The sequence below is a fragment of the Sminthopsis crassicaudata genome, chromosome 3 (assembly GCF_048593235.1).
Source record: "Sminthopsis crassicaudata isolate SCR6 chromosome 3, ASM4859323v1, whole genome shotgun sequence".
NCBI classification, from domain to species: domain Eukaryota; kingdom Metazoa; phylum Chordata; class Mammalia; order Dasyuromorphia; family Dasyuridae; genus Sminthopsis; species Sminthopsis crassicaudata.
In genome coordinates this window covers 523,763,582-523,907,760 of record NC_133619.1, presented here as the reverse complement: position 1 = coordinate 523,907,760, position 144,179 = coordinate 523,763,582, and positions in this window count along the sequence as shown.

The window sequence follows — 144,179 nt, the reverse complement described above, 5'->3', positions numbered from 1 at the left end:
TCTCCTATTTATAGAAGATATATCATGTGAACTAGTTTGGTTTCTCCCTTCAATTCCTCCAAACTCCTTTATGTTCTCATCCATCCTTCTCCCCCTTCCTTCATTCTCTGATTAGAAGATGTTCTTTCTCTTTGTCAAAGCTAACCTTCCTATCTGTAGCCTTAATCCCTCATCACCCATTCCTTAATCTCACACAGTCTTAATATTTCTCTTTTTACTGACTACTTTTCCTCAGACTGAAAATATGCTTCCAAAACACTATCCCTTAGCTCAAACTTGAGATTATAACAATGAAAATAGCACTGATCTTGGAGTCAGAAGACCAAGGTACAGATTCTGTCTTTACTCTTACTAACTTTATAAACAAACAAATCACAAACTCTCTGTACAATGTGCTGCTGGAGGGAGTTCCCATAATACAAATCAACATGCTTTCATCTTGGTGTAATTAGTACTACTTTTTCAAACTGTCATTTGGTTTTCTCCCTTCCTTTCAGGGCCAAACTTCCAGAAAATGTAGTCTCTGCATATTTCTACTACTGCTATTACCACTTCTTTACTATCCAGTCCTTCACCCATTGAAATAAGACTTTCATCCCTATCAATTTACTGAAACTGCCCTTTCCAAGTACTATAATGACAAAATTGCCAAATCCAGTGGTAACCCCTTTAAGCCTTAATCTCCTTGATCTCTCTAGAGCAGGGCTTCTTAAGCTTTTTTCTACTTATGGCCCCTTTTCATCCAGGAAATTTTTATGTGATTACAGGTATATAGGTACATAAATAGGTGTGCAAATTAAACTTTTACTGATAATAATCATAATTTACAACTCTCATATTCAGTTATGAGAGCCCATATGGTGCTGAAGCTTTTAGCTATAGTGTTAGACACTATTAACGACCTTTTTCCTGCCTGGTTCTCTCTCTTCCATTGGTTTCTGTGAGACTACATTGCCTCCTTCAGTATCTTGCTGGCTTTTTATCCTTTTCCTCTTCCTTAAACATGGGCATAATCAGAGGTTCTATTCATGGAAATATCTTAATAAATGTTCATTTGATTGAACTGACTTTGGATATAAAACTGAAGGAGTTCATGCTTTACCCTATAGGCGCCAGAGGAATCCAATGAAAGTGTGTGTGTAAGGTGGTGGGCAATAAGATTACTTTGGTAGAGAAATGGCCAGATGAGACTGGAATAAGAGAGGTTATTTAGGAGATTCTAACAATAGTGTGGGTGGGAGGGGAGGAGAACTTACATTGGGGTGGTTGGAGTGTAAGTGGGTGGATAAAAGAAAAGATGGATTCAAGAGATATCGTGGAATACAAATTAATAGGATGTGGAGTGATTGGATGATGGGAAAGGGAAGAAAAGAGAGAGATCAAAGATAGGACACTAAGGTTTCAAGCTTTAGTAACCAGGAAAATATGGTAATTCAAAAGGAAGTTTGGAGGAAGGAAAGGGATGGGCTGGAGGGAAGATGGGCTCAGTTGTTTAGATGAGAAAAGTAGAACTTTAGTTTGGGGCACTCCCGAAGGGGTTGAGTCCATTTCTCTCATACACTGCGGGATGCACAGCATTTATCTGATTCCTAATCACTGCTACTGTTCCTGGTTAAAGAAAGAAGGATCTCCCATTACTTCTCCATTTGCCATTGGGATCATAAAGGCCTCCAAAGCCACTAGATGGCAGTAGTCATTTAGTCATGCCCCAGTCTGAGCACAGATCTAACTAACAAGAAGCCCAATGGGAAAGCCAGTTTGCTGTTTTCTTTTCTTTTTTTTTTTTTTTTTTTTTTTTTTTTTTTTTTTTGTTGTTATTGTTTTTTAATCTGGTCCAATGCATCTAACATAAGAATGCCCTTTCTCCCTGCCATTCCCCATAGGAGATCTTCCTCTATCTTTATTTTGTATTACTAAATTAATATAATAACAACAGCAAAACAACAACAAAAGCCCCAAACATTCTGGATTAGGCTATTTACTGCAAACAAAAGGCAGAGTGTGGAGCCAGAAGACAGGAATGGGAGACAGATTTATACCAGAGACTGAGGCTCTAGGCAACAGGAATTTTTTTCAAATTTATCTCTAAATGTAATAATAAAAAAAAAAAAATATTACATCTTCAACCTCATCAAGCTGAAGGACTGACTAAAATGTCCTCCTTTTCCCAGTACCTCTGATCCCTTGAGAATTTGACCCTGAACTTGAACTGAACCAGGAACCTCAAACCATACTGAATGGCTTTCTTCAGCTGATCCTTGAACCAAACCCAAATGTCAACTTTGCAAAATGCCATGCTGAACCAAAGTGTTTTAGATTTATTTGTTTGGGACTGATTTCTTCCCATCCCTTACCCCATCAGAAAAGACATCTAATAAACTAATTTGAACTGAAGCTGAAACCATCTATTTTCTAGACTCTGGGACATAGGGAGTTTTATATTTTGGACTCAGGACATCAGAATCTTGACTGAGAGCATCAAAGCATCCCTTAAACCATCTCTGAACCAAACCAGCATTTCATTCAGTTTGAATCAGCCTAGTTCAGATGAACTTTACAAAATCTTATTGTTTGGCCCAGTTACCCCTGTGCTTTTTTTCCCCCTGACACCCTATAATGAGGGCAGAGAGGCTCTATCAGTGCCCCTTGGCAGCTGCACACATGGGAATGCCCTCAGTTTCTGGAGCAAATGCCTTATTAGGTCATTTTCACTTGTGCAGTTTTGCTATGAACTGATACTGTATGCTTCTGGTTGGGCTTGAGATTTATGTAGGACACTTGGCTAAAATGTAAACAGTGGTTTAGAGAAAAGAGATCTGCTTCGTGTCAACAGTAATACGAGTCTGGGGGCCTCCAGCTAGTTGGATTGGATGTTTATCCAGTGTATGAAAATCACTATATCATCTGGCCCTGTCTCTGACCAGAGGGGCCCTGGCTACAAAGCACCAGGCTTGCTGCCAGGTCTGTCAACAGTCTGTTCCAGGACCTGCAGGGGAGGGTCTCAGACATCTCCCCTCTTGCTGCCCTTCCATTTCTCCTTCCTGTCAGACAGAGGAATTTGGGGAGGGTGCTATAGATTAAATTGATCCTTTGTTCCTGTATCAGTAGATCCTTTCTATTAAAGGTCACTAGGGAATCTTAGGGTCCAAATGACAAGCCACAGATTCACAAGATATCAGAATTGGAAGAAATTTCAGAGTCTTGCCTGAAATCTTCATTTTACAAATGAAGAAAAGAAAGGACTTTTTAAAGATCACTTACATAGCGAGTAGCACCTCTAGCTCCATATGTTTCATTCTGTGGTCAGTCAGGACCAGCATTGAAGGTGGTAAAAGTTGAAAGCTATTTGATGCAGTAGATAGTCTGGGAGATTTGAGTTCAAATCCTACTTCAGATATTTATAATAATAGGAAGATTACATAGCTTCTATCACTTTCAGTTTTTCTCATCTATATAGAACCTGGAGTTCCTCATTGGTGGAGAAGGCCTGCTTGACACACTGTCCCTGTGTAAGGGGAGAAGTTGGTAAGGGCTTAACAAATGAAATATATTAGTTTTTTAGTCTTCCAGTTTCTAGAGAGGACATATACATTTCCTGCCTCTCTTTAGGGAGGAATCCATCCAGACAAAGTAACTCTAGGAGAAGCCAACATGCAGAGGATCAAACATTTCTAGTATTTCTCCATTCCACCCAAGAGAAAATTCTCCAAAGTTCTAAGATGACAAACTGGGAAGGAAAAAAGGAATTCAAGATTCTGACTTCTCTACAAGTCAGCTTCTTGTCAGTCTTTTCCTTTCCATCCATCTCTCTCTCCTCTTTCTCCCCCTGCCTTTCCCTCCCAGCAAGTTGGGTTAAGTGATTTGTCCATAGTCATACTAGACAGTCTAGTCATTAGAAAGCTAGTAAGTATCAACTGTCTGACGATGGATTTGAACTCAAGTTCTCCTGACTTCAGAGCCAATGCTCTATACACTGCACCATCTAGCTGTCCCCTTGTCCACTCTTGAAGATGGAAGGCAGAAGAACTAAGCTCTCTCTTCTCCAAACCTCTCATGAACTAACCCTTTCATATAAGCATGAAGTATTGAGTGCTCTTTCCCCAGTAATGAAGAGACTCTCATGTAAACGAGTTGGAACTCCAGGGTTATATGTAAAAGGGGAATAATAATAACAACTATTTCACCAGGTTGATGTGAAGACCAAATGAGATAATTTTAATGAAATGCTTTGCAAACTTTAAAATGCATATAAATGCTAATTATTGTTATCACTGAGGCAGCTAGGTGGCACAGTGGCACAGAGAGTCAGGAATGCTTATATCCAGAAGTTCAAATTCAGCTTCAGAAGCTTATTAGCTTGGTGACCTTGGGCAAGTCACTTAACTGTGTTTGCCTCAGTTTCCTCAATTATATGAGCTTTGGAAAAGGAAATGGCAAAACATTCTTGTATCTTTGTGAAGCTCTGAATGGGGTTTTCATGAAGAGTCAGACACAACTGAAAATGTCTAAACAACAGAATCATCATCATCATCATCATCATCATCATCATCATTGACTGCCCCATAGTGAGGGGCTGTTGTTGTTTGTTCTTTGTTCTCAAAGATGACCACGATATCAAGGAGGTGATGCCATGACATGCAAGGCCCTTAAGAAAAAAAAAATTAGCCAGTAAATTCCAAGATATCTTGTGAGGTTTCAGTGATCAAAATATACATTTATTTGGGTAGAGCACCAACAAGTAAGAGTAGAGGGAAGAAAAGAGAAAGGGAGGAGGAAGAAGAGAAAAAGAAGATAAAGTATAGAGAAAGAAAGAAGGAAAGAAAGAAGAGAAAGAAAAAGATAAGCTTTGTTTTTCAACTGGCAAGTTCAGTCCCTGGAGAGGCAGCTCTACTATACTATTCATAGAGGTTGTTATTTTTCTTTGTTCTGAAAGAGAACCATGACATCAGGGAGGTGATGCCATGACTTGCAAGTGAACTGGATTTAAATGAGGGAGGGCTGTGCAAAGTCACCACTTTCTCTTTGGAGTCATCTGGGTTCAGTGACAAGATATAGATCAGGACAATGAGAGATGATCCAAAGAGCACTGTAGCAAAGGATCTTGACTCCAGATGAAACTAAGCAACTCTTTGCTTCAGGACACAGACTCCTACAGAGAGAGATGTTTTCTCTCTCTCTCCTCCTTTCCCATTTTCTCCCAGTTATGGACACTTTCTCTCTTGAAATTATTTTGTCTTTGTCTAAGGATATGCTTTGTAATCTTTCCTTCCACCTAATACAATGTAAGATCCTTGAAGGCAGGAATCTTTCTTTTTGTTTGTTTTATTTGTTTTTTTATCCCTGATCCCCCCAAATAGTGCACCTGGCCTATTACAGGTACCCAATAAATACTTAGAGAATTAAATTATTGCATTTGTTGAACTTACCCTAAGGAAAAATTATAAAGAAAATACCATTTTTCTCCTGGCAACTAATCTCCTTCTCTGGGACCTGTTCCTGGCACATTATGTACTGCTTTCTTTGCTTATTCCTTATTTTCTATACCCCTTTCTTTCACTCTTTAGAGAAATCCAGTGCCCTTTCTACAAGTAAAAATTTGTGTTTAGTAAAAAACCTGACATCTGTCATTAAAATGAGGTAAATTTCAGTCACTGTGTTCTCTCCCTCCCTCCCCTTTCCTCCTGTGTTTTTTCTCCCCCAAACTTTCTTTTTGATCCCCGGAGTCATTTGCATTTTAGGGTTTCTCTCTAAATAGGGAACATAAGGTTTTATCCTCACTTAGAGACATTAGGGAACAGTTGGGGTGGGGGTGTGAGCAAGACATGTTTTGAGGAAAGAAGTTTCCTGTGTTCCTAAAATCACATGACTTAGGTGGTTCCCCACCCTGTAGATTTGTGAAGATGCTTAATGCAGTCAATAGTATGTGCATGAAGATGTGTGTGGGAGGGTATACCATGATTGAAGGCTCAGTGGAGAGAGGTTTGAAGGGAAGCAGGCAGCATTGGGTGTATCTCTGAAACAGAAAGTCTGATTAAGTATGGTCATACTTGTAATTTTCCTCATGGTAGTTGATAACTGCAAGGGGCATTTATCTATACTTTAAACAACAGTTTCTAGAAAACACTAAGTCTCAGAGTATTTTCACTGTAATATACCCATTCTTTTAGATATCCTGAAGACAAGAGGAAAGTAACTGTCATCTGAAGAGTTTAGGTTCTATTACTGTAAATGTCAGATGGGACATGATCCTGCCTTCTCTAGCACATACCTAGTTTTCTGCAGAAAGTCAATGACTTAGAGAAAAGCACTCCTCCCTCATCTCCAAACCAACATTCTAGTTGATTCTATTCCTCAACATAAATCAGATAGGACACAATACTTATAGTATGATTCTTATTCTTTGCCCTCCTCAGTTACATTTAAATGCAAATGTATAGAGATATATTTACATATTACTTACATAAATATTTAATGTTTATCATTGTATTATAAACATTATTATATTTTATTATTAAATTCAAATAATTGTATTTAAATATATTATAATTATTAAGAGCAGCTAGGTAGCACAGAGACTAGAATAGTAGCCCTGAAGTTAGGAAGACTCATCTTTGTGAGTTCAACTAGATGCATAAACTTGGGCAAGTCACTTAGCTGTTTGCCTCAGTTTCCTAGACTGTAAAATGAGCTGGAGAAGGAAATGGCAAACTATTCTACTATATTTGCCCCCAAAACCCTAAAAGAGATCTGAAAGAATTGGACAGAATAGAAATGATTGAAAAACAACAGATATTAAGCACTGCCTTTTTCCTCCTTCTTCACCCTATCCTCAGAGGGAACAGTAGAGCAAGGAATGAAAGGAGAGAAGAAAACCTTATAAAAAAATAAGCATAGTTACACACAAAAAATGTCCATATTGGTCATGTCCAAAATGTGTAGCATTGGGCAAATTAGCCTATCACCTCTCTGTTTGGAAGCCAGTAGAATTCTTCATCATTAGTTTTCTAAAATGGTGATTAATTATTGCATATGAGCACTATTCTGTTGTACTCCTACAGAAGACAAAAGGAGGGAAAGAGGGAGGGAGTAAGGATCATTGATCAGAGTACATAAGTCTTTCAAAATTGTTCATTTTTGCAGTGTTGATGCTATGGCATAATCTACTCTCCTGTTTCTGATCGCTTTTTTCTGGATCACTCCATATAAATCTGCCAGGTTTCTCTGAAACAATCAAAGAATTATTTGAATTGAAAATATTGAAATGGAAAACAAGTTATCTTTCTTCCTTACTCCCTCCCCCTTTCTCTCCTTTTCTGTAGGAGTACAACAGAGTAGTATTCATATGCCATAATTTGTCCAGTTATTTCCAAAGATATACCCCCTTAAGTTTCAAGTTCCATTCCTCTACAAAAAGACTTGGTATAAATATTTTTGTACATATTGTACAAAATTTTCTTCTTTCTTTAATTCTCTTTAGGAATGGGCTATTGCTGTGTTAAGGGGTATGTACAATTTAGCAACTCTGGGGATATAGCTCCTAATGGTTTTCCAAAACTGCTGAACCAGGAGTGGAGCCAAGATGGAAGAGAGGAGAAGTCTTTATTTGAGCTGTCTCAGATGTCCCTCAAATTAACAGCAAATCAAGCCTCTGAACTGATTTTGGAGTGACAGAATCCACAAATATTTGGAGTATAACAAATTTCCAGCAGAAGATAATTTGGAAGAACTTGGGCATGGAGGGAGGTGGCCGAGCACAGACAGTACAGAGACCCAGGACAATGTGGGCTCCATGTTCTGGGGAATCTACAGAGAATAAATCAAGAGTAATGTTGGCTACTATGTCCTGGTTGCAAGCCAGTACATCAGCATGTTAGCTATAAAACATCCAACACAAATACAAAAGGCAAAAAGTGAGCCCCTAAACCCCAAAATATATGGGACCTGGCCACTCCCATTCATCACCAGAAGTTATTCAGCACTGACACAGTGAAGTCACTGTCACCTGTAGAGGAAGCTTGGACAATCTCCCTTTTCTCTCTAAAAGCAGATCTCAATCTTTTAAAAAAATGAGCAAAAAACCAAAAAAGAACTCTCTCAATAGATAGTTTTTTTTGAGAAAGAGAAGAACAGATTTCAAACCCTGAGGATGCTAAAAGAATATCATTTTCAGATGAAGCCCAAAAAAACTGCTATGAATTGGTCGCCATCTCCCATGACTCTCTTGGAAGATTTCAGAAAGGATCTTAAGAGAGGGTTTGGAAAAGGAAACACAGAAATTATCTGAAGAAAACTCTTTACAAAATAGATTTAGTGAAATGGAAAAAGCATATAACCCCTTATAAAACAGATTTGACAAAATGGAAAAAGAAAACAACTTTTTGAAAAATGGAATTTTTGAAATGGGAAAAAAGTCCATTGAACAAAACAACTCATTTAAAAATTCTTTTTTTTTTTAATTTAAAAATTCAATTAGCCAAATATAAAAGGAGCTGTAGAAGAAAATAATTTGCTAAAATTAGAATTGACAAATTCAAATGAATGACTTAATGAGACATCAAAGATCAGTCAAATAAAATTAAAAAAAATGGAAAAAAATAAAATGTAAACGACTTTATTGGAAAAACAATTGACCTAGAGAAAAAAAATCTAAGGATTACTGAACTTTCTGAAAACATGATGAAAAAAAAGAGTCTAGACATCTTTCAGGAAATCATCAAGGAAAACTACCCTGATGTCCTAGAACCAGAATGCAAAATAGCCATTGAAAGAATTCACCAATCACCTACCTACTAAAAGAGACTTCAAAATGAAAACTCCAAGAAATCTTGTAGTTAAATTTCAGAATAATCAGATCAAGGAAAAATATTGTAAGCAGTCAGAAAGAAACAATTCAAATATCAAGGAGCCACAGTCAGGATCACCCAGGACCTAGCAGCTTCCACCTTAAAGGATAGAAGGGGCTGGAATCTGATATTCCAAAAGGCAAAGGAATTTGGATTGCAGCCAAGAATCAACAATCCATATAAATTGAGCATTATCTTTCTTTCTTTCTTATTTTTAATTAAAACCTTTAATTTACAAAGCATATGCATAGGTAATTTTTCAACATCAACCTTTGCAAAACTTTGTGTTCCAAATTTTTCCTTCCTTGTTAAATATGTTAAAATATATGTTAAATCCAATATATGTATACATATTTATACAGTTGTCTTGCTGCACAAGAAAAATCTTATCAAGAAGGAAAAAAATTGAGAAAGAAAACAAAATGCATGCAAACAACAACAGAAAAAGTGAAAATGCTATGTTGTGGTCCACACTCAGTTCCCCCAGTCCTCTCTCTGGGTGTAGATGGTTCTCTTTATCACAAGATTATTGGAACTGATCTGAATCATCTCACTTTTGGAAAGAGCCATGTCCTCAGAATTGATCATCTTATAATCGTGTTGCTTTGTACAATGATCTCCTGGTTCTGGTTATTTCACTTAGCATCAGTTCATGTAAGTCTTCCCCAGGCCTCTCTAACATCATCCTCCTGATCATTTCTTACAGAACAATAATATTCCATAACATTCATAAGCCATAAATTATTCAGCCATTCTCCAACTGATGGGCATTCACTCAGTTTCCAGTTTCTTGCCACTACAAAAAGGGCTGCTACAAACATTTTTGCACATGTGGGTCCCTTTCCCTCCTTTAAGATCACTTTAGGATATAAGTCCAGTAGAAACACTGCTGGATCAAAAGTAGAACATTATCTTTCAGGGAAGAAGATGAACATTCAGGGAAGAAATGAACAGGTGAATTTCATTTATTTCTGATGAAATGACCAGAGCTGAACAAAAAATTTGATTTCCAAATACAGAACTCAAGAGAAGCATAAAAAGACAAAATAGAAAGAACTCTTGAGAACTATATCTCTGTTATGGGTATACTTAGTGTGGGTATAATTTGATTTTATTGTGATAATATGAAAAAAGAAACAAAATTGCTGAACCAGTGGATAGCTAACAACAGTCTTTAATATATCTGTTTACCAAGACCTTTCAGATATTTGTCTTTTTCCTTTTGAATTGTGCTAATTTGATGTGTGTGAAGTAGAACCTCAAAGTTGCTTTGATATTTATTTCTCTAATTAATATTGAATTGCAGCAATTTTTTTCATATGACTATAGATAATTTGAATTTTTTCCCTTCCACTTATCAACTGGAGGATAGCTCTTAAATTTGAATCAGTTCTTTTTATATTTTGGATATGAGATCTTTATCACAGAGATTTTTATTAAAGACTTTTTTTCTTCTTGGTTAACTGTTTTTCTTTTCATCTCCTTTTCAACTGCAATTGAGAGTGTGCACAATATCTTAAATTTTATGTAATGCAAATTATCCATTATATTTTTGTTATCTTCTCTTTACATTGTTCAGTCACCAATTCTCTCTCTACATAAATCTGATGGGTAATTTCTTATTTTTCTATATTCTCTTTATGGTATGACCTTTTTTGTATAAGTATTTGAATTTACCTTACCATATTGCACAATATTGATATTAGCTTAATTTCTTCCAGTCAGTTTTCCCAGTAGTTTTTGTCAAATTTTGATTCTTTACCCTAATAGATGATGTTTGAAGATGTATTAAACAATAGGCTAATGGATTTGTTTGCTTTGGTTGCATATTTAATGTGTTCCACTTATCAATTCTCTATTTTTTTAAACCATTACCAAATTATTTTGATTACAACTCCTTTGCGATTTAATTTAACAATTAGTATCACAAGGCTGCCTTAATGCCTTCTTCTGTTCAGCTGTGGCACATCTCTCTTTCTTATTTTTGGCAACCTTCTTCATATATATGGTAACTGCCTTCCTTTTATGATCCTTCTTTTCAAGGAAAACAATATATATTTTAACTGAATTTTGATCATAGGATTTTTTGGGGGGAGGTGCAGGTAAGAGGCTCAGTAGTTGCGTAGAGGAAATTGGGAACAAAGTCTTGGCCAGACATTGTTTTTGCTTTCATCTCATCTTACTCAATCAAAACATAAGGTGAATCTATATTACTTATAACCTGTGGAAATAATATTGACCCAGAAGAACTAATAGCAATACATATTTCAAATGAACAAAACAGAAAATAAATGTAATGGGAATTGGATTGCAAACTTAGTGTGGGGTTAATGTGATATGATGGTTAAAAAAGGTAACATTATCCTTAACTTCATTAAGAGAAGAAATAAGTTTAGAGGTAATAGTTGATTCCACTCTGGTCAGACACACATCTGGAGTCGATGTTTGGTACTTAGCAATTCATTTAAGGAAGAAAAATGCAAGCTAGAGTTTATTCAGAAAAGGGTGGTAAGGATTTTGAAGGAATGGAAATAATATGCCATGGAAGGATCAAAGGAACTGGAGATTTTTGTTATGTCTGGAGAAGAGAAATTTAAGGATGTAAGATATGGAAGACAGATTAGATATATTCTGTTTGATCAGAGGACTGAATTCAGAATGGCAGATAGAAGTCACTAAGTAGTAGAAGTTCAGCTCTATGTAAGAAAATTAGATATATGTAAGGATGTATATTTTTCTTAGATATATCCAAAAGTTTAATGGGATACTTTGAAAGGGAGTGAATCCCCACCTACTGTCCACCTCTAGGAGTGTCTGAGGAGATGATAACTATTTGTTGCCAACATTATAAAAGGTATTTTTGTTAACTCACTATTTTTGAAATTCATTACTGAGGTAATCAAGGAATTTAAATAGTAAAGTATATTTAGAGCGCCAGGACTGGAGTCAAGAAGACTCATCTTTCTAAGTTCAAATCTGGCCTTAGACACTTACTAACTGTGTGACTCTGATCAACTCACTTAATCCTGTTTGCCTCAGTTTCCTGGAAAAGGAAAAAAAAAGCAAACCATTCTAATATCTTTGCCAAAACAAACAACCCTTTCCTCAAAAAAAACTCAAAACAAACTTGACCCAAATGGGGTCAAGGAGACTTGGACAGGACTGAAATAACAAGAGCTTCAGCAATAATGGCAACAATAACAGCAATAGCAACAACAATCACCCCAATAGCAACAATTACTGCAACCACCACCACCACTACAACAAAGAACTGAGACAATCTTATCAGAACTAGCACTCCCCTGACTACAATCCCATCAGTTCTGGGGTTGATGGTCTAGCTCTCAGTTACACTCTGCCTCTCTGAAGGATGGGGCCATGAACTCCAAATCTTCATTTTAAGGAGAGAGCTCAACTCAGATATCTCCTCATTTCTCACCTAGCTACACTACTTTGACACTTCTATGACTGACTTCTGCACCATGCCCTAGCTTCAAATACCTTCCTCTTCTCTGCTCCCTTTTCAGCTTGTATGTGTGTGTGTGTGTGTGTGTGTGTGTGTGTGTGTGTGTGTGTATGTGTGAGTAGTATGTGTGTTTTGTTTTCCCTTACTAGATTGTATACTCCTTGATATCAGCGACTGACTTTTGCCTCTCTTTTGTATTCCCAGTGTTTAGCATAGTATCTTGCACAAAGTGGGGGTTTAATAAATGTTTATTGATTATAATTATTTTAATATGGGTTTTGACTACATGTTTTCAAGTATCTCTTCCAATTCTGAAAATTGGTCATTTCAAATGCCAAAGAAATAAGAAATCAAGGTGAAATGGAGTAATCAAGAATAGCCAATCTCATCAATTCTTCCATCTGAAGCAAACGAAGCTAAAGACAGACTAGGACCAATGCACTGAAATTTGGATAAGAGAGTGATTACTTAGAAGATCTTGACCATCTGCTATGCACTTATTTTTGCTTTCCTTTCTTCCTAGCTAAGACTATTATTTCTATAATATTTTTATTTCTATATTTCTATATCCTCTAATTCTTCCCTAGGGTTTCAGAGGGAGATACAAACATACATTTTCTATCTTGGAAAAAAAAAACTTTTAACTTAATAGGAGAGGGGGGGAGATACAAGAAGTCATAAGTATGTTTGAGGAATAGTTGCCATAGAGCAACCAAGTGAATGTGGAAGGCATTGGGAAAGCAAAAGGTAATGTTAAAGAGATAGATTTGTCTCATTTACTATTATAGAGGGTTACCACTCATATTCCCTATAAGCTAGAAAGAGAGAATCCAGAAAGTTGATTATAAGTAAAGGAGTCCTAAGTTTTAATATTATTTTCTTCATTCTAGGATTGGAAGCCAGATTGCTGAAAGTTAATATGTTTATATGTGCTGGCCACATATAAAATATAATAACTATATGGGGCAATTCTAATTTTGTCCATGGGAAAAGGAAAAGGAACCCAAAAAAGGAGACAGAAGGGAATAGTAATGTAAAGAAATGGAAAATGTTCTGTATTTGGACTTGGAGTGCTTGTTCTGTCACTGCAGATGATCTTAAGCAGTTTTATCATCTATGAGATGGTTGGATCTCAAATGCCTTTCCATCTCTAAATTTTTGCTTTTATGATCCAAATGGGGAGAGGTGGAAGCTAACAGAGGATGGTGAATTATTATACAAGGCCAAAGAGAGGAAAAGTTTTTCTGGAGGAACTGATACATCATGAATGGCAAAGAATATGAAGAACTAAAAGAGGCCTCAGGAAAGCCCTTTGATATTAGTCACTTGATGTCACAAAAAAAAATTAGTTTTGAGAATAGGGTTTGGAATATATCAAAAGTGATTGAGTGGTAAATAAATGGAAGCAGTGAATGTCTTAATAAGAGAAGTTTGAAAGTAAAAGGAAGAAACCAAGTGATAACTACAGGGAGAAGTCAACTGAAGCTTTCTTTCACTATATAGGGAGATACTTTATACATGCTTATGTTTTATTCCAAGACTGTAGAAAAAAATGAGGAGATAAATTTACATAGTTTTAAATGGAAAGGAAGTAAAGCAAGGAAGTACTCAATGGATGATCTTAACCTTCTAAGTGAAGTCAGAGGCTAAATATCTTTAGGTTGCTCCACATGAATTCTATTCCTGTTGTCCACAGAGGGAACATCTCAGGAGCTCCAGCACCAGCAACTTTAGGCTAGACTCTGGTTCATTGACTGAATCTAAGGATCGTGAATACATCCCATCCAAACCCCCAGCATTCTCCTAGGAGATGCTGTCACCCTGAGCCCACCCACCTCTGTTTCTGAATCATATTCTGTTTGCACGCCACCTCTGAGTGTTGGCTCATTTAAGGGCGAGACAATTGTTTCCTGCTCTCCAGCTATGACAAATTGCTGCTTGTTGGCATCACTGATGAAATAAGTAAGGCCTCCGCCACCCCAACTTCTATTACTTTTTAATATGAGTTACTTTAATAGAAAGACTTAAATGCTTCCTTCTATTGCATTGCCTCAGCACTTCTGGGGTCATAAATTCTTCTCCCTCTCGTCTGCTATTACTGGCATATCAATCCTTTCTAGTTCTGTGAACACTAAAATTGAAAGAAAACAAGGTTGTGGCTTTATGCATTTTTAATTTAACAAAATCTCAGCCTTGAAGTTGGGGAAAACAATGTTCGTTGCAGGGCAGGGCAGCCCCCAGTAAAACCTTCGTTGAAGCTGGGGTAGTGATAGCTTTGCAGGCAATTGGGTCTTTCTCCTTTATTCTTCCATGGTACTCCTGCTAATTTTGTCAGAGTTTTTTTTGAATTCTAAACAGGTGGTAATTTTTCTGAGTTTTCCAGTTTTCTTGTTAAAATATTTCTTGGGAGTACATATGAAAAAGGAGATGGAGCTCAGCCTACTGGGATAAAGCATGAACACACCAGGGCTTGTTCCTCTTCTTGAAAATCTCTAGACAACAGGAAGCAGGATGTAGTGGAAAGAACCTTAGACTTAAAATCAGAATATCTGGATTCAAGTCCTGGCCATATTACTTAATAATTGTGGTTAATTATGTGGTTCACATAATCTTAGGTTTCTCATTTACAAGATGGATATGAGGATATTTTGGGGACAGCAAAGTAAACCTGGAGTTTGAAAGATCAGAGTTCAAATTTAACCTCCAACACTTACCAGCTGTGTGATGCTGGGCAAGTTACTTAATCCTGTTTACCTCAATTTCTCCACCTGTAAAGTGTTCTCAAGAAGGAAATGGCAGACCACTCCAATATCTTTGCCAAGAAAACCATGGGCAGCATTCATGGGGTTACAAAGAGTTAGCACCAACTGAACAACAACTATTTACACTAGTTACTAGAGTTACTAAAGGTAAATACTCTAAGTACTGAGTCAAATACAGAACTATTATTATCTAATCATCTTCTCCATCATCCCATTAGAGGATCTCTCAACTCTGATGGCCAGAAAGTTTTTCTTTACCTCTAACTTGAATGTAACCCTCTTGGACAAAGCCTATACCTCAGAGATGGAGGTGTGTGGGAGAAACTAAATTGGCATAAGGCCCAGGAAAGAATGAAATAAAATGTCCCTTTAGGCATTGTCCAGAGGCATGATTAACAGTACCTCTCATCAGCATAAAATATATTCAATTATGAGGGATTAAGAGGCTTGGGAAAGCAAAATGCTAAAGCAGAAGAGATATGAGCATATTAGTGAAAAGCTGGGCATCATGAAGGGAGAGATTGAGCTTGCCTCCAGGGTAAGATCAGTCCATCTGGTAAAAGGGTAGATACCAAAGAAGGAAAAGGTTGAAGATCACAGAGAGAGAATAGTGAAAGTTTTTCCTTGAAGGAATTATTTTCTAAATTTGTTAGGCTTTCCTCTGGAATCAAGAGACTACAAAATCAAGAGGGCACAGCTAGTCTCAATTGAGTTCTTAGTTTCCTTCTAGTTTAACTGCAGCTATAGTAAAAGTTAAGAGTTGGAGGTGTGCAAGTGAGGTCATACACTAGAGATAGGCTTCCAGGGATCTATAGTACTGGTATAAATCATTGTCAGACCAGCCCATTTTTTGCAAGAGTGATAATACACTGAGGGAGAATGGGAAAATGAATGGTCAATCAGACTTTCAAGAAGTTGAGAATGATTGAATTGCAGTGGTCTATACTTTCTCTTGTCTCTTTCAATGTTGTTTGTTTCATATAATTTTGTTTTTTTGCCTCTAGGTAAATTAGAAGAATGTGTAAGTGTGTGTGTATGTGTATGTGTGTATGCATTTGCCCTGGTGCTCCATGTAGTTAACAGGTAAGCTTGTACTCCTCCAAAGCCAGGCTGAAAAATACACACACACATACACACACACACACACACACACACACACACACACACACACACACAAGATTTAAGCTGAGATCTATCCAGCAGATAAGAGTTTAGAGCTGTACTTGTGAGCCTTCATAACTGACTTTAAGGGCCAATCACTGGAGAAGAGTTCCAGGAGGTAGACAGAAGCAGCAAGACATAATGGACAGAACTCTGTTTTACTTCTGAAAGATGCAGGGTTCCAACTCTGATTCTATTACTTACTATATATACAAACTTTATCAATTTTCTCACATGTAAAATGCAACCCCTTGGTTGAACTAAATGGCCTTAAAGATCCCTCCAGTTCTTAACTCTGTGATTCTGTGATTTTTGTGATACTAGTCATGGCTATTATTGTCAGGATATAAGGGATCTAAATGTCCACCATTGTCTGGAGATTAATAATGATTTTTATGGAACTAATAGAACTATCAGTGGTTTTCTATACCATGACATGGAAGAAGAATATCTTAAAAATATATTTCACTAGATTTATTCAGTTTGGATTGGTTTACAAAAGTATTTTTTGAGCAGTCTTTAAAACAAGCCACCCAATGATTCTGCAGTTAATGGAATTAGAAGATATGACCATCAGGAAGCCACGAAGCATATTTATTTATGTGTTTCTAACATTTTTTTGAACTCAATACTCTCCCTCTATCCAGTTGCTCTCATATTCAGTTGCTCTCACGTCCATTGAAAAGGCAAGTATGGAGGCCATAAATCTAGATGTAGAACCCCCTCCTCCATTTGGGATCCTTAATCCCTAAGATCTTTCCAACTAAGGAAGATCTAGGATATCTACTGATATCTGAACCAAGCCCTCTTGAAAATATAGTTTCTAGAGTCCATAAGAAAGCTCCTCAAACTCCAGGATATAACTTTTTCAAGAAACACATTTTCTATGACCTCTCCATATGAATTCCAGCTTCTCATTTTACAGATGAGGTACCTGAAGTTCTACCTCCTGCTTCTGCCAGGAAATTTGTAACTTGTGTATGCTTACCTGGCAATAGCCATTTTAACCTTCATGAGCCTCAGTTTCCTCTTGTGTAAAATAAAATGGTGGTATTAGATGATCTCAAAAGTTCCTCCTTGTTCTAAAACTATCTCCACAATAGTGGGATCCACATTAATTTTAGTTTAGTGCTTCAGTCCTGCTCTCCTCTTCTTGATCCATGAACTGTAGCACACCAAGGCTTTCTGTTCTCCACAATCTATCAGTCTGTCTAAGTTTATGTTTATTATTTCCATGACACTATCTATCTATGGCATCCCTCTGCTGTTCCTTTCTCCCTTTGCCTTCAATTTTTCCTAACATTAAGGTCTTTTCCAATGAGTGCTGTCTTCTCATTTAAGTGGCCAAAGTATATCAGCTTCAGTATTTACCTTTACAGTGAGTAGCCTAAATTAATTTATTTAAGTATTAAACAATTTGATCTTGCTATCAAAGGGACTCTCAAAACTCTTCTATACCTCCACAATTCAAGCATTAATTCTATTATTTATCAGCTTTCCTTATAATCCAACTCTCACAGCCACACATTATAGTCAAACCATAGCTTTGACTATACAGATCTCTGTCAGCATGGTCACATTACTGCTTTTTAGTATGCTGTTCAGATTTGTCATAGCTTTCCTTCCAAGAAGCATCTTTTAATTTCATGGCTACAGTCACTGTCTGCAGTGATCTTTGAGCCTAAGAGTATAAAAAATCTGACACTGCTTCTATTTTTTTCTTCCTCTATTTTCAAGGAATGATGGGACCATTTGCTAAGATTTTAGATTTTTTATGTTAAGTTTCAAGACAGGTTTTACACTAACCTTGTTGAGCCTCATCAAGAGGCTTCTTAATTCTTCTTTTTTTCTGCCATTAGAGTGGTATCTTCTGTATATCTGAGATTGTTTATATTTCTCCCAGCATCTGTGATTATGGCTTTTGATTCAGTCAGCCTGATATTTTGCATGGCAGACTCTGCATATAAATAAAACAAATAAGGTGACAATATTCAGCCTCTTAATATTTCTTTTCCAATCTTGAATTATTTGTTCCATGTTATTAAAGCAATTGTTCCATGTTCCATTCTAAGTACTTCTTGACCTGAAATCTTGTCTTCTTAGGAGACAAATAAGATGATCTAGTATTCCCGTCTCTTTGAGGACTTGTCACATTTTGTTGTGATCCACAAACTTAAAGACTTTAGAGTACCCAATGAAGCAGAAATAGATGTTTTTCAGGACTTCTTTGATTTCTTAACAATAGCAACAACAAAAATAACAAGAATAATCTTGTGAATGTTGACAATTTGGTCTCCAGTTCCTCTGCCTCTTTGAAAACTAGCCTTCACTTCTGATAATTCTTCAATCACATTGCTAAAGCTTACTTGCAGAATCTTAAGCACAACCTTGCTGGCATGTGAATGAGTGAAATTGTTTAGGAATTTGAGCATTTTTTTTTGACAATGCTCATTTTTAGAATTGGTCTATAAACTGATCTTTCCCAATCCAATGGCCATTGTTGAGTTTCCTGTGTTTATTGCATAGAGAGTGCAGTACTTTAACAATATCATCTTTTAGGATTTTAAATAGCTCAGTTAGAATTCCATCATCTCCTCACCAGCCTCTTTACTAGCAATGCTCCCTAAAGTCCAGTTGACTTAATTCTCGAGGATGACTGATGCTAAATCAGGAACCATGTCACAGTAGTTATCAGTAATTGGTGATTATAACATTTTTCTTGTATAATTCTCCTGTATACCTTGTTACCCCTTCTTATTTTCTTCTGCTTCTGTTAGGGTCCTACTATTTTTGTCTTTTAACACATGAAACATTTTCTTGATATCTCTAATTTTCCTGAAGAGATTTCTTGTCTTTCCCATTCTATTGTTTTCTTCTACTTCTTTGCATTGCTCATTTAAGAAAACATTTTTTGATCTCTTTCCTAAATATTCTCTGGAATTCTGCATTCAGATGGGTATATCTTTCTCTCACTCCTTTGTCTTTTATTTTCCTTCATTCCTCAGTTATTTCTATTTCTTATCAGAAAGTCATTTTGATCTCTTATGCTTCTTTTACTTTGGAATATTTTTTGCTTCAGCTCTGTACAATGTTGCAAACCTCTCTTGATAATTCTTCAGGCACTCTATCAGCTCTAATCCTTTAAAAATATTTTTCATAGGGGCCACTAAATGGTGTAGTGGATAGAGCACTAATCCTGGAGTCAGAAAGACCTGAGTTCAAATGTGGACTTAGAGATTTAATCCTTATTAGCTGTAGGACCCTGGACAAGTCATTTAACCCCAGATGCCTCACAAAAGAAAAAAAAAAAGATAAAAATTCCAACTTTCAAGGAAAACAAGTATTTAAAAAAGGATGTGCCTGTTTTCAACAATGATTCACACCAGTTACAATGATCTTGTGATGAAGAGAGCTATCCACAATCTGAGAGAGGAGTGTGGGAACAGAGTGTGGTTCACAACATAGCATTTTCACTCCTTTTCTTGTTGTTTGCTTGCATTTTATTTTTAAATTTTTTTTCCTTTTTGATCTGATTTTTCTTGTGTGGCACGATAATTGTATAAATATGTATGCATATATTGGATTTAACATCTATTTCTACCATGTTTAACATATATTAGACCACTAGGGGAGGGGGTGGGAAAAGGGGGGATTGGAACACAAGGCTCTGCAAAGGTTAATGTTGAAGAATTATCCATACATATGTTTTGAAAAGTAAAACATGTTAATAAGGAAAAAATAAACATACTCATCACATCCATTTCATCACGGTCTATTTTAGGTCAAACAAACATTCTGGTGGTTTTCTCTACTTTCTTCAATTTAAGTCTGAATTTTGTAATAAGAAACTCATAATCTGCATCACAGCTTTAGGTCTAAACTAATTATATAGAGCCTCTCCACCTTTAGTTGTAAAGTACATAATCAATCTATTTTAATATTGACTATATGGTGATGTCTATGTATAGAAACCTGTGCCTTTTGGTATGTTGAAAAACAGTGTTTGCTATGACCAGCGAGTCTCTATTAGAGAGTCTATTAATCTCTGCCCTGCTTTATTTTCTATTCTAAGTCCAAACTTAGCTGTTATTTCAATCATTTGATTTCCTACTTTAGCATTACAATCCTTTATTATAATTATAATTATCTTTTTTGTATTATTTCTAGGTGTTTTAAGTCTTCATAGAACTGATCAATTTTGGCCTCTTCAAACAAGTTATTGCAACATGGACTCATATTACTGTGATGTTGAATGGTTTGCTTTTGGTTATTTGGTCACTTTTTTGGATTATACCTCAGTACTACTTTTCTCACTCTTTGATTAACTATGAAGGCTATTCCATTTCTTCTAAGGGATCCTTACTTAAAGGAATATATGTAACTAACTTCAATTATATTCATCATTCCTGTTCACTCAAGTTCATTGAGGCTCAAGATGCAGACATTTAATCTTTTATTCTTCTGTTTGACCACATCCAGCTTACCTTGACTCATAGATCTTACATTCCAGGTTCCAATACAATATTGATCTTCACAGCATCAGACTTTCCTTTGGTCATGACATATATCCACAGCTGAGCTTTTTTTCAACTTTGGTCCAGCCACTTCATTAGTATTGGAGTTATGTAGCTGTCCTCTCCTCTCCCCCACTAGCATTTTGGCTACCTTCTAACCTGAAGGGTTCACCCACTGGTATCAAATCTTTTATTTTAATACTATTCATGGAGCTTTCTTGACAAAGATATTGAAGAGGTCTGTCATTTCCTTCTCCAATGGATCACTTTTTGCCAAATTCTCTACTATGACCTATCCATCTTGCTTAACATTGCATGGAAAGTCCCTCTACCAATGTAAGGCACTGCTTCATCTACAGATGAAAATGAATACCATACATATCTTTACTACTTGGCTGATATCAATCTTTGCCAATCCTTGGGGAATCAACAAACAACTATTTGTGAAATTAGTTTCTGGGCCTAAGGAGAGGTACATAAAGACTAGCTGTTTTGTTTCCAAGCACTGAGATGAGGAAATATGGAATAATGGTAATAACACTGCATTTGAAAGGACTGAGTTTGAATCCCAGCTCTAATCCTTACTGCCTATGTGACTTTGAGCAAATTCTTTCATGTCTCTAGACTTCAGTTTCCTCATCTGTAGAACGAAGATGTTGGAATAGAGAACCTTTTTGCTCCTTTTACGTTCTAAATCTATGATTCTATAATTTGTCAGTGAAATAGCTGATTTCATTTTATCTTTTGGCTTTATGTTCTAGACATGTTGTGAAAGTAAGAAGCCAGTCCTCAAAGCATCAACAATGAAAACCTAATAGCTTACATTTATATAAAACTTTACATTTTGTGAAGAATGTGTGTGTGCATATGTGTATGTGTGTATTGTTTAAATTTTATAATAATTTTCTGAGGTAGGTACCATTATTATTATTATTATTATTATTATTATCCCCATTTTAGATTAGGAAATTATAGGAATTGAGAAAATTGAGACAGAGATTAAGAGATTTATCTCAATCTCCCCTTTTATTTTCAGAATTTTAAATTTGTTATTTAAGGAGATTTACTTCAGTTCAAACATCTAGTAAAAACTGAAGTCAATATTCAAACTCAGTTATTCCTCCCTCTAGAACCAGTATCTCACCATTAAGTCACCTAGCAGCCTCATATGAGAGCCTAGATAACACAACCCTTAGAGTTTCCAAATGCACCCAGAGCTTTCTCTTTTTTCATGTAATATGGAACTAGTCACAAGAATTCTTCAACAAAGAAATTTTTTAAAAAGATGATAAAACCCTTGGGAAAGTACAGGATCAAAACTGCAGATTTATGCCGCCTTTCCTTCTTTTTCCCATTCTTCTGTCAGTAGCCCTGGTGTCAAAACCCAGCATGACTAAATTTCAGGTCTAAAATGGAATCACTATGTGACCTATATTGACCCCAGGTCTATAAAAGAGTGGTTGGCATATTCCAGGATTGGGACCTTCATAAGGCTAGGGTAGTAATCACCAGGGTCTAACTCATGGATTCTAAAACTTTTTCCACTTGTGACTCTTTTTTGCCTAATAAATTTTATGTGACCCTGGGTATATAGGCATTAATTGATAATAAATTATAATTTCTTGATATCCATATTCAGTTATGATACCCCATATGGCATTGCAAACCAATTTAAGAAACTAGGATTGAACTCACCCAGACAATATTCTTAGCCCACAAATTAATGTGACCCTAGTGAAACTCAAGGTAAACCCAAAGCAGGAAAGAACATGTAGAAAGAGCAAGGGATGAGATCCTTCTGTGTCTAGCAGATAAAGAAATTACCCATTCCTTTAAAAAAATCTATTGTCCTTGATGTCTAGGGTCACCAAACAGTTAAGTAGCAATAATAATGCATGAACTAGAAATTTGTCATGTATGTCTTTCACATAGTAGATCTTCAATAAATATTTGTCAAATGAATGATTAAATCAATGAGCACATATACATGAATGCTGCTGTTTCTACTTAGGAATTGGCCTTTTAGCTCATTGTTTTATGCCCATTGCAAGTGGCCTTATAATTCTTGTCCTGCCTTTCAGTTGGTCAGCCTTCATCACATTTTAACAGCCCCTTAGGGGCTATGTGGAAAAGCTTCTGATCTTTAGCCTAAGCAGGGTGAAAGTGTTCCTCCCAGGAGGCCAATTCATTCCACAACTTGGCAAAGTCTTTTAGGGGTCAGCCAGGCAGAACCCCATGATCCAGACATTGCCTGATTAGACACCAGATGCACATTGAAAGGATCAGGTTTTTGCTCTCTTCTTCTCTGACTGTACATTAAGGAGATCCTGAGCACCAAACTCTTCAGGCATTTGCCAGCCACAGTTAACCTGTCAATTAGATACCACCTAAAACAGGCCACAGATGGGGATCTGAAGGGAGCTGGAGAACAGCTGGACACCATTTGGAATCTAATGGCTCTTGAGGGATTTGAAAGTCATTGTTTAAGCTCTCCTTCCTGCCTCCTTATTTAAACAAATGCCTTTTGCTAGAGTGTGGAGTCCAGAATTTTCATCAGCCTTACATTTTTCCCCTTGGGACTATCCTACCCCACTGCTACTTCAACCACTATCCAATGCAAACTCTAAGGTGAAGGACCATAAAATGGACCAGGGCAACATTTCCATTCTGTTTACTTGAGGAGTGGATGGGAGACAAAGCGCTCCTTTTCAATTAAAAGCAACACATTTGGGTTGCAGCAGTGAAAATGAATGCCAGAGACAATAATTCTGAATATTTACATTTCCCCCCCTACAATCATTTACTCAGTTGGACTTCTGTAGCTGTGGTTTGTTAGGGATTATCCCACCAAGGAAAAACTTGAGTACATAGATTTTATAAGAATTTCCCCAGATTCCCCAGTCCCTTTCTCTGACTAATAATTTCTCTATTGGTTCAACTTGGGTTGAGGGATCCCAGCATAAAAGAAATAGTTACCCCAGAGACCCCGAAGGCTACAAAGGAATGGGGTGGAGGGAGAGAAAGTAAGTTATAGTGGAGACCTGAGTTTCAGTTGTGGCTCTGAAATTTACCAGTTTTGTGACTGTAAGTCATTTTACCTCTCTGAAGTTCAGTGTTCTTATTTATAAAATGGGGACAATAATACTCACACTTGAGAAAGAGTGTAAAGGAAGAGTTTCTATCGAATCTTGGTGTCAGGAAAGCCAGGTGTCAAATCTGACCTCTGACACAGAGTGACAATAGGCAAGTCAGTCATTCCATCTCAAAGTAATTGAGGTAAGTCTCAGGTAATGTCTCAGGTAACTAATTCTGTAAGAGTATAAATGACAGAGGAGTTGCCAATCTGCATTGTGGACTTCCAGACCAGAAGTCCTCACTAATTTCAGAATTATGGGTTTAGACCATAAATGGAAAAAAAAATTAAAAAATGCTTCTGGCCCTGATAGGACAACTTTGTGAAAAGTCAGAAGAGAAAAAGGGAATTTGAGTCTTCAGAACAACCTTCAATCTACCCTCCCTGGGGGTGTCACCAGGGGTGGTTACCAACCATAAGGACATTTCTTTCTCGCATTTCCTACCAGATGTGGCTTCCTCCAGGCCTTGGTTGCAGCTAACCAGCTGTGCTGCTGTCTGAGTAATTAATTTTCTCTCTTCCCTTGTTGCTTTCAGGTGTGTCTGTGTTAGGTCCCAAATTAAGGCATTAAGGAGGGGGCACAGAGTCCAGCTCTGGCTCCAACCGGACCAGACTTCCTTAAAGACAGGTGGTTCTGAGCATGTTTTCTGCTCTATCTGGGATTTGCTCCTACCTGTGAAGGAAGGTCCCTTACCTTCTATCCCATAATGTCTCCTTTCTAAAATCCAGAATGACTCCTGTAGGTGGTCAGAAACCAGTTGATCAGCTTACCCTGCTTTATATTCATCTCCCAGTTCCCGTAATTGTATCCCGGGGGCTTTGCCTGGGGTTGCCCCAGAGTATTTCCTGAGTTTTTTTAAACAATCACTTGAACTGGAACAGAAGAACAACCTCTGTCGCTCTTTTCTGTCTTAGCCCTAGAGAAGACTTTCCTCTTAAATGCTGTGCCCTTTTCCTCGAGAACCATTCTCCCTGGCCTCTGAAATGAGATGCGAATCTCCCAGCCTAAACAATTACATTTAGGGAAGCTCAGCATAAAAATTACTGTTGCTTTAGAGGCGACATGACCCCTGATGCATCAAGTTTTGGAACCAGGCCAATCCACCACTTAAAATGACAATCTTGTAAAAAGGGCCAAAATGACACTTTTTAAAAAAATATATCTACATATGACATGAAAATATATATTTTTCCTGCTCTCACAAGTCAGAAATAGGCATGTTAAAGGTATTAGCAATCAGCACTCCTCTCAGGAGTGATTACCAAGTTATATATTTGTGAACTGATACAGAAACCACGAATCACAGCACTATTCGAAGTTAATTCAGACAAAAGAAAATGAGGCTGCAAAGGCATTTGGTGTGGTAAGGTTTGGGGATTGATATGGGAGACAAGATGCTCCCTTATTACTGTATAATTTAGGGTGGCTTCTGACAGTAATGAAAGACTATTAAAATTGAAATGATTTGGAATTCAAATACCAGCTTAGCTGTATGATCATGGACAAGGTGTTTAACCTGAGTCTTAATTTTTTCATCTACAAAAGGGGAACACTAGTACTTTTGCTATCTACTAGTATTGAATCTACTGGAAAAGGGAGCTTCCTCCAGCCTCTGCCAGTTGTTGAGTCTGCATCATTCCCAAATTTGTTGGGATGGCAGGATGCCTAGAATATTTTGGTCTTGGGTTTACTGATCCAGAAAAGCTGAGCCTTACAAAATAACTATAGCATTTTGCTCTAGAGAGAGGGGAATGGTGTTAATACTAATCATCAAAGAATATGTTGTAGGATTTGTAGCTCACTAACAAATATGCAAATCTATCAGAAATTATTCCAATATAATGAAAACAGAACCTTAGCAATAACTCTAAATGTTTGAGAACATAATTATTTCTTTGGAGAGTATTACAATGAATTATAATCAATACTTGTCCTAAATATAGTGGGGCCTGTCCTGATGTGAACATATGGATTTTCCTTAACGCTCTAAGGAAGAGAGTAGATGAGAGAGAGAGAGAGAGAGACAGAGAGAGACAGAGAGAGACAGAGAGAGACAGAGACAGAGAGAGAGAGAGAGAGAGAGGAGAAGAGTAGAGAGAGAGAGAGAGAGAGAAGATGAGAAATTGCTTTAAAATTCTAGAGAAAGCAAGAAGGGGAAATACTCAGTGAAAGAAATCCATCAATCACCTTTAGAAAGAGATCCCACAAGGAAAACACCAAAGAACATTGTTGCAAAACGTCAAAACTACAATCTCAAGAAAAAAAAATACTGCAAGTTTCAAGACAAAAACAATTCAGATAATCAAGGATTATCAGGATTTGGCAGTTTAGTTATCACAATAAAGGATAGGAGTTCCTGGAATACTATATATTGGAGAAGGCAAAAGGACCTGGGGCTACAACTAAGAATTAACTACCCAGTGAGACTGAGCAACACCTTTTAGGTAAAGTTGGAACTTTTTAATGAAATAAGAGACTACTGAGTTCAGCTCCAAGGCCAAGCAGGTGCAGGGCCAGGATAGATGGCTCAGCACTCTCCCTGAGTTACTAGAAGGAAAAGGGAAAAGTTATAACCCAGCCAAGAGCTGCCAATCTTATCCTCAGCAGACCTAGTCAAGAAGAGATAGAGTAAGAGGGAGGAGAAAGCAGGTTCTCACCTCCTCAATAGTCAAAAGACAAGGGGCACGTTTAAAAATCCTTTTACTCCTATTTTTGGTAAAATTAGCTCACATTCTACTGGTTCCATTAGCTTCTCCACACCCGTCTCATTGGATAGAGTCTTGTAGATATGCTTATCAGCTTTGCCAGTAGTGTAATCAGCTTAGAATGAGAGGATGCTGATGACATTATGTGAGTCAGGAATTAAAACCCTCTTTGTGGTCCACATGACTCTATAGGAACCATATTGCTGAATTCAAGGGGTCCCACATTATGAAACAATGGAAACTTTCCACTCTAAATTCAAGATCCATTTGGTAAAATGGATCAGAATTGGACTCCACCCATAATACCATCTCATAAAGTCATTGTGAGAAAAGCACTTTGTCTAGTAAATTTATTTATTTTTAATACACATTGCTTTATGAACCATGTGGGGAGGAGAAAAGAACTTTGTAAAACATTAAGTATTACATAAATGTCACCAAATGACAGAATTTGAGATTTGGAATGGAACTTAGCTCTTGTCTCTGCCCTCTGGGGTCTAATAGAAAAAAATCTAATTCCTTTTCTATGTGCCAGCTCTTCAATCACTTAACTCACAGTTATCATATCTCCCTGAATCTTCTCATCTCCAGGCTAACTGTCTCCAGTTTCTTCAACTGATCTATGTGGGACAGGGACCCAAGGTCTTTCACTATCCTATAGCCCAACTCTGAATTCTCCCCAGTTTAAAAATGTCCTGCTGAAACCATGGCTCCTAGAACTAAATATGATGTGCCAGATGTGGTCTGGTGAGCACAGAGTGCAATGGGACCATCACCTCCCTATTTTTAGAAGCTTTCTCTCTTAGTACAAAGACTATGATCTTTTCTTAGTTGCTATTATACTCTTCCATCTCATAGTTAGCTTATAGTCCCTTGAAATTATTTTCACAACAAGTGTGTCTAAGAATGCCTCACCCATCTTGTATTTTTTGAAGGTAATCGTTTTTTTTTGTGAACCAAGGATAAGATTTTTTTACATTCCTATTGAATTTTATTTTATGAGATTTAGCCAAATGATTTTAAAATCCATTTGGATCCTATCACCTGTTATTTTAGCTGTCCCTCCTGGTTTTGTGTCATCTACAAATGTGAAAATCATTGCCTTTATTGAAATCACTGATAAATGTTAAATAATGCTAGCCCAAACAAAGACTCCTGGCTCACTCTACTGATATCTGTTATATTGCCATTGTAGCATTAAAAAAGGGAAGGAGAAAAGGAAATATGTGTGCCAGGCCTTGTGCTAAATACTTTATAAATATTTCCTCATTTGCTCTCCACAATAGCCTTGGAGAAATTGAGGCAAGCAAAAATTAAGTGACTTGCTTAGGGTCTTACAACCAGCAAATAGCTAAAGGTGGATTTGAACTCAGATCTTCCTGACTTCAGGTCCAACAATCTACTCACTGCCCTATCTAGTTGAAACCACTTTTCTTTTTGAATAACCAACAACATACTTTTTGAGTCAATCTGGTTGTCTATCTATTATTGTTATTGTATTACTGTATTTCATTCTGTTTAATGGAATCATTGATTTAGAGGTATAAAAGATAGTAGAGACTATTTACTGTATTACCTTAATTTTGCAAGTGAAAAAACGAACCCTATCAAGCTAAAATAACTTGTCAGAATTACAAAGGAGTGCAAGTATACTATGCGAAAATCCTTATATGCAGAAACCTTGATGCCCAAATCAAATAAGCTTTTGTCCTAGAAAAGTGCTAACTAGGAGCTTTGTAGAAGAGCTAGATTTTTGACAGAGTGATAGATAAGGAAAGAAAATATTATGTCCTGTAACTGCAAATACAGAAAAAAATATCTTTAGTTACTAGTGGAATAGTAATCATCTCAAGTATTATTTGTGGATAATTATTATAAGAATTCACCTTCATCATTCTAGCATTCCCATCAGCCCACTATGGTGTCACCCAATTAGGTCTAAAATGTCTACAATTAGACTCTTTTCTAAGTATTAAAGTTAAGGGAAGTCTTATTTTTTCTATTTTTAAAATGAATGTCATGTTTATTTTTCAAGTACCAGTTTATTTAAAATTAATGTTTTTCCAAATGCTTGAATGGAAGAAATTATTTAAAAAAAAACACAAGAACGCAATCCCTTGATTCATAACTCCATAGTCCAGCAAAAGAAATGCCCACATGAGCCATGTCCATAAAATGTGTGTCTCTTTCTGCATTTTAAATTCACTACCTTTCTGACAGGAGTCAAGTGCTCTTTCATTTTTATCCTTTTGGATTCATGGCTTATTATTGTTTTGATTGGACTTCTAAAATCTTTCAAAGCTGTTTTTTTCTATAGTAGGTTATTGAATAAGTTGTTCTTCTAGTTCTGTCTGCTCACTTTGTTTTGTAGTAGATCATAAAGATCTCCCCAGTTTCCTTGGGAATTGTCAACTTTGTCATTTTGTTCAATAAGATGACACAAAATAATATTTCATTTTATATTCACATACAGCAATTTGTTTAGCTATTCTCAAATTGGAGGGAATGTCTTACTTTCTAATTTTTGGCCTAGGAAAATATACAGATCCATTCCTCTTATTTCTTTGGGGCTAATGGACTAGTAAAAATAAACCTAGTTCAAAGAAGGACATGCACAATTTGGGTAGCTTTGAAAACTGCCTATTCATATCCTTTTTTAAAACTATTTTTTCTATTGGAGAATTTTTTTAATTTTATAAATTTGAATGCATTCTTCATGAGTTATGTATATATAAATTTGTAAATGAGACTTATCAGAGAAGCTTGAAAAATTTTTCTTAATTGTCTTGTTCCCTTCTACTTTTACTACATTAGATTTATTTTTACAGATTTAATTTTGTTTTAATTTTATATAATAAAAATTGTCCATTTTATCTTGTGCTAGTCTACCACAATATCATATTTTCAATATTTAAATTTTCTGGAATCATACAATGTGCCATCAAGTATATTTCCCTTGAGCACAAGTCTGTCTCCTCTCTTTTACATACATACTATTAAAGGCTACTGATAAATGCTTTCATGTTAACTGTGAGAGGAGGGAGAGGAGGAGACTCTAGTCCTTTCTCATCAATACATTAATGTTGATTCATTTTTTATGTAGGGAGTACTACCTAGTAGTAGGAGAGAATCTCAGCAGTGAGTCAGAACTTCCTATTCTTTCTGGCGCTCTCCATTCTATCTCCTTATATATTCATGGAGATCCAAGACTCATTTTAATGTTATAAACCTAACAACAGCCTTTGGGATAGACACTACACGTGTCTTACTTTTACAAAAGAGGGACCTGAGACTTAGAAAATGAAATGGCTTTTCCATGCTCGCGTAGCTAAAAAATAGCAAAGGAGGTATTCCCCACTATGAGTCCAGCCCTCCAAGGACCGACTATACATGCTGCCTATATGCCATTTAACCTTCCTAAGTCTCATTTTACTCACCTGTGTAATGGAGAAATCTCTTGGCAATTTGTGTCCTATCTATTTCATTGAGTTGCTGTTAGGATTTGATGAGATAATGGATGTGAAAATCCTTTGAAAATTGCAAGGCATCAAGCAAATGTAAACTATATCGCTATTTTAAAAATTATTCCATGTCTCCCACAGCACCTGGTACGGATAATGAGCATATAGCAGGCACTCAATAAGTAATTTCTGGGCTGTTTCAATGGTAGGTATCTAATTCCAGCATCCTGGACTAGGGCACACAGATGGCAGGGCTAGAACCTCAGCAGAAGACTCTCACTGCCCATCTCAAGACTCTGATCCTACTCTTATATGGATTCATGCATTCCCTATCCTATTCCCCATCCCCCCAAACCAACCAAAAGCTTCCCCTCATCATTTAAGAGGAGGAAAAGCAAAAAAGAAAATATCAAAATAATAAATAGTTTACAATGGAAGTCAAAATATCAACTTGCTTGCCCCAGCATAAGGGATTCATTAATCCAATTTGAAATCACTGTCCTGGCTTCCCTTGGTCTCAGGGAGATGGAGGTTCAACTGATGCCCTCGCTTGCTCCTTTGCATTCTCCTACCTTTCTGACTTTAACTTTTGCTGTCATCCCAATGTGAAGCCAACTCACTTTTATCCCTTTTCAAAGCCAGCTCTTGTTCCCATGGCAACATACTGGGGTCTTCTATTACCATGGGAACATGGCTGGCTGCTGGGTCTGAATACACCTTATCATCACCAGGAACAAAATCCTGGTTGTCATGGAAACAGGATTCTTATCCTCTTATCGTAAAAGGCTGGAAAGAAGATTTTAGGAGGGGGCTGCATCTTGGACCCCATCACCCACCCCAACCCTCTCCTGTCTGAGATACACCCAGTCGGCCTCCCAAGCACTTACTGCTTTCAGTCATCCACCCACATGCTAGAATCTGAGGACAAATTCTCCAAAATATCAAGCAGGTGGGTTCTCTAGGGATTCCCAGGAGCCAATAGGGATCTAGTGCTCTTCTATCCCTTCTCTGGTCTAGGATATGTCACAGACAGTCAGGGATGAAGGAGACTGCAAGATCCACTCATGCTTGGACAGCTTGTCATCTGAGTCCCCTTGAAAATCTCTCTAGCAAGTGGGTCTTTTATTCTTCCCATACACAAGGTAGTTTATAATTTGGGAAAGTGATTCTGGGTTATTCTTCAAATTCAGGGATATTCCTAGTGCACCCTCCTGTCAGATAGTCAATCTAGGATTGAGTGTCCATTATATAGAGAGTTTTATGTTTGGCACCATGAGCAGATGTCTTAAAGGAAGAAGGATATTGATCTCTGATCTTGAGGAATTCAAAGTGTCGAGGGAAAGAGGACATTCATAAACCCATCATAAATTATACATTTCAGAGCTTCTCTCTCCATCTCTTCTTGGACCCACGACAGGTATTCCTCTGCACGCAATGGGAACTCAGTAAATGTTGATAATGTAAAAACATAAGCAAGTATAATCTGATTGAAGCAGTTAGTGTATATAGCTTTACAGATCAGTGCTGAGGGCTGTTGGCTATTTTTAACATAGCATAGGTTTATTCACAGCAGGGCTAGCCCTCGGCAAATTTGTAAAGCTGCAAAATCTCTTTGGCTTTCCCTCAACACACAATGGAAAGAACTCTGGGGAAGACTTCTCCTTTTATGGTAAGCTCCTAGGTGCCCAGTGCCCTCTCCTACCAACTTAAAAAAGCATCATGGAATAGTGGTAAGTGCACTGGACTTGGATTCAGGAAGACCTGAATTCTTACCCAAAGGGCTATATATCTTTGTATATCTTTTATCCAGAAATATTACTGCCAGATCCATATCCCAATGACATCTTAAAAATGGGAAATATTTATAGCGGCTCTTTCTGTGGTGGCTGGGAATTGGAGATCGGGAGGATACTCATCAATTAGGAAATGGCTAAAAAAGCTGTGGTACTTGATTGTAATGGAGTATCATTGTGCTATAAAAAAATAACAGGAAGGATAATTTCAGAATCCTGGAAACTTACATGAACTGATGCAGAGTGAAGTGATCAGAACCAGGAGAATGTTATACATGGTAATAGTAATGATGAACTCTGACTTAGCTAATCTCAGCAATAACCATGATCTATGGCAATCCAAAAAACTCACATGAAGCATGATATCTATCTCCAGGGGGGGAAACTGATATTGTCTATATGCTGATTGCAGCATGCTATTTTTAAGTTTTCTTTCAGTCTTTTTATACAGAATGACTAATATAGAAATGCTTTACATGAATGCACATGTGCAACCTACTTCTGATTTCTTACTGTCTCAAGGAGTGGGGAGGGCAGGAAGGGACATGGAATTTGGAACTCAAAACGTTAAAAAAATTTAAAATTGTTTTAACATTTAATTGGAGAAAGATAAAATAGTTTTTAAAATCTACATTCAAATACAACTTTTATTACCTGCGTGCTTTTGGTCAATGACTCTGTGACTCTGTTTCCTCATCTATAAAATGAGGTTTAATTCAATAGCACCTAAGACATCTCCTACCTCTAAATCGTTGATCTATTAAATAGTGTACTTTCTAGCAGAGCCAAGTGTTCTGAATTGCTCAGAAAATAAACCCAAAGAGAACCCTAATCCACTTTTTAATATATAATTCTCATAAATTTTAGTCTCTGTTAAACTAATCATTGAAGATGTGGTGAGTGTTTTGTCTGGAACTAGGCCTTCATTCTTCTTTCTAAGCATCTTTTTATCATGCTGCTTATACTTGCAGACACTTACTAGCTGTGTGGAAGTCAGTTAATTCTGCTTGCCTCAGTTTTCTCATCTTTAAAACAAGTTAGAGAAGGAAATGTCAAACTACCTTGTATCTTTGGCAGGAAAGCCCCAATTGGGATCATAAAGAGTCAGAATGAAATGACTGACAGTAACATATATGAGGAATAGTGTTAAGTGTTGAGAATGCAAAGACAAAAATCATATACTCCTTTTCCTTTATGAGCTTATATTCTACTGAAGGGAATATGTTATATACACAGAAAAGTAATTATGAAGTATAGATAGGAACTGGATCTGTCTAATTTATTGATCAACATTGGTGTAGTGCCTTTTAGGTAATGAAACTCCTTATACTAGTTCAGGTTAGCATGAAGTCTTTACCTTATGGTCTGGAGAGATTTCTAGAATAGAGAAGGATTTCATTGGGTGAGGGAAGTGAAGAAGGGAGAGAAGATATATTTGTTATTTTTTTTTTAAATAGGGGAATAGATATGAAATGTCGCATGCACTTTCAGATAAGTTCATTGTTTCATTTAACAATTTTACTTTTTTTATGAGACCTATCATGAAGTTGAAATTATCTGTAAATATTTGTAATATAAAAATGAAATATATCCTTATTTATTTTTTATTAAAGCTTTTATTTTCAAAACATATGCATGAACAATTTTTCAACATTGACCTTGTAAAACCTTGTGTTCCAGTTTTTCTCCCCTTCCTACTACTCTCTTTTCCAGATGGCAAGTAATACAATATATGTTAAATATGGTAAAAATATATTAAATCCAATATATATTTATACAATTATCTTGACACACAGGAAAAATCAGATCAAAAAGGAAAAAAATAAACAATGAGAAGGAAAATATAGTGCAAGCAAACAACAAAAAAAGTGAAAATGCTATGTTGTGACTCACATAGTTTCCACAATCCTCTCTCTCTCTCTGGGTGTAGATGGTTCTCTTCATCACGAAATTATTGGAACTGTCCTGAATCATCTCATTGTTGAAAAGAGCCACATCCATCACACTTGATCTTCGTATAATCTTCTTGTTGCCATGGTCTCCTGATTCTGCTCATTTCTCTTAGTGTAAGTTTGTGTAAGTCTCTCCAGGTCTCTCAGAAATCATCCTGCTGAACATTTCTAGAACAATAATATTCCTTAACATTTATATACCATACCTTATTCAATCATTCTTCAACTGATGGGCATTCATTGTTTTCCAGTTTCTTGTCACTACAAAAAGGGCTGCCACAAACATTTTTGCACATGTGGGTTCCTTTCCCTCCTTTAAGATCTCTTTTTATTTTTAAAGAAAAAAAGTTAATGACTTTTCTACAGTCATACAAACACTAAGTACCAGAGGCAAGACCTGAACTTAGATAATTTTGATTGTAAGGTTAGATTTTTCTCTATTAGGGCATGCTGGTTCTCATATGGGGTATATGTTTTTTTCTTTTTTTTAATAATGTATTTTCAGGAGAAAAGAATGACTGGGGAAATCAGAAATCATTTCATATAAGATGTGGTATATGACTCAACCTAGAAGGGAGTTAGGAATTCCAAAAGCAGAGGTGAGGAGTGAGAGTATCTCAGGCATAGGCTACAGTTTATGTAGGGCTATGGAAATGAGAAATGACTTGTTTTACATGAGGAGCAACAAGTAAGCTTTTTTGGCTGCAATATAGAATGCATTGCTTTGTGGAAAGACACGGAGACATAAACTAGGATTCAGCCTTAAGCTGAGGCACAGTGCCAGACAGCCCCTAAACCTGGAGCCATCATGGCATCTGAAGGCATGAGAATTATGTTTCTCCACTTCCAGAATTTAAATGATTCATGATCTACCAGCCAGCCTGGAGATCTTTCAGTAACTCCAGACTCCATTCCCTGAGACTCAGCTTCCCACCTGGCCCCTACCCTATTTTTTTCCTCTTCACACTTGTTCTCTTGGCAGGCCACCCTGGTAATAGCTCTTGAGAGAAGACAGATCATCAATCCCTCTCCAACAGGAACCAATTAATCATAGCCTCATCCAGTTTTTGAAAATGGCAAGAATAGCCAAGGGACTGCTCTCCTTATTTCCCCATGGCCAGCTGACAATACACTAGAGAGAGAAAATTTGGGAGTGGAGCCAGGTGTGGGATAAGCTTGGGTATGAGGCGATGAATTCTCTCTCCTGAGAGTCTTCATGTAGAAACTGGATGACCACTTATTCAATATGTTACTATGGCTATTCTTTTTGTGTATGGGTTATGTTGGATAGTTGATATTATTTTCCAACTCTCAAATTTTGTGAACCAAAGACTGGAGCTGGGTAAGGTCATCTTGGGAAAACTGGAAAATAATAGGGATTGCTGAAAGCCTGGGGTGATTTGAATAATCCTGACTACTTTCCTGAATAGTTATCTAGTTCTTTGAGAGATAATTAGGAAGACTCTAGGATGCTCTATTGCTCTAAGCATGTAGGGAATCTTCTCCTGAGAACATCGTACCTGCAAACAAGGTATCTATGGCTCTGATATCAGAGCCATAGAGCCACTATATTTGAAACAAGGTGATAATGAGGAGCCTCTTGAATTCTGAGAGCCACAGAGGTTCTCTGAGGGAGCTCTTTGAGGTGAGAAATCATCAAAGATAGCAGCAAAGAAGGAATAGCTTTTGTGAAAGGAAGTCCCTATATGTGTCAGTGATGGAAGAACTGCGTATTTGCCCGAGAGGGCTCTTCTGAAGGTCTTTAGGTTTGGGATGGCAACGACAGAGAAGGATTGGTCTCAGCAGAATGGGGAAGATGGGAGGAGGGAGCTTTGGCCTTGGAACTTGGCTGAGAGCAGGGCCTGGCTGCAGTGTAGTCCCTGATTGGGCACAATCTAGAAGCCAGCTTGGACATGTTCCCTTGAAACAGAAACAGGAAGGACTTTGCAATCAGTCTTAGGTTTGTAGAGTTTGGGCTAAAAGACACTTCATCATTTTATGTGAAGTAGTTTCACTGGCCACATGAACCTTTTATCCCTAAAGAAACATTGGAGACATAATTGCTATGTGCAGATGAGGGAACTGAGGCCAGAGAGATGAATTTACTCAAGATGAAAATCACCCAAATAGTAAGATGCTAGCAAATAGAAGCACTAGGATTTGAGTTCAGCTCCTGTGGCTTCCAATCCAGCACTCATTTGCCTCTGCCACAAAGTGGGCTCAGAAACATGTAAGTGATGAGAAATTTCACCCAACAATTCCCTCTGAGTTTAGTTAGCTATAACCATCAGCACAAGCAACAGAAAATGGGATATGAGACAAGGAAAAACCCAATGCTAGTAGTGTCTTCCCTCTGATTATCTCCAATTCATACTGCAGATATCTTATTTGCACATAATTATTTACATGTTGTCTCTCCTATTAGACCAGGGATGGGGAACCTTCTTTTCTGCCAAGGGCCATTTGGATATTTATAACACTTGTGAGCCATACAAAATCATCAATTTATACAACTCAAGCAGTGGGAGGTTGCTGTACCTAGCTTTCAGCTCATCATTGCCTGCTATCATCTTGGCAGGGTCAGAACAAATGATTTCCTGAGCCTTAAACAGCCCATGGACAGGATATTCCCCGCCCCTGCATTGGATTGTGCAGGGATTGTCCTTTGCCATTAGGTATTCCTAGCACTTAGTACAATGCCAGGCACATGCTTTATCTTTAATAAATGTGCATTAACTTGATTTGTTGACTTGTCTTGAATTTCTCTTTGATTTCCAGTGAGGCCAACTTATGGGAGAGGCTCTGATGGGCATAGGATGATCCCTGGGCTACCGGCACTATTATGTTCTTCTCTCTTGGGTCTCCATGGTCCCCTTTCCTCTGCTTACCCCCTTCCCTGGGGGTAACAACAGTTAACTCATTTTTTTCGACTGGCTCCAGGTGGAAGAAAGCTCTTTGCTGGGTAAAGACAAGCTCCCATCTGCCTGGGTTGGGTCAGTTTTGTCTAGAGGCAGCTGCAGGTCCCTGACTACTGGAGGAAGAAGCAGTGATTCTAGGAAACTCAGTGAGTAGGCTGACTCAGCAGTTACAGAAAGAGCTGTTATACTTCGGGCAACCTCTCTCTCCCTTGACATTTGCCGCACACAGAGCGATGCTGGCTCACACAGGCTTCCCAGGCTCCAGTCTGAATGTTCTGTGAGCCTTGAAAAAGCAGGAAGCTCAGAAACTCCAGAGTTCATTTCCCAAATAACAAATTAAAAGAAAGGCATCTTTTTTTCCACCCCCAGAATCACTGACACAGAAACACCCACCAGCATAGGAGAGATGTAACTCCCAGCATTTAAGGTTGGGAGTCGATTGATCACCAGAGAATAGGAATATGGAAAGAAGTTTAACTCTGAAAGAACGCTTGTGTGGAACAGAGAATACAAAACTTGTCCCAAGTGCTTCATGTATCTTCCTCCTGTGAAGGGATAAAAGAAGAGAAAGTGATGTCTTTGGGGGAGAAAATGAAGCAGACAAGCGAAATAGAGGGAATGAAAAAATAAGAAACAATAAAGCTAGAGACTAGATGTGAAGCCATGATGTCAGGATTGGGTAGGAAGTTTCATTTACTCATTCATTTACAGATTATTTTTGAATCATATTCTTTAATCAGAGTCTCAGAATTTAGATGAGACAGACACCTTTATTTAGAGCAGAAAGGAAGCTTAGAGTTCATCTTCTAGCTGAGTTGTTTCAGTCCTGTACGATTCCTCATGACAATATTTTCTTGACACATTAGAATGGAAGGCATCTGTGGATTCCGTTTTTTCTTTTTCTTTCTTTGTTTATTTAATATTTTACCCATTTCTATTTAAAACAATTTTTTACATTTTTTTATTTCAGATTCTCTCTCATCCCCATCCCCAGTCCCCATTAAGAAACTATATGTGATATTGTATTTAACTTATACTTTAACATATTTAACATGTATTGGTCAACCTGCCATTTGGGGAAAGGGTTGGGAGAAGGAGGAGAAAAGTTGGAACAAAAGATTCTGCAATTATCAATGATGAAAAATTATCCATGCATATATCTGGTAAATAAAGAGCTATAATTTAAAAAAATAAAAAAAAAAACTGTATGTGAAATTCAAAACATTTTTATAAAATTCATGTTGTAAAAGAAAGCATAGGTTTCCCACCCTAATTTAAAAAAAAAACCTTAAGAAAAATGAAATTTAAAAAAAGAGAGCACAATTCAGTTGGTATTCAGATATAATCAGTTTCTTCACTGTGAGTGCATAGGGTTTTTCATCATAAGTCCTTCATGGTAGTCGTGGATCATTGTACTGCTAAGAATAGCAATCATTTACAGCTGATCATCCCAGAACATTGTTATTACTTTGTATATAATACATTTAACTTTGCGTGAGTTCATGGAGGACTTTCCAGTTTGTTTTTTTGTCCAAGACATCCTGCTTATCACTTCTTATAGAACAACAATATGCTATAACAATCATATTTGACAATTTATTTAGCCATTTGTTGACTTCATTTCCCCACAGTGCATAAGCAGAAAATGTTATCTGTTAGGATTACTAGGTGAGAACTCAGGTTGTCTGGACAGTGACAAGGTGAGAATTCAGGTTGTCTGGACAATTACAAGGTGAGAACTCAGGATGACTTGATAGAAGGAGCAAGCTCATTGGCTGAAGTGGTTCTTCCCAGAAGCCCTTGCATTATCCCACGCCCATTCTCTGGGAGGATAAAAGAGATAACATTGGGCCCAGAGAGCAGATTGGCCTGGAGAAGGATAAGAGCTGGAGGAGATTCAAGAAGAAGACTCTGCACTACATCTGGCTTGACGCAGCTCTCTGCAGGAAGGGAAGTCACTTCTCTGGACAAGAGTTAACAGCAACTGCCTGGAGACAACGGTTCACTACAGGAAGAAAAATCTGTCTGAGAGATTTGAGTAGACACAGCAGATCTCTTCCCAGAGAGCGATCCAGCAGCTCTGGAGACAACAGCTCGCTACAGTTATCCTTTGGAAAAAATCCTTGAATTGGGTTTTCAGAAATTCTGAAAGCATGATCAGAGGTCTAAAAGTTAGAGTCATTACTGACCTTCCTGAAGAAGGTTCCGTTCAAATGGAACTTTAAAGGATAGATAGGAAATCAAGGAAGAGAAAACAAGTAGGTATGACATTCAAGGCATAGGAACAGAGAGAACAAATATATGAAGACAGGAAAATACAAACATGTTTTGTAGCTCAGCTGGAGCAAAGAATAAATGGAAGACAGTTCTAGTGGTTAAAACTGAGAACACAGATTGGCAAGAGATTGTGGAGGATCTTCAATAGTAGTTGTGAGAATAAAATTAGTTACTATAAATAAATATTATTAAATACATTTTAAAATATAAACTTATAAATAATGTAAATATAACTCTTCTTTTTGAGACAACTAGTTGGTCCAGTGTAGAGAGTGTTGGATTTGGAATCAGGAAGATCTGAATTCAAAGATAGTTTCCAGGTGTGAATCTGGAAAAATCACTTAATCTCTTTCAGCCTCAGTTTCCTTATTTATAGAAAGAGGATAATAATAATAGTCCAATATTTGTTGTAAGAATAAAATATTTACAAAGCACTTGGCAGACCTTGGAGTGCTATATAAATGATAGTACGCATTATTATGAATAAAAAATATTAAAATCCTTTTCTTAAAGTGCAATAGTAGGTATGAATTAGTACACCTTTGCCTGAGAACCAGTCGTCACGTGGCATGTCAGTATCTTCCAGGCCCTACAGATAAGGAAATTCTGCTCTCTAGGAACCCGTAAGAATTGGCAGTGAGCAGTCCATCCTCATGAGGAATAGATGCATGGGCAAAATTGAAATCTATATTTCACAAGCAGGTTTATTCTAAGCCCTGACGCAGATGCTGAAGGGACATAATTTAATGGAGTAATGAATAAAACACTACTCTTCTGGGCAAAAAGGAAAACTGAGATCCAGAGTCAGGTAGAGTTCAAAAATGCTTTCCAACTAAAGACCATCATCACACCATTGTAAGCATATTTAAGTGGTTATAATGAGGCCAAAAGAAAAGAATTATTGTCCTGCTTCTTAGGAAATTCTGAAACCATTCCACAAACTCTGAGCCTGGCAGATCTTGAATTGACATGTATCAACACCCCTCTACTACCTTAATCTGGTGGAAAGAATATTAGATTTATAGCTAAAAGATCTGGATCCAATCTTATTTCGGGTACTTACTATTTTTGTGATCTTGGGAAAAATAATTTTGTTTTCTAGGTTTTTCTTTTCTCATCTGAAAAAGTGAGAGAAGGGAGAGACTAATATTACAGAGTTAAAACTAGGCAGGCTCCTGGATTTCATTGAGGCTAGCCTATAAAAATGAATTTTATCAATGAAGAAACCAAGTCACAGAAGTGTTTGCTCAAGATCACACAACAGATCTGAGTCTCTAGACACCTCACTATGATAATCTTATGGGCAAAAAGGATCATTATTATGAGCCTATTTCTGAAAGAAAGAGAAGGAAGGGAAGAAGAAAGTAGTACTCATTGTCATGGAATCTTTTGCAACAATTCTGTTGAGACTGAGCCTCTTAATGCATTTTGTACAACCTAAGAGGGAAAGAGAAAAAACTCCTGAATAGGCCACACCCAAATCTCTCTAAATAGTTCTTGATGTCCAGACCCCTTGCTTCCCTGAGTCTTGTACTTGCTATCATGTCAAGGAGCAAATTAGTATCTATTATTCATGATTAAGGCCCTAAGAAGCCAGCACCATCCCCTTGAAGAAGATTGCTGGAGAGGGACTTGAACTGCCTGGGAAGCTATGAGAGGCAGCCCACGTTGTAACAACAGCCAGACAGGAAGATTGCACAGCAGTGTATATGAGAGCAAATTAGAAACAAGGGGGGAATGAGGGATGGAACAGAATAGTCTAATAAACACTCCCCTCCCTTCTTCCCATCCTCAAGAAAAATGGCAGCCATGCTGAGCTCAGAGAGGATGGGGCAGGAAACAAAACTGGGGGTAGCAAGGGGATTTTCCCTAGTTCCACATCAATTATTGGGAAGGGATCCTGACCCCAAGAGTCATTCAACTGGCATCTTTTAAGAAAATCCTTCACTGAGATTTCTGTTTGACATTTCTAAATGGTACAATGGATACTGTTAACTTGTTGTCAGGCAGATGTGTTTGAATCCTATCTCTGAGATTGACCAGCTATGTGACTATGGGCTCATCACTTAATTTTGTACATGTACAGTTTTTTTTATCTGTTAAAAAAAAGACATTTGGACCCCATGACCCCTAAAGTTCCTTTCAGACCTAAATTTGTGACCTTGTGGAAGCACAGACACTTTGCACATAGCTAATTAGCTAATCAGTGGCTCTATGCCTTTGATGCTGCCAGCCCAAGAAAGTGACATAAATTAATAGACAGACTGATCTCCTGGTTGGTTGCTAGCCAACTCATCAATCTCTGCTTCTGATAGGGAAAATTAATTCCAATGTCCAATATAATTAATTCTTCCCCATCCTCCACTCTGGGACAGGGGTTTCCTATTTATTTATATAACCATGGAGGTCTGGAGAAGGGGCCTCCATGCATTACAGTTGGACCCAGATCAGCCTCTTCCAGATCAGAATTCTGTGGGCACCACTGACTTGAAACTGGGTGGGAAATTATGTGGGTCTTAATACAGGTTCTCCAGGGTCAAGGCCAGTTTCTAAGGTAGAAGGGGACATCATGGGAGCTGAGCTTTGGACCTGAAATAACAGAACACTAGATTCCCAGAATTTCAGAGTTAGGCTGCATATCGACTTAGAAAACCACAAATTAATATGATCTTTGTTGTACCGTATTTTTATTTATTTTGTTAACCATTTACCAATTAAATTTTAATCTAAATTTTGCCATGCTCTGGCTCCAAGTTTGACATTTTTGTACTAACTAACCTCTGAGGACTATTCTATGGTCCATTAGACTATTGACTAAATATAGACTAAACCTATGATCCCGTGACCTTCAGTGAAGGGGATTCTGCTACCTGTTGAGGTAGTTTATTCTATATTTATATGTAAGCCGCATAGTAGATAGAGTACTTAGCTTGGAGTCAGGAAAAAATGACCAGCTCTGTGACCACTGGCAAATCACTTGGCATCTCTCAGTTTTAGCTTTGTCATCTATAAAATAGAGCTAATAATAGCACCAACCTCACAACATTGAAAGGATCAAGTATTGCAACTTATATAAAGGAAGGCTTTGCAAACCTTCAAGTACTAGATAAATGCTAGCTATAATTATATGTGCACATATTTATCATATGTCTATGCTGATGTTAACACAGACACAGATCTAGTTCAAATCTATAAGATTCTTTTTCTTAATCCAAGCAAAAATTGTCCCTGAAAATTTCACTTATTGTTCTTCGTTCTGTGCTTCTAGTTCAAGAAGAATAAAGATAATCTTTCTTCAAATATTAGAAAGTTGCTGTTCCACTCCCCTTAAGTCTTCTTACTTTAGGTTCAACATCCCTAATCCTTCACTCTATACCAATGGCCTGATTTCAAAATCTTTCATGATCTTAGTTGCTTTCTTCTGGACACTCTCCAGTTAATCATTGTTCTTCCTAAAATGTATGTAATTAATTATTCCATGAAATTCAGCGCATGGTTCTGACAAGACCACGGCATGATTTCAATGTGGGTGAGCGTTTTTGTTTCTATTATAAGACTCTCTTCCAACCCTCCCAGATATGCCATGCCAGGATGCTGTCTGGGATCCTAGAAACCACCGTATTTTTAAAGCCCTTCATCTCATCTCAAGGCATTTGCCCAATTCAGCCTGAGTTATGGATATTTACCCTTTCATGTCACTCTTGGAACATTGGGAAGCCACGGGAGCTGAGCCCCTTGGAAACCCCCGGGGCAACTATAGCTGCTCACACTACATGTCCCAAGCATTCACTTCTGGTGTGAATGCCAGGAACTCCAGAGAGAGTCTATTTTAAACCATTTCAAAGAAAATAATCTTTTCTACTAACTAATAAACAACTGAAAAAGTATAAGAATTCTATGTCTCCTTAAAGGAATACATACCCACTCTATTCTTTTCCATTTATCCAGTAAACAGTGATCAAAGTTGAAAGCATGAAAGTATAATTTGTTATCCTACTTTAAGAATTTCTAGAGAGTTTTAATATATTAAATAAAATTCTATTATAATGAACTCCACCAGGGCTCTCAATTTTTCACTGAAGCAGAATTTTGTCAGAATCAAGCACCGCTAAAAATTTCAATACCTAAAGTTGGTTTTGCTGAATTAAGAAATGGAAAAAAACCCACCATTCTGAATAGTAGGAGGAAAGAGGGAGGAACTATGCTTTCACTTTTATTTTTTTCTTCTTATTCATAAATATATGTATATATGTATATGAACAATTATGTGTATTTAAGAACAAAAACAATATCTATAGTTGTTTTTGTCTTTTGTCCTTATTTTGTCCTGCCTAAGGGATATGTACAAGTGATTCTGGAAGAATACTGTGTAGACAAGGTACTGTTGAAAACCAGACAGGATGATACTGTTCTGCTTTAGTAGAGTGAGGCTTGGAATTGCTGAGTGTTTTAAGAGACAAAAGAGCAAGAGGAGAGGGAAAAGGAGAGAAGATAGGAAGAGAGAAGTAAGCAATAAAGAGAAGGGGAAGGAGAGGAGAGACAGAGTCTGAGAGAGAGGATCCCAAACTATGAAGATCAAGCTTTACTTTCCATGAGTCTGCTTTGCATCACTCTGTAGGACCTGATCACTTACGGAATTCCCAAGGAGAATGCTTATTAAAAAAAAAAATTAAAAAAAAAGAAAAAGAATAATGTTTGTATAATATAATTGTTAAAAATGTTTTGGTTTTGTTTTCAATAGGGGTGGAGGAGGCTGGAGGGAGAAAAATAAATGCTTGTTAAGTGAAAAAGAAGTTTGAATGAAAGGAAGCATGGGTAAGGAACATATACTAATAATCAAAATAATTGGTCCTTTCAAAATCAAAACAAAAACCACAACAGAATGCCTGAATCAGCAGGTGGGGAAGGTGGCCACTGATCTCCCCTCTAGTTTGGGGCTGTAGGTGTGGTTGGTGGCAGAGCCTGGGACATTAGTGTTCCCAGAGTACAGTTCCATATTGTATAAATAGACCTCTTACATCCATAAATACTCTGAGAATGTGTTATTTCTATAACTAGGATAGAAACTGAATCAAGAGAGTTGAGGCTTCAAAAACAGTTTGTTATTATTATTGGTAGTTTGGGAGCATGAGGAAACTTTACTGAATTTTTTTAAGTAAATTTTCAAACAGATAATAATTAGCCCTGGATTCATACTTAGGCCTTTGGCTCAAAGGTTTTGATATATTAAAAGAAAGGGGAAGAAAATTCATCCATTTTAAGCAACACTTTTTAGTAGGGGAAAATATTGAAATCTTGCTTCATCAAAGAAGTACCTTTTTGTGGATATTAATATAGAAAGAGAATAGGTATATTGAATCCAATGGGTTAAAAAAGCATGGTTGCTAAGGAAACATTTCCTTATTGGAAGGAGACTGTCATGAGATTTGACACAGACCCAGAAAACCATCCTGTGGTATGTTTTTTTTTTTTCCCCTTTTTTTTCTTTTTTTTCTCTTTTGTCATGAGGAGAAGAGCAAACAAGAAAGTCTGAAGGGGAGTAGGAGAACCAGGCCATGCAGAGCAAAGAAAATCACGCACAGCAGAAAGCTAAGTTCCTTATTGGAAAGACTGAATAGGCAGCTAGAGTGTTCTAAAACTAATTAGGAGAACTTAGGAAGCAAATTAATACCTTCTGACCAGTAAGTAACAGGAGCAGGTAGCTGAAGGTTAGGGGAAAAAACAAAATAAAACAAGAAAAAAATACAAAAACACCAAATTGTTGTTGGTTTAAAGCACTGTGAAGTACCAAGGCCTTTGTGAAAGCTCTGCACTGAAAGTTTGGAAGGATGAAGGACCCTCCTAGTAGATTCAGGATGAATTGAATATTTAGACCTGAGAGTTAAAATTAAGATAATTAGAGATTAGTAATAGTTAAAGAAGAAGGCACTAGACCAGAAGGAATTTGTATATCTTAAATATTTATCAATTAATTATTTCTCCTTAAAATGTTAGTCATGAAGTGTTTTAGCTAATATTTATGTAATTATTTAAATATATGAAAATATAATTGTGCTTTAAATAACATACTCATGTAAAATACATTTTTAAATTTTATGTAAAATATGCAAATATATAAAAATAAACTGGACTGTGTCCTTTACCTATGCTTTTTTATCCTTCTCCAATTAGCTGTTCTATCTACCATTAATCCACAGTGTCATTGCTGACCAGCTAGCAGCATCTCCAAATTTGGGGTAAATTGCTTAGGAAGATATAGCCAGACTTTTTGGGCATTGTGAAAAGGAAAACTGATAACAAGCAACCAGGGAATTTTAGATGGGGCTTTTCTTTAGAGGGCCTTTGGGATAATTGAGGAACAAGAAATGGCAGGAATAATTAGAAAGTGATTATTATTTAACAGTAATACAAACTATTTGGAAGAGATTAGCTTTAGATCTAAAATTTCTCCTTTCCCCTTTCTCCCTCACTCATCAAACTTTGTTAAAGGTACCATTTCCTGATCTATGGGGGCTGCAGAGGGTCTCCAGAATCCATAAGCAACCTGAGTCTCTAAATTTAGATTGAGTCTCAATCTAAAACTTGATTTCCAAGTGTCAAAGCCCTCTCCATCTAGAAGTTCTCTGCTCTAATAGTATGGATGAGGACAATATTTGTCCAATAGGACAGGTACAAGAGAGAGATGAAAAGATCCATGTGAGGTTGTCCTAGTGTCATTATAATGAAAGGGGAAGCTGTCTCCAGAGCGCTTCACTTGCTCCTCACTTTAATGGGATCATCAGAGGTCTAATACTCTTGCTTTACAATTTCAGAAACTAAACTGTATTAGTTCATTCAGGGATGACCAAGCCCTGATGAATTGATTCACCCTGATCCAACTCACAAATGCTGCATGTTACAAAGTGGATAAAATAGGGAGATACTGAGAGGGTGATAGTACTCTTGAAAATACTTTGCTGAAGTGTGTGTCAGACTAGGTCTGGAAACAGTCTGATCAGGATCCTCTTTCTTAGGAACTGAGACTGGGAGGAAAAATCACTTGATTTCCTTTTAAACTGAGAATTTTTCCTTGGAAACCCAGAAGACTCTTTGCCTGTCACCCCATCCCAAGTCCCTCCCCTCATGCATAATTTTTGGTGGGGCTGTGTGATTATTTCCTAAACACATTACTAGCTTTCCAGCTCTGTCGGCAGATTCTCTCGTTCTAGGAATGTCACGAATGAATTACCATGCAGAGTTGGCATATAGCCTCAGCCAGCAGGAGCCAATTATTTTAAAATTTTCCAGGCAAATCAGTTCAGATTTTTTTTTTGCAGGTTCCTGGCCAAGAATCTTTAGAAAGTCTTGTGACATTCCTTTGCTACAATTTGTGTAGATGACCCATATATCTCCCCTTTTCTTGACTGCCAGCTTTGTAATTTCTGCTCTTTGGGGCATAGCATCCGACATGAGTTCACACCCATCTGTAGTAATCTAATTGGATAACTTTCACTTATCAAAATTGTAAATGGATGTTTGATCGGATCAGATTATTAAATTTCTTAATTAGGCAGTACACATTCCCTCTTGCCAGATGGACTGAGCTGCATCTATCTATGACATAACTTAATCGTGCATTGCAATGCTGTCAAGTCAGTATAGCTTGAAGAAAATATGTTCTCTTGGCTACACTGAACATATCCAACCCAAATCTGAACTACACAACATGAGGTAGTAGAAAGAATGTAGGATTCTGAGCCAAGAGATTTGGGTTCAAATCCTGGATCTGGCTTAACTGGTCTTGTGGGGGAAAAAATAGATAGAGAAGAAAGGACTAGGCATTTATGTAGCATCTACTATAGACCAATCACTGTGCTAACTGATTTATAAATATTTTTTTATTGGACACTCACAACAACCCTATAGGATAAATGCTATTATAATTCCCCTTTTGTAATTGAGGACATTGAAGCAGAAATTAAGTGACTTGTCAGGATCACACAGCTTATTAAGTATCTGAGTCAGGATTCAAACTTAGACAGCAGAGCCAGTGCTTTCTCCACTGCACCACCTAGTTGTTTAAATTAGAGAAATGTAGACTGAATAACAATACAAGATACATTGAGAACTAGTTAAACAATTAAAGGTTCAATGTTGACTTAATTCATGGTTTCCAGTGGAATATAGGAGTCTGTGCTAAGCCATTTTTATCAACGATTTACATAGTATATTATCATGTTTACAGATGATGAAAAGCTGGAAGAGACAGCTAACATCCTATATCACAATGTTAGTATCCTAAAAATTTTGACAGGCTAGAATTCTGAAGTGAATCTGATATTAGTTAGTTAGATATTAGTTAGATATTACTGACTCTGATCTCATTCTCCTAGCTCTCACTCAATCTAACTTCCACAGAGTTAATTGTTTCCTTCCCCCTTCAGAGATTTGGGGTAATCCTGAGGAGTGGAGAGTTCTAATACCATCATTCACAAGCTCTCATCTAGTGATTCCAATAAATGGAATCATGATTTGTAGCCTTTGCACTTTCTGAGATATAAAGGCTCACACAGAAAATTTAACAATCAGCTTTTGTGATATGATTAAAACTGGATCCATAACACTCCAGGGTGACTTCCTTAATTCCTACTCACTTCCCCTACTACTTCAGCTGCTGTCATACCCTCCCAGCATCTCATCCCCTTCCATCATACATTTTATACAGCATACGTCAAATTTCAAGGTTCATTTATGAGAAAAAAAGGAATATCTATATTGAAAAACACTATTCCCAGGTAGGCCATTTAGGTCCTATGTAAAACAGAAAACTACCAGGTCACAATTTGGTTAGTACCTAAACTTTGTATTCTATCCCACTTTGCTGTGATTCCTCAGGCTAGTTTGGTAAGTGACACAACCCTAAATCTGGAATGGCTCTCCGGGTGTCTTCTAAGTCAGAAGGTCCATATAGAACAGTCTTTATGCTAAGGAAACGCTGCTTAAATATTCTGCCCTGAGCTCTCTTACCTATTACTGATAGGCTAATTCTCACTTGATCAGAATAACTTTTGTAGGTATGGTAGTTCTTGGGATAGTTGCCCATTATTACTCCCTCATCATTTGTACCTGACTTCTATTCTCTGAATCATGGGAAAAAGAATTACAAATGAACACAAGCCAAATATTAGTCTTTTAATCTCTTCAAAAGGACTACCAAAGACAGCTAGGTGGTAAATGAATAGAGCATTGGGCTTGAAGTCAGGAATACCCGAGTTCAAATCGGCTTCAAATGCTATTATGCTAGGCAAGTCACTTTATCTGTTTCCTCATCTGGAAAATGGGGATAATAACACCCACTTCCAAGAATTATTGTGAAGATCAAATGAGATATTTGTAAAACACTTTGTGAACCTTAAAGCACTCTATAAATGCTAGCTACATATAAGCCATCTCTAAAGCTCAAAAAAAGATAATTTCCTTCTTCTATTGTTGTGTTTTTACAGGCTTTTAAGTTATGGGAGTCTGTCAATCCCTAGCAAAAGGCCAATGTGGGTGGAGATAAAATTTTGTAGAGCTCTTTAGGACTTTAGTAGTCACAATGCTACATGAAAAAGAAGCAAGATTTATGTATCTTGATTATCCTTCCCATGAATCCAGCTTTGAAGAAAATTATACCACTGGCATAGAATATCATGTATTTTCCCTCTTATTGGCAGACCTTTTCCCTTTGATGATGGCTGCCCAAAGCCTATCTTCATGATCCCAACAAAACTTGCCCAGGGTCATTAATACATGCTCCCTAATTAAGCTGTATGGGATTTGACAGATGGACAAATGACATCCACATGCTAACAGTGTCCCTTGGCAGTTAGCCTGTGGAAATCAATGACAATGCTAGTGATGTGATCTAACCTTTTGTTTCTGTTCTGTTTTCCTATGGCAGGTTATTTTTGGCTAATGATTGACTAACACAATTGGAATATTCATGTGACTATGGGATCTTCTTGCCCACAGTATTGGGCTACACTCTTCATTAGTCCAGTTAGTCCATACCAAGTGGCTATGTTTCTCTTCAAATCTCCCCTTAGGTGAGTCCTTAGACCAATTATCTTATTTATATATTCTTTGGAGAGTGGGATCCTTTTGGAAAGAAATTTACTGACTTATAGACAGAAGAGATCTAAATTTAGTTGGTCAGATTGTGGAAGAACCACCACTGGGGAGGCAAGGCCATAGATTAATTCAAAAAGACTTTTTGTCAGACAGTGTAACTGTGAGGTGCCCCCTTTCTACACTCTTTATAAAAGGAAAGCTTATACTCATGGAAACTCTTTTGCTTTGTGAAAACCAATTATAAGGGACTAATTTCTTTGATGAGATGAGGTCTTAGTCCATTTTTAAAAAGGCCCTTAATACTAGAGATTTCAGGAAGGCTAGTGGGACAAATTATTGTTATTGATGATATTCTTTAATCAAGCGACCCTAAATCATAACCACTTTCCTCCCTCTTTTCTTTTTAAAGTGTAGAAGTTAGGGCATTAAGGACAAGCAGGAGGCGCTACTGTCATAACATAGAACATGATGGTTCCTGGATCATGCAGATAAAAAATAAGTCTTGCAACCATTCCTTGTAGTTGCATATACACAGCCTGTGGCTGGAAGTTTCAATCTTATTTCCATGCCAAGTTACTATTATCAGTAACCACTGTGGAAGATACTTAGGCAGGACCTAGTCAAATCCCAGGAAGTATGTCCCTATGTCAGCCACTACTTAGCAATAAAAGGCTTGGGAGAAGTAATTACCTCCACTTGTGCTGTGCAGCAGGGAAGTAACATGAAGTGTTGGCCAGAAGGAAACATATTACTTGTAGAATCTACCGGCTGAACTGAGACACTGAGGGTCGTAGGTTATCATTATAAATTTTTTAAACTTGGCTTTATTTTCAAAGGTGAAGTTCATAATTACATCAGATAAAAGTTTGGTTAATTCTCAATTACAATGTATTTTTATAAGATGTCAGAGGCACTAGCCTTTAAAAGCTGCTCTATTGATTGAAATAATGTCTTCATTTGGTGTTGATTGACAGATCTTTTGATTCCCTCCTTATTAAAATGCTAATGGGTTGGAGGTAAGAGCCCCTCCAAGAGAGACAGACGTTATTCCAAGAAAGGATGTTTATGACCTGCACTCTTCTTCAGAAAAGATGGAGCAATATCTAGACCCTTTTAAATCTCAACTCCCAGGGGCAATGCAGTTAAACAACATGAAACACAATTAGGATGATTTCAAAAGGTTGGAGAGGATGTCTGAGAATGACTGACTCCCCATGTTAAAGACCTGTGAGTCAGTCCTGAGAACAGCTGGAGCCTCCAGTCCAGCACCTCTGTGTGAGCCAAATTACTATCAACTTTGAAGCTATTTTTAGTTTCTCACACTGGATTTAATGTTCTCCTGCCTCTACAGCTTGCAGGCTGGAAGGAAGCTAAAGAGTTAGAAGGCAATATCATATCATGTCTTTTCAATTCTTCTAGGAAAAGAGGAAACTGGTCATCTGGCCACTAGCTCATTGTTCCCACAGCAACAGTACAGGTAGGTGGGTTAACCCCATTTTTAAAGGGGGAAATGTTATTACTCTAACCAATCATATGGACTCCATTTTTAGGGATACTAGGGCCAATTGCAGAGCCAGATTCCTGGATATTCCTGGGAATCACTTTCATTAAACATTTATTAAGTACCTATGCTATACAAAGGTACTAATGATACAAGAACAGAGATGAACATGTTTCTGGCCTCAAGGATCTTACACTCCACAAGGGGATGATTAATTCAATTCAATAAACATTTATTTAATATCTGCTAGCTACAAAGTACTATATTCTATTCAAGGAATACAAAGACAAAATTGAAATAATTTGATGATTTCGTCACATGTCCCATTCTATCTATCTAATTTAAGTATACATATGTATATATATGCATGTGTATACATGTACATACACACATATAAACATAATACATATATATCTACATAGATATACAGCTGATCCCATCAGTAATTTTCAGTTTACCACAGCCAACCCATTTAATTGTTATATATTTTGGCTACACCTTCCAGACCACTAATTATTTACACTACCATTTTCCCCTCCTGAGGGATTTAGCCCTTTTCATTATGCAATGTCTTTCAAGTGGCATATTTTATTTATCCTTTTTGGTGAGTTTATAACACAGTCCACTATGCATATATGGTTTCTACCATGCCTCAAAATCCACCCTAGATATTTTCATGTGATTCATTCTTCTGTTGCATATATGCCCTCCCCTTTCTTCACCTCTACCACTCTACCAACAATAACGAAATCAATTATTTCCATTGCTACTGGATCAAATTCTCTACAGCTCCATTCATTATGTTTATAACTTTCAAGACCAAAATACCCTTCTCTCAACACCATTCTCATTTATGTGTCGCTTCCTCTTGTGAGAATTAAAGATCCTATAGAATAAGTACTATTTCTCATTTGCATTTGTATGTCTAGGGCTTTACACAATGTTTAGCACTTTGTAAACACTTAATGATTTTAAAAAATTCATTCATTTATTCCTGCCCTCAAGGATCATACATTCTAACAATATATATTCAGATAAGTAGAAATAATGTGAAATAACTCTTGAAAGTTAGACATGAGCAGATTGTAAAGGATTTCAAATGCTAAGCCAAGGAAGTTAAATTTTTTCCTAGAAATGAAAGGGAGCTATTGAAGACTTTTTACTGAATAGGAGGGTAGTGACATGGTCAGATGAATGCTTTATTAAAATTATTTTGGTGGGGGCAGCTAGGTGATGCAGTGATAGAGCACCAACCCTGAATTCAGAAGGACCTGAGTTCAAATGTGGTCTCAGACACTTAACACTTCCTAGCTGTGTGACCCTGGGCAAGTCACTTAACCCCAGCCTTGGGGGGGGAATTATTTTAGCAACTAAACATACAAGGGGATGGGGCTATCAGAGCTACCTGTAACATCTTAGAGAAGGCAATTTTTTTTTAAAAATACTGCATTATGTGATTTGATTTTCACAACAATCACATAAGGTCTGTGTGCCAAGTATTCTTATTTCCATTTTTCAGGTGAGGAAACAGAGGTCCAAAGAGTTTATTTATGGTTACACAAGTAGTAAGTGCAAGTGTTGGAACTGGTTAATAAGCATTTATCAAGTATACCAAGAAAAAAACAGTTTCTGCATTCAAGAGCTTTAATTCTAATAGGAGAGACAATATGATTACAAATAAGATACATTTAGCATAAATTGAAAGCAATTAAGATTAAAGAGGACTGAGAAAGAGTATGAGGCTTTATGAGATTTGAAGGAAACAAGAACGTTAGGTTGTTTGTTCTTCATCCTAGAAGAGGACCATGACTGATTCCATGACATGCAAGTGAATTGGATTTGAGTGAGGAGGGCTGTGCAAGGCCACCTGCCTCACTTTGTCCTCCAGAGACATCTAGATCCAGTGACAAGACATAGATCAAGAGAACTAGAAATGGCCCTGGATGTAATGGGAGATCTTGGTCTTTTTAAGCTAAAGTCTTCAATAAGCCTTTGACTGAGACTGCATCCATTTAGTGATTAAAGGAAGATTGCAAATGAGACAAAAATTTTCCTCTTTCACCTAGTCCAAAAAACTCTAATCAATGAGTGAATGGATGGATCTGGGAGGGGAAGACTCTCAGTATTTCTGACCAAAGCAGAATTACATTCAATCTGAGTCAAACAGGACTCAAACAATGACCAAATGGGACTTGGTTTAGAACCTATTGGTGGCCAACTAGAATCAGATTGGTTTTGGTTTAAGACCTTGTCCTTAAGAAAGAAATCTAGCCAGTAAACCCCAAGATATCTTGAGAACTTCAAAGGTAAAAAAGAGAAAACATTCTCTTAAGAGCATCTGTAGGTACTTATCCTATCCCTTTTTGTGATCAAACTTCTTGAGAAGGCCATCCACAATTAATGCTTTCACTTCCCTTCCTTTCCTTTTTTTTTTTTTTAAGTTCTCCTCCCTATATACTCTGACATTGTTATTAAACAGAAAATTCAAAATTATTATAATTGCAAAATTTGATGGCATTTTCTCAATTTTTAGTCTTCTTGACTTTTCTGCATCATTTGACATTGCCAGTCAATTTTCTTTGGTATTCTTTTTTTCTCTTGGATTTTGCAATACTATTCTCTACTGGATTATTTAGCCACCCCCTTAGAATCATTTGCTGGATCTTCCTTGAACTGAATATAGGCATACCTACTAACCATAGATATCTCACAGAGCTCTGCTCTGGGCCCTATTCTCTTCTCACACTTGGTGATCTCATGGTGAATCCCATCAATTAAATTATCTTCTCTATGATTATGATTCCCAAATCCATTTATCCAATCCCAACCTTTATGCTAATCTCTAGTCTCATGTTTCTAACTGCTTATTGGACATCTCAAATAAGAGATCTTATAGACATTTTAAATTCAACATGTTCAAAACTAAATTAATTTCTTTTCTTCCAAATTTTTCCTTCTTTCTAACTTCCCTATTATAGTTGAGGATACCACCATTGTCCCATTCCCTCAAGCTCAAAATCCTTCATGTCTTACTATCGTCATTTCATAAATCCAATCAGTTGCTGTGTCCTGTCATTTGTAATCTTGAAACATTGTATATATGTCTCCTTTCTCTCCTGTGAAACTGCAACCATTCTAGAACAGGCACACATCATTATCTATCTGGCCTAGTGCTAGCTTGGAATCAAAGAAATATGAATTCAAGTCCAGCCTTAGATATTATTGTGTGACCTGGATTAGTCATATAACTTCTATATTTGCCTTTATTTCTTCAACTCTAAAGTGGAAATAATAATAGCATCTTCCTCCTAGGGTCATTGTGAACATCAAATGAGTTAATATTAATAAAGTGTTTAGCATAGTACCCAGCACATAAATGGATAAATATATAAATGTTTGTGTTATTATTTCTGATACATTTTTAAGACTCCTAATGTATAGTATAAGATTTCTATATTTTTGCCTTCCTTTACACTTAGCATAGATGAGTCACAAAAATAATTTTACTTTCTTTAAAAGAGAATTCTGATTCCTAAGTTCATGGAGAATAAACAGGGCAATGGAACACAGAATAGTGGAACATAGGCCCAGAACAAGACAGGAAAGGCAAAATGCCTTCAGGTGAAGACTGAAAGGAGGGGGGTGAAGTGGTCTCATGCTCAAAAGGCTCTCATGGAAGAGTTCAATGAAATAGGAGATTTTTAATCATTTTGGATAAAAAAAAACAGAGCTGAACAGAACATTTTATCTTCAAACATAAGACTCAAGAGAAGTATAAGAAGGTAAAAAAAATGTTCTTCAAGCTTAAAATATTTACACCTCTATATGGGAAGATGATTTGTATAACTCTTGAGAAATATATCGTTGTGAGAACAGTTAGAGAGTTTACACTTAAATAGATGGTATGGATATAAGTTGACTTTAATTCAATGATATAACAAAGAAATTAGGGTTGGAAAAGAAATTGTACTGTGAAATGAGGAAAGGGGAGGTAAAATGTGGTAAATTATGCCATGTGAAAAGGAACAAAAGACTTATTACAGGTGAGGGACAGAATGGATAAGGATGAGCATTGTTTGAGCTTTAATCTCATTAGATTTGGCTCAAAGAGAGAATATGATATATACTTAGTTTGGAATAAAATTTGTCTTATCCTATAAGGAAATAGGAGGGCAAAGGGGAAAGAAAAAAGGGAAGCTAATGGAAAAGATGACAGAAGGGGAAAGGGATAAGAAAGGGAGAGGACTGAAAAAGGGAGAGCAGATTGAAGGAGGTGGTGGTTAGAAGCAAAACACTGCTGAAGAGGGAAAAGCTTTTAGCCTTCCCCTTTTAGGGGAAAAATATAATTTGTGAAAAATGGAATGGTGGGAAATGCAGAATTAGTCATTTTAACTGCAAATGTGAATGGCATAAACTCTATAAGAGGGAAGCAGATAGGAGGGAATTAAAAGCCAGAATCCTAGAATATTTTGATAACAAATAATATATTTGAAGCAGAATAGATACATAGAGAGTAAAAGTAAAAGTAAAAGGCTGGACAGAATTTATTATGTTTCAGATGAAATTAAAAAAAAAAACAGGAGTAGTGATATTGATCTCACATCAAATAAAAGCAAAAAAGAATCTAATTAAAAGAGAGAAGGGGAAAAACTACATCTTGATAAAGTGTATCACAGATAATGAAGTAATATCAATATTAAACACATATGTATTAAGTAGTATAGCATCCACATTCCTAGAGAAGAAATTAAGAGGGTTGCAAGACTATATTAATGGGGAATCTCAATCTCCCTTTGTCAAAACTAGATAGATCTAAACACAAAATAAACAGAAATAAATTAAGAATGTGAATAGAATTTTAGAAAATTTAAGAAAGATAGATCTTTGTAGAAAATTGAATGGGGATAGAAAGGAAAATCTATTTTTCTCAGTGGTACATGGCATCTACACAAAAATGACCATGTATTAGGGCATTAAAACTCATAATCAAATGCAGAAAGACAGAAACATTAAATTAAATATTAAAGGAGGGGGCAGAGCCAAGATGGCGGAGAAGAAACACACGACTCTGTAAAGGTCCTCACTCCCTCACAACCAATTAGATAAATAAGCCTCAGAATAAGCCCAGGACTGGTAGATACCACAAGGACTGGAAGCACGACTTACCAGCTGAAGAGAATCTGGAGTTTCAACAGGAAAGGTCAGTTTCCAGGGGAGGAAGAGAGGCCAGCACAGACGGCTGGGTGCTCGCATACTGCGCCCATTGCGCTGGGAAGGGCTCTGGGATCAGAGAAGCCACTGAGGTAAAGGAATCTGGCACAGGCTGTTAGCTCTTCTCTGCTAATTATTTAGCAGGTCAGAAGAGAAAGCCAAAATATTTTAAAACTCAGATCAGATTTTCCCCGGACCCTGGAGGTGACTCAGCAGATCTCTGCACCAGGGGGTGTGGCCTCAGCTACCACCTGAGAATAGTTAAGAGATTGACAAGTGGGTGGATACGGCCCAAGGCAACACACACTGCCTAGCTTAGCTGGAGGGAGTGGAACTCAGCTCCAGGAAGTCCCAGAGAAGCGGAACCTTTGAACTAGGGACCGCGGTTTCTGGCAGACACTTCCAGTTTGAGCACAGGGGCTTTTCATGTCACCTGCTGCAGACATCCACGTCCCACCAGACACATAGGCTGGGCTTCGTGCTGTCTTCACTATTCTACGCCCTCGGGCACAGCAGTGCTAATCACCTCTGAGGCACCTCCAGGGAGGGGGTGGGGAACTCTCTCCCAGAGCTCTATCTTAGCTCAGGCTCAGGAGCCGCTGCATCCATCTGGTCTGGGAGGAAGCTGGTAAAGAAGTAAATAAATAATTTCCTACCCCAGGGACAGACCCCAAAAGATTTTTTTAAATATGAGCAAAAAAGCTAGAAAAACTATAGATTCCTTCTATACAGAGAAAGAGCGGGTATCCAACCCCGAGGAAGTTAACAGCAGAGAGTCAGCAGATAACAACCTAAAGGGGAACGATTCCTGCCCCCCATCACATAACTCTCTCCTAGAAGAGACACTTAAAAAATTAAGGGAGATTGAAGAAAAATGGGGAAAGGAAAGGGAAGCTATGATAGAAAATAACAACGTCCTGAAATTGGAGTTGGAAAAAATAAAGAATTCACAGGAGATGCAGGGAAACAAAATTAGTGAATTAGAAAAGGTTAAAAAAACACAGGAAAGTAGGATTTCTGAATTGGAAAAGATAAAAAAGTCTCAAGAAAATAGAATTTCTGAATTGGAAAAAGAAAATAATTCTCAAAAAAAAAATTAGGGAAATGGAAAAAAATTCAATAGAGCAAAATAATTCATTTAAAAACGAAATTGGGCATTTACAAAAAGAACTAAAAACTGTGAAAGAAGAAAATAACTCCTTAAAAGTCAGGATGGAACAAATAGAAATGAATGATTCACAGAGAACCCAAGAATCAGTCAAACAAAACAAAAAAAATGAGAAGCTGGAGAACAACGTCAAATACTTACTGGGAAAATCTATAGACCTGGAAAATAGATCTAGGAGAGATAATCTGCGGATTATTGGACTTCCAGAAAACTATGACCAAAAAAAGAGCCTAGATTCTATTTTACAGGAAATTATCAAAGAGAACTGTCCAGAGATAATAGAAACAGAAGGGAAAGTAGATGTGGAAAGAATTCATCGAACTCCTTCTGAAATAGACCCTAAAAAAAGAACACCACGGAATATTGTGGCTAAGCTGCAGAATTACCACACAAAGGAGAAAATCCTGCAAGCAGCTAGAAAAAAACAATTTAAATACCAAGGTGCCACAATAAGGGTCACCCAAGATCTGGCTGCCTCCACATTAAAAGATAGAAGGGCCTGGAACCCTTGAGAACTGTAACTCTGTTGTGGGTATATAAAAAGTACTCAAGGATAATTTGATTTTACTGATATAAAAGAAAAAAAGGGGGGTGTAGTAAAGGGAAGGAGGTAGGTTCAGAAAAAGGGAAAGAATGATAAAAAGAGGGAAACTACATCCCAGGAAGAGGCATAGAAAATACACCATATCTGAGGGAACTTAGTGAGGGGGAGAATCATTGTGTGAATCTTACTCTCGTCAGGAGAGGCTCAAAGAGTAAATAATTAACATATTTGTTTTTCAGAGAATTTTCTCTCACCTCATTAAAAGGGGGGAGAGGAAAAGGGAAAAGGAAAAGGAGAATAAGTGAAGGGACTTGGAGGGAGGGGGGAGGGATCCTAAAAAAAAAAAAAAAAAAGGGAGGGTTGCGCGTCACAAGGGGGGTCTGTAGTCTGTAAATTAAATATCGGGGAGGGGGATAGGGGGATCAGGGGGGTCAAGGGAAAAAAGCATAATCTGGGGATAATACGATGGCAGGAAATACAGAATTAGTAATTTTAACTGTAAATGTAAATGGGATGAACGATCACATCAAACGGAGACGGATAGCAGATTGGATCAAAAAGCAGAACCCTACAATATGTTGTCTACAGGAAACACACTTAAAGCAGGGAGATACATACAGAGTAAAGTTAAAAGGTTGGAACAGAGCCTATTATGCTTCAGGTAAAGCCAAAAAAGCAGGGGTAGCTATCCTTATCTCAGATCAAGCAAAAGCAGAAGTAGATCTCCTTAAAAAAGATAAGGAAGGAAACTATATCCTGCTGAAAGGTAGCATAAATAATGAAGCCATATCAATACTAAACATATATGCACCAAGTGGTATAGCATCTAACTTTCTAAAGGAAAAGTTAGGAGAACTGCAAGAAGAAATAGATAGTAAAACTATAATAGTGGGAGATCTCAACCTTGCACTCTCAGATTTAGACAAATCAAACCACAAAACAAACAAGAAAGAAATTAAAAAAAGTAAATAGAACATTAGAAAAACTAGGTATGATAGACCTTTGGAGAAAACTGAATGGCAATAGAAAGGAATATACTTTCTTCTCAGCAGTTCATGGATCCTATACAAAAATAGACCATATATTAGGACATAAAGATCTCAAAATTAAATGTAGGAAGGCAGAAATAATAAATGCTTTCTTCTCAGATCACAATGCAATAAAAGCTACATTCAGTAAAAAGTTAGGGGTAAATGGAACAAAAAGTAATTGAATAATCTGAATAATCTAAAAAACTGAATAATCTCCTCTTAAAGAATGACTGGGTGAAAGAGCAAATTATAGAAACAATTAACAATTTCACCCAAGATAATGACAATGATGAGACATCATATCAAAATCTTTGGGATGCAGCTAAAGCAGTAATAAGGGGAAATTTTATATCTTTAGAGGCTTATTTGAAGAAAATAGAGAAAGAGAAGATTAACGAATTGGGCTTACAACTTAAAAGGCTAGAAAAAGACCAAATTATAAACCCCCAACCAAAAATTAAACTTGAAATACAAAAATTAAAAGGAGAAATCAATAATATTGAAAGTAAAAAAAAAAAACTATTGAATTAATAAATAAAACCAAGAGTTGGTTTTATGAAAAAGCCAATAAAATAGATAAACCTTTGGTAAATTTGATCAAAAAAAAAGAAAGAGGAAAATCAAATTGATAGTCTTACAAATGAAAAGGGGGATCTTTCCACCAATGAAGAGGAAATTAGAGAAATAATAAGGAGTTACTTTGCCCAACTTTATGCCAATAAATTTGATAACTTAAGTGAAATGGATGACTTCCTCCAAAAATATAGGCTCCCTAGATTAACAGAGGAGGAGATAAATTGCTTAAATAGTCCCATTTCAGAAAAAGAAATAGAACAAGCTATTAATCAACTCCCCAGGAAAAAATCCCCAGGGCCAGATGGATTCACATGTGAATTCTACTAAACATTTAAAGAACAATTAGCCCCAATGTTATATAAATTATTTGAAAAAATAGGGGATGAAGGAGTCCTACCAAACTCCTTTTATGACACAGACATGGTACTGATACCTAAACCAGGTAGATCGAAAACTGAGAAAGAAAATTATAGACCAATCTCCTTAATGAATATTGATGCTAAAATCTTAAATAAGATATTAGCAAAAAGACTTCAGAAAATCATCTCCAGGATAATACACTATGATCAAGTAGGATTTATTCCAGGAATGCAGGGCTGGTTCAATATTAGGAAAACTATTAATATAATTGACCATATTAATAATCAAATTAATAAGAACCATATGATCATCTCAATAGATGCAGAAAAAGCATTTGACAAAATCCAACATCCATTCCTACTAAAAACTCTTGAGAGTATAGGAATAAATGGACTATTCCTTAGAATAATCAGGAGCATATATTTAAGACCTTCAGTAAGCATAATATGCAATAGAAATAAACTGCAACCTTTCCCAGTAAGATCAGGAGTGAAACAAGGTTGCCCACTATCACCATTACTATTCAATATAGTACTAGAAACGCTAGCCTCAGCAATAAGATCCGAGAAAGAGATTCAAGGAATTAGAGTAGGAAATGAGGAAATTAAACTATCACTTTTTGCAGATGACATGATGGTATACTTAGAGAACCCCAAAGACTCTGCTAAAAAGCTACTAGAAATAATTCAAAATTTCAGCAAAGTGGCAGGATACAAAATAAATCCACATAAATCCTCGGCATTTTTATATGTCACTAACAAAATGCAACAGCAAGAGATACAAAGAGAAATTCCATTCCAAACAAATGTTGAGAGTATAAAGTATTTGGGAATCCATCTACCAAAGAAAAGTCAGGAATTATATGAGAAAAATTACAAAACACTTGCCACAAAAATAAAATCAGATTTAAATAATTGGAAAGACATTCAGTGCTCTTGGATAGGCTGAGCAAATATAATAAAGATGACAATACTCCCCAAACTAATCTATTTATTTAGTGCTATACCAATCAGACTCCCAAGAAACTATTTCAATGACCTAGAAAAAATAACAACAAAATTCATATGGAAGAATAAAAGGTCGAGAATTGCAAGGGAACTAATGAAAAAAAAAACTCAGAGGAAGGTGGTCTAAGTGTACCTGATCTAAAGCTATATTATATAGCAGTAGTCACCAAAACCATTTGGTATTGGCTAAGAAATAGACCGGTAGATCAGTGGAACAGATTAGATACAAAGGACAAAAAAAGGATACATATATAGCAACCTAATCTTTGACAAACCCAAAGATACCAACATTAGGGATAAAAATTCATTATTCGGAAAAAACTGTTGGGAAAACTGGAAATTAGTATGGCAGAAATTAGATATGGATCCACACTTAACACAATATACCAAGATAAGATCAAAATGGGTCCATGATTTAGGCATAAAGAGGGAGATAATAAATAGATTAGAGGAACAGAGGATAATCTACCTCTCAGACTTGTGGAGGAGGAAGGAATTTTTGACCAGAGGAGAACTAGAGATCATTATTGATCACAAAATAGAAGATTTTGATTACATCAAACTAAAAAGTTTCTGTACAAATAATACTAATGCAAACAAGATTAGAAGGGAAGTAACAAATTGGGAAAATATTTTTAAAAACAAAGGTTCTGACAAAGGTCTCATTTCCAAAATATATAGAGAACTGACCCTAATTTATAAGAAACCGAACCATTCTCCAATTCATAAATGGTCAAAGGATATGAACAGACAATTCTCAGAGGAAGAAATTGAAACTATATCCACTCACATGAAAGAGTGTTCCAAATCACTACTGATCAGAGAAATGCAAATTAAGACCACTCTGAGATACCACTACACACCTGTCAGATTGGCTAAGATGACAGGAACAAATAATGATGAATGTTGGAGGGGATGTGGGGAAACTGGGACACTAATACATTGCTGGTGGAGTTGTGAAAGAATCCAGCCATTCTGGAGAGCAATTTGGAACTATGCCCAAAAAGTTATCAAACTGTGCATACCCTTTGACCCAGCAGCGCTACTACTGGGATTATATCCCAAAGAAATACTAAAGAGCGGAAAGAGACATATATGTGCCAAAATGTTTGTGGCAGCTCTTTTTGTTGTAGCTAGAAACTGGAAGATGAATGGATGTCCATCAGTTGGAGAATGGTTGGGTAAATTGTGGTATATAAAGGTTATGGAATATTATTGCTCTGTAAGAAATGACCAGCAGGAGGAATACAGAGAGGCCTGGAGAGACTTAAACCAACTGATGCTGAGTGAAATGAGCAGAACCAGAAGATCACTGTACACTTCAACAACAATACTGTATGAGGATGTATTCTGATGGAAGTGGAAATCTTCAACATAAAGAAGATCCAACTCACTTCCAGTTGATCAGTGATGGACAGAGGTAGCTACACCCAGAGAAGAAACACTGGGAAGTGAATGTAAATTGTTAGCACTAATATTTGTCTGCCCAGGTTGCATGTACCTTCGGATTCTAATGTTTATTGTGCAACAAGAAAATGATATTTGCACACATGTATTGTACCTAGACTATATTGTAACACATGTAAAATGTATGGGATTGCCTGTCATCGGGGGGAGGGAATAGAGGGAGGGGGGGATAATTTGGAAAAATGAATACAAGGGATAATATTATAAAATATATATATATATATATATATATATATAATAATAAAAAATTAAAAAAAAAGCAAGAAAAAAAATAAATATTAAAGGATTGTCTTATCTCTCAGATCTGTGAAGAAGGGAAGAATTTATGCTTAAAGAAGAACATAATAATATGCAAGATAGATAATTTTGATTACCTTAAATTAAAAATTTGAGTAAACAAAATCAATGCAGTCAAGACTAGAAAGAAAGCAAAAAGCTATAAAATAATTTTTACATCTATTGTTTCTAATAAAAGCCTTATTTCTAAAATGTTTAGAGAATTTACTCAAATTTATAAGAATGCAAGCTCCAAATAGTCAAAGAATATAAACAGGCAATTTTCAGATTAAGAAATTAAAGCCGACTTTAGTCATAGGGAAAAATGCCCTAAATCACTATTAGAGAAATACAAATTAAGACAAATCTGAAGGACCATTTCATACTCTGAGATTGGCTAAAATGACAAGAAAAATAATGTGAAATATTGATGAGAATGTGGGAAAACTGGGACACTAATGCATGGTTGCTAGAATTGTAAAATGATCCAACCATTCTGGAAAGGAATTTGGAATGATACCCAAAGGGCTATTAAACTGCATAGTCTTTGATCCAGCAATGTCTCTACTGGGGTTGTTTCCCAAAGAGATCATAAAAGAGGAGAAAGGAACCCATATATGCAAGAATATAGCAGTTCTTTTTGTAGTGGCAAGAAACTGGAAATTAAGTGGATGCTCATCAACTGGGGAATGACTGAATAAGTTATGATATGTAATTAATGGAGTTAAATATTATTGTTCATTAAAAATGATGAGCATGCTGATTTCAGAAAATCCTGGAAAGGCTTTTATCTCAATAAACTGATGCTAAGTGAAGTGAGAAGAACCAACATAACATTGTACACAGTAACAATAAGGTTATGTGATGATAACTATGATGGCCTTGACTCTTTTCAGCAATGCAGTGATTCAAAGCAATTCCAAAAGACTTGGAATGAAAAATGCCATCCCATCCAGAAAGAGAACTCTGAAGACTGATTGTAGATCAAAGCATGAGATGTTAACCTTTTTTGATTTGTTTCTTATGTTTTTTTTTTTCCCTTTTGATCTTATTTTTTTTGCACAACATGACCATGTTTGCTCTCTTAGGGAGAGAGGAGGTAAGAGAGAGAGGAAGAAAAATTTGGAACATAAGGTTTTGTAGAAATGCAAGTTGAATACTATCTTTATCACTACTTAGAAAAATAAAATAATATTTAAAAAGAAAAAAAAAGAAAAGAGAATTCTGTTAGCTCTATTGTTTAACTCTACAATGATAAATTTTTTTCTCATGGCTAATTTAAATCATTACTTCTGCAACTTGGTCATTTTCCATCCTCTCCTTCACTCCCCAATCCCTATCTTCAGGAAAGCACAAGCATATTTGTTAAGGGCCACAGCTAAGTGTGAAGGGGCAGGTTGGTTCTCCAAAAGCCCCCACAGCTGTGAATCATAACAGCCCAAAAGGAATTGCAAATCAGCCTTTACTGACACAGATGTTGCTTGTGGATTAGGAATGAAAAAAAATTGCAGGCAAGAGGGAAGAGGAGAGAGGTCAGAAAATGCAACTGCCTCAGTCTGCTTGTATTATTATTATCCTCTCACATGAAGGGATCCATTCTGCTGGTCTGAGTTGGATCCCCAGCAGCCACTGGCAGGTGACTCCCATAACATCCAGCAGTCACTAGCAGGTTGCTCCTGTAATAAATATTAACGTAATTTCCTGAGAATTTATTCCAGATCTGAAGCCCTTTCTATCACACACCATCACACACACCTTTATTTCACACATCCAGCTACCTAGCTTACTCCTTTCTGGAATATATAAATTGTTTCAACTTTCCAAATCCTTCATTTATTTGGTTACTTTTTTCTATCTTCTTATAAGAAAACAAACTTTTTGACAGAAAAAGGGTTTTTTTTGGGGGGATGCACTTTGTCTTTGCATTCCCAGAGTCTAGCACCTTTTACAAAGTAATTACCTTTCCACAAATGCTTGTTGAAGTATTAATAAATTAAGAAATTGAAAGAGCCTCTATCATGTAGTATGACATGGTAGAAACCTTGGGGACAGAGGACTTGGATCCCAGAATTTACTAGCAGTGTAATCTTAGGTGTATCATTTCACTTATCTGGATTTTAGTTTCTCTATTTGAAAAATGGAAATGTAATGGGAGCCTGGACCTTGAGGCCAGTTTTTATGTCTGTGTTCAGAATGCCTCCATGCAATCCTCTTTGTAGATAAGGCTTGGGAGCCTGTTTTCAGGATAGTTGTGATAATATGTAATGAAAAGCTTTAGAAAGACTTTGGACCATGTAGAAATATTCTGTAAATAATCTTAATCTATTAACCACATTTTTGGTTAGCTAAATGTACATAAAAATACATTAATCAGGTTCATCTATTTTTTTTACTTTCAACCCTTTCTCTTTACTTGACTTCTTTGCATTTTAGGAGGGAAGACAGACAATTCTATAAGGAAAGGGGTCTGGAAATATAAGTGAACCATCTGGGGTCCAAGAATCTGGGAGATGAGTTTGTGATATATTTTGCAGGCATCCCAACATTAATGCCCCTAGGAACTGGTTATAACTATTAAGATTCAACCCAGCTGTAACTGAGATCAATATTATAGACCAATTTCCCTAATGAATATTGATGCCAAAATCTTAAATAAAAAAATTTGCAAAGTTACCATCAGGATAATACACCATAACCAAGTAGGATTTATACCAGGAATGCAGGACTGGTTCAATATTAGGAAAACTATTACCATAATTGACCATATCAATAGCAAAATCAACAGAAACCACATGACAATAATAATAAAGCTCATCTGGAAGAATTTCAAGGGAATTAATGCAAATGAAGGTGGCTTAACTATACCAGATAGAAAACTATATTATAAAACAGCAGTCATCAAAACCATCTGATACTGGCTAAGAAATAGAGTAATTGGTCAATGGAATAAGTTAGGTTCACAAGACACAAATGTCAATGATTATAATCATCTAGTGTTTGATAAACTAAGGACCCCAGCTTCTGAGATAAGAACACATTATTTGACAAAAATTACTAAGAAAATTGGAAAACAGCATGGCAGAAACTAGATACTGACTAACACCTAACACCCAATACCAATATAAGGTTGAAATGGGTTCATGATTTACACATAAAGAGTGATAGATAATATAAGCAATTTAGAAGAACAAAGGATAGTCTCTCTCAGATCTGTGGGAAAGGATATGATTTATACTCAGAGAAAAACTAGAGTATACTATGAATTGCAAAATGGATAATTTTTATTATGTTAAAAAGTTTTTATACAAATAAAACCAATGCATTAATGATTAGAAGGAAAGTAGAAAACTGGGGAAATTGTTTTACATCCAATGATTCTGATAAAGACCTCATTTCTAAAATATATAGAGAATTGATTCAAATTTCTAAGAACACAAGCCATTTCCCAAATGAAAAATGGTCAAAGGATGTGAATAGATACTTTTCAGATGAAGAAATTAAAATAATTTATAAGTTATATGAAAAATGCTCTAAATCACTATTTCTATTGATTAGAGAAATGCAAAGTAAGATAACTCTGAGGTACCACTAAGATGACAGAAAATATGATGAATGTTGGAGGGGATGTGGGAAAACTGGGGCACTAATACATTGTTGGTGAACCAATCCAATCATTCTGGAAAGAAATTTGGAACTATGCCCAAAGGGCTATCAAAGTGTGCATATTCTTTGATCCAGCAATTTTTCTACTGGGCTTGTATCCCAAAGAGATCATACAAAAGGGGAAAAAAGCCCACATATGCAAAAATGTTTGTAGCAGACCTTTTTGTAGTAGCAAGGAACCAGGAATTGAGTGGATACCCATCAGTTGTAGAATGGCTGAATAAGAAATGGTAGATGAATGTTATGGAATGTTGTTCTATAAGAAATTTATAAGCAAGATGATTTCAGACAAGCCTGGAGAGACTTACATGAAGTGATGCTGAGTGAAGTGAGTTGAACCAAGAGAACATTGTACATGGCAACAAGATTACATGAATGTCAATTCTGATGGATGTGACACTTTTCAATAATGGTGATTCAGGTCAATTCCAATTGACTTGTGATGAGAGAGCCATCTGTATCCAGAAAGAGGACTGTGGGTACTGAGGGAGAATCACAATATAGAATTTTTAACTTTTTTGTTGTTGTTTGCTTGTTTTTTATTTCTCTTTTTTCCTTTTTGATCTGATTTTTCTGATCTGATCTGATAATTGTGGAAACATCTATAGTAGAATTGCACACGTTTAACATATATTGGACTATTTGCTGTCTAGGGGTGAGAGTAGAGAGATGGGAGTAAGGCAAAATTTGGACACAAGGTTTTGCAAGGATGAATATTGAAAACTATCTTTGCATATATTTTGAAAACAAAAAAAGCTATTTTTAAAAGAAGGGGAAAAAAGAAAGTGTGTGAAGATGTGCCTGACTTTGGGGGAGTAAGTACAGAGTACTTTTTACAATAATAAAAATATTCCTTGCCTCATCTGCTTCACAGTGTTGTTGTAAGGAATTCCCTTGACAAATCATGAGTGACTGTATAAATTAATAATAAACATTATGTTTTGAAGGTATTTCTTTACAGTTTGGGAAAATAGAAAAGATTACCCTTAAGACTCCTGCTATGAATTTATGATTCGAGGAATTGGGTAGAGATTTGCTCTGGAACAAAATTGTAATTCCTGAAAAACCCTGTAACCATATCTTTTACACCTCCCCCCAGTTCCTCTTTTTTTAGACAAAGAATCCTAGGAGGATTATCCCTTGGGGGCAAAATCAAGCAAATTGAGGGAAAAAAAAAAACAGAACTAGCAAGATTTAATTGAGGCCACAAAAACTAACAATTTATACCAATCTCTGTCATTCATTGAAGTTTGCCTCAAGTTTGTTGCTCAGAGGCTGCCTGTCAGAGAATTTGGTTACATAGAGCTTATATTCCCAAGAAAAAGTGCTACTTGTAGAATTGCTATTTATGGACATGATCATGGACTTGAAGTCTAGAGTTTTTCCCAGCAAGGGGGTAAGGGAAAAAGGTATACAAGGCTGGTATGAAATAGGCTAAACAATAAAGAACCACAGGTGGATTTGATCAGAATGCAATAACATCACTGTTAGTGCAGTGAGTTAGGAGGCTTATATTCAAGCCTCATTCAGATGCAGTTTATTGTAAACCTGTTAGCCATTTTACATTCACCTATGCTAAGGAACCAATAGCCAATGGAATCTTTCTAGTGGCCTCACCTTTTCTCTGATAATGACTTTTTCTTTGTGACTAGTCTTTTCCCATTGCTACTAGACCCACATCAGGTCTGAAAGCCATGACAGCTTCCTGATAGCACTTTGCAGGTTTTCCGAATGTTTTAATAATCATGGTATTGATGTTAAAGAGGAAAAACACAGCAAACAATGATACCTTGGATCCTCAGTACAAACCTGCCTAGTTGAGTCTTCATACCACTTGGGAGCAGTATTCCTTTCTTTATTCTTCCAAAGTAGAGCACCTCTTTCTGTACTCCTGGATGAAATCATGTCTTACTGCTTGGAATACCAAAGTCAAAAGGACTGCCAGCTGTAAGCTGCTTTTGCTACCTGATTTGGCCCCAAATCATCATCTTTTTACCACTTCAGTAAACAGTGATGAGAACATAATCCAGTGAGGAGACATAAAAAGAAAGAAGTAGGAAGAGAATATCTTTTCATATTCACATTTCTAGGCAATTTCTAGAGGACAGGCAATGGGAGAGGAGAAGCAACTGTTACATAAATAAAAATCAGTGACTCCCTTTGCCACCATTTCAAAACTGATCATCTCACCAAGTTTTTCATTTTCCCAAAGAGTAACCAGGCTCAGACTGAGCAGGGAATCTTCCAGAGATGGAACTGGTTTCTCCTCAGAGTTCTTCTCTGATTTGCTGCTTGCCACTTGGTGTTCATGTTGAGCCATGTGGAGGAACCAGCCTTCCAAGACTGATTTTGTTTTACAGATTTTTCCTGAAGTCATACTATCTTCAGAGTGCTTCAAGACCTACTCATCCTATCAATGGTGTTACATTGAAAGAAATTCTTTCATTCAAAGTTTCCTTCTCAGTTTCTCTCTTACTTTTCTTTTTCTTTTTATTGAGGCAATTGGGGTTAAGTGACTTGCCCAGAGTTACACAGCTAGAAAGTGTTAAGTGTTTTAGGCCAAATTTGAACTCAGATCCTCCTGACTTCAGGGCTGGTGCTCTATCCACTGCGCCACCTAACTGCCACCTCTCTTGCTTTTCTAATACCCATCCTCTTCTCTTTATTTTGTCTCCTGAATCACTTCCTTGCCATAGGCAGAGGAGCTTATGTAGCTCACTGAAATAATGGGCTATACTATACAGTGTTACCAAAGATAGACAAGTCATAATGGAGAATTCTGATGAAAGGTGATCTACTAAGAAGGAAATGTTAAACCACTCCAATATCTTGGCCAAAAAAAAATACTATGGATAGTATTAAAATGCTTAAAAATATGATAATGGAAGATGAGCCCCTCAGATCAGAAGGTACCCAAAACAATATTGGGAAAGAATAAAGGACAACTACAAGTAGCTTTAAGTAATGGTGAAGCACCTGGATGAAAGTCAAAGGAAGCTCAGTTGTGGATATGTCTGGTGAAAAAAAAAAAGTTATGTCTGTTGCTTTAAACATAATTATTGCAAAGCAACATGGAATGTAAGATCCTTCATGAACAAAGATAAGTTGGATGTGGGCAAATAGGAGATAGAACGATAAAACATTGACATCTTGGGTGTCAGTGAACTTGTGTAAATGGGAATGGTAAACATTACATATAGTGCTATGGGTAAGAATCCTTTAGAAGAAATAAAGTAGTCCTCATAGTCAAGAAAAGGGTGAGAAAAACAGTACTGAGGTTTATCTCAAAAATGATCAAATGATATCTATTCAAATGCAAGGTAAATTATTCAATGCCATAAGAATATAAATCTATACTCTGACTAGTGATGGCACAGAATCCAAAATTGATCAGTTTTACTTCAAAGAAACAACACCAAAAAAGTAACATACTAAAGCAGGAAAACAAAAGATAATTGGAATAACAGGTAAGTTCAGGCTTGGAGTACAAAATGAAGCAGAGCAGATAGTAAATACTCTGTCAAAAAGTGACCCTTTACATGGTCAAGGTGAGATTAATAAAATTGAAAGTTAAAAAAAAAAACTATTGAATTAATTAATAAAACTAAACTTGGTTCTATGAAAAAAACCAACAAAATAGACAAACCCTTAGTAAACCTGATTAAAAAAAGGAAAGAGAAAAAGCAAAATGAAAAGGGAGAACTCACCACTAATGAAGAGGAAATTAGAACAATAGTTAGGAGCTACTTTGCTCAATTTTATGCCAATAAATTCGATAACTTAAATGAAATGGAAGAATACCTTCAAAAATATAGCTTGCCCAGATTAACAGAGGAAGAAGTAAGTAGTCTAAATAGTCCCATCTCAGAAAAAGAAATAGAACAAGCTATTAACCAACTCCCTAAGAAAAAAATCCCCAGGACCAGATGGATTTACATGTGAATTCTACCAAACATTTAAAGAACTAACTCCAATGCTATATAAACTATTTGAAAAAATAGGGATTGAAGGAGTCCTACCAAATTCCTTTTATGACACAGAAATGGTACTGATACCTAAACCAGGTAGATCAAAAACTGAGAAAGAAAACTATAGATCAATTTCCTTAATGAATATTGATGCTAAACTCTTAAATAAGATATTAGCAAAAAGACTTCAGAAAATCATCCCAGGATAACACACTATGACCAAGTGGGATTTATACCAGGAATGCAGGGCTGGTTTAATATTAGGAAAACTATTAGTATAATTGACCATATTAATAATCAAATTAATAAAAACCATATGATCATCTCAATAGATGCAGAAAAAACATTTGATAAAATCCAACATCCATTCCTACTAAAAATGCTTGAGAGTACAGGTATAAAATTTCTTCAAGAAAATTAGAGATATCAAGGAAATGTTTCAAGTAAAAATTGGCTTGATGAAAGATAAAAATAGTAGGGATTCAGCAGAAAACAAGTTTTTTTATGAGGTAGCAAATATATGAAGAAAAACTACTCAAAAAGACCTTACCATCACTGAAAACCATGATCATGTGGTTCCTGCCAGACATATTGAAGAATGAAGTCTAGTAGGCCATTGCTAATAATAAGGCTAGTGAAAATAATGGAATTCCAGGTGAGTTATTTAAAATACTAAAAGATGATGCTGTTAAAGTACTGCATTCAGTATGGGACAAACTTGGAAAACTCATTGTTTTGGAAAAGATCAGTTTATACCCCAGTCCTAAAGAAGGGCAATAGCAAACAATCATATTATTTAATAATTTTCCTCATTTTGCATGACAGCAAGATTATATTAAAACTTTTCTTTTTTAAATTAAATTAATTTTTACAAAAAAATTATGCATAGGTAATTTTCCAGCATTAACAATTGCAAAACCTTTTGTTTCAACTTTTCCTCTCCTTCCCCCCACTCCTTCCTGCAGATGGCAGGTTGACCAAGTATGTTTAAGCTTTTCAAGTTAAATGTAGACATCTGTTTACTTGATTGCATATGCATAACCTATATTAGATTACTTGCCATCTTGGGAAGGAAAATGGGAAGGAAAAATTTGGAACTCAAAATCTTATAAAAATGAATGTTGAAAACTATATTTAAATGTAATTGGAAAAAATAAAATGCTATTTATAAAAAATACTCCAAAAACAAGCAAAAAAAAAAAAGATTCTTCAAGTTAGACTTCAGCAATATGAGAACTAAGAATTACCAGAAAAGCATACTGGTTTTCAAAGAGGCAGTCGAATTAGAGACCAAATTGTCAACATTTGCTGGGTTATGAAGAAAGTAAGGGAGTTAAAAAAATCTACTTCCGCTTCACTGACTATAGTAAAGACTTAGATTATATGGATCACAACAAAAGATGGCAAGTCCTCAAAATGATAAATAAACCAAATCATCTTGTCTCCTGGGAATCTGTGTACTGGTCAAAAAGCAACAATTAGAACTGAACATAGAACAATTGATGATTGGTTTAAGATTGGAAAAGGAATACACAATGATGTGTTTGGTCACCTTATTTAACATATGCAGAATACATCATGTGAAATTCCAGTTGGATGAATCAAAATCTGGAATTAAGGTTGCCAGGAGAAATATCAACAATTTCATATGCAGATGATAACTACTTTAATGGCTGAAAATGATGAAGAATTAAGATACTTTTTGATGAGCATGAATGAGAAGAGTGAAAAATCTGGTTTTAAGCCAACCTAACATTAAATAAACAAAACAAACAAGCAAAAAAAAAAAAAAAAAAAAAAAAAAAAAGAAATCTAAGATCTTGGCAATTAGTCCCATCATTCCTGGCAAATAGAGGAAGAAATGCAAGCAGTGTCAGATTTTATGTTCTTGGGCTCAAAGATCACTGCAGATCGTAGCTGCAGCCATGGAATGAAAAAGACACTCCTTGGAAGAAAAAATATGGCAAATCTGACCGCATAGTAAAAGGCAGAGAAATCTTCATTTTGACAAAGGTCTGTATAGTCAAAGCTAAGTCAAAGTCATATTAGGACTATGTGGAAAACAGAGGTGCAAAATCAGTGTTTTCAAATTGTGGTGTTGAAGAAGACTTTTGAGAATCCCTTAAACAGCAAGGAGATCAGATCAGTTAATATTCAGACTATTCACTGGCAGGTCAAATACTGAAGCTGAAGCTTAAATACATTGGCCACATATGAGAATACAGAATTCACTGGAAGAGATCCTAATGTTGGCGGGAAAGGAGAAGGCAATGGAGGAAGATGAAATGAATATATAGAATTGTATAAGAAATGAACATGAGAGAATAGAAGGATCTAGAATGCTATGGTCCATGAGATCATGAAAATTTAGATACCACTGAATGAGTGAATAGCCCTTTACTTCCTTTATAACTTATAGCTCTACTTTCAGTAGCAAGTAAGCTTTTGAACAAAGATTATTTTGCCTCCTCTTTGTTCCCAAAGTGCCTGGGATAGTTCCTTGCATATAGAACACATTGGTGAGTTGAATCTTCCTCCATCTTATAGTTCAAGAGAATCTATAATCTATGAAACATTTCCTATCTAGTTGGAGGCAGGGGCTATTCCATATAGTGAGGAATGAAAAGATCCCTTATTAAACTTGTATTTTGCCTCACCTGAAAGGAAATTAAGAATATTTAGAAAAATGAATATGTATTTGACTCATCTATAGCATCTGCCATCCCACTCCCACTATGCCACCACCCCTGCTACTGCTACCTTCTCAAAGAGAAGATTCATATTCAACTAAAGGTCTTAGGACTATTGGATAAAAAAAAGCTGTAGAATACCTTAGGATCTGGGGCTTTAGATTCAAACCTCCTACCTGTACCCCCCCCCCTTATTTTACACATAAGGCTATTGATGTTCAGGGACATGAAATGACCAACCCATTTTTGTTTTTTTGGAGATGAATGAGTATCAAAGTATTTGTGCATTCATTCACCTCCAGTTCCCTGTCCCCTAAAAAAGTCCAGCCAAACTGTGATAAGGAGTTGGGATAGAAAGAGTATTTTGTAAATACATTGGCCCTTATTCATTTTCAGACTGCCTCTCTCTGTTTCTCTGTCTCTATCTGTCTGTCTATTTCTCTTTTTTCCTCTCGCTCTCTCTTTGTTTCTGTCTGTATATATCCCCTTTCCTGGCTCCCTCTCCTCTATGGCAGGATTGCTGACTATTTAGTATCTGGGTTGCATATTAAGAGTTCTATCATCTGAGTCACTTCAATTTTTGCCTGATGACTATAGATCATTTCAAACATTTTCTGAGCTCAATTTGCAATGCCCAGCAGGGAACACATCATCGAGGCTCCATGTAATTTATCCTTTTCCTGGGCTTTTTGTGGAAGGCCAATTAAGCTTTCACTCCAGAAGCCACAGCATTCCATTTTGAAGATGCATAACCTATAAATGTAGCTTAAGGACAGATATAGCCATAGGTCAGGGGGCCTTTACTCCTGTAGGAGTCACAGTTCAGATATCTACTTTGAGCTCTAAGGTCCCTGCTGAAAAAAACATCCCTGGAATTCCAGGTGAAAAAGGAACCAGAGAATTTATCTTTTCTGGTTGGAAAAAATAGCTACAAGCTTCCTGAGTTACTCATTCTGTTATCTCATACTCTTCACATTCTTCTTCCTCATATCTAAAAATGATTCTTTAAGAAGAAGCTATTTTTCTGAGCTTGTTGTCAAAGCAAACAAACTAGAAGAAAAAACAAAACAAAACGCCAATAAGAGCAGGATGTACCTTAAGACCCCAATCAGCACCCTGTCCTTCTAATCAATGAGGAAATAAATGTGATAAATTCATTGCTACAAATACAATAAACAATTCCTACTCATTTAATTCCTATATTGATAAGAAAAAATTCCTATTCATATTAATCATTTAATGTAGTTCTTTACATTTTAATTTCAAAAGAAGACAGATGATTAACAGCATTTTTAACCACAAAGGAACGTTTCTTTCTAAGAGTATAATTCCAAGCATTATGGCATCAGGAAGTAGATTTGGCGGTCAGAGAGGAATCACAAGATCCATTCAAATCCTACCACATGGTTACTGCTTCTTCTACAGAGATTCAGAATCATTTAATTTCATAGAGATAAGCAACTTTAGAACTGATTTTGTAAATCTTGTAAAATTCCCTTTTACAAATGAGGAAACTAAGACCCAGAGAAGGGAAGTAACTAATACCAGTCAAGTAGTGAAAGAACCCAGCTAGAATTTGACTCCCTTGCCTCTCAGTCTAGTGCTCTTTCCATCACACCATGTCTTCCTTGAGGGGCAAGATTGCTGTTCCCTTCTTGTGACAGCTGAACATCATTTTCAGCCTCTTCTCATTCACTCCCCAGCAGCTGTGTTCTCTTATTGCTAAAAATATACTCCATGTTCCCTACCCCCACTTCTATTTTGAATGCCACCAACGCCTCCTGGAAAGCCCTCCCTCTCTCTCCTCCATTTGGGTGGTGATGCTGCTGTCCCAGCAGACACACCCACTTATGTCTCTCCCTAGTGGTCTAGTGTCATCAGAGGCTATTATTAAGAACAGAAATAGGTCTCCAGGCTCTGCCAGTCTCCTTCAGATCCTTCAGTCTAGGGGTTCTACTCTATCTGTGACATCACAATCATTTCCTGCAGAGTCTGCTTGTGACATCACCTGCTCAACTCATCCCTCACTTCCCACCCTTACCCCCCGAGCCCTATTGCAAACTTTCCATGGAATCTGGTGCATAGACCTTTACACATGTCTAAGAAAAATTGTTAGCATGGTATATGCCAGAAATAAAACATTATCCAGAGAAGCAATTGGGAGTTTCTCTCCATGTTGCCTTTACCTTTTTCCCTTGTCTGGTTTCAGTCATCATGTCCCCAGTCCTGCAATATGGAGTAAGAGCAAAGCTCAGCTATTTAAAACATTTTTAAAAATTTCCCACACCCACATGGCAATCCAACCCAACCCAGTTCAGTGGTGAAGGATGTCTGTGTGTGGTCAGGGTAGGGGTGATGGAGCTGCTGATCCATTTTAGGAAACTAGAATTTGAAAAAGTGCCAAGTATTTGGATTAGGATTAAGATGCTGCGATAGTATTAACTCTAAACAGTATCTCTTTGACTACCTCTTCCACTCATCATCTTCTACCTAAAGTTGGAGCCATAATTTTCAAAGCAGTTCAGACATCACTGGGAAAGGATAAGGAGTTACTATTTAAGTTCCATTGCAACAGTGTTACTCATTACAGGCCTATTACTGGTACAAAGAGATAGTGAGGTATAGTACAAAAAGTTTCAATTCAAATCCCAATTGCTGCATTTTCTAACTGGATGACCATGAACAAGTCACTTGACTTTACTAAAGTCCAGTTTCCTCATCTATAAAATATGGAAAATAATATGTTCCCCATGTCATAGGGACATATGAAGAAAGTATTTTGTGAATATTAAATTGCTGTGGAAATACAAGCTATTGTAATGTTATTTTCAACTATTTTTAAATTGGTACTCATGTATTAGTCATGTTTCCCCAATGAGACATGCCATGATCTTATATTCCCCACGGTAAAGCAAATACCTGGTACCTGGTACCCACTTACTTATGGTTGACTAACCTGTGATATAAGTTCTCTGCTCTTATTTATGAAAGGGATATATTCTACTTATGACTCAACAAAAAACTCAACTAGTTCATTAATTTATCTCATTAAGAGCAAAGTTTATCCATTTTATTGAAAAGCAATTTGAGACAGGACACCAAAGGAATAGATAGAATTGTTATGTGACACAGTGGATAGAAAGCTATACTCAGCATTGAGAAGAATTGCATTTAAATCCTGCCTCAGTACTTCATTACCTGCGAAGTCACAAGTAAGTTACTCAACTTCTTAACCTCAGTTTCTTCTTCTATAAAAATGGGATCCAAATAGCCTTAACTTAAAGAGTTACTCTGAGGCTCAAACAAGATAGTATGTGTAAAGTGCTTTGCAAACTTTAAAGTGCTATATAAATGCTAGCTATTATTATTATTATTATTATTATTATTATTATTATTATTATTATTATTATTATTACTAGTTGTTCTCTAAGGTTTTTTGCCTACCTAAGTAATCCATATTTGAGGCCTACTAGTGTAAAAAAGGCCATGGTACAACAGGCAGTTGGTGTATAGTGAGGCAACAGGTATTAATATTCTCTTTTCTGGGCTCCAAGAAAAAAAGACTAAGTGCCTGAACCCCAAACCATGAATTAACCTTAGGCTCAATAGATGGATGCCTCTGTGATATGATTCAGACAGTAATGTAATTGTTCCTCCTTCTTCCATTCCTTCCTACCCCAAATTACCCCTCTTGGCCTGTTATAGTTCTTGAAAAGCGTATATTATTCACTCTAGTGGAATAACACAGCTAGGTCTGTTAAAATGTAAATGTTATTTTGGAAGAACAACACATTAATCATTATCAATGACTAACACTTTAGTTTAATTAGTTTATTAGATGCATTAGTATGGCATGTCACCAAGAGTATCAAATAATTGCACAAACACTTGGTTAGGAGTACAGAAACTTGAATTTTCATTTTAGCCTTTCCACTAACTGCCTTTGTCATTTTAGACCAGTTATATACCCTCTTTTAAGCCTCAATTTTCTTGTATGTAGAATGAAAGGATTAAGCTAGGTTACCTAAAAACTTTCATGAGAGGCCAAAGAAGATTGGTTCATGGGGCAAGTAAGCATGGGCAGATAGAACAGGAGCTGAGGCATGGAGAAGCAGAGCTTCATGGGTTCCATGGTAGTAGATTCATGAAATCACTGGGTATCTGGCCAGGTGAAGATTGTAGGCTAAGAATAGATTGGGCAAGAGTATTGAAGACAAATTTCACTTATTTGAAGATTTTTTTTTTGAAAAATAGTTCAGACCAGATATCCCCCAAAGCTAAATCTTTGATAACATCCTTGATTTACAATATTAGCACCTAAATTTGGGGGTAATGTAAGGGGTTTTGGATGGCAGAGTTTAAGGAAACACATTTAAAGATATATTAATATAACTTGACTACCATAGTTAAACTCTTGCTTTGTACTCTTGTAGATCCATTTGAGTTTACAGAAAGGCTCAGGGGCATAGAGATACATCAAACACCAAGAGGAATGGGGCTCTCTTCTCAGTGGCTCTTTCTGCTGTGTCTTAGAGAAGAAATCATAAACGTGGAAAAATCGAACATAGCCAAGTATAAGGATAAGTAGGAGAGGTAGTCTGTGAATATCATTCCCAAAATAAAAGAAGACAATAAATATACCCAGCAGTTTCTGCCTCAAATAGAGAAGAGAGGTTCACGGAGGGTATAGACTCCTTTTCAGCACAAAGCCGACTTGGGGCTAAGGAACAATGGATCCTCACACATGGGCAACACAGAGTAGAAAAGAATCTTTCTTCTTCTAGGTTAGCAATATAATTTCATACTAAATTTACTGTGGTTTATGTAATTCTTTTCATTCACACCAGAAGGAATTTCTCTGCTGTTTCCCTTTTCAGAAGCTTGGAGACTATATAGCTTTGCAAAATGGATTTTAAAGAAGAAAAACAACATAAGAAAAAAATTAAATCAGAGCAGTTCCCAAGTTTTTCAACTCCTGCTGAGGCTTGCTTCCTGTGCTTCCAGAAAAAAATGCTCTAAGTGTTAATGGAGGGAATGTTGATTCCAAAGCTGGGGGTTTTCCAAGATGGTGAACTTCAAAAATGAATATTTCAACTAAGGGAATGCCAAAATCCCATCCTTAGCTCCTCTCTGTTCTAGGTGAGGGCAGGTAGGAAAGAGGGTGAGTCTGAAAGGTCCCTTGTCTTTCATCACTACCTCCCTCCCTGAGTCCTACAAAGGTCATTGGGAAGGAGAATCTTCATTAGAAGAATAATGGATAGTAAAAAGCACAAGAATCTGAGATAATAATGCTCATTGTAGAGCCTGTTTTCCTTGAGATAAGGGAACAGAGTTGCAGATCTCAAGCAGAGCTGCTCAAAATCAAGGGGAGACATTAAGACATTCTCTTGGGGCTCTCTTCTTGTCTAAGACTATGAAAAAAAGGATAACCTTTGTTTGCTTCTTAGACTGAATTTCTAAACACATAGAATTCAATTTTCATTGAACATTTACCATGTGCCAGGATCTGTGCTAAGTATTGGGAATGGAAAAAGAAAAATGAATCACTCCCTGCCTGCAAGAAATTTATAGCATATACAGCATGTACATAGATAAATAAAATGTAGACAGAGCCAAAGGGACCTTGGGAAACCTTCTAATCTGATAATCTCATTTTACAGTTGAGGTAATATAGTTCCACAGAGATGAAGTGAACTTGACCAAGGACTCAAAGTTAGTAAATGACAGGATCAAGAACAGTGTTCAGTTCTAAGGATATGAAAGGAAAGGAAATAGGTTGCCACTGGGATCCTTTCCAAATATAAAATTCTGTGATACTGTGATCTTGTCTTTAGATTATCCATCCAGTGTACTTTCTACACTATATTTCCTTCTTGTTTGTTCCATAAGAACCCCAGAATTAATGAACTCCTTTCTTAGGAGTAATAATTAATTTGAGGTTCATGGGTTGGATTATTTTTTGGTCCTTAAAATTTCATTTTATGAAGTGATCAAAGACAGAAAGATCTGATATACAATAGAATATTCATAGCAGTAATTTATGTAGTAGCAAAATAACTGAACATAGAATAGATATTTTTGATTGAGGAATGACTAAACAAATGACAGGAATATAATGAAATATCATTGTGCTATAAGACAGAGCTTATTAATCTTTTTCTACTTGCAACCATTTCTTGCCCAAGAAATTTTTACATGACCCTAGGTATCTAGATATATAGCAGAGGTATACAAATTAAACATTCACTGATAATAAATCACAATTTAGTTACCCCCTTCTTCAATTATATGACCCCATATGGAGCTGAAGCCCACAATTTATTTTATTTTATTTTATTTTTATTATTATAACTTTTTATTGACAGAACATATGCCTGGGTAATTTTTTACAACATTATCCCTTGCACTCACATCTGTTCCAACTTTTCCCTTCCCTCCCCCCACCCTCTCCCCTAGATGGCAAGCAGTCTTATACATGTTAAATGTGTTATAGTATATCCTAGATACAATATATGTGTGCAGAACCGAACAGTTCTCTTGTTGCACAGGGTGGCCAAGCCAAGATGGGTAGCCAAAAGAGGTAAGGGTTTTGGTAGTGAACACGTGGGTCTTCTGACCAGGTGTTCACCCGGGAACCAACAAGTCAGGGCATCAGCTAGGGCATTATGTGAGTAGGTATAATAAAGGCTTTTAAGATTACACGTGGCTGTTCTTGAGTGCGCTACCGGTTATTAAGCTATAGATTCAAGAGATTGTGGCCAGAGACCTTAGAAGGCCTCAGAGGAGGCGAGCCGGGTAGAGCTCACACTGCAAAGGACAGTGGTCAAAGGTACTCTGGTGGGTCTAGGACAGACTAGTAATTGTAACTGCCAAGAGAGCACCTTACAATGGCCACCCAGGATTCAGAAGGTAAAAATACCCTGGGAAGAAAAACAAACAGTTTACACTCATTCCCCAGTGTTCCTTTTCTGGGCGTAGATGATTCTGTCCATCATTGATTAATTAGAATTTAATTAGATCTCCTTTTTGTCGAAGATATCCATTTCCATCAGAATACATCCTCATACAGTATCGTTGTTGAAGTGTATAATGATCTCCTGGTTCTGCTCATTTCACTTAGCATCAGTTCATGTAAGTCTCTCCAAGCCTCTCTGTAGTCATCCTACTGGTCATCTCTTACAGAACAATAATATTCCATAACATTCATATGCCACAATTTACCCAGCCATTCTCCAATTGATGGACATCCATTCATTTTCTAATTTCTAGATACTACAAAAAGGGCTGCCACAAACATTTTGGCACAAACAAGTCCCTTTCCCTTATTTAGTATTTCTTTGGGATATAAGCCCAGTAGTAGTACTATCATATATATATATATATATAATAATAATAATAATAATATATATATATATAGTATATTACTATATTATATATAGTAGTACTGCTGGATCAAAGAGTATTCACAGTTTGATGATTTTTTGGGCATAATTCCAGATTGCTCTCCAGAATGGTTGGATTCATTCACAACTCCACCAGCAATGCATCAATGTCACAGTTTTTCCGCATTCCCTCCAACATTCATCATTATTTTTCCCTGTCATCTTATCCAATCTGACAGGTTTGTAGTGGTATCTCAGAGTTGTCTTAATTTGCATTTCTCTGATCAACAGTGATTTGGAACAGTCTTTCATATGAGTGGAAATAGAAACCCTCAATTTAAGAAGCTTTGTTATAAGAAACAATAAATATGAAGAGTTCAGGAACAAGTGGCTTGACTTTTATGAAGCAATGAAGTGAAGTGAACAGTAGGAAAACAACATACATTATTTTTGTTCAGTCATTTTTCTATCATGTCTAACTCTTCACAATCTCACTGGAATTTTCATGGCAAAGATGGAGTGGTTTCCTTCCTCAGCTCATTTTACAGATGAGGAATTAAAAGAAATGGGTTAAGTGACTTGCCCAGTTTGGCACAGATAGTAAGTGAAAAATGAAATGAGTCTTCCTGATTCACAACTCAACACTCTGTGCCCTGAGTCACCTAGCTAACTGCCCATATATAATTGTTAAATGGTATAAATAGAATGAACAAAAAAGCAACTGAACATTACTTAATTTTAAGAAGCAATTGAGAAAATGTGCTTTGTTCCTTTCCTGCAGAGGCAAGAGACAAAAGATGTGGAATATTATATATCTTGTAAAAAGCAGCTAATGTGTTGGTCAAGTTGTGTTGAACTGTTTCTTTTCCACCTACCCTTCTTCTTATTTATTCTCTGTTATAAGGCATAACTTACTGGATAGAGGAGGGAAGAGTTTTTATATTCAAAAATAAAAGTGATGTATAATACATTAACACTTTTAAAAGAAAACAAAATAATAAGGAAGAAATTTTAGAATCTAATAATTTGTCTTTATAAAGAAAGGCCAATGTACCACATATGGGAGATAAACACAAAACATAAAAAAATACAGAAGCTAAATATAAAGAAAATGAAGTCACTAGAGAAAAAACAGGAAAAAACGTCTAAAGGTCCTTTATCTCAAGTCCAGTTTTTCTACACATCTCTGCTAAAGCAACAGGAGGAACTCACAAGGGCAGTTTTATTGGGAAATCAGATTCAGGTTTATACCTTGGTTTCAAAAATGAAAGTTCCTTAGAACTTAGAATAAAGATCTTAAGATGTTACACAGAGCAAGAAAACAAACAACTAGTTTGGATCCTTTGAAACAACTCCAGGAGACTGTCCACATAGAGTCATCTGACCTTTTTCAAAGAAAACGTTTACAGAAGCTAAAAGGTGGCTCACCAAAGTATTTTGCTCTGCTGGATGCATTTCTTAGGATGTCTTAAATGTAAAATATGGTTCCCATAAGCCAGTACACTTGTAGATATTTATTTAGTGCCTTAAGGTTTGCTAAGTATGTATGTATATGTGTATATATGCACACAATAGAATATGTGTATATGTACGTATACATATACATATATATAGATATATAATCTAATTCTCACAACTCTGTTCTATTATTATCCCTATTTTCCAGATAAGGATACTAAGGTAAAGAGAAGTCAAGTGATTTTCCCAATGTCACATAGCTATTAACTATCTGAGGCAGGCTTCAATCTTAAGATTTCTAAACTTCAAGTCCAGTATTTTATGGACAATGCCACTCAACTGACTCAAAATATATAATTTTTTTCTCCTCAAGCTCTAAATGTGTAATGAACTTTTGAATGGAAACAGTCTGGGAACAGGCTGGGGAAGGGGCAGAAGTCCCTGGGACCATTTGAAAAAAAGAAGAGAAAGACATCACAGAATTTTCCAGTTTTATTTTCCAACTTCATGATATTTTCTAAAGAAGCTGTGTCTCACCACAATTCCACACTGAGCAACCTTTCTTCTCACCATTCTCACAATCTGAGCATCAGGCTGCTAGGATAAAACTAGCTACCAGGAAATCAGCCTAGCCCACAACATGTGAGCATCCAATTATCAAATGATATTATCTCTTCTTCAGTTGGAAAGAATGTTGTTGCTGGGAACAGTTCAATAGCTCATTGAATATCCTTTTAGCACTTTTGATCATTGTTCTGCAGCTGTTCATATTCAATCTCCTATATTCACTCATGAGAACTGAGGCTTGGTTTAGGCCTGAGGTTTTTGAAAACCTTAAAGCTATATAATAATGTCTCTATTATTGTTATTGTGGTTATTACCCACACTCATTTTCTGATGCCAAATTGAGATTTTGAAGAGACTCTGGGTTTTCAAAGGTTATACCAATGGAGCCCAAGCTTTGGTAGTCCAACCATGCTGGATATTCTTGGAAAGTGGGTGTAGTAACATCCTGAGAATACTTTCTGAAGACCATGCTAGTTAGCTAAATTGTCCATCTAAATTCTGGGGCCATGATAACCAAAAAAAAAAAAAAAAAAAAAAAAACAAGGAAAATACAAAATAGTCTTTAATCTGGAGAATCCCCTTCTAATTCTTTTTAAAAATTCTTTCTTAAATTTATGGAATAAAACAAGATTTTTATTACAATTAAAAAGATGAGTGCAAATGAAATTTCAAATTCACTATATACAACTTGATATTATCTTTAAATATGTAACAAAGTTACATGTAAAATTTCTTCCCCAGCTACTTTTTCTCTCTCCCACTTCAGAGATAACCACTATTATGCACAAATAGGTAAATGTGTGTGTGTGTGTGTATTCTCTAGTTGATGGGCAGTTCTATAACTTTTAGGGTTTTTTTTTTGCCACTCAGAGAGAGCTACTATATACATTTTAGAACATAAAGGATTTTGAGCATTTTTTCCACATGACAAAAGATAGTTTTTATTTCATCATCTGAAAACTTCCTTTTTATATTCATTTGATCATTTATCACTTGGAGTATGACTCATCTCCTTAGAAATTTGGCTTGCTTCTCTCTACATTTTAGAAATGAAGCTTTTATCAGAAAGACTGGCAATAAAATTGTTTCCCATCTGTTTCCTTTGTAATCTTGGTTTCATTGACTTTGTTTCTGCAAAATCTTTTTAATTTAATGTAATCAAAAGTATCCATTTGCATTTCATGTTTTCTATATCCTATTTGTCATAAATTCATCCATTCTCCATAGATTTGAGAAGTAAACTCTCCTTTGCTCTCTTAATTTGCTTGTGGTATCAACTTATATGTCTAAATCACATATACATTTTGAGTTTCTCTTGGTATAGGGTGTGAGAAGTTGGTCAGTGCTTAGTTTCTGCCATACTATTTTCCAGTGATGATCAACTGTTAATGACTTTGTTATTCTCAGTAATACAATGATTCAAGAATATTCTGAAGGATTTATAAAAAATGCCATCCACACCCTGAGAAAGAACTAAGTGTATTTGAATACAGATTGAAGCATATTTTTAAAATAATAGATTTTATCTTTAAAATATTTGAAAAGATTGTTTTCAACATATATACTTGCAAAACCTTGTGTTCCAAATTTTTCTCCCTTTCTTCCTCCCAACTCCTCCCCTAGATAACAAGTAATACAATATATGTTAACCATGTCCAATTTGAAGTATTTTTTTTTTTTTTTGTGGGGGGAGACATGTCTTCTTTCACAAAATTTGGAAAAATAAATTAAATAAACCTAAGAAAAAAACTCCAAGCCCATATGGATTCACAAGTGAATTCTACCAAATATTTAAAGAACAATTAATTCCAACACAATGTAAATTATTTGGGGAAATGAATAAAGAAAGAATACTGAGAAATTCCTTCTATAACACAAATATGGTACTGATACTTAAACTAGGAAGAGCATATTTACCATCATTGACCATATCAATAACGATACCAACAGAAATCATATAATCTCAATAGATGCAGAAAGCTTTTGACAAAACACAGCACCCATTCCTATTAAAACACTAGAGATGAAGGGAACATTCTTTAAAATAATAAGCAATATCTATCAAACCAATAGCAAGCATTATTTATAATGGAGAAGAGCTGGACATGTGCCCAATAAGATCAGAGGTGAAACAAGGATGTCAACGATCACCACTATTATTTAACATTGTACTACAAATGTTCCTTTAGCAATAAGAAAAAAAATTAAGGAATTAAGAATAGGTAGTGAGAAAATAAAACTATCACTCTTCTCAGGTGATATGATTATATACTATATAGGGTATATATGATGATAGAAACCTAGAAAATCATCCAAAAACCTAATGGAAACAATTCACAGCTTTAGCAAAATTGCAGAATATAAAACAAATCCACAAAACCATCAGCATCTCTATATATTTCTCACGCTGCCCAGAAGCAAGAGATAGAAAGAGAAATTTCATTTAAGATAACTATAGACAAAATAAAATATTATTTCTAATTCTATAAAACAATTTTTGGCAGTTCAATTGGTATGACACTGAAAAAGATCAATTTAGGCTTTATAAAGTGCAACATGTACAACTTTGATTACATTACATTAAATTAGAAAGTTTTGCACAAACGAAACCAACAGAAATAGGACTAAAGGGAAAGTACAAAGCTGGAAAAAATCTTTACTTCCAGGGATATTGTTAAAGCTCTTATTTCTATAATATATAAAGAACTGTGCCAAATTTATAAGAACACAAGTCATTCCCCAATTGATAAAGGTCAAAGAATATGAACAGACAATTTTCAGATTACAAAATTAAATCCATCTATAGTTATATGAAAAATGCTCTAAATCATTATTAAGAAATGAAAATTAAAACAAGTGAGGGAATACCTTTCAGATTGGCTAAGATTACAGGAAAAGATAATGACAAATGTTGGAAATGTAGGAAAACAGGGACACTAATTCATTGTTGGTGGAGATATAAAATTATCCAATTACTCTGGAGATCAATTTGGAACTATGTCCAAAAGGTTAGAAAACCATGCATATTCTATGATTCAGCAATGCCATTGTAGGTCTGTATCCCAAGGAAATCATAAAGGAGGAAAAAGGACCAATTTGTGCAAAAATGTTTGTAATATCTCTTTTTGTGGTATTAAAGAATTGGAAAATGAGTAGATGTCCATCAGTTGGGGAATGGCTGAACAAGTTACAACACATGAAGGTAATGGAATATTATTGTTCTATAAAAAATAATGAACAAGCTGATAGTAGAAAGGCCTGGAAACATTTACAGGAACTGATGCTGAGTGAAATAAGCAGAACCAGGAAAACACTGTACATTATAACAGCAAGAATGTGCGATGATCAAATATGAAAGAGTTGGTTCTTCTCAGTAATATTATATTGAATAATAGTGATAATAAGGGACATTCTTTCTTCACCCCTGATCTTACCGGATAATCTATTAGTTTATCCCCATTACATATAATATTTGCTGATAATCTTCTGCTTAGCATTTTAAGGAAAACTTTACTATGCTCTTTAGTGTTTTTAATTGGAAAGGGTGTCGTATTTTGTCAGAAGCTTTTTTGGAATCTACTGAGATAATAATATGACTTTTTTTGTATTGTTATTGATATGATCCATTATGCTATTAGTTTTCCTAATATAAAACCAGCTCTGCATTCGGAATAAATCCCATCTGTTCATAGCATATTATCACAGTGATATAAATTATTGTAATCTCTTTGCTTTTAGTTTTTAAATTAATTTTTTAAAAATTTCCATCAATACTCATTAGGGAGATTGGTCTGTAATTTTCCTTCCTTGTGTTGTTGCTTCTTGATTTAGGTGTCATCACCATTATTTGTATCATAAAAAAAACAAAAAAACCCAAAACATTTCCATCATTGCCTATTTTTTCAAATAATTTATATAATAATGGAATTGATTGTTCTTTAATTGTCTGGTAAAATTCACTTTTAAATGCATTTGGCCTTGGAAAATTTTTCTTAGGGAATTTTCTTAGGGACTTATTCAATTTCTTTTTCTAAAATAGGGTTAAGTATTTTATTTCTTCTCTTAATCTGGGCAATTTTATTGTTGTTAATATTCAACTGTTTCAATTATATTGTCAAATTTATTGGCATACAGTTGCAAGAAATAGTTCCTAATTATTATTTTACTTTCCTTTTCATTGGCAAGGAATTCACTTTTTTCATTTTTGATACTGGCAATTTAGTTTTCTTTCCCCTTTTTAAAATCAAATTAACCAAAGATTTATCTATTTTATAGATTTTTCTCATAAATCCAGCTCTTAGTTTTATTAGTTTTCCTTGATTTCAATTTTATTAGTTTCCTTTGATTTTCTGGATTTCTAATTTAGTATTTAATTGGGGATTTTTAATTTGTTTTATTTCTCTAGCATTTTTAGTTGCAAGCCTAATTTATTGATCTTGTTTTCTATTTTATTTATGTAATCATTTAGAGATAGAAAATTTTTTGTTTTATCTCCATCCCATAAGGTTTGATGTCTTGTCTCATTATTGTCATTCTCTTTGATAAAATTATTTTTATGCTTTGTTGTTTGATCAATTCATTCCTGAAGATTATATTGCTTAGTTTCCAATGAACTGTTAGTTTTTTCTATTTAATCAACAAGCATTTATTAAGTTCTTTTTTTCTCTTAATAGCATATTTTTCATTAACATAATCTCTTTCCATGGTCCTTTATTACATATAATTTTTATTGAAACATTTGAAAAAGATACATTTAATATTTCTGACTTTCTGTACTTGATTGTGAGTTTTAATGTCCTAATACACAAGTCAATTTTTTTTGTGTAGGTTCCAGATACAGCTGAGAAAAAAAAAAAGTACATTCCTTCTTATTTCCATTAAGTCTAATTCACTGGTCTATCATACCTATTTTTTCCTAAAATTCATTTCACCTCCTTAACTCCTTGTTTATTTTGTGCTTAGATTTATCTAGTTCTGAGAGGGGGATGTTTAATTTACCTACTAGTATGGTTTTGCTATCTGTAACACTTAACTTCTCCTCATATCATTTACATGTTATGTCACTTGGTGCATATATGTTTAATAATATTATTTCATTGTCTATAATACCTCTTTTAATTATATCTGTTTTGCTTTTGTGTGTGCTACCTTTCCTTTTTTAAAAAATTCCAATTAAAGCATACTATATTCTTCTCCAACCTTTTTCCTTTATTCTGTGTGTATTGCTCTGCTTCAAATGTTTCTTGTAAATATATTACAAGATGGTGTTTTTAATCTATTCTGTTATTTCTGTTTTATGGGAAAGTTTATCTCATTCACATTCACAGTTATGATTATCAACTATTTATTTCCCTCCATCCTATTTTTTCTCATTTGTACTATTTTTTCTTTCTTTTCACCCTGTCCCTCAACACTAGTGTTCTGCTTTTGACCACTGCCTCCTTCAATCCACCCTCCCTTCTCACATCCTCTCCATTTCCCCTCCTACTTCTGTCCTTCCTTCTATTCAAATCCTCTCTTTTCTTTTCCCCTTTCTCCTCCTACTTCTTTATAGGGTAAGATAAAATTTTATATTGAAGTGTGTATGTTATTTCATTTTTCAGTCAAATTTGATGAGATTAACCTTTGGATAATTCTTATCCTCATCTCTTCTTTCTCTTTGCTTTAATAAATGTTTTGGGCTGTGGTCCACACTCAGTTTCCACAGTCCTCCCTCTGGATATAGATGGCTCTCTTTATCACTGAATAATTGGAATTAATTTGAATCATCTCATTGTTGAAAATATTGAATATTTCTCTTTTTCCCTGAAAGGTTATGCTCAATTTTTCTAGCTACTTAATTTTTGGTTTAAGTCTAAACTTCTTTGTCTTCTGGAATATCATGTTGCAGTTCCTCCAATTCTTGTAGAAAATCTAGTAAATCCTAGGGAATTCTGTTGCTTGCACTATTTTCTATTTGATCTGAAACTTCTGAAATTTGGCAGCAATATTCTTTGAAGTTTTCATTTTGGGATTTCTTTCAGGAAGTGATCAGTGCATTATTTCAATAACTATTTTATCCTCTTGTTCTAGGATATCTTAAGCTTTTTTTTTTTTTTTAATCATGTTTAGGTAGTTCAATAATTCCTAAATTATATGTCTTGGATCTATTTCCCAGGTCAAGTAATATTCCAGTGAAATATTTTCTTTTTCTTCTATTTTTCATTATTTTGATTTTATGTGACTGATTCTTCATGTAATAGTCATTAGCTTCATTTCGCACAATTATAATATTTAAGGAATGATTTTTTTGGCTAACTTTTGTATCACATTTTCCATTTGTCTAATTCTACTTTTTAAAAAAATGCTTCAATCTGCATTCATATACAATCAATTCTTTCTCTGAGTATGGATAACATTTTTCATCATAAATGCCTCAGAATTGTCTTGGATCATTGTATAGCTGAGAATAATTATATCAATCACAAGTGATCATTTTACAATTTGCTGTTACTTTGTACACAATACATTTTACTATGTAGTAATTTATGGAAATCTTCCTGGGTTCTTCTGAGAACATTCTTCTCATCATTTCTTATAGCATAATAGTATTCCTTCATAATCACATATCAAAATTTATTCAGCTATTTTCCAATTGATGAGTATCCTCCCAATTTCCAACTTTTTGATACAGGAAAAGAGTTGCTATGATTTTTGTACATATAAGTAATTCTCCATTTTTATTTCTTTTGGTATATAGATACAGTAATGTTATTGCTTAGTCAAAGGGAATAGTTTGAAAATTATTGTTTAAAATGGTTGGATTACTTCACAACACCACCAACAATGCATTAATCTATCATTATTCCTATATCCTTTTCACCTTTTGCTATTTTCATTTTTTGTCCTATTAGATAACCTAATGAATATGTGATAATACCTCATCCTTGTTTTGATTTGCATTTCTTCATTCAAAAGTGAGTTATAGCATTTTTCTAAATATATACATATACATACATACACATACATATGTTTAGGTAGATAAATAGATTTCATCTGAAAAAAATTCATATCTTTTGATCACTTATGAATTGGGGAATGGCTCTTATTTTTACAGATTTGAGTCAGGAGGTGATTGGTAAGATTCTTTCCATTTTATTTTATTTTACTCTCTGGTTCTAGAATCTCAGGGTAGTTTTCGTTGACAGTTCCTAGGCATGGTTTTCAGGTAGTCCAATAATTTTTAAATTATCTCTCCTGGATCTGTTTTTTAGGTCAGTTGTTTTTTCAATGATATAGTTCACATTTTCTTCTATTTTTTCATTCTTTTAATTTTGTTTTATTTTTGATCATTAAGTTTCATTTGCGCAATTCTGGTTTTTAATGTATTCTTTTCCTCATTGGAATTTTTATAATTTCTTTATCATTTGGCCTACTCTATGTTATTATTTTTTTCTTCAATTTTTTTTTGTGTTTGTGTGTGTTTCATTTACCAAATTTTTTACTTGTTTTTCATGATTATTTTATATCACTTTCAGTTCTCTTCCCAATTACTCCCCTACTTCTCTTTATTTTTAAGATCCATTTTTAAGCTCTTCCAAGGCCTGAAACCATTTCATAGTTTCTTGGAGGCTGGGAGCTTTGACTTCATTGACTTTGTCTAAATGTGTATTTTCATCTTCCTTGCCACCATACTTAATTTCTATAGTTAAAATATTTTTTTCTATTATTTCCCCAGCCTATTATTTGAGCTTTAACTATTAGATCAGGATCTTACTTCCAGGATGGAAAGTGCACTGTTTAGCTTGAGCAATTTCATACAGCGGTTTTAAACAAATCCTTCTGATAAAGGTCTAGTTTCTAAAATACATAAAGAACTGTGTTAATTTATAAGAATACAAGTCATTCCCTGTTAGGTTCTTACTAAGTGCTAATGAGATAATGAGATATTAGTTTCTTACTAAGTGCTAAATCGGTACTTGACAATTCTCTACTTCTGGCCTTTCCTGGGGAAGAGCTTGCATGCTTAGGAGGAGCAAGTTCATTGGTTGAAGTAATTCTTCCCAGAAGTCCTTGAATTATCCTACACCCATTCTCTGGGAGGATAAAGAGGGCAGCTCTGGAGGAAAAAGGGAGTTGTTTCTGGACCAGACTTGAGGCTACTCTCTGCAGGAAGGGAAGACAACGGTTCTCTACAGGAAGAATAATCTGTCCGAGAGGTTTGAGTTGACACAGCAGATCTCCTCCCAGAGAGCAATCAGCAGTTTCTGAAGACAATAGCACATTACAATTCCCCAGTTGATAAATGGTCAAAAGATATGAACAGACAATTTTCAGATGACAAAATAGTTATATGAAAAAATGCTCTAAATCTCTATTAATTATAGAAATGGAAATTAAAATAACTCTGAGGTACTACCTCATACCTCTCAGCTTGGCTAAAATGACAAGAAAACATAATTGATAAATGTTGGAGGGTATGTGTGAAAACTGGGACACTAATGCATTGTTTTAGTTGTGAAATGATCCAACTACTCTGGAGAGCAACTGTGCATACCCTTTGTCCCAGCAGTGCCATTACTAGGTCTGTTTCTCAAGGAAATTATAAAAGAGGAAAAGGGACTAATTCGTGAAAAAAAATGTTTGTATTATCTCTTTTGTGGAAACAAAGAAGTGGAAAATGAGTAGATGCCCATCAGTTAGGAAATGGTTGAATAAGTTGTGTTATATGAAGTAATGGAATATTATTGTTCTATTAAAAAAAAAAAAGATGAACAAGATGATTTTAGAAAGGCCTGGAAAGATTTACATGAACTGATGCTGAGTGAAACAAGAAGAACCAGGAATACATTGTATACAATAATAGCAAGAATATACAATGATCAACTATGAAAGACTTGATTCTTCTCTGTGGTTCACTGGTCCAAAGCAATCCCATAGACTCTAGGCAGAAAATGCCATCTGCATCCAGAAAAAGAACTAAGGAGACTGAATGCAAATTAATGCATTCTGTATTCATTTCTTTTTTTTTTTAATCTCTCCCATGGTTTTTCCCCTTTTGTTCTGATTTTTCTCTCCCAACATGATTCATAAAGCAACGTGTTTTTAAAAATAATTTACTAGCATGGTGAGAAAAAAGAGAAATCCTTGTAAGGTCCTGTAAGTTTTCAGTTTTTCTAAGGTGGGACTACCCTCTGTGCTTTGATCTGTGAATGGCTACAATCATTCTTTTTCTATGCTGGAATTGAGAGGAAAGTCCCACTTCACTGTGGCTATAAGTTCTAGTGTGATATTGTTTCTTCTTACTTAGGACTGTCACCCAGGACAGTGATCTGGATCCAAGTATGTGAAAAGCAACAGAATCCTGCCTTAGAGCTAGTAAATAGATTCCTGTAATTATCTTGTGGCCAGTTCTACCCTCTTACATTCTGTGGGCTCAAAATTCTGGAAGCTGCCACTGCTTCTGCTTATTTGGTGACTTCCAAGGCCTGTTTCTGATTTGCTGGGACCAGATCTGTACTGGAGTGGCCTGTACAGTATTTCATTCCATTCTTATCCTGATGCAACAAACATTTCCTCTTGATATTCTTGAGCTACAAAAGTGTTTCGTTATTGTCTCTTTTTTTGGTGGGTTCTGTGGAATTTGTCATTTCTTAAAGGTATTTGAAGGGGGCTTAGGGAGAGCTCAACTAAGTTCCTGCCTTTGCTCTGCCATCTTTGCTCATTCTCCTGCTGATTCTGCCTTTTAAGGAGTTGTTTTCTTCAGGATATTTTTCCCATTTGGCCTATCGTATTTTTTAAAAGACTGTTTTCTTCAAATTTGTAATTTTCTGAGTTATTGATGTTTTCTTGCATATTTCTCATTGTCTCCATTTTCTTCTACTCTCTCATTTTACTTTTAAAAACCTTTTTGAAATCTTCCAAGGAGGTCTTTTGTGTTTGAGTCCAATCCTCTTTGAGGTTTTGCATGTGGACATTTTGTCTTCTGAGCTGGTATTTTGTTCTTCCCTGTCATGATAGTAGCTTTCTGTGGTCAAGATTATTTTTCATTTCTTGCTCCATTTTGGGGGCCATTTCATGGCTTTTTAAAGTTGAGCTCTGCTTCTAGGGTATAGGGAACACTATCAAATTTCTTGTGCTGGGTGACACAGATTGGGTCACTGGGATCAAGTGCTGTGGCCTTAAGTTCTGGTGGTTTACTCACTGAAGAAGGTAATTTTGGCCTTGTTGCTCCTCTTGTTGCCTGCAGCTAGCATTTTGCCTTCCCCTCTGGGACTTGAGACTCCATTGCTCACCTGTTTGCAACTGTCTTATTGAGCCAGGGCTGAGGGGGTCTCAATTGCTGATATATGTTGTGGCTAAGAGCACATACACATCTCTGGTAGACTTTGTTTCTCTTTTACCCAAGTGAGACAAATTTTTTCTGAAGTCTTTGTATCTTCATCTGGATCATCATTTCATTCTGTCTTTTTCTAGGTTCTGTCACTCCAGGACATATTTAGAGGCTTACTTTAACATTGTTTCTAAAAGGATATTGGGGAAAGCTCAGATAATTTCCTGACTTCTCTCTGTCATCTTGGCTCTCTCTCTCTCCTTGTACAATCATACCAGACAAATATCTACATTAGTCATGTTGTGAAAGAAGAGTCAGGGCAAAAGGGAAAAATCACAAGAGAAAAAAACTCCAACAAAAAAGTAAAAATAATATGCTTCAATGTACATAGTTCTTTTCCTGGATGTAGTCAGCATTTTTCTTCATGAGTCCTTTGGAAGTGACTTAGATCATTATATTGCTGCGAAGAGCTAAGTCTATCATAGTTGATCATTGCCCAATGTTGCTGTTACTTTGTACAATGTTATTTTGATTTTTTTTAACCTCACCCATTATCACTTCATCTAAATCTTTTAAGGATTTTCTGAAATACACCTACTCATTATTTCTTATGGCACAATATGATTCCATTGCTTCATATATCATAACTTAATCAGCTGTTCCTTAACTGATCAGCATCCCCTTAATTTCTAATTCTTTGCCACCACCAAAAGAGCTGCTATAAAAGTTTTTGTACATTTTGGGATTTCCCCACCTTTTTCTATAATCTTTTTGTATGACTCTGTGCTCTGATGACAGTCAAAAGAAACACCAAAATAAAGTATTTTAAGAATATTTTTAAAAGTGAAAATGTTTTCAGCATGACAATTTACTGGAGTTGGCCCTTGAAGAGGAAGTTTTCAACTAGCGAGGATAAAGAAGTATATTCTAAGCAGAGAATATATTTTTTATTAATTTTATAATTATAATTTTTTGATAGTACATATTACTCATGCATTTACAACATTATCCCTTGTATTCGTTTTTCCAAATTTTCCCCTCCCTCCCCTAGATGACAGGCAATCCCATACATATTAAATGTGTTGCAGTATAACCTAGATACAATATAAGTGTGTAAAACCAAATTTCTTGTTGTACGATAAGAATTGAATTCCGAAGGTATAAGTAACCTGGGTAGAAAGACAGTAGTGCAAACAGTTTACATTCAATTCCCAGTGTTCCTTCTCTGGGTGTAGCTGTTTCTGTCCATCATTGATCAACTGGAAGTGAATTAGATCTTCTTTATGTTGAAGATAACCACTTCAATCAGAATGTATCTTTAAACAGTATCTTTATTGAAGTATATAGTGATCTCCTGGTTCTGCTCATTTCACTCAGCATCAATTCATGTAAGTATCTCTAAACCTCTCTGTATTCATCCTGCTGGTAATTTCTTACAGAGCAATAATATTCCATAACATTCATATACCATAATTTACTCAACCATTCTCCAATTGATGGAAATCCATTTATTTTCCAGTTTCTAGCCACTACAAAAAGAGCTGCCACAAACATTTTGGCACATACAGGTACCTTTCCCTTCTTTAGTATTTCATTGGGATATAAGCCCAGTAGTAGCATTGCTGGATCAAAGGGTATGCACAATTTGATAACTTTTTGGGCATAGTTCCAAATTGCTCTCCAGAATGGCTGAATTCTTTCACAACTCCACCAACAATACATCAGTGTCCCCGTTTTCCCACATCCCCTCCAACATTCACCATTATTTGTTCCTTTCATCTTAGCCAATCTGACAAGAGTGTAGTGGTATCTCAGAGTTGTCCTAATTTGCATTTCTCTGATCAGTAGTAATTAAGAACATTCTTTCATATGAGTGGAAATAGTTTCAATTTCATCATCTGAAAATCGTCTCTTCATATCCTTTGACCATTTATCAATTGGAGAATGGTTTGATTTCTTATAAATTAGGGTCAGTTCTCTATATATTTTGGAAATGAGGCCTAAACATATTTTCCCAATTTGTAACTTCCCTTCTAATCTTGTTTGCATTAATTTTGTTTGTTCGAAAACTTTTTAATTTGATGTAATCAAGATCCTCTATTTTGTGATCAATAATGATCTCTAGTTCTCCTGTGGTCATAAATTCCTTCCTCCTCCTCAAGTCTGAGAGGTACAGAAAATATATTAATGGCAGTAAGACATTGAAGAGAAAATCTGGTTTAGCTACTTGTCCAGTTTGTCTGGAAAAAAACAACAACTGTAGGTTAATCCCAACTCCGATGTTTTTATTTGATCCAAAGGCAATTGTTGTTCATTCTTTTTTCTCCAAGAGGATTAATTATATCATAAGGGTAATGTTCTGACTTGATTTTAAAATGGATAATGAGTGGGACAGAGCTTTGTAAAATCACTAGCTTCTATCCTCCAGAGACATCGAAATTAAATGGCAAGAGAAAGGTCAAGATGACTGCAAGAGGGAGATCCTGAAAGACTTTAAGTAGAAGAATCAGATAGGACTGTGATTTAGGGAGATTATTTTGACAGCTATATGAAGGATGAATTAGAGAAGTGAGAGACTGGAAGTAGGGAAACAACTTAAGTAGTTCTATTAATTCAAGGAAGCTATAATGAAGGAACAAATGAGCATAATGATAGTGTGAATAAGGAAGATGACTATAAGAAATTTAGGAGATACAATTGGCAGAATCTAGCAGTAGATTGTATCTTGGGGAGTGAGAAGGAAAAAAGAGGATTCAAGATTTTGAGCTTCATTGAATAGACTGACACAATTAACAAAAATGGAAAAAATGGAAGGTGGGCCAAGTTTAGAGATGAGCTGATGTGTTAAAATTTGCATATGTATAGTTAGATTATGACATCTGGATAAAAATCTCTGGAAAGAAGTTAAAAATATGGGGCTAAAGCTTGCAACAGAGAGAAGAATTGGACATAGAGATTTAAGATTTATCTTCATGAAGACAATTAAAGTTATGGGAAAATATAAGATTAATGAGGGAAAATGTAGAAAGAGAAAAGGAGAGAACCTAAGAGAACTTTGGGAGACACTGAAACTTAATGATGAGAGAAGGATGATGAACCACCTACTGAAGGAGACCAAGAGTCATGGGGCAGGTATATGGAAAACAAAGAGAAAACAGTGTAGTAAGAACCAAAGAAGGATACTATATCAAGAAGAAGTTGGTGAGCACTGTTCAACCTTGCAGAAACTTCAGGGAAAATGAAAACTTAGAGGTCATTGAGTCTAGCAATTTATAGCTCATTAGTGACTCAAATAAAACTTTTCCCTCATGGTATCAGGAAAAGAAGCTAAAATACAGGGGAATGAGGTAGTGGTGATAGTGGGATAATGATGAGAATATAGAGGCAAAAAGTGAAAATCACCAAGAAAGAGAGAGAAACAGAGAGAGGAAGAGAGACAGGGGGACAGAAAGAAAGAAAAAGAGAAAGAGAGACAGAGAGAGAAAGAGAGAGAAAAGAGAAAAAAAAAGAGAGAGGGAAGAAGGAAGAAGCATAGATCAGAAAAGTGAAAGAGAATGGAGAAACAAAGACAATGAATCAGAGGAGAAAAACAATCAATGGAGTAAAGTACTAGAAGAAAAAAATGGCTAATGGAATCAAGAGTTGGTCAAAGGTATACCACACATTCTTGAAATTATAGATCACTGGAAGAAGAACATTTTCTCATAGTTTAAACTCCTGATATTTTGAATCTCAAGCCTAATATTTATCACAACAGCTAATCCTGTTTTGGGTATTTCATAAATCTGCTAAATCTATTTCTTGAACAGGACAAGTCTAAGAACAGACCCTTGTGGAACATAGAGAGAAACTTCACCTTTGTTTGACATATACCAATTAATCTGCTATTAGGTTGAGGTTGGGAAAAGTTTGGGGTCCTAGGACCGTGTCATGAGATGTCTCAAAAGAATTTGAAGACTTGAACCTATCTCTTTAGCCAAAGGCCAAAGTTTTATTGTAATAACACCAATACAAGCAGAATGAATTGTAAGGGAATTCAGCAGAGAAATAGAAGCAAGGAGGCACATTTATCCAGCTTTTTAGCATTGATATGCTAATTCTATGGCTCATAGGTAGGAAGGAATTTGGTTCTCACTGACTAACAGACTAATTCAGGAGTTTGGTCCATGGAAGGCCAGAAGCTACCAGACAGTCAGCAATGAATTGAGGAGTAGTCTTATTCACTATCAGACAGATTGTTGTTCTTAAATTGGGAGTGTTAAGAAGTCCCTGAGGCAGACTCCAAAAACCAGAAGATTTAGAATTTCCTGACTTATTGTTAGAACAGAAGCCCCCTAGCCTAAAATCAGGGGACTACCAAATTTTATTACATCCATACTTAATCAGCTAATAATCTAATTAATTTGAATTTGAAAGATTTTGTCCCATGCCTGGCTCATCAACAGTTCCCTTTTTATTGCTTCATCAACCATCTATTTGTTAATACATTTTACAAGTCTTGAACACATTTATAGGTCTGTAGTTACCATGATCTATCTTTTCCCCATTTCTGAAAATTAAGACATTTTCCTGTCTTTTTACTATTTTAGGACTTCTTTTATTCAGAAATTAAATGATCAAAGATGATAATTCCCGAGGAACAGACAGAAAGGGACAGAGACCAGGGAAATAAGGATCTATGAGAAGAATGGGTTGGTTTGGTGAAGGGAGGAGGGAGAAAGGGAGGAATTACATGCAGACATGAAAATTAGATTCAATCCCAGCTGCATCTCTAGCTTCTGAGTCTGTTTTAGCTGTAGGGAGCTTGTGCTGGTAAAATGCTAATTTGGAGAGATTCATTTTCAGTTCAGCTCCCCAATAATAGAGCTTCAGGGTTTTGCAGAGAGAGGAATGAGACCCTATTAAAGCCACATGATCTTAAGTGCAGGAAGACTTAAACGGGTCATCCTGGAAAGCCAAATTTTAAAGATTCCCTTACAGAGTTCACAGAGAACTCCCTAAGGGTACTCTAAAGGAATCCACAGACACAGAATCTTAGAGAATCTAGGACTCCCAAATTTTCCTGCTAAAATGGAGAGGGCCTTAAAGGGACCTCTATTTTCTCTTTCTTCTGATGCAATAGGAAACTGTTAATCAGAGCTTTGGGAGAAATGCTGTAGAGATGGTGACTTTGCCTAAAGCTTATTTTTTAAGGACATGGTTAACCCCAAAGCAATCTGAATATTCTGCTCATACTGTTCTCTCTGCCTTTTTCATTCACTTTTCTTTTTTCTCTGCAAACCTTCTTTCCTTGGAGAGATCCCTTTGTATGTTGCACCCTTTGACCAGAGTGGCCTAGGATGGCATGGGGGGGGGAAGATTGAGAAAAATTATCCCTGGAGGTCCCATTCTTTAATAGGGAACAAGTGGGTAATGCACTTGGTGAAGCATCCTAAAAGTAGAAGGGAGTGAGTGAGATTAAAGTTGATATCAATCAATTGTGCAAGAAATATTTATTTATTGTATCCTCTAAGGCAGGCCCCATGGTATAGATTGAGTACACAAAGACAAAAAATAATTACCTTCAATGAGTCTAAAACAACATGGAAAACAATATAAAGCTGTGCGGTTCAGCTCCAAAAATTACTGAATAATTATTATATACTTAATTTTTGTTTAAGTATAAGTTTCTTTATTTTGCTCAAAAATTTTCCTGAACTCCATTTATACTGACAGCATTGCATATCCCACCTTCAGACCTTCAGATCAAAATTCATGGGCCCTTTCAAGCCCCAAAGTATCCAGTGATGAAATTATTTGCTAAACACTTCTCTCAGGATCTATTTCCCAACTGGCTTGGGAATATTTAGATTGTAGGATCCTAGTATCTGGTAGTTAGAAAGGACTTTCAACCCCCATATTTTTCAAGTAAAGAAACTGAGGCCCATGAAGGTTGTCACTTTTTAAAGTTCATACAGAAGATAATAATTGGCAGATCTGGGACTAGAATATTCACGAAAAAAAAGGAAGAGCTCTGGTCATGTCGTCGAGGGGCTTAAGTTTAAATAGTATTTATGATGATGACTACTTATAATTGCTGTGGACAAAAGAGCTGTGGCTCTGTTTGCCTCAGTTTCATCATTTGTAAAATGAAGGGGGTGGAAAATATGGTCACAGAGATCCTGATCTGTTCTAGATGTACACATTATGAATTCCTAATTCAGTTCTCTTTCCATTATACTATATACATATATATGTATGTATGTGTATGATAGACACATTTATATTATGTGCATACATATATATGTATATGTATAATACATTATATATATACATTGTGTGGATATATGTATATGTATATATGTATACACATACACATATACTTATATAATTTCTGGGTCAGCTCTTACCAAGTTTCTCTACAAGCTGAAATTTTTCAATATTTTTTTTCTTTCAGGATATAAGCCCCTAGAAATTAAGTTGTGTGGTCATTAGTAGAACTAAACCTATAATAGCATTTGTCCATTCATTTAGGCAGTCAACAAACGTTCGCTAACCTATAGACTTGCAACTGAGTAGATAAGGCAAAATTCATAACAGTAAAATTCAAAGGAATAATAATTACTAGCAGTAAGAGAGCACTTTAAATTTCAAAATGTACTTTAAAATTTTATCTTCAAACAGTCTTGGAAGGCAATAATAACAACAATAATATTAATCATTAATACTTATATAACATTTATGGGTTAACAATTGCGCTAAACACTTAATAATTACTATCTTATTTGATCCTCTCACCAACCTGGGAGGTAAGGGCTATTATTATTCTCATTTCATAAATGAGGAAACTGAGGCAATGAGTGGTTAAATGATTTGCCAAGGATCCCATAGCTAAGTAAGTGTCTAGAGCTGGATTTGAAGTCAGGCCTTTCTAAATCCAGGTCTAGCAATCCATTCCCTGTACCCTCTTGCTACCTTGTAATTTAGCAATAGAAGGGTGACCTAACCTTGAAATTGAAATGTTGGTTCTTTACATCAACCCATTCATGCACACACATGCATACATGCACACATACATATAAGCATATACACACACCCTGAACTCTCCCATACTCCACTCTCTTTGATTGACTTTTAACAGGTTACTTGGCTCGTTCTGTGAGAGGGCTTCTTCTGAGAGTCATCACCCCATAATGGCAGGACTTCTTTCTTTCCACCATCAAACAAGCTGTTAGTGCATGGATATCAGCCCAGCTCACCTTTTCTCAGAATCTATCAGGCCTATTTTCAGGAATTTGGTGTACAAATGGCCAATGATGGGTATACACAATATACTGACATATCTGGAGGCTCCAATAATCCATTTGCTGGGAAGTCTTCTCTTCAAATGTGGAGAACAAAATAGTCCCTCATGCTTTCACTGCATGTAATTGCTGGCATCCACAGAGCTGGAAGTAAAAGTAGTATCCTTCTTGTCCTATAGCCACTACTCCAAAGACTTTTCTTGCTTTAATGTTTCTTAGAGCAGATAAAAGAGAAGCACATGAAATATGGAGTACATAAAATATAATAGCCATAGCTGGCATGGACATAAGCTTTATGATTTACAAAATGCTTTATAGTCTTGGTTACACTAGATCCTTTGATTGATCCTGAAAAGTGCATACAACAAGTATGATTAGTGACACTTTACAAATGAGGAGTCTGAGGCTCTAAAGTGAGAAATAACTTGTTTATTTATGATAAACATTCATGATTGTCATACAGCCAGAAATTATCAGAGGTAGGATTTAAACATAGGCTTCCTACTCCTTGTATGATTAAAAATGATGATGATGATGATGATAACATGCATGCATTTATTCAGAGAGAGGAGAGATAGAGAAAAAGAAAGAGAGACAGAGAAACAGAGAGAGAGGAAGGGAAATAGGGAGAGAAACAAAGACAAAGAAAGAAACAGAAAAACAAAGAAGAAAAGAAGGAAAGAGGGCAAGAGATAGAGAAAGGCAGAGACAGAGGCAGAGAGACAGAGCCTGAGATAGAGAGATAGTGACAGTAAGCAAAAAGACAAAGAGAGACAGAGACAGAAAGGAGAGAAGGAAGGGAAGGAGGGTAAGAAACAGAGACAGCGACACACTCAGAGACAGAGATAGAGAAACACACACACTCAGAGATACAGAGTGTTTGCATATATTATCTCACCTGAGACTCACAGAAATTCTGAGTAATTACTATTATTATTATTCCCTTTTATAGATGAGAAAACTGAGATAGAAAGGGATTAAATAACTTGCCATATCTGAGGGGAGATTCAAACCTAGGGCATTCTGATTGCAAGCTCTATCTACCATGCTACTTTGCCTTCCTGTATATACTCTAGATTGGTGTACAAAAGATATAGGAGAAAGGGAAAGTAAGGAGGCAATGATTAGTAGAAATTCTAAGTAGTTAGCAAGGATCACCAAATTCAGAAAAGTGACTGTTCTGGTATCTACTGTCCTCAATAAACCCTTGGACAGAATAAGAGCAGAGTCAGTCAATAGGGGTTAAGAACATTCAAATGAAAAATCCTGTTAGGAGCTTAGAACTTCAGACCCTAAATAGAGCATAAATATTCTGTAGTTTATCTGTGTCATTGTGATCCTGATGTACCAGTCTCTGCCACTCCCTTTAAAGCAGTGCGATCAGTTCCAGAAGGTTAATACACAAAGCTTTGTGGTCCAGTTGATGGTTACCATGGAGAAAGCTAGGCAATGAAGAGAAGGACAAGGGCAGCAACAAAAAAGTCCATGTGTCCCTCAAAGAGACTGAAGCCCAGCAGGTTTGTGGGAGTTACACATGCATCATAGTCCAGATTAGAAAATTATTTGGGTGACACTTGATAACAGTTTTCTTCCTTCATCCCCCTTCAAATCCATACTTGTCAAATAAATGGTTTATGCTGAATTTGCCTATACAGTTAATTCTAACATTAACAATTTCATATTGTACTGTGTCCTCAGATGTTAGAAATTCTGCACATTTATAACAAATGAAATATTTTAAGTATCAGTTGTTACCATGGACTACTGTGCCCATTTGGTGTTTTTCTCTGGGTTATTTAGGTTTGCTTTATCTTGCAATCACAGAAGTTCTAATATCAGGAAAGGCACTGATGGGCAATCTATCTCTCTTATTTGGTCAAGATGGGAAAGCTTCCCCAAAGAGAAATTGTAATATTTTAGATTATGAGAAAGAAAAGTCTTAGAATTCAGGGAATTGGCCCTTTAGTCACTTAGTTTGGGAAACAGTAGGGAAGCATGTGTGGGAGGGTTGCTTGACAGAAATTTGGAGCTGGGGGAACAAGCATCTCAGAGCAAGAAATAAATGACTGAGGAGTGACAAAGGAGGTAATGAAGTTATCCAGAGTATTTTGGGAAATGGGGAGATACAACCTAATCACTTAACCAACAATATATTGGCAAGCATTCATGGGACAAAGGGAAATAGACCAAGAATGGAAGTGAAAAGGAGAGAAGAGGAAGGTAGAGGCAAGAGAAACTTGAAATGACGAGGGCTAGAAACAAAGCTGTACTAGCAACGGTAAAAGACAGACAAAAGTGGGCATTAGTGACCCTTTTTTTCTCTGTCTCAGAGCTTGCCCTCAACCTTTCTGAAAATAGTTATTTTGCAATAAATTTTCTTATTTTGCCTTTCATAAAGACTCTTATTCTGCAATGATTTAAGGAAGATCTGGCTTCAAATCTGACTTCAGATACTTCCTAGGTATATGACCCCCCCAAAAAAAGTCACTTAACTTCTGTTTGCCTCAGTTTCTCCTATCTTCCATGGTTGTTGTGAGAATCAAAATGAGGGAATGATTGTAAAGTTCTTATCCCAGAACATGTAAATGTTAGCTATTATTATGCTCTTCCTCATTATCATATCCAACCCAATTATTCTAGGGACAATCCTATTTTGGTCTGTAGTCTAGGATTTTCCCTCAAAGAGGGAAAATAAAGAAGGAAGGACTTGACTACAAAGACATAAATTAGGTACTAGATAGATAATGTATTCCTACTCAAAGAAAGCCATGATAAACACAAAGAAATCATGGTATATAATACAGACTGACCTAGAGAGTTCACTTATGCCGACTAGCCTATTGACATCATTTGCTTGAAGGATAACATTTAAGCCTTACTGGGACACAGAACATTTCCTTTGCATTCGACTCTGCACTAGCATTGTCCAGTCAAACAAATTGGATCATTCTGCTGGCTAAGCTTCCTTGGCATTAGCCCATTCCCATGACAATTTAGTAATATTCTCCTGCTGGTAGCTGAAATTTCCAGATACAGTCAGTCACTCCCTGACCTCTGAGGACACCTTCAATGATGGCTCATTGGTGCAAAAGACCATTGATTCAATTACAGGCTTTTCAAATTCTCAAAAGGCTCTACACCAAAGGAAAGAAGATATCAAAAGAGGTGGCTCCTATTCTAAGAATAAGCTTGTATAGGCAAGACCTATGCTCATAGTTTGAAGTCAGGCTGGGGTGGGTGAGTGGAGAGCACTCTATACCCAACCTTTAAGATGGCTAAGAACCATCCTTATCCTTTGAAGATGGGAACAAGAGATCAAGGGACAGGGAGGTTGTCAGTTTTATAGGTTCACTCAGTTGTGGCTCAGAAACCAATTAGAAGAGGTTTCCTCATCTCGTAGAGCAAACCCCTGAAATATCATGACTAGATTATATGAATGATGTCCACACATGCTTCATAGGCCGGTCTATCCTCATTAAACTAGGGTGATTTAAACTATCTTTTGGAGTTTTGTGGGGGAAGTGGGGAGTGATGGAATGGTGAAGATATCCATCTTCTTTCCTTTGACTTCTTTTTCACAAATGCCAAAACTAAAATTTCTGTGGGGACAAAAAAAAATACCCTGAACATCTAAAAGAGAAACTGAAGCAGAACTCTGAGACAAAGCACTTTATTAAAGGAACTTGGGTCTCCCTAATGAAGTGAACTCCAGAACTTTCTCTTCATTTGGGATACCCCCTTTTTTCAGTATTTTGCTTTTATAAGGCTTAATACTAGATTTATTTCCTGAACATTTTAAAGAAGCTATACAATGGTAATAAACTATCTGACCTCTAGGGGAGGGGATGGGGGAAAGGAGGGGATAATTTGGCACAGAAGGCTTTGTAAGGGTCAATGTTAAAAATTACCCATACATATGTTTTGTAAAGCTTTAATAAAAGAAAAGAAGCTATATAATGTACAGTATCCCATTGGTTGAACATATGATGCATTAGCTAAAAATGATATGTCAGCAGGATCATGAATTGTGAGAAGCAGAGAATATTTCTACTAAGTAGTCACAAGATGGTTGGGATCCTCCTTAGGTTTGGCAAAATATATGGTACAAGTCAAACAAACATAGGTTCCATGCTTGGTTTGTTCGTGGAATTTGAGCAAAACAGCATAGAGATATCCATGTTACTGTTCTTGTAGTTATACAAGTATGCTCCACATCTAGTAAATAGGTAATAAATATTACATTAAAGTTTAAGATGTGTTAGTGTGTCCTTCTATCAGAACTTAGATTATGCAATTTATACAAAATATATATTTCTAATAACAAATATATTACTAGATGAGTATAATAAAATAATAACTAACAATGATTACGCCATATAAATTCATAATGAACTAATAATGATTAGAATTTGAGTAGAGGTCCATAGTGAATCATCTCTCACATTTTTATCTTTTTGAGAGACAAAATTATACTTCTTCTTCCCCCCAAGAGATAATATCTAGATGACATATTTAGATGCCATCTGCTCTACATGCTAGCAAATATTAAGGTACCTGACTGTCAAATTAATGCCTTAAACTAAGTGTGTCCTAAAGTCAACTTGTTTTTTCCTAAAGTCTATGTCCCATTTCTATCAATGACAGCACCATAATGCCTAATTAGTCTTTGCTGGTTTTTCATCCTTGCCAAACCTACTAACTTTGACTATCCACTGGGTCTCTCTCCTGAGTCATTTTCTTCCTCACTATTATTGCAACTGGTGATCTCAACAGTTTCCATAGCTTCAATTACATTTTTATACAAATAATCCCTACCCTAATTTTTCTGAGGAACTTCAGTCTTACATCACCACCAGACTCTTGAATATCTAAGCTGAATATCCTATAGGAAATTTCAAACTCACCACATCCAAAACAGAACTCATTACAGTTTCCCAAAATCTTGTCTTCTTCTAAAATGCCATATCACTCTTGAGAGCACCATCATCTCCCATTTACCCAGGCTTTTATTCTCAGTACATTCCTCATATCTTCACTCTTACACCATTTGATTGACAAATGTTTACTATTTCAACATCTATTGAATATTCTCCCATATTTCCATTCATATGGCTTCAAGCCTTGTTCAAGCTCTCATCACCTGACATTTGGACCATTTTAATAGGCTTCTAACTGATCTCCCTATTTCAAGTCTCTCCTTATTCTAATCCAAACTTCTTTCACTGCCAAGATTACTTTTACATTCAACCCACTGCTGCATGAGTCCAGTGACTCCAAATTGTCTCTAGAATCTGATAGAACTCATCAGTTTGATATTTAAAGCTTTTTATAACCTGGCTTCTTCCTACTTTCTCAAAACTTTATACCTAAATGGGTACACAATTTAGACATAAAGTATGATACCACAAGAAAATTAGGAGAGCAAAGAATAGTTTATCAATCAGATAGATAGAGAAGGGAAGATTATAAAGAAATAAGAGAGAAAACATAATGTGAAAAATGATAAATTTTACTATGTTAAGTTAATTTTTCTGCACAAAGCCAATGGAAACAAGATTAGAAGGAAAAGAAAAAGATGGGAAATTCTTTTTATTGCTTGTTTTAATAACAAATGCCTCATTTTAAAAATATATAGGTAATTGAGTCAAATTTATAAGAATGCAAGTTATTCCCCAATTGATAGTCAAAGCATATGAACAATTTTCAGATGAAGAAATTAAAGCCATCTATAGATATATGAAAAAATCTTTTAAAACATTCCTGATTAGAGAAATGCACATTAAAACCTCTCTGAAGCAATACTTCATGCTTATTAGATTGGCTCATGTGACAAAAAAAGAAAATGATAAATGTTGGAGAAGATGGGAAAACTGGGACACTAATGCATTGTTGGTGGAATTGTGAACTGACCCAACAATTCTGGAGAGCAATTTGGAACTATGCCCAAAGGGCAAACAATGAGAGTTTCCATTTTGATCTGCATCCCAAAGAGATCATAAAAAGGGAAAAGAATCCAGATGTACAAAAATATGTAGCAGCTCTTTTCATTGTAGCAAAGAATGGGAAATTGAGGAGATATCTATAAATTGAGGGATGACTGAACACATTTTGGTAAATCAATAATGGAATACTATTGTCCTATAAGAAATGATGAGCAGGCAGATTTCAGGAAATAAATCCTGGAAAGATTAACCTGAACTTATGCTGAGCAGAACTAGGAGAACATTGTACACAGTAACAACAACATTGTATGATAGTCAACTTTGATAGACTTAGCTCTTCTCAACAATATTAGTGCTCTAAGACAATTCCAAAAAACTTATGATGGAAAATGCTATCTACATCCAGAGAAAGAATTATGGAATCTGAATGAAGACCAAAGAAAACTATTTTCACTTTTTTCTTTCTTGTGACTTTTCCCTTTTGTTTTCACTCTTCTTTTACAACATGACTAATGTAGAAATATGCTTAACATGATTGTACACATTTAATCTATATCAGATTGCTTGTTCTCTTAGAGAGGGGGAAGGGAAAGAAGGGAGAAAATATTGGAACTCAAAATCTTTTAAAAGTAAATGTTGAAAACTGTATGTAATTGGAAAAAATAAAATGGGGAAAAATAAAACAATAAAAAATTCTCTTACACTTTACTCCTTTATAAGCATTCTATGATCCAGATACACCAGCCAATTTATTGGGTGTGACTATCTATCATCTCCACAAATTTGGACTGGTTGTCTCCATACTTATATTACCTCTTTATCTCTGTCTCTTAGTTTCCTACTTCCTTCAAGATTCAGCCACAATCTCACTTTTTTTCTTTTCTTTTCTTTTCTTTTCTTTTCTTTTCTTTTCTTTTTTTTTTTTCAGAAAGATTTTCCTGGTGCTCCTGACTGCTAAATGCCTTCTTTCAGATTAACTTTGTTTACTCTTTGTAGGGAGTATTTTAGCTTCACTGTCCACATCACTCCCTGCAGACTCTTGAGATACCCTTAAGAGATGGGGTGTTTACCAGTCCACTCTGGTATATTTTACACACATACAAATATAGACAGACGTACACACAAACATATACATACATACACACAACTGTGATTAACTGACCAGTTCCATTTCATTATTTATATCCCATTTTTACATGGGGACATTTACTTTAATGACTTAGCAAGTTAAAAAAAATCCAAAGATATACCAAGTACAACTCCCTGTTCCCCCAATATACACACTTTCCACATAGCATTGTCATCTAAAGTGAATCTCAACTAGATGAGCTCTTGTCTAAGTTATGACTGTTCTCAAAGTCACTCTATTCCTTGGGGTCTCAAACTTGGCTTTGATAGTGACAAAACCTAGCACAGATTCTACTTCTGGAACTTTTGATAGCATGTTCTCCCACAAGTCAAGCTTCCAATCTTTTTTGCCTAAAAGTGAAGAACAAGTGTTGGAAGCAGAGAACTCAAGCCCACTTTCATAGGCCACATTTCAGTCTCAGATGGAGAAGACCTGAGATCTCCCTCCTTATAGCCTTGTCTCTCTTCTCTCATGGGGAAGCAAAAAGAAGTCACAACAGGAAAAGAACAAAGTTCTGGTCATCTACTGCCTTTTGATTGTTCCAACACCCACACCCACCCCTCCATCTGGCTACAAAGCCAAACAAAAAGACTCCTCTCCAACAGATGGCAAGCAGATGGGAATGCCTATAGAATGTTATGGAATGTCTACAGAATGTTATAGAGTCTAAGAATGCTTCAAAGTTCATGTGATTATTGCATTAGCCAAACATTCTGCTCATGTTCATAAGGATATGGATCACTGGTCAGTCTCTCATGACATCTGTATGTTTATGTGTTTTCTTCCTCATTAGAATGGCTGAAAGCAGGGATTGTGGATTCTTTCCCTTTATTTTATCCTAGAACTTTATACAATTCCTAAGATATAGTAAGCACTTAATAAATGCTCAGAATTATATCCAAATCTTCATTTCAGCTCTTCTCTCCTCACCCCTATTTATTAAGCCCCTCCTTTATGCAGTTAATTGTTAAGCCCTAACAATTTTACTGCTAACATATCTCTTAAAAGCATCTCTCTCTTCTTAATCCCCTGGCTACCATATCAACATTTTATAATAAGCTTAACAAGAAGTCTAAACCATTGTTCTCTAATGTCCTTTCCAAGCTATTAAAAACCATAATCATATGATTTGTTTAGATTATTCAACATTAACTTTACTGATTGGTATCTGCCTCCAATTTCTTCTTCTTCCAAGCCATCTTACATATAACTTTCAAATTAATCATTTTGCATATGCCAATCACTCCTTTGTTCAGTGTTCTTCAATTTGTTACCAGTTGTCTACCAATTAAAGCCCATACTCCTTTGCCTGACAGTCAAGGTCCTTCACAGTCTGATGTTAATATGCCTTTTCATTTTTTAAGTTTTATTTTACAATATTCCCCAAACATATTAAACTCTATTTAATAATTAATTTGTAATTCATAATTTAAATATTACTCCATTAGGTGGCACAAAGGAAAGAGTGCTGGGCCTAAAAGTCATGAAGATTCATCTTTCTGGGTTGAAATCTGATTCACTAGCTATGTGACTATGGGCAAGTAACTTAATTCTCTTCAATTTCCTAATCTATAAAATGATCTGAAGATGGAAATAGCAAACCACTCTAGTATCTTTGCCAGGAAAATTCCCAAGGAGGTCACAAATTCAGAAATAACAAAAATTACTGAACACACACACACTCCATGTAAACAATATACTGAGCATCATAGTACATAGATGAAAAAAGTCAATCATTATAGTTTACTTGCAGCTAATTCTACCTAAACCAGACTATGTGCCATTGCTCAACCATATCTCATAATTTTTCTCAAACCTTATTCTTAGAGTGAAGACAGAAAGCATGCTGGTTCACCTAGAACACACTCTCACCCAAAACTCCTATGGGAGTTCTTGACTTGAATGGGACCCTAAGCACTTACCAATCACATTTATAAATCAAATCAACAAACAACTACTGAACACTTTCTAAAGACAGGGCTCTACTTTAAGTCCTGTAGGGAATGCAAAATTATATTAGATTCAGTCTCTAGACAACAAGAGATTCAGATTCTAGATAATATCTGGGAAAGATATAAACACAAGAGAAGATAGTTTTCTTTAATTAATTCAGGAAAATTGCCTTTGGCCTAGCAACTCTGAACACTTAATATGGAATTGTCCCTTAATAAGACGATATATCATTCCTTTTTATTTTTTTTTATTTTTTGTTATGCTATTCTGTTGGGCAGAGAGGAAGTTGGTGAGGGATCAAAGGTCACTTTTTCTTTTACATTTTAAATTATATGTTTTACTAATTCTTCATTTCTCATCATTTGTTTACTTGCCCCATCCTAAACTAGAAAGCCATTCCTTATATCAAAGAATTAAAAAAAAAAAGAAAGAGGAGAAAAGAAGTATAGCAAAATTAGTCCATAAATAGGTCAAGTGCAATAGTATATATACTATACAATATTTGTTATCACCTATCTCTATAAGAAAATGAGACAGGTACATTCTCACATCTCCTTTTCACTGTTATTCTTAATTATTATAAATTTATAAGATTTTCTATTTTCAGTGTCTTTTCATTTACAATGCTGTAGTAAAGTGTATGTTGTTTTCCTGGTTCTGTTTACTCCCCTTTTGCATCATTAGTTCAAAGAAGTCTTACAACATTTCCCTGTATTTTCATAGTCATTGTTTCTTGTGGTAGAGTGATATTTCACTAATTTTATGTATTATAATTTGTTTAACCATTCCCAAATCATTGGGCTTCTAGTTTATTTTCATTGCTTTGATATTACAAAAAGTTTTGGTATAGATATTCTGGTCTATCTTACACCTTTCTTTCTCTTTATGATATCATTGGAATATACCCTAAGCAGTGTGATCTGTGGGTCAAAATGGTATGAACATTTTAGTTTGTTTTTTTTTTAAACATGATTTCAATTTGTTTTCCAAATTGGGCTATTCTTATCTTTCAACAACCCTTCAAACATTGACTATTTCCTCTTTTAATATCTTTGGTAATTTTCTAGGACCTAGGCAAAATCTTAAAGTTGTATTGATTTTTTAGTGATTATTAGTGATTTGGAGCAATCATTCATGTAGTTTGCAATTCTTTTGAGAACTGTTTGTATATATCATTTAGTCACTTATTCAGTAGGTAATGGCTTTTGATCTTACATGTTTCAGTTAGTACCTAAGATAGCTGATGTTTAACAGATATGTTTTGTAAAAAGATTTCCTCTCTATCAACAGCTTCTCTTTTTAATCTGGTTGTATTGATTTTGTTTGTATCAGAGTTCTTTGATTTTGTGTAATTGAAATTTAACTTATTCTCTCTCACTTTCTTCCTCACTTGAAAATTCTTCTCTTAGCCATAACTATCATAAATATATCATTTGGTGTGGTTATCTTCTATTCTTTTTTTTTTAAATGGTATGATCTGCCATCACTGATGTTGTATATTCATTTTTTTACATGATGTGAAATGCTGGTTGTTATGGTGTACTTTAGAGTGACTGTTGATTCTGAGTTTGTTCTAACCACATGGTGAAAATTTCCTACATAGTCAAAGGAAAAAATAATTAAGCAGAGATGCTTAATACAATGAGATTTTCCCACATTGGAAAATTTTGAAATAATAAATATTATGGGAATTCTTGAGTGCCTCATCTTTCAGAAACCACATAATCTTCATTCTTAATGTTTTCTATCTTTGCTCAATGACATTCCAAGTGTTATTAATAGAGAAGAGAGAAAAAAAGGTAGGAAGAAGGTTTAAGGAGTTAAGGTACTGGGAGATGAGGAAAGAAATGGAGGTGAGGACCAAAGATGGTCTCTATGAAGAAGAGAGAAGGACAGAAAGCAAGGGATAGGAGGCATGCCTTGGGATAGAAGGTACAGAAAGGGACAGGATACTTGGTCAAAGAAACCATCGACACCTTAAGTTCTCAAAATACAACTAAAGACTTCAAGAAGAGACTATGTGTCCATCTCTCAAAGTATACTAAGGAGTTTTTCTAAGACTAAATTGCACATCTAAGGTCCTTTCCAATTCAAAGGTGCAGTTATGTTATTTATCCTAGTCCTAGCTTTCTATGAGTCACTCTAGCCAGTATAGACAGAAACTTATAAATCCACTATGTGGATGACACAGACTGTGTGCCTGGCAGACACAGAAAGAGGGTTGCTTAGTGACATGACATAAAGGGCGTCTTTGATTCATTGATGAGCTCCTACACTAAGCTCATGGCTGTCCTCCAGTGATGGCTGCAAATGGGCATTATCACCCCCTTAAAAATGTCACTTCACCATAAAATGTGAATGTTAAACATTTAGGCACTAGCTCCTGACTCCTTAAAATGCTCAATGTGGGTTATTTTTTTAAATCCCTATATAGTGAGAGGTTTCAGTGGAGGATTTACACCTTCATGCTCATAAAATTACTGGGACCTTTCACCCCTGATTCCTTGGGGAAAGAACAGAGATCTGCAGGGAACTCTACCTTGCTAGTTTTTACTCTGTATTAAAAATACAGCTCAATTCTGCTTTCTTCAATTGCTCAGGAGCTGTGAACTCTGCACTTAGAAGTCTTGGTTTTATTTCCAATTATCCCAGAGTCCAGAATATAAGATGGTGTCATTGAAGGTTCAGAAATACCAAAAACAGCAATAAAAATATTCATCAGCAGTCTTTTCCTTCAGATCTGTCCTTCAGCTACTTCTGGCCCCAGGAATTAGATCTGGAAATGGAATACAAACTGGAAACATGGGTAACATGGATGTTTTTGGACCTTTTGATATGAGGGCTCTAGATCCCAGAACATAAGTTCAAATGCAGGGCAGACAGATGATCTTGTCATATAAAAAAGGCATAAATATCACAAGGAATCCTAATTAAAAAGCTTTGAGAAAGGCAAGGAAGATAGCTGGTCATTGAGGTAGTAGCAATGTTGGTAAAACTTAGCATCAGAGATATAGGAATTCCAGTTAGTCATACTGTCTGTTTCCAGCTTTTTGTTATTGGAAATAGAACTGTCTGTCTGCCTATCTATCTGTCTGTCTCTGTCAGTCTATCATCTCTCTGACTATCATCCATTATCTGGATGCCTATGTATCTGTATGTTTGCTTGTCTCTCATCTATCAATTTATTTGCTTGTCTCTCTGCCTATTTATCATCAGTTTGTTTATCATCTATCATCTGATTATCTCACTTATTTATCACCTATTTATCAGTCTATCCATCTGTCTGTCTGTCTATCTATCTATCTTTATTTATATGTGTACATGTCTTTCTCCTTAATAAAAGGCAAGCTCTTTGAGAACAAGAATTAACTTATTTTGTCATTAAATGTCTAATATTTAGCATAATCCCTAGCATATAAGAGGCACTTTGTAAATATATGTAGAATGAATGAATGAATGAATGAATGAAATAATTGGTTATGTAACCTTGGCAAACTTATTCAATATCTCTGTGCTATATAATGGGATATGTTATCCCATTATATATATATATATATATATATATATATATATATATATACATATATATATGTATATATATATATAATCTGAATTGTACATTACACAATTTATTCTCCAAGTTGCTTAAAGTCACATATTCACATAAACAGGGCAAAAATCTAGGTTTTCTGTTTCAATTTCTGGTTCAGTAAATTTCCATACCTCACTGGGCACTTACTTTGTATTCCAATAAAAGTAGATGTGATAAATGTGGTAACATGTAAAAAGACTTTGAAATTTTTAATTTAAAATTATTTTTCCCCAATTACATTTAAAACAATTTTTTCAAACTTCTTTTTTTTTAACTTTGAGTTCCAAATTCCCAAAGGTTTGAACTGTGCATACTCTTTGATCTAGCAGTGTCTCTTCTGGGTCTGTATCCCAAAGAGATCCTAAAAGATAGGAAATAATCCTACTATACAAAAATATTTGTAGCAGGACTTTTTGTAGTGACAAGAAACTGTAAACTGAGTGAATTACCATAAGTTGGGGAATGTCTGAATAAATCATGGTATATGAATGCAATGGAATATTACTCTTCTATAAAAAATGATGAGCAAGATGATTTCAGAAAACCCTGGAAAGACTTACATGAACTGATACAAAGTGCGTGAAGTGAGCAGAACCAAGAGAACACTGTATCCAGTAACAACAAGATTATGTGGTGATCAACTGTGATATATTTGCCTCTTTTTAACAGTGAGGTGATCCAAGGCAATTCCAATAGAAAGTGCCATCTGCATCCAGAGAAAGAACTATGGAGACTGAATGTGGATTAAAGCACAGAATTTTCACCTTTTGTCTTTGTTGTTTGATTGCCTATTTTTGTTTCTTTCTTGTGTTTTTCCCCTTTTGACTTGATTATTCTTGCTCAACATGACAAATATGGAAATATGTTTTGAAGAATTGCATATGTAACCTACATTGAATTGTTTGTTGTCTTAGAAGGGGACAGAGAGAGAGAGAGAGGGAGAAAAATTTGGAATGCAAGGTTTTGCAAAGGTGAAGGCTGAAACTATTTTTGCATGCATTAAGGAAAATAAAATAATATTAGAATTTTTAAAAAAGCCTTTGAGTTCCAGATTCTCTTCCCTATCTCCACTCTGAGCTTGCATTAAGAAAGTACATGGGAAGTTATGTAAAAAAATTTCCATAAAAGAAAATAAAAGATAAAAAGATCCTCAAGAAAAAGAGAGAGGCAAAAGGTCAAAAATATCAAGGGAACTAATGAAAAGAAATACAAAGAATGGTGGCTAAGCAGTACCAAACCTAACTATATTATAAAACAGCAATCATCAAATTTGGTTCTAAGAAATAGAGTGATACATCAGCAGAATAGATTATATATACATGTCCTAATAATCAAGCCTATAGCAATCTAGTATTTGATGACTCCCTAAACTCCAGCTTCTGGAATAAAAACTCACTGTCTAACAAAACTGGGAAAACTAGAAAATAAAATGTCAGACACAGCATAGACCTACAGCTCACACCCCATACTAAAATAAGATTAAAATGGATACATAATTTGGCCATAAAAGATGAAACCAAACAAATCAGGAGAGCAAGGGATAATTTACCTATCAGATCTTTGGAGAATAGAGGAATTTATGACCCAAGAAGAACTAGAGAACATTATGAAAGGTAAAATGGATAAGTTTGATTACATTAAATTAAAAAGCTTTTGCACAAACAAAACCAACAAAAACAAGATGAAAAGGGAAGTACAAAGCTGGGAAAAATTATTTACAGCCAATATTTCTGATAAAGGTCTAGTTTCTAAAATACATAAAGAACTGCATCAAATTTATAAGAATACAGGTCATTCCCCAACTGATAAATGCTCCAAGAATATGAACAGACAGTTTTCAGATGATAAAATTAAAGCCAAATGTAGTTATATGAAAAAATACTCTAACTCTATTAGAGAAATGCAAATTAAAACAGCTCTGAGGTACCACATCACACCTCTCAGATTGGCTAAGATATGATAAATGTTAGAGGGGCTGTGTAATAACTAGGATATTAATGCATTGTTGATGGAGTTGTGAAATGATCCAACCACTCTGGAAAGTATAGTTCTGCCATTCCCCAGATAATGGGCATTCCTTCAGTTTCCAGTTTTTTTGCCTTAAATAAATAAAAAAAAAAAACCCATTTTTTGTACATATAGAAAACTTTTTTTAAAAAATTCTTTTGCAATTAATGTCAAGTAGTAATATTGATAGGTCAAAGGATATGAATGATTTCTAGCTTTTTATATTTCATATCTTTTGATGATTTATCAATTGGAACATGGCTCTTATTTTTTATTAATTTGACTGAGTTCCTCTATGTTTGAGAAATGAGGCCTTACCAGAGAAACTTACTTCAGAATTCTTTTTATTATTACTATTGTTAATTGTATTTCCCTCCATTTATTCTATTCTATTTCTTTTCACTCTATTCCTCCTCCCAATATGCCTTCTTTGTTTTTTTTATCACCCTTCCCCCTTCCTGTATCTTCTTTTTCTCCTGCTCTTTAGCAGGGTAAGATAGATTTCTATGCTCATATTGAGTATGTATGTTACTTTGTCTTAGAACTAATTCCAATGGCAATAAGATTCCCTCACCGCCCCTTACCTCCTCCCTTTTCCCCTCCATTGTGAAAGCTTTTTCTTGTCTCTTTTATGGCAGATAATTTACACCTTTCTACTTCTTTCTTTCTCCAAGTACATTCATCTCTCATACATTAATTTTATTTTTTAAAAGATATTATCCCTTCTATTCAGTTCACACCTGTGTCCTATGTCTATATACACTCCTTCTAACTGCTGCAATAATGACAAAGTTCTAATGTGTTCCAAGTATCATCTTCCCATACAGGGATATAAAGATACACTTTATTAAGTCACCTACAATATGACTTTCGTGATCATTTTAAGCTTCTTCTGAGTCTTGTACTCAAATTTTCTCTTCAGCACTGGTCTTTTCATAACAAATGCTTGGAAATCTTCTGTTTCACTGATTATCCACATTTTCCCCTAAAATATTTTAGTCAGTTTTCTGGGTAGGTGGTTCCTGGTTGTAATCCTAGCTCCATCGCTCTCTGAAATATCATATTCCAAGCCCTCTTTTAACGCAGAAACTGCTAAATCTTGTGTTATCCTGACTTGTGGCTCCACTATACCTTAATTGTTTCTTTCTAGATGCATGGAGTATTTCCTCCTTGATCTGGGAGTTTGGGAATTTGGACATAATATTCCTGGCAGGTTTCATTTTGGGATCTTTTTCAAGAAGTGATTGGTGAATTCTTTCAATTTCTATTTTTATCTCTGGTTCTAGAATATGAGAATAGTTTTCCTTAATGATTTCTTGAAAAATGATGTCCAGGATCTTTTTTTGATTATGACTTTCTGGCAGAGAAATAATTTAAAAATTATCTCTCCTAAATCTATTTTCCAAGTTAATTATTTTTCCATAACATATTTCACATTTTTTCTATTTTTTCTTTTTCTTTTCTTTTCTTCTTCTTCTTCTTCTTTTTTTTTTTTTTTTTTGCTTTATTGTATCTTGATTTCTCCTGAAGTCATTAGCTTCCATTTGTTCAATTCTATTTTTAAGGAATTATTTTCCTCAGTGAGCTTTTGTACCTCCTTTCCCAATTGGCCAATTTTGCTTTTTCAATTATTTTCCTAGTTTCATCTCTTATTTGATTTTCACAAGCATTTTTGAGCTGTTCTATGACCTGAAACCAATTCTTATTTTTCTTTGAGGTTTTGGTTGTAGGAGCTTTGGTTTTGTTATCTTCTGAGTTATCTTTTGTATTTTGACCTTCCTTGTCATTGTAGTAACTTTTTATGGTCAGAATATTTTTCTATTGTCCATCCACTTTCCCAATCTGTTATTCTGCTTATAACTCTTTTTTAAAGTAGGGCTCTGTTTCTGAGGTGGAGGATGCACTGTCCCAAGCTTCATGAGTTTTGTGCAGCTATTTTCAGAAATCCTTCTAAGGACCTGACCACAAGAACTTTCTTATGTCCTGGAATTGTCAGGCATGTCCCTGGTCCTTTGTAGCTGTAGGATCTAATGTGTAAGTTAACATACTCTTTCCTCAATTCTAGTAAAAATATTTCCTGTGAGCTGAGACTTCCTGAAGCTACCACTACCACAACTGCTCATGCCCATTTCTAATACATTGGTTTCCCAAGGCCCCATCTCATCCTACTTATAATTGTTTTACTCTGTCTTTTTGTGTATTCTGATGTTCTAAAATTTGTTTAGTGTCACTATTTAAAGAAATTTGGAGTGGTTTGGGGGAGAGGATTGTGAGTTCCTGCCTTTACTGTGCCATTTCTCTCTGAAATTTTTAATTAAAAAATTGGAAAAGTCCAAAAGTGCTATAAAAATGCCTTGTGGTATTCCAGAGAGTCATCAGAATTCCACTGTTGCTTTCAAGAGTACAAATGTAAAGTAAAGTAAAAAAGTAAAGTAAAGAGGATAAATGCTTCTAGTAAGCTAAAGATAGGAGAGAAGAACAAGTAAAATGGATGTTTGCAATGGATGAGAAGATGATAATAATGAAGGCTGATAAGAAGCCTGAAATATTCCAATCTTATTTTTTTCTCTTTTTTATTTCTTCTTTGGAGAATGATCTTTGGAATGAGTCTTCAAGTATCCAAAGAAAGCTTTTGTGGAAAAAGATTAGGCATATACTTGGTTCTACATGGCAGGAACAGAAAGAATGAGCAGAAGCTTTAATAAAAAATGATTTCTAGTCCAGAAAGAGAAAATCTTTCTAATGTTGTTCAAAGGTGAGATGAGCTGCTGTGGGAGATATTAAGTGCCCATACATTGGAGATTTTTAATCAGAGGCTTAATAGCATGCTGCATTAAATGAAGAAAAGATTCAGTTGTAGAGCATCGGAAGGAATACTGAGTTCAAATTCTATGTTTAATTGTAATTCCAGTTTTTAGTTATATGATTTCCTATAAGTCATTCAATCTCTCTGAGTTTGTTTCCTCAACTGTGAAATGGGTTGGTTGAATCTTTAGGGTCCCTTCACCTCCCTCAATTCTCCAAGTCTTATATAATGCATTTGTGTAGAGAAGAAAAATTTTTTTAAAATCTTAAGGAATCTTTTTTTTTATTACCTTCTCTAATTTTACTATAGTAATCCAATATAATCCTTGTCCATGGAACCTGGATGAAATCATAGGATCATAGATCAAGATCTAGAAGACCCCTCAGAAGACTTAGAGACTAATTCCTTCATTTTATAGGTGAGGAAAAGGCATCCCAGGAAAGTGTGACTGGCAGGATTTGAAGTCAGTTGTTCTGACTTTAAAGGCAATGCTTTTCACCACTAGGTTAACAACAAAAGAGTACATTTTTTAACCCCAATAACTCTCAAAAAGTCATCCAGTAAGTCTTACAGAGGTTGTAGTATAGTCACAGTTTCCTCATCAGTGAAATCATAGATTCTTAAAGTATTGAAGCAAATATTCCTTCTAATAATCCCATCATTGTTTTCTATCATACACTGGCATAAATATAATGTTCTGTTATCATGTGCCACTTTGGTGATGAACACAATTTTGTGCATGTTGAGATAATGATAAAGAGGGAAACACATAGTTAGATCAAAGGAGATTCTAATCAACTCTAAACCTGAAGGAGAATATATTTTCCCTCTTAATGAGAATTTTTTTTGAGTAGTAGTACAAGAGCAAAGTAAAGAGATGCCAGTTCCATTCTATACTCTATCACAATGGGCTATAAGGATTCACCACTTTTCTGTTAACTTCCATTTTTCTTTTGATAATCATGAGTTATTATTCTTTATTTTTATAAATGGAAGAAATAGCTATCTGCCTACAGAGTATCTGATCATTCATTTATTTTAATTCATCAACAAAATTATTTGTTGAGATTATACTATGTGTTTGATATTACTCCTCCTTAATATTCAGCAAAAGACGTGGCAGGAATAAAAACAATTAAAAGGAAAGACAGGCTGTGACAGGTGTCCCAGAAGTATAATAATTTGTTATTAGGATCACTAAGAGTGGCAGAGCCAGTATTAGAACCCAGATTCTCTGAGTATAAATATAGTGTTCAAATTAGCTGCATAATATTAAGCAATGCCAGTCATTGCACAGGGCCTCAGTTTTCTGATTAACAAAGGAATGAATAAAAGTTATCACAGATGTCAGCAGAATGTAGTCCTCATCAGCACACTGGAGTACTCTGGAACCAGATTAAAATGTAATTTGGAACTATCTAGCAAAGTAAACAAAAATTCAATACAACATAGAAAATATTAATTTGGGGCTTTCTGAGATCAGTTTCCATTTAAGTTTAACACCACTGGTCTAGAGAATCCCTAAAGTTCATCTGCAAAGACATTTACTATCACTTGTAAAACTGAGAAGTACCTTTTTATTAACTCATATATAGTTTCTATTTTTCATAATGAGAATTGAGTTGTTAATTGGGGGGACATACTATATTCACTTATATATAGTGTTTTACAATTTATAAAACACTTTCTTTTCAATCACTCTTTAATAATAATAAGTATTATTAGCTTAATTTTGTTAGTAAGAGTTTATTACTATATAGTGGGCAGAGGGAGAAACTATTGACGAGTCTGGGTGGTAGGTACTCCTAATTCTCCCCACTGATTTTCTCCTGAAAAAAATATTCTCTCTCCTGATTCTTTACTCATCTTAACAATCTAGTTATGTCTGATGTCCTCAGCACAAGCGATGTGAGGGCCAAGTAATTTGCCTGGCCTTTATGGAGTAAGAGTCAGGGGACTGGCTGATTGAAGGAGTGGGGCCAGAAAGGCAATAGTTATTTTGTAAGAGTAAAATATAGTAGCCTCTCATCTTGCCTCCTAGTCCATAAGCACATCTGTCTCATGCTAGCTTCAACTTCACCTACAATACTTTCTCTTGTACTAGACTTAAATGATAAAATGATTACATATCATAAATTATAAACTCCTTTATTGTAACGGACTACATAATTTTTAAACTTTGCATCCTCAGGGCTACAATAATATAAAATTATAATAAACTGAGTAGTATTTTTAGCTGACAAAAATTGAAATCCCTCCATATTTTGTCTTTCTGTGCCCAGTGTCTTGCATATAATTACACTTAACAAATGTCTGTTAAACAGATAAAGTAAGTAAATTAATAAATGGATAAATTACTATTTGAAAGAATTGCATTAGTTTTTCAAGAGTTTACATCTTTTCTCAAATAAATTATATAAGCTCCTTGTGAATAGGGATTGTTTCTGTCCATTATGTTTGTATGATTTTCACTCTTTCCCTGATGACTGGCTCCTTCTCTGATGCCTACAAACACATCCATATTTTTCCATTCCCCCAAAATCTTTATTTTGCCATTCCCTTTTTTAAAATTAATTTTATAATTATAACGTTTTTGATAGTTACATATGCATAGGTAATTTTTACAACATTAGCCCTTGTACTCCCTTCTGTTCCAAATTTTCCCCTCCTTCCCTCTACCCCCTCCCCTAGATGGCAGGCATTCCCATACATACTAAATATATTATGGTATATCCTAGGTACAATATATATGTGCAGAACCAAATTTTGTTGTTGTTGTTGCAAAAGAAAAATTGGATTTGGAAGGTAAAAATAACCTGGGGAGAAAAATAAAAAATGCTAACAGTTTACACTCATTTCCCAGTGTTCCTTATCTGGGTATAGCTGATTCTGTCCATCATTGCTCAATTGGAATTGGATTAGCTCTTCTCTATGTTGAAGATATCCACTTCCATCAGAATGTATCCTCACACAGTATCATTGTTGAAGTGTATAATGATCTCTTAGTTCTGCTCATTTCACTCAGCATCAGTTGATGTAAGTCTCTCCAAGCCTCTCTGTATTCATCGTGTTGGTCCTTTCTTACAGAACAATACTATTCCATTACATTCAAACACCATAGTTTATCCAACCATTCCCCAATTGATAGGCATCCATTCATTTTCCAGTTTCTAGCCACTACAAAAAGGGCTGCCACAAATATTTCTGCCATTCCCTTTAACCTATAATCCAATATCTCTCCTCTTCTTCTCAACCAAACTTTTTTTTTAGATTTTTTTAGGAGATTAAAGTAAGCATTTCTATAGCACTATAATAAGAAAAAAGATAGCAAATGAAATAGAAAATCTATTATGTTCAATTTACTGTATCATTTACATCTATATATATATATGTATATAAAACAAATTTATTTTATTTTCATCAGCTAAACTCCTTGTCTACATACACTCTTTGCTTCAATTTTCTCTCTTTTCACAAGCTTCTAAAATCTCTCCAATCTGAATTAAAAACTCATAACTCAACAGTAGTCACCAAAGGTTTCTTAATTGTTAAGGCCTTTTCTTAATTCTCCTCATTTTAATTTTCTTTCTTTTTTTGTGTGTGAAATAATTAGGATTAAGTGACTTGCCTAGGGATACACAGGTATTAGTGTTAGATGTCTGAGGTCGGATTTGAATTCAGGTCCTTACTATCTAGCTGCTCCTACCCTCATCACTCTTGACCATTCTGGAGCCTTTTATATTATTGCTCCCCTACTTTCAGATAATCTCTATTCTCCAAATTTTCATCATTTCTCTCCTAGTTCTCTTCTTACCAGTCTACTTTCTTAGACTCCTTTGCTGAATCTTCATACAAATCATGCCCACTTGATTGTCCCCCAAAACTTTATCCTGGACTCTTGTTTTCTTTTCCTCTCATACTATCTCATCAGTTTACAAGACTTCAATTATTATTGAAATGCATAGGATTTCCAGGTCTAATCTTCCAATTTTAACCTCTCTTTTGACCTCCGGTATTTCATTATCAACTACTACTTGAACATTTCCAACTGGATGTCATATTGGCATCTTAAACATAACATATCCAAAACAGAATTCTATATTTCCCTCCAAACCTTTTTTCTCTTTCAAATATCCTTATTACTGTCATAGATACCTCCATCTTCCCTGTCACTCAGACTCCTCATTTTGGCATCATCTCCAATTTCTCTCCCACACTCATTCCACAAATTCAATTTGTTACTAAGTCTTATTATGTCTACTTCAAAATATCTGTCATATAAGTGCCCTCAACTCTCCACTCACACAGCTATCACCCTTTTCAGGCTCTCATCACCTTATGTCTGACTATTGTTTACTAACTGGTTTTCCTCTCCCCATTCTCATCAATGGTCCACTGAGCTACCAAAATTATTTTCTTCTTTTCCTGGTTTCCTTCCTACTTTCTTCCCTCCCTTCCTCCATGCCTTCCTCCTTTCCTTCCTTCTTTTCTTCCTTCTTCCTTCCTTCTTCTTTTCTTTCCTTCTTTCCTTCTTTCCTTCTTTCCTTCCTTCCTTCCCTCCCTCCCTCCCTTCCTCCCTCCCTCCCTCCCTCCCTTCTTTCTTTCTTTCTTTCTTTCTTTCTTTCTTTCTTTCTTTCTTTCTTTCTTTCTTTCTTTCTTTCTTTCCTTCTTTCCTTCTTTCCTTCTTTCCTTCCTTCCTTCCCTCCCTCCCTCCCTCCCTCCCTCCCTCCCTCCCTTCTTTCTTTCTTTCTTTCTTTCTTTCTTTCTTTCTTTCTTTCTTTCTTTCTTTCTTTCTTTCTTTCTTTCTTTCTTTCTTTCTTTCTTTCTTTCTTTCTTTCTTTCTTTCTTTCTTTCTTTCTTTCTTTCTTTCTTTCTTTCTTTCTTTTTCTTTCTTTCTTTCTTTCTTTCTTTCTTTCTCTCTCTCTTTCTCTCTCTCTCTCTCTCTCTTTCTCTCTCTCTTTCTCTCTCTCTTTCTCTCTCTCTTTCTCTCTCTTTCTCTCTCTCTCTTTCTTTCTTTCTTTCTTTCTTTCTTTCTTTCTTTCTTTCTTTCTTTCTTTCTTTCTTTCTTTCTTTCTTTCTTTCTTTCTTTCTTTCTTTCTTTCTTTCTTTCTTTCTTTCTCTCTTTCTCTCTTTCTATCTCTTTTTCTTTTTTCCTTTTTTTTTTGCAAGGCAATTGGGATTAATTGATTTTCACAGAGTCACACAACTAGTCAGTGTTAAGTGCCTGAGGTCAAATTTGAACTCAGGTCCTCCTAATTCCATGACAGGTGTTTTATCCACAAAGTGATTTTCTTAAAGTCCAGGTCTGATCAAGTAACTGATTTCAATGGCTCTCTAGTACTTACAGAGTCAAATAGAAAATTCTCTTTTTGGCATTTAAAACCCATCAAAACTTTTCTTCTTTCTCCCTTTGCAATAACTCACTAGAGAGGGGAAAGGGGGGAGGGGAGAGAACCATCACATCTCTCCAGGCAATTATACTTTCGAATAGCTCTAATTATTAGGAAGCTTTTCCTGACATCTAAACTAAATTTGCTGCTTTACAACTTCCACCCACCATTCTTGATTCTGCCTGCTGGGACAGAACTGAACAAGGCTAATCCCTCTTCCAAATGACAACCCTTCAAATACTTGAGTAGAGCTACCATGCTCCCCTTGAATCTTCCCTCCAGGCTAAACATGCCAGTTCCCTCAATCAATACTAACATGATATGGATTCAAAGCTCTACACCATCCTGGTGTCCTTTATTTGGACAAATCTCTCTTAGCTAAAGAGGAAGATCCTATTCATGAAACCTGCATTGTTCAAATGCAACTCCCAGTAAATAGCTTAGGGCAAAGACCAGGTCATTTGTTTTTCTCCCTTCTCCTCCTAGCTCTGTGTAGTCATTGATATTTCTCTGTTTATGGGGTTCACACATGGGATCTTTTTCTCCAAAAAATGATGTTACCCAGAACATCTTTTTCTCTCACAAGAAGACTGCCAGTGAAATTATTATTTTTTCCTCTCTTAATAGCCAATTATTAAACCAGTTCTAAGGGTTTTTTCCCTTCCCTTTCCTTATTTAGAAACAAGCCCCTGCAGGTTATTCCGATAACCTTTGAAGTGTAAGACTCATAAAGAGATGAAATCTTGGGTGAAATTGACCCAACTAGAAAACTGAGATCTGATCAAACAGTAAAGACATTTTAGTTTAGGTGAATGGATGGATTCCCCCTCCCACTGTGTTTTACTTAAAACAGGTTTGGATAGAATTGGGTTATGCCTTTTGTCTAGATCATGCTAGATGAAGTTATAAAGGTATAGAAAAGACTCTTTCACCAAGATTGAGTGATCAGAATCATAGTCCCCAGTCCCTCATTAGAGTAAACTCCCCTCTCACAATATTCTTTTTTCTCATTGATTGCTAACCAATCAGAGTTGATAGCCATCCTCAGGATACCTACTCTTCCAAAGACTTATAAGTATTGAGAGAATTCCATGAGGGGTTTTTGGCATTCAGGAATGTCATTGATCCCTTTTATTAAATATTGCTAGACTGATTAATACAATGATTAATTACCCAGTAACTATATATCATCAATTTTCTAGAAATTCACCATAATTTAGTAAATCCATATATTTCAGGTATTGGGGATTCAATAAAACTTATCCTTCAGCCATGTGGTTCTTTTATGGCATCATGTGTTTGAAACCACATGCACCTGCAACCTCCATCTTGTGTTTCTGTTAGCAGCAGCTAGGTGACTGAGTGAATAGAGTGCTAGGAAAATATGAGTTCAAATTTGACCAAAGACACTAGCTTTGTAACCCTTGGCAATTTATTTACCCTCTATTTGCCTCCATTTTCTCAGATATAAATGGAGATAATAACAGCGCCCATCTTTCATAGTTGTTGTGAGGGTCAAATGAGATAAAACTTGCACATAGAAAGTGAAATGGAAATTCTTCTTTCTATCCTGCCCCCAAATTCTTTTTCTTCATCATTGAGATGGAGAATAATAAATGTATATATTTATATGCATGGAGCAAGAATTTTGGTAAATACATCAAATTGTTTACTATCTCAGGGGGGTGGGCAGATGGAAAAGGGAAAGAGAACATTTTAAAATGAATGTTAAAAATTGTCTTTGCATGTAACTTGGAGTAAAAGAAAATAGTATTAAAAAAATCAAGTGAGACCAGGAACTCTTGCTACTTAAACACTAACTCAGGATTTGCTGACCAAGAAGCTGCCATCTTTGGGGCTCAAATACAGATGACTTGAGCTTAGGTTTTTTTGGCTGAGTATAGTAATGCAGGAGAAACTGAGGCAAGATAGAGATTAGAGAGTTTTTAATATTTTATTTGGATTTCTGAGAGGAAGAGATTGTTCTGGGGGCATGATACCCCCAGGGCTGATGTCCAAAGTATCTAGCAGGGAATGTGAGTTCTCAATGACATATTTATAGCTCTTAGCTCAGGTAGCTAAACAAAGGCAGGGGGTGGAGTCCAAAGTCTGGTGAGCAGGAATCTCCAGGCAGGGACCATCAATCTGGTTCTGACAGGTGTGTGTGTGGGGGTACGGCCATAAATTCTTACAAACTGGGAGTTAAGGAGGTGTGCAGTTTAGAACTAGGAAATATGAAACTTGAGAATTATAAACAATGCAAATTAGGTATCTTGAGATAGGACATCTGGAGTTTTATCTTCTAGAATGTCAGATCTCCACAGCCCTAATTATCTCATTTCTAATGGACAGAAAAGGAGGGTTGCAACCAGGGAAACTGAGGCAGAACAATTCAGTGAAACTGAGGCAGAACAATTCAGTGAAACTGAGGCAGGACAATAAAAGGGAACTGTAGCACAACAGTGTATGTCATGCAACTCCTCCAACTCCAACCAAAATCTGGTTTTTGTTTCTATTCTTGGTTTTCTATACCAACTGATATAGGGAGAGAAAGAGTGACTCTACTATAAAACGCCTGTTAATAATATAGAGTAGTTATCAACACACCAAATTATTGGGATTCATAACACCCTAGGGCTCTAGTCTTGTCAATACTATTTACACTTTAAGATGTTTGTAGACAGGAAATGCATGAAATCAGAAGAATGAATTTAAAACAGTGGGATTTCAGACTCTTTAGAAAGATCATTTTGGAGGATAGGTTTGTTTTCTTAGGCTGGCTTGTGGCCAATTGTTTTGTCCCTGGAAGCACCAGTGATGTCTACCCTGAAGTTAGGAGATTTGTATTTAAATTTTTCTCTGCCTATGGCTCCCTTAGTGATCTCAGCCAAACTGCTTAGTTTCCTGATCCTGTTTCCTCATCATAGAGGTAATAATAATGATATTACCTACCTCCCAATGTTGCTCTGAGGATCAAATGCATAGATTTTAATAATCTTAATAAAAATGTGTTTGCATCTCTGACTCCGAGCATGTCCTAGATTTCTCTGAAATTGTTGTTCAGTAGCATTCCAACTCTTTGTGACCATCTGGAGTTTTCTTGACAAAAATACTTGAATGGTTTGCCATTCCCTTCTCCAACTCACTTTACACATGAGGAAACTGAGGCAAACAGGATGAAGTAATTTGCCCTGCATCACATAGCAAGTAAGTGTCTGAAGCCAGATTTGAATTCTGACTCTAGGCCTAGCACTATATCCATGTAATGCTCCCACCTTAATCTCCCTGCCCTGGACTTCTCTTCTACTGTTGTCAACCAGGAGCCTAGTAACCAGGAGATATGTAAAACCAATTGAGTTTTCCAGGCAAAGCCTTAAAAGGTATTATTTATTCCCTTAAATGACAACTCTCATCTATCCTAAGTGCTTGAGAGAAAGGCATAAAGAGCCCCATGGGTTCTGTAGACCCAAATGATTCCTTATCATCTTTGCAATCTCCTCCCATTCCCTCCTAACCAGCTGTTTGTAATGATCCCTTGAAAAGCCAAAAATGCAATCAGCTCCCTTGCTGGACAAACTTTATTGCCTGCTGTGTGCATTTGCTATAGCTCTGCAAAGTCCTCCAGCACCTTATTATTGTCAGATTGCTCATGTTGGATGAGCTGGTCTGGACTGGACTGAGCTGAGCTAGCTGGATCTGCCATAAGCCTGGGAAAGTAGCAGAATAGAATGAGTCCTTGGATTTAGACAATAATGGATCTGATATGTCCTACCTGAAATGCTTACTATGACTTTGGAGTACTTGCTCAACCCGTCAAATGAATAAGAGGAGTGGGCAGGATGACTTCTGAAGTCCTGATTGCTTTAGAGCTGGGAACACTTGCTCTTATGCTATGTCCTCCACTTAAACTCATGATCCCTTAGGGAGGGGGTGATTGCACTTTTGTTTTTCTATCCTCAGAGGATAATGTCTAGCCAGTAATAGGGGCTTAATCCTTGTTGATTTATTTTCTACCCTTCTAAAAGGATCATTTGGGATGAATCAATTAATTAATCAAACAGTTCTTTTCCCCAAACCCTCCTGCTAGAGGTAGAACAGTACAAAGGAAAAATCAAAATAAAAGACTATCCCTGTAGTCACAGTTATGCATTTGAAATCTTAGCCCTGTCACTAATCTGGGGAAGTTTAATTAACTTCTCTAAGCCATGGTTTCCTTGTCTGTATAATGACCAGGTTGGAGTCTATCAACTCTACAATCCTTTGCAACACTGAATCTATGATCCTATCATGCTTAGTGGAAGATGATAGAAGATGTTGTAGATTTCATCTCCCTCCTTGAGATGGAGAATTAGAAGAATTAACAATGATAATGTATTTGTTTCATTATAATTTTTCAGAGATATTTATTTGCATTATTTCATTTTATCTGTATGGGACAGGTAGTGGTCATTATTCTCATTTTATAGATGAGGAATCTGGAGTTTTAGAAAAATGGGCTCTCTTTCCCAAAATCACACAGCTAATAAGTGGCAATAAATACTAGTAGACAGAGCACCTGGCTTAGAATCAGGAAGTCCTGAGATAGAACCCAGCTTCAGATACTGACTAGCTGTAGGACCCTAGGCAAGTCACTTAACCTTGTTTGCCTCAGTTTCCTCTTATGTAAAACGAGCTGGAGAAGGAACTGGCAACTCACTACATTATCCAGTCCAAGAAAACATCAAATGAGGTCACAAAGAGTTGGACATGACTGAAAATGACTGAGCAGCATCAATAAGCACTAAAGATTCTTGAATACCTATCCTGAAAGCATTTTAAAAACACTTTTTTTTTTTTTTTGCAGGCAAAAAGGATGGCTTTTGAAATAGAAATAATAATTATGATAGTTTACACAGTACTTTACAGTTTATATCTTTATAAAAGCACTTTCATTCCATTATCTATTGTTTATCACATGAAGGAGAGTGGGCATTATTACCATTTCACAGATAAGGAAACTGAACCTCAGAGATGGAAGCAGTTTGTCTCACTAGGGAGTAGCAAAACCTGAAGGTTAAACCCATATTTAGTGACCTCAATACCACACCACATTGCCTCTCTGCTTTGATTTTTGGGAGAAGTGAGTGAGTCCCAGGTCTATGATTTCATCAGTATGAGAAACCCCTATTATGGAAATGCTCTGCATTGATGCACCTACTAACGTAGGTGGCCTATCAGTTATTATTAACGAGTTACACAGGACACTAAAGATCCTTCTTTTTTCCCTTTTGAACTCTTATCTTCCAGTTAAGTGATATATATTTCCTTAGTGAAACCTCTGACTTTTATTTATGTAGCTCAGAGCAATTGCTTTCAAGCCACTAAAATGGTTTGCCTATGGTTATACAGATAGTATTGATGAGAGTTAGGGAAGGGGGAAGCCCTTTTGGGTCGGCGCAAAGACAGTAGCGTGACGGTGCAGAGTCCCCTGTAAAATGAATTTACAGCCCCGAAAACCTAGATTGATAAAAAGATTTATTGTAGGGATGTGGAAGTAAAGTTAAAGGTAGAAAGACGCCAGGACCAGAGGTGGTTGCAGGGCGGGCTGGAACCCTTACATGGCCGGAAGGATACCATGTTTGGGGGGAAGGGCTTCTGCCAAGAGAGAGTTCCAGCTTGGCTCTTTTATACCTAAAGGGGCTTGTGGGTGGTGTCCCAAGTTGGCTCAGATGCTGTAGGGGCTGGGACAGGCCCAATGACCAGGATTTGTAAATCAAAAGTCAGCCATGGGGGTTGGGAAAACCCAAGTTAGCTCAAATCCTGTGGGGGATGGGAAAAATCCACTTACCAGGATTTGGAAATCAAAGGTCAGCCATGGGAGGAGCGGTTCTTAAAGGGACCTCACCCCCCATCAGTATGAGATAAGGGCAAGGCTTAAATCCAAGTCTTCTTGATTCCAATGGGAGTTCTAACCACTAGACAATGCTGTAACATCTTGATATCATAAGGTAATAATAGTCTGTTTAATTCATGAAATATTTAGTAAGTACCTACAATGTACAAGGTATCAAGTTAGGTTGCGGTAGAGAAGAAAAATAAGAGAGGACAAACACAAATAATATATGGATCTTGCCCTTTGGGTTTAGATTCTTATAGAGAAGAAATTTAAAAACATACCCTATAATTATAATTTTAATAATTAAGTATGAAAACTCCTCAGACTAATTATACCAAGAATTAGTGTGCTCAAATTCGAAGTATGAGAAAAGCGACATAAATAGGTTGTTTAACTAGACAGGAAAAGTGGGATATGGAAGTGCTCCATGAGGCAGAGGAGGAAACAAAAGGAGAAGAAAGGAGGAGTAGGAAAAATGGGAATTCAAAAGAAGTATCAAAAGAACAATGGGCAATCAGAAATACTAGAATACTTCAAACAAGCCAACTATTGTAAGAAAAACAAAAGTTTTTAAGGTGAGTTAATGGAGAATCTAGAACACAAGCTAGAAACAAAGAGAGGAAAGTACAATTTTTCTAGGACCAACATAAGGGGAAAAGTACTTTCTTGGTCAGTGATGAATGATATTGCAAACAAAACCCAAAGTGGTAAGCTTGGGTCTCAAATGGGAAAAAGTTTTCCTTTTCCATATACCACAAAGGAAAAGTAGAGAAAAGATGGCAACTGAGATAGGAAGGCTAACAGAAGGAGGACTAAAGGAAGAGATAACAGATGATTACCATTCTGAAGAGGAAGAAACCAGTTGCTCTGGCACATAAATATAAATCAAAGAAGGCTTCACTACACACACACACACACACACACACACACACACATATATATAATTTGATGGAAAGATAGGAGTTCAAAAGGCAATAAAGAAACGAGAAAAAGAAAAACTCCAAGTTAGAATAGAACATCTTTAATACAGATAAAGCAAATTCAAGAAACTCTTTGGGTAGGACAACTCCCTGAAAAGTAAATTGGAGTTAAAAGAAAAGACAAGAATGGGCTAGAGGAGAATCCTACCTCAACATTGAGCTTTGTCCAAGATAGACACTTAATAAATGGTTGTTTTATTTAAACCAATCAACAAACACTTATTAGGCACTGACTATGTGCCAGATCCTGTGCTAGATATTGAAGATAGAAAGATTAAAAATGATTCAGCCTCTAACTTTATATTTCATTTAGGGAGACAACATGTATATAATCAGTTTATATTGAATATATCAAAATAAGTATAAAGTAGTTTGGGGAGGGGGAGGGCATTTGGAGAAGTAGGGATAGAGAAAGTCTTCATGCAGTAGGTGATACTTGAACTGAATCTTCAAGAAAACAAAAATGTCTAATCTAGATCTCTTTCCCAAGAAATTAGAACTCAGTAGAGATGGACAACTGAAGAATGGTGTTGGGAATGAAGAGATGGAATCAACAGTACATTATGGTTCAAGGACCATTGAGGGCTACACCTAGTATTGACTTGACTTAAATTGAAGTCAAACCCAAGAATAGGATCACAGACTTTTTGGCTGGTTTTGTCTTCAAGACCCTAGAGTACAAGTCTGAGTGTAGCCACCCCAAAGCTCCATGGTATTGATGAGGTATAATCACATGTTGAGGTCTAGCTAAGGGACACCTAAATAAAATTATGATTAATTGAGGTCTAGTGGCAGGTTTGGGGTACAAGGAGTCAACGGAGCTCCCCTGCAACCACTTTGGATTTGCGCAAGGATACAAAGTTAAATGAGGTCTAGTGTCAGCACAAGTCCCCTATAAATGAATTTATAGGCCCGAAAACCTAGATTGATTAAAAAAAAAAAAAGGTTTATTGTAGGGTTTGGAAGTAAGGTTAAAGTCTGGTTAGTAAAAGGTATTAGATAAAGGAAGAAATACACCATAAGTGGTGGACAGAGAGTCTGTGATGCAAAGCATGGTGCTTGCAAGTTTCAACTCTCTGCCAAGAGATGATTCCAGCTTTGCTCTTTTATTTGCTTGAGGGAGTCTAGGGCAGTGCCAAATTCTTATAGGGCTTTTCAGATAAGGAAGAAACTGTTTTGGGGAAACTTGAGCAGATAGTGAGGGCTGAAAAACCTAAGCCAGCTCAGATCTGGTGGGAGCTAGGTACAGCCCAAATTAGCTCAGATAGAGTTCTCTCCCCTTTAAATACAAAGGGTGGTTGTGACCAGATCTTGTAAATCAAAGGTCAGTCCCAAAGGAAGTTGGAGATCAGAAAAGGAATCTTAAAGGGGCCACAGCTCCCATCAGTATTAGGTATGAATGCTTTTACCACTCTTTTAAATGTTGTAATCTCTAGGCTCACTGTTCAGACTCCTACTTCCATTAGTAGCGCTCGTCCCCAGAGGGAACCAGATTATTTATGCTCTTCAGATTTTATCCTGGAGTTTCTAATAGTACTGTTCACAAGCCCCAGCCATGATGTTTCCATATTATTGATCAGCCTGTTATATCAGTCAGCTTTTCCAAAAGGATATTTACTGAAAAAGTATAGCAAAGGGAAGAATTCTAAAATATCCTCATGCTAGAGGGATTCCCTTTCATATCTACAGGGTCTCTAGGAGAGTGAGATGATCCTAAAACTACCATTCTAAAGAGACATCTACATAGAGAATGCATAGGGTTGATAAGCACTTTGATATTTCCAGATTAGATGTCACTTTTTTTTCCCTTCAAGGGGGTCTCAAGAAGTTCAGTATGAGCGATGGCTTAAACTTTGGACAAGTTTTTCCCTTGCTCAGGTGAGCCACTTATTTCCAAAGCATCATGTTTTGTCCAGCAACTGGTGGGCTCAGTCAAGAAAGTTGGACAGCTACTGCTACTGGTTCTGGAACTCTGCTTCTTGACAGAACCTGGATACTTTTAATGTTGTCACTTGTCACCAGGATGCTTCTAGTTCATGATAGTCATTCACTAAAATCTGGAAAAAAAAATAAATACAAAGAAATAGTGACACTATGTGTTTATGGACAGATTATGTGGGAGAATGCAACTTGCCACAGTTCCCCACCCAGAAACTCATAGGTATCTTAATCACTCAAAAACATCCAGAGAAGAGAGCAAGATATTTTGTTTGAACCTTTTATAATGTGCCTTATTCTGTTTGCACCTTTTACATTGTGTCTTATGTTCTGGCTTCTCAGGAAATTAGAAGACTTCTTTTTCGAATCATAATAACAGCCCCCTATTCACTCAGGACCAGTGTTGGGTTAGATTCAGGCAGAGAATGAATATTATGAAGGCTGTTTATAATCCACCAGAAAGGCCAAACCCAGGCCTGTTGCAAGGCCTGGCTCCTCTTTGGTCAGTCTCCACTCACCCCTAGCCTATTATGCAAATTAAACTCAAGTATTTATGTTCCTGAGGACTGAGGAACTCCTCCTGAGACTTCTGGGAACCAATTATCTTTAATGAAAATGAAAATTTCACCCCCACCCTCAACTCCTCTTAGCCTGGTGACCCAGATAGTGTGGATACCACCTGCTTCTGTCTAGCCCTATAGTCTTTGTTGGGGTTAAGAAGGGGATGGGGGGGATGGAGAGTAGGGAGGCATTTTAAGCATTAGTTTCTAAGCCTCCAGGCTGAATTTCTCCCTAGGACAGTCAGCTGTCATAAAGGAACCACAGATGAGTACAGTATTCTTGTCTCCCTCTACCTCAGTTTCTCTCTTTCTCTCTGTCTCTGTCTTCATCTCTCTGTCTCTATATCTCTGTTTCTGTCTTTCTCTTACTCTTTCTCGATCCCTTTCTTTCCTCTATTTCTGTCTCTGTATCTTTTTCTATCTCCATCTCTTTGTGTCTGCCTCTCTCTCTGTTTCTGTGTCTGTGCCCTGTCTCTCCTTTTCTTCCCATTTCTCTCTGTCTCCATCTTTCCCTGTCAATCTTATCCTTATTTCCAAAACACATAAGTCAAAATAATCTCTGAAAACTTGCTATTATAAGGCAAATTCTTCATTGTGTCTACTATTTCCAGTCGGTTCCCCCATCTCATTGCAGGGACAAGGCACTCAGGGACAAGGCACTGAAAAATCAATTCACTGTCAACCAGCTGAGGACTCCATCGCACAGCTAACTGAGGGAAAAGGGTTCTGGAGGGAACCCAAGTGTCCTCAGGGCCTGTCAGCAGAAACCTACCGCTGCCCTGCTGCCAGCTGATACTCTTCCCTTACTCTCTCTCCCCACTCTCCACCACTTTCTTGGCTTCCCTCCTCTGGTTGACTGCTCAGCATAAGAACAGAAAAATCTGAATATTGCTCTGGGGGAATATCTGAGAAGGAAAACCATCTCTGGGAGTTGATCCTATTAGGACTAAGACCATCCTCAGGATCCTTAGCTGTATTTTACTTTTTAAGAGGAGTCTCTACCAGGCAGTATTTTCTGGTCTCAGTCTTTAGTACAGAAAGATTCTTTGGCTCCACTGGAATTAATGGGACTGCTTCTCTCTCCTTCTGTAGTTCAGAAGTTTTGATCTTAAAATTAACAATAGAATGCATTTTGGAGATAATCTCATTCAATCCCTCCTTTTACATATGGGAAAATAGAGACCCAGAAGGGTGAAACAAATAAAATAAGAGTATATTATGTAACACAAGGTCTATATCTTTTATCTGCTTGTTCATACATTCAGTCTTTGTATACCCAGTGACTACTATGGTGTCTGGTAAATTGCTGGTCAATTTCAGTAACTTGCCTACTAAGATCACAGAAATAGTAAAAAAAAAAAAAAAAAAAAAAAAAAAGTAAGAAAAAGTAAAGTAAAAAGTAAGAAGCAAACAATCTCCTCATTTTATAGATGGGGAAACTGACCTAGAAATTCACTATCACCATCATTTATGTAGTGCTTTAAGGTTTGCTTCTTTTATCCTCCCAGAGAATGGGCATAGAATAACTCAGGGGCTTCTGGGAAAAAATACTTCAACCAATGAACTTGCTCCTCTTAAACATGTAAGCTCCTCCCCAGGAGTTCAAAGGGGTAAAACTTCCCTTAAAGGCCAGAACTAGAGTTGTTAAGTACTGACTTAGCACTTAGTAAGAACCTAACATCTCCCCCTTTCTTTTGATTTAGAACATAGGATGGTCATGACCTTGAAACATAAATCCATCAATATGGGAGGCATTACACATAATTACATAAATTACATAAATACATAGTAACATAGTAACATAATAACATAATAAATACTAGAAGTATGTAACAAATAACATGATCAAATAATCACAAATTGAAAATTTATAAATGTCCATAAGTCCATTGTCCATTAGTCTCATCTTGTGTTAGGAAATCTAATGATTCCTGCTGGTTTTAAAGCTCTTTAACAGTCTTCTTATCAGCCATGCTCTTTCAGTGTCAGATGTTTCTTAGATCTTCTCCTTTATTTTGAGGTCTTTCTCTTTTTCTGTCTCTCTCTGATGGACAAGGCGAATACAACTCATTGGCACCCATCTGATTCCTTCTCCTTTTGAAGAAATACAAGCAAACCCTCTCCCCCAAGCAGTTAACCTATCTGGTCCCTTCCATTAACCACTTTCTGGGTCTCTCCACATCACCTGGCGATTATCTAAGGACAGTGGAGCTGCTCACACTGGACACTGCCCTTCTGGTGGGTTATAAAACCTGTCTGATGGAGCCAGTGCATCTTTGTCAAAAATTAGAAAATTAATGGTATAGAGAACTAAATTTAGAAGTTCCCTAGGGCTACCTGTGGCTCCCCCTTTCTTTTGTTTTTGGAGGAGTGTCTTAAAGTCTCTGTTTCTTCTCTCTACTATTGCCTGACCTTTGGGATTAAAAGATATTCCAGTAATGTGTAATATCTTATACTGTGCAGAGAAGTGTGCAAAATGTTTAGAACCATATGCAGGTCCATTATCTGTTTTTATTTCTTGTGGCACACCCATAATTACAAATGCTTGGATAAGGATTTCAGTGACCACTCGGGCTGTCTCTTTTGACATTGGCATTGCAAAAGTGAATCCTGAAGAGGTATCTACTACCACGTGGATGAAAGACAGACGACCAAAAGATTTATAGTGGGTCACATCCATTTGCCAGATTTCATTGGGTCTCAAACCATGAGGATTCTTCCCTGGAGGGAGTGTAGGAGCGTGGAAAGGAAGATAAGATGTACAGCTTTTTACTGTGCTCCTAGCTTCCTCTCTTGTGATTCCAAATTGTAAACATAAAGCTCGAGCAGCCTGATGATATTTAGAATGAGATTCTTGTGCTTCCTGAAATAAAGGAATACTGGCTAACATAATTAAAAGGCTATCTGCCTTTGAATTTCCATCAAAAATAGGAGCTGGAAGTCCACTATGTGAGTGGACATGCAAGATATAAATCTTGCCTGGATGCTTTCTCACTTGCTTTTGAAGTTCCTTAAAGAGCTGATAAATATTAGAGGCTGCAAATTTTATTTGGGCTGTGGCAATTCTTTGTACTACACCTACTGAATAGGCTGAATCAGTAATTATATTTACGTCTCCTGGGTAATAAGTAAGAGCTAGCATGATAGCAAATAATTCATTCTGCTGAGTGGACTGAAAAGGAGTCCTGACTACTCTCTTTATACTTAAATCATGAGAGTATACAGCACAAATATTTTCTTTGGAGGCATCTGTAAAGATTGTTGGCCCTTTAAGAGGAACCTTAGAAACCTTTTCTTCAAAAATCCATCGCCAATTATGTAGTAGCCGGGTTATCTTTAATGGAGACCCATGTGCGAAATTTGGAGCTGTGGCCAATAAAATTTGCCATTCTGGGATGGTCTCACAGCATACATTAATTTGTGCATTAGTATAGAATGTGTATATTTTTTCAGGACTTATCCAAGATAATTGTATTACTCTCTTAATAGCCTTTAATAAAATTCTAGCCACAAGCACTGGGTAAGGAGTAAGGCTTTGTTCTGGTTGTGCTGAGAGGTTCACCCACTCTATCACACTGTCTCCTTGATGAAGGACTGCTGTGGGTGCCTCTTTTGTAGCAAAACCTGATATTTCCAACGGTTTTTGAGTGACTTTTTCAACCACATTGGATAAAGCCAGTTCAACTTCTCTCAAAGGCTCTTGTGCTTCTTTTGTAAGCTGGCGTGGTGAATTTAAAGCACTGTCTCCCCTTAAAATCTCATATAGTGGTTGCAGTTCATTGGTAGTTAAGCCTAACACTGGACTCATCCATTGGATATCTCCTATTAATTTTTGGAAATCATTTAAGGTGTTCAACTTCTCTGTTCTTAAAGAAAGCCTTTTGTACTGTGAGTGTCTTAGGATATACTTCATATCCTAAATATTGAAAAGGAGCATGTCTTTGAATTTTTTCTGTAGCTATATACAGTTTGTAGTACTTTGGTGTTTCCATGGTCTTTTGTAGACATGCTTCTAACATTTGTTCCTCAGGTGCACATCCCAAAATATCATCCATATAATGTAACAATATTACTTTTGGAAATGCTTTTCTTACTGGAGCAAGAGCAGCAACAACATACATTTAGCACATAGTAGGGCTGTTTTTCATTCCCTGTGGCAAAACTGTCCATTCATATCTTTTTCATATCTTTTAAAAGGCTCAGCCAAATTAACACTAGGCACTGAAAAAGCAAATCTTTTCATATCCTCCTTATCTAGAGGGATAGAATAGAAACAATCCTTAATGTCTATAACCCAAAGAGGCCATTTTCTTGGCAACTGAGTAGGAGATGGAAGTCCAGGCTGAAGAGTTCCCATAGTTTCCATCTATTCATTTACTCTTCTTAGATCAGTTAACATCCTCCATTTCCCAGATTTCTTTTTCACCACAAATACTGGGGAATTCCAAGGACTTAGAGAAGGCCGCAAGTGTTCTTGGTCAAGTTGTTTGTTCACTATGTCTAATAAGGCCTGAATTTTATCACTTCTTAAGGGCCACTGTTCTACCCACACTGGTGAATCAGTCTTCCACTGAATAGGAACCAGTGAAAGTGCAGGTAGGCCTTCAACAGCAGCCCTACCTAAAAAGCTGAAGTGCTTATTTATAATCCTATCTGCTGTAAAATGTCTCTTCCCCACAGATTGATGGGGATTTTTTTCAACCACAAAAGGAGTAAAAGCTCCTGTTTCTCCTTCAAATACCCATCTCAAAGGCCTAGTACTTACTTCTGCTGCTATTGATCCTCCTACCCCAGACATGTAGGTGTCTGCATTAATCTTTGGCCAGTGACTGGGCCAAATGGCACCTCTAATAACTGTACAATCTGCACCCGTGTCGACCAATCCTTCAAATGGTATTCCATTTATATAAACAGTAAGCATAGGTCAGTCAGCTGTCACAGCTGCTGTCCAATATATTCCTGGATTTTGTTCATTGGAGTCAGAATCTGGGTGCTTATTAAGGGTATGTAACAATAAGCCTGATGCTACTACTTCTCCTGGTTGATAAATCACATATTGTCTACCTGTGTTAGTGACTGGAATATTAGCTATTCCCCAGTTTCCCACATCAGTGTATGGATGGACACTTTTGTAAGCACTCTCAGAAGGTGAAATGGTCAAGCCTACTGTGCCTGGAAGCAAAGGATCCATAGGCTGAACAAGAACAGATTTCACTTCTCCAGGAAGTATCTCAGTAGTCTCTCCTGCACACAACTCTATTTTTCCTAATTTCAATCCCTTTCTTCCATCTGATTGCCTTTTGGCTGATTGGTCATGTCTTAAAATTCTCTGGATGTAACGTTGGCTGCCATCATTCCCCACCTAGGGAGCTGAAGCTGGGCCCCGCCTCTCATTTTCCTGGATCAATCTACATTCGGAGGCCCAGTGGAGACCCTTGTGGCATTTTGGACATGGAGTTTTAGGTCTTCTTTCACCCTGTCTTCTCACTCTATCTCCATATCTACACTGAGCTCTTAGATGTCCAATTTTTCCACATTGAAAACATCACTGAGTTTCTCTAGAAGTCCCTTGCCAGGAAGGACTCTGTCTTTCCATGTTCATAATTGTCCGAGTATAGAAAGCATTTGTTCCCACTGTGGCACATCGTCTTATGATCTCCTCTAAAGGATCATCTTTGTCTAATCTCCATATAATTCTTTTGCAAATCTTATTGGCATTTTCTTTAGCCAGATGTCTGGTCATTATTTCTGTAGCTGCATTTTCTCCAATAGTTCTTTTGACAGTAGTTTGCAAACGTCCCACAAAATCCACAAAAGGTTCATTGGGACCTTGCTCTATTTTAGTGAAAGCCTCTCCCGATCTTTCTGTCTGGGGAGGACACTGCAAGCTTTTATTGAAGCCTTAGCAATTTGCTCATACACTGTCATGGGATATTTAACCTGTTCTGAATTCTCTCCACAGTGACCTTCACCAGCTAATTGCTCAAAAGTGAATTGTGTGGTAACTCCTGTTTCCATATTGCGTCTGACTTGGATGTGACATAATTCATGAAACTCTGCAAGCCACAATAAGTTTTGTCCAGTTTCTACACATGTCCTTACTATGGATTTCCAATCATTCGGGGTTAGGACTTCATAAGACAAACGATCTAGTAACATTTTAACATAAACTGATGTAGCCCCATAAAGGGTACAACCTTTTTTTCAAATCTTTAATTTTATTCAAATCTAAAGGTGCATATCTTCTCCTTTTATTATAGAGTCACTATCTTCAATCACAGGAAATGCATGTATAAAATCACTTATATCCTGTCCTCTCTTAGCTTTAACCAATGATTTTTCTAATCTTGTCATAGGCTTAGGCTGCTTCACAGGTGATTCTGTTTGTGTTTCTGCCTCTTCCCCTCCTCCTTCTTGCTCCACCTCTGAAGGGCTAATTGAGGGAGGAGATGGGAAATGCTCCTCTTGCTCAGAATTGTACTTAACTTCATTGTTATCTGATTCATCCTTTTCACCTAGTTTAGTTGACACCTCCCCATTTTGCTCCTTTTTCTCTTCCTTTAGAATAACAATTTTTAAAGCCATTTGGATTAAATTGTAGGTATGAAGTGTATCTTTGGAAATTGAGTCTGGTCTGGAACCAAAGGGCAAAATGTCATAAGGGCAATTGTAGTGTTCACCTAATTGCTTTCCTACTAATTCCTTTTCATCTGGATCCAATTCTTCTTCCAGAGAAAAACAAGGATATATGACCTGCATAGTTTTTAAAAGTTCAGTAATCTCCTCCAAAATTATAATCAATCCTTGGCTTTTCATAACATTGATAATGCTCTCTCAACATTTTCCTTGAACAGAAGGTGTTTGCCCCATTTCACTGAAATTCTACTTTAGCTCTTTAACCAAAGTTTAACAAAAGTTTAACAAAGTTTCCTTGTTACTCTCGCTTCTGGGTCAGAGAGACTTTTCCACTGAGATCTGGATCGTATTTGTCCCTGTTCGGGCACCAAAATACAAAGTTTAGCTCCTCTGAAGGGCTCAGAATAAGTCCTTGTCAGGATAAGCAAAAGTCCTTGCCCCACATTGTGGACGCCAATTTGTAAAGTTCTGTTGTCTCCAGAGACTGCTGATTGATCTCTGGGAGGAGATCTGCTATGTCAACTCAATCTCTCTGCAGACAACTCTAACCTAGATTAGAGATTCTTCTCCCTTGCTCAATGTCGCTTCTTTTATCCTCCCAGAGATTGGTCATGGAATAACTCAAGGGCTGCTGGGAAAAAATACTTCAACTAATGAACTTGCTCCTCTTAAGGAGTTCAAAGGGGTAAAACTTCCCTTAAAGGTCGGAACTAGAGAATTGTTAAGTACTGACTTAGTACTTAGTAAGAGCCTAATATCTCATTAGCACTTAGTAATTACCTAACAGATTCTCACAAAGTAGGTACAATTTTATCCCCCTTTTCTAAATGGGGAAACTGAGGCTGAGAGGTGTTAAGTGACAGGCTTAGACAACAGCTAATCGTCCTGAGACAAGATTTAAATTTATACTCTCTTGACTCCAAGTTTAGCACTCTATTATATCAATTAGTACAATAGAAAATACAGGGCTTTTGACTAAATACAAATGTCTTTTGAGACTCTTGGTTGTTTAATAAGAAAATACCCTGGACTTAGTCTTAAAATAGTAGGGTTTGAATCTTGCCTTTTGCTACTCACTGCTTGGATGATCTGGAGCAGATGACTCTTCTTATACTTGCATTTCAATTCTTGTAAAATGAGAGAGTAGGAATAAACAAATGCTTTTTAGAATGCCTAAACTTTAAAGATCCTTTATAGCTTCTTTCTCCCTCACAGGCTTTCTTATTATTCATTTTAAAATTTATCTAGATGGAAAAGTTGGGGTGGGATGAAGGGGCCCTATAAAAGATGTCCTCCTCACTCTAAGCCTCTTTCTACAAATCTCTTGCCTCTCAATTTGACTCACCCCTATGGTCTATACTAATTAAAACCTGTTCCTAAAAATAGTTTCCAAATCAAAAGCAACAGGAAATACCCTGGCTTGTGACACAGAAGAAGACAGCCACAAGGACGTTTACCACATATCAATCCTTTATTTTATCTATTTTTCTCTGAGGCAATTGGGGTTAAGTGACTTGCCCAGGGTCACACAGCTAGGAAGTGTAAAGTGTCTGAGAATCAGATTTGAACTCAGGTCCTCCTGACTTCAGGGCTGGTGCTCTATCCACTGCGCCACCTAGCTGCCCCCACATATCAGTCCTTTAAGATTTATTATCTTCCAGACTCTAGAGAAGTTTCCATTCTATCCAAAATCATCACAACAAAAAAAATAATGCATTCATTTTTAATTCAAATTTTATTTTCAATTCTGATTTCTCTCTTTTCCTTCTTCGCTCCTTCTTTCCCACCCATTGAGAAAGCAATAAAAACAAAATCCATTACCAATATGGATACTCATGCAAAACCAATTTTCATATGAGCTATAACAAAGAGTCAGACAGAGACACACACACATACACAATGAAAAAATAAAGAAATCAGGAAAGAAAAGGAAAGAAAGGAAAAGGAAAGAAAGATAACAAAGAATAGTTTTAGTGTGTACTCTAAGTCCATCAGTTCTCTATTTGGAGGATAGCATGCTTTATCAAGAGTCCTTTGAAACTGCGGTTGGTCGCTAAGTTGACCAGAATTCCTAAGTCTTTCAAAATTGATTGTTTTTATAATATTGTTGTTTCTCTATAAATTATATTTGTGATTCTGCTCACTTCACTTTGTATCAGTTCATAAAAATCTTCCCAGGTTTTTCTGAAACCATTTCATTACTCATTTTTTTAATAGCACAAGTTTGTTCAACCATTCCCCAATTCCCTTAATTTCCAATTCTTTGCCATAAAAAGTATAGTTGTTTTGAATATTTTTGTACATTTGGCTTTTTCCTTTTTCTTTGATCTCTTCATGGTATAGCCCCATAGTAGTATCATTGGGTCAGAGGCTATGTAAAGTTGAATAGTATTTCGGACATAGTTCCCACATATTTTTCAGAATGATTGAACCACTATACAGAAACCAAGAGGATATTAAAGTACCTTCTTTCTCATTATCCTCCCCTCTTTTTTGTCAACTTAGCCAAATGGAATGGGTATATGGTGGTACCTCAGTTAGTTTAGTTAACATTTCTCTAATTATTAGTAATTCAAAATATTTTATATGACTACTAATAGTTTGGGTTTCTTTTTTTCTATACACACATACATATATATGTGTATATATATGTATATATATATATATATATATATATATATATATATATAAGCTTTTTTTTATTTTTCAAAACATGCGTGGATAATTCTTCATTAACCCTTGCAAAAACTTGTGCTCCAATTTTCCCCCTCTTCCCCCATGCCCTCCCCTAGATGGCAAATAGTCCAATATATGTTAAATATTGCAAAAATATATGTTAAATCCAATATATGCATACATATTTATACAATTATCTTACTGCATAAGAAAAATCAAATCAAACCAGAAAAACAAGAGAGAAGCAAAATAAAATATCAGCAAAAAACAAAAAGAGTGAAAATGCTATGTTGTGAACCATATTCAGTTCTCACAGTCCTCTCTCTGGGTGTAGATGGCTCTCTTCACTGATGACTAAACAACTGGAACTGGTTTGAATCATCTCATTGTTGAAGAAAGCCACATTGGATTTCTTTCTTTCAAAATTGCCTATTGGTATTCTTTGGGCATTTATTAATTGGGGAATAGTGGAGCACTGATTTTTAATTATTGTCCTATGAATACGATCACTATACCTGTGGGGTCTAAAACCTTCCAAACTGCCCACCACTTTTTATATGTATTGTCTTCCCCCTTAGAATGTAAAATATCCTTGAAGTCAGGGACTAGCTTGCTTGCTTATGTAACACTTAGTACATTGCCTGACACATAATATATGATTAGTAAATACCCTTTCTTTCCCCCTACCCTCTATCTCTGTCTGTCTTATCTCGCTTTTTTTAGGGTCTTCATAATCTTCTATATCAGATGCACTTTACAACTCTCCATCTTACCCTACCAAATTTTATGGAATAATGATAATTCTTAACCCATTAGGGTTCTAGATGAGGTGGGTCATGCAAACAAGAGTGATAAAAATGTTGGATCATGAATCCTCTATTGGAGTCTTGGGACTGACACTAACTTGTGTGATATTGGGCTAGTTATTTCCACTTTCTATGCATTAGTTTCCTTATCTATAAAATGATTAGGTTGAACTAGTTAATCTGTAGGGTGCTTTTCTGTTCTGAAATTTTATAATTCTAGGTCACCTAACATATTCTTATAATCAGGATAACCTGAGGATGGTGCCAGAAAAAAAATTCAGGATACAAAAGGAAGAAGTAATGCCATAATTTAGAAGTAATGCCATAATTTAGACATTCAGACAAATGTCATGACTATGAGAATTGTAAGACAATGGAATAGACAACCAAGGAAAGCTTTGATAGCCTTTTCTGGACACCTTTAAGAATAGAGGACATACATTATGCTCACACATCAAATAATTAGGCTAGGATTCTTTTCAAGCCTGAGAAATTTGTCCTCTTGGCCAATGTTCAGGGTATAAAGCACCAATGCTTAATTTAGAAGATGATCCAAAGCTGATGAATTAAATAACATATATTTAATAATGATTTAAATTCAATTTTGACTATTAGATGTTACTGTCTTTCTCAATAAATTCTAGTGGCTCCTTTTTGCTTCTAGAATAAAGTAATTTCTGCTTGTCTTTTAGAGCCCTTAGCAATTTGCTTTCATGCTATCTTTCCAGCCAAATTTTGCCTTATTTTCTTCCCCATACCTTGGGATTTGGCCAAAGTGAACTTTTTGCTATCTTCATACACAATACTCTGTTTTCAGTCTTTGTGCATTTGTACAGGATATTCTACATGTCTGGAATGCATTACTTGGTATCCTCCAAATCTTAGAATTCCCTTACTTCCTTTAAGATTCAGCTTAAGTTGAGGTCTTTCTAAATCTTGCCAACTACTTGTACTCTTCCTTCCCAAACTAGCTTGTATTTATTTTCCAAATACTGGAAATATACACCTGTTGCTTTCCCCATTAAATATAAATATCTTAAAGGCATATATGAATTATAAGCAATGATATGTGGACAAATGTTTAACAATTAACTCTCCAGGGGAAAAATGTGCATATGACATACTTTTAAATTTTATGTGCTTTATTAACATATTTTTTTCTATTGATTTCTTAAGTCTAGGCAATCCACAAAACAACAAAGTCAATCCCTGCTTGATAGCAGTTGCCAATTTCTAAATCACAAATGCTCATAAGGAAAATTTAACAATAGCTCTGATGTTTTGGGTTAGAACTGACTCTAGCACAACCTTGGCTATAAGGAACCTCAGAAGCCATCCAGTACAGTTTGGAAAGCTGGGATCTAAAATCATTAACTGACAACTGTTACATTTTGTCTTTTTGTGCCCAAAACCTAGCACAGTGTCTGTTGTGGAGTATGCATTTCATAAACTGTTGATTTACATAATACTAGTTACTGCAGCTTTACCTTTATACTGTGATGAATGCCATGAGCCTATCTCAAGGGATATTACAACATACGATGTTACCTTTCTTAAAAGAGTTTTCAATATTGTTGGGGAGATTTTATGCACCCACAAAAGAGCAGACAATGAAGCAGGTAACTTCAGCCAAATGAAGGACCTATGTAACTATGGGAACCCCAAGGAAGGAGAGAGCTCCCTGGGCTAAATTGTCAAGGAAGAGATTGACTTGAGTTGAGCCCTGTAAGATGGATAAGGTTTGTAGATGGAGAAGGAGAGATGAAATGCCTTGTTGGAAAACCATCACAGAGATGATCATAGGACCATAGCTTTAAAGCTAAAATAGACTGTATGGTTTTAGATAATCATTTTATAGATGAGGAAATTGAAGCCCATCCAGGGCAAGATTTGTCCATAGCTGAGCCAGCAAAACCAGATTCTCTGACTTTAAATTCATCCATCTTTCTGCTGTATCAGGCTGTCTTTGAGAGATAGGAGAGAAAAGCCTAAGAAGGCACAAAGAGAAGGAGAGCTTATGGGGAAGGGTAGTTAGATTAGGAGAAGAATAGTAGCTGGTACTTCCTAAGAGGGTCAGAATGGATCAGAATAAATGGAGAGTGAGAAAACCAGGATCAGAACTCTATGACATCTCCCCTGATGAGCATGAGTTTGATCTTGGTTCTGCTGCCCATGGTGCAAACTTGGGCAAGATATTTCTCTTCTGTGCCTCAACTGTAAAATCAGGAGATTAGGTACCTTTAAGGTCCCTCCCGGTTCTAATTCCCATGTTGTTGTTAAGTTTTTTTTCAATCCTGTCTGACTCCATTTGGGATTTTCTTGACAAAGTGATTTTCCATTTCTTTCT